At 46.8% G+C, this 143506-nt stretch overlaps 2 protein-coding genes across 4 annotated transcripts in view; one reads left to right on the top strand and one right to left on the bottom strand.

Annotated features, from left to right (window-relative positions):
• Positions 1–21840: 21840 nt before the first annotated feature.
• LOC139554049 (vam6/Vps39-like protein) lies at positions 21841–96927 on the bottom strand. 2 transcript variants are annotated; one of them, XM_071366964.1, is made up of 24 exons: positions 96289–96927; positions 95779–95844; positions 95555–95619; positions 95075–95117; positions 94752–94846; positions 94473–94571; positions 88836–88928; positions 88302–88485; positions 71037–71157; positions 68436–68556; positions 65174–65303; positions 64181–64323; positions 57000–57140; positions 55088–55229; positions 48266–48352; positions 47967–48040; positions 47539–47755; positions 41829–41957; positions 41321–41423; positions 40788–40833; positions 38530–38679; positions 23533–23667; positions 23056–23147; positions 21841–22842 (listed from the first exon to the last, which is right to left on the bottom strand). In XM_071366964.1, exons 1-24 carry the CDS (start codon positions 96359–96361, stop codon positions 22761–22763), a joined length of 2631 nt encoding a protein of 876 aa, XP_071223065.1. In that variant the 5' UTR covers positions 96362–96927; the 3' UTR covers positions 21841–22760. The 2 variants fall into 2 exon arrangements, with proteins under 2 accessions (XP_071223065.1, XP_071223066.1); XM_071366965.1 differs by having other exon boundaries at positions 65174–65300; positions 96289–96926.
• Positions 96928–113068: 16141 nt separating this feature from the next.
• LOC139554048 (calpain-3-like) overlaps positions 113069–143506 on the top strand; it is a 56645-nt gene continuing 26207 nt past the window's right edge. Inside the window, exons 1-12 of one of the 2 annotated variants that reach the window (XM_071366962.1) lie at positions 113069–113408; positions 115145–115214; positions 124264–124382; positions 124750–124883; positions 126632–126800; positions 131514–131597; positions 134462–134556; positions 136236–136313; positions 137641–137801; positions 139086–139255; positions 139671–139682; positions 139886–140094. In XM_071366962.1, the coding sequence (XP_071223063.1) occupies positions 113157–113408; positions 115145–115214; positions 124264–124382; positions 124750–124883; positions 126632–126800; positions 131514–131597; positions 134462–134556; positions 136236–136313; positions 137641–137801; positions 139086–139255; positions 139671–139682; positions 139886–140094 (1553 nt within the window). In that variant the 5' untranslated portion in view covers positions 113069–113156. The remainder of the gene's footprint in view (positions 113409–115144; positions 115215–124263; positions 124383–124749; positions 124884–126631; positions 126801–131513; positions 131598–134461; positions 134557–136235; positions 136314–137640; positions 137802–139085; positions 139256–139670; positions 139683–139885; positions 140095–143506) is intronic. The other variant, XM_071366963.1, reaches the window with a different exon arrangement.

Raw genomic sequence — 143506 nt, 5'->3', positions numbered from 1 at the left:
CAAAACGCTCTGACTTTTCTGTTTCCATCCAGGATTTACCACAAAACGCTCTGACTTTTCTGTTTCCATCCAGGATTTACCCCATTGTTTAACCCAAAACGCTCTGACTTTTCTGTTTCCATCTAGGCTTTACCCCAGTGTTTAACCCAAAACGCTCAGACTTTTCTGTTTCCATCTAGCATTTACCCCAGTGTTTAACCCAAAAGGCTCAGACTTTTCTGTTTCCATCTAGGCGTGGGCCGCCACCCGTGTCTCACTGGGCCATGGCTCTGGCGGACCTGCTCTCACTTGGGGAGAGCAGGTCCGCCGGGCTAAAGCCAGGGCACGATTTCAGCCTGCATTTACATAACAGTAGGTAACTGTGAACTTTAACACCTCACAAAGCAACTATTTTGAATATGCAGAGGTTGTTGATTCTGCTCTTCACACAAGTCCTCACTGTCAGCACTAGCTATGGAAATACAATTTCCCTAGTATAACAAGGCTGTATACACTAATGTAACACTGGTGTTACAGTCGAAAAACAAGCAATAGAGAACACAAATAATTTGGAACTAAATGAATCACTGTGTTTATTCTGCTAACTCTCTCCAGTCCAGGCTGCCAGGGCTATAATGCCTCTGCAGGATGTCTGTGTGCCAAACGGCACCCTATTCCCTATGGGTCCTGATCAAAGGTAGTGCACTATGTAGGGAATAGTGTGCCGTTTGGGATGAACCAGATGTCGGCACCGAACATGCTGGAGAAAACAACCAGGAGATCTGAACATGTGGTCAGTAGAGCGTGGTGCTGCTCTATAGTAACTACGAGCTAATCATTTCTCTTCTCAAATTCTCCTCACAAATTCTACCTCGTCTGTCCTCCAAGTCAGGAGTCATAGCTGGAATCCCAAATGGCACCCTATTCCCTATATAGTGCACTGCTTTTGCCCAGGGCCCTATGGAGCCCTATTCCCTATATAGTGCTCTAGTTTTGACCAGGACCCTATAGGGAATAAGGTGCCATATAGGAAACACACACCCTGTTGAGCAGACAGAGACTGGGGATAATAACCCCACACACCCTGTTGAGCAGACAGAGACTGGGGATAATAACCCCACACACCCTGTTGAGCAGACAGAGACTGGGGATAATAACCCCACACACCCTGTTGAGCAGACAGAGACTGGGGATAATAACCCCACACACCCTGTTGAGCAGACAGACTAGACTGGGGATAATAACCCCACACACCCTGTTGAGCAGACAGAGACTGGGGATAATAACCCCACACACCCTGTTGAGCAGACAGAGACTGGGGATAATAACCCCACACACCCTGTTGAGCAGACAGAGACTGGGGATAATAACCCCACACACCCTGTTGAGCAGACAGAGACTGGGGATAATAACCCCACACACCCTGTTGAGCAGACAGAGACTGGGGATAATAACCCCACACACCCTGTTGAGCAGACAGAGACTGGGGATAATAACCCCACACACCCTGTTGAGCAGACAGAGACTGGGGATAATAACCCCACACACCCTGTTGAGCAGACAGAGACTGGGGATAATAACCCCACACACCCTGTTGAGCAGACAGAGACTGGGGATAATAACCCCACACACCCTGTTGAGCAGACAGAGACTGGGGATAATAACCCCACACACCCTGTTGAGCAGACAGAGACTGGGGATAATAACCCCACACACCCTGTTGAGCAGACAGAGACTGGGGATAATAACCCCACACACCCTGTTGAGCAGACAGAGACTGGGGATAATAACCCCACACACCCTGTTGAGCAGACAGAGACTGGGGATAATAACCCCACACACCCTGTTGAGCAGACAGAGACTGGGGATAACAACCCCACACACCCTGTTGAGCAGACAGACAGAGACTGGGGATAATAACCCCACACACCCTGTTGAGCAGACAGAGACTGGGGATAATAACCCCACACACCCTGTTGAGCAGACAGAGACTGGGGATAATAACCCCACACACCCTGTTGAGCAGACAGAGACTGGGGATAATAACCCCTCAGACTGGCTCAGCTTAGTGTTAGCTGGGATAATAACCCCTCAGACTGGCTCAGCTTAGTGTTAGCTGGGATAATAACCCCTCAGACTGGCTCAGCTTAGTGTTAGCTGGGATAATAACCCCTCAGACTGGCTCAGCTTAGTGTTAGCTGGGATAATAACCCCTCAGACTGGCTCAGCTTAGTGTTAGCTGGGATAATAACCCCTCAGACTGGCTCAGCTTAGTGTTAGCTGGAGATAATAACCCTTCAGACTGGCTCAGCTTAGTGTTAGCTGGAGATAATAACCCCTCAGACTGGCTCAGCTTAGTGTTAGCTGGAGATAATAACCCTTCAGACTGGCTCAGCTTAGTGTTAGCTGGAGATAATAACCCCTCAGACTGGCTCAGCTTAGTGTTAGCTGGAGATAATAACCCCTCAGACTGGCTCAGCTTAGTGTTAGCTGGAGATAATAACCCCTCAGACTGGCTCAGCTTAGTGTTCGCTGGGGTTAATAACCCCTCAGACTGGCTCAGCTTAGTGTTAGCTGGAGATAATAACCCCTCAGACTGGCTCAGCTTAGTGTTAGCTGGAGATAATAACCCCTCAGACTGGCTCAGCTTAGTGTTAGCTGGAGATAATAACCCCTCAGACTGGCTCAGCTTAGTGTTAGCTGGAGATAATAACCCCTCAGACTGGCTCAGCTTAGTGTTAGCTGGAGATAATAACCCCTCAGACTGGCTCAGCTTAGTGTTAGCTGGAGATAATAACCCATCAGACTGGCTCAGCTTAGTGTTAGCTGGAGATAATAACCCTTCAGACTGGCTCAGCTTAGTGTTAGCTGGAGATAATAACCCTTCAGACTGGCTCAGCTTAGTGTTAGCTGGAGATAATAACCCCTCAGACTGGCTCAGCTTAGTGTTAGCTGGAGATAATAACCCATCAGACTGGCTCAGCTTAGTGTTAGCTGGGGATAATAATCCCCCAGACTGGCTCAGTTTAGTGTTAGCTGGAGATAATAACCCCTCAGACTGGCTCAGCTTAGTGTTAGCTGGAGATAATAACCCTTCAGACTGGCTCAGCTTAGTGTTAGCTGGAGATAATAACCCCTCAGACTGGCTCAGCTTAGTGTTCGCTGGGGTTAATAACCCCTCAGACTGGCTCAGCTTAGTGTTAGCTGGAGATAATAACCCCTCAGACTGGCTCAGCTTAGTGTTAGCTGGAGATAATAACCCCTCAGACTGGCTCAGTTTAGTGTTAGCTGGAGATAATAACCCTTCCGACTGGCTCAGCTTAGTGTTAGCTGGAGATAATAACCCCTCAGACTGGCTCAGCTTAGTGTTAGCTGGAGATAATAACCCCTCAGACTGGCTCAGCTTAGTGTTAGCTGGAGATAATAACCCCTCAGACTGGCTCAGCTTAGTGTTAGCTGGAGATAATAACCCTTCAGTAACTGGTGTTTTACAGGAGAACGGGTCAGGCGTAGGTAAGGTGGAGAAATTCCGTTAACTTTGACCAAATCCTGAATGGAAGATTCCTGGAATCGGGGAGGAACAAGCAGGACATGCAGAATCCGCCAAATCAGGATTTCTGGGAAACCGCAGAATTTTTCACCTCTATATATAACACAGGAACATCTAGATTTTAATTTTCCTGAGAACCACTGTGTCTGCTCTAGTGTATTGGCTGAGATGAGCAGTCCTGTGTCATTGGGGCTTACACGTTGGCGTGACAACTCAAACTGATTGGTTCAACCTTCCATTTGTAATGACACACTGTGTGACTAACAGGGTTTGGGCAGATTCTCTATACTCTAAAGCCAGCTCAAAGTAATGTTGTACAGACTGAAGAAGAGAGGACAGACTGATACAGATAGAGACATGGCCAGCAGGAATGTAATCTTACATTCTGGTAAGCACCTTAACTTCTCAGATTATTATTTGACAAATCAAATCTACGGAGCTGTCACATTGTGTGTCTACTGTTGGCCTGTGAACGTCAACGTAACACCTAAATGTTATTTATTCTTACAGGCTTCTTTAAAGCAACACGGTCATCTGTTTTCCCACTGTGGCCGCATGAGAAACTGCAGTAACAATAGTTGAAAACCACAACATAACAGTCCCTGAATCTATCGGACAATCCTGAATCTATCGGACAATCCTCATGTCCGATCTCCTCGCCTCCTACTCAATCCAGTTGGAAGAGAAGGTCCAAGGTCCCTCCCCTCAGACCTTCTCCAGTGTGTTTTTAGGAGGCGGCGAGGAGAGAGGATGCAAAGGAATGGAGGAAAGATAAATTGAGTCTCATTGTGTTTTGAGCTGTTGCCATGGAAGGTGAGGTGAGGTGACTAAGGTGTCTGGGCTATTACTGCCATGGAAGGTGAGGTGACTAAGGTGTCTGGGCTATTACTGCCATGGAAGGTGAGGTGACTAAGGTGACTTCCATTCTATTACTGCCATGGAAGGTGAGGTGAGGTGACTAAGGTGTCTGGGCTATTACTGCCATGGAAGGTGAGGTGACTAAGGTGTCTGGGCTATTACTGCCATGATAGGTGAGGTGACTAAGGTGTCTGGGCTATTACTGCCATGGAAGGTGAGGTGACTAAGGTGTCTGGGCTATTACTGCCATGGAAGGTGAGGTGACTAAGGTGTCTGGGCTATTACTGCCATGGATTAGTTGTCAGCGCTAATGACAGCTTTACAACAGTTAGAAATGGATAACATCTCTCCCTTTGCCAGAAGACTTCCTCCCAACTCCAAGAGCTGAGGATTGTGCTGCTGACCCAACACTCTTCCTGGTCATACGGGTGGATCAATCATTCACTGAGGAATTCAGAAGAGCAGTAGACAAACCCCCTGAAGATTCTCTGGTGAGAGACAGACTGGATTCACAGTCTGGTGCTGTTTACCGACGGGGACTGTCGGGGAGACGCAAACATTTAACAACACATTGAGAGTGAACAGAAGTGGCTTGTTGAAAAATGTGGAAACGGGTATCATTTCTTCAGCAATAAGACCAGGAGTGATGTCACTCAGGTCACAGAGCTACTGGAGAACATAGAGACAGGAAACATTATGGGCCATTATGAAACTGAGAGAGAGAGAGAAGAGGAGGAGAGGAGAGGTAACCTAATCAAATCAGATTATTCAGTCTATTGTACTTGGCAGAGAAGTTTATGAAGTTCAATCAGCAGCAGAAACAATAACAAAGCGTTTCCCCCACCCCTGTTTCTGTAAAAAGCTGACGGATGAGGCTGGAGAAATGTACAAACTATTCACAACCCTTAACTTTTTCCACATTTTGTTGTGTTACAGCCTGAATTTAAAATGGATTACATTGATATTGTTGGTCACTGGCCTACACACAACACCCCATATTGTCAAAGTGAACATTTTACTCATATCAGGGAAACTAGGCGTATGTCGCGGGTCACTACTTCACAGGAGAGCAATTTGAACGTAAACTTTAAAACTTTTTATCAAAATGCGTTTTTGTTTGTTAGAAAAGCCTTCTGGAACATGTGAATGTTCATGTGCCTTAAAAACAAACTTGTATGCCATCTGTAAATATATATTAAAATTGTTAAAATTAAGAGCCTAGTTGGTTTAGCCACAGAAAAAGACAGGAACCGTCCTGCTAGCCATGATTGGCTGAGATAATGGGTGGGCTGGACATGCCGAGAGATGAGTTCTGATTGGTCTGCCATGTAGCTTGCTTCTGTCTATAACATGAGCTGGTCAGTATGTCCAGGTAATCCTGTCTATAACATGAGCTGGTCAGTATGTCCAGGTAATCCTGTCTATAACATGAGCTGGTCAGAATGTCCAGGTAATCCTGTCTATGAGCTGGTCAGTATGTCCAGGTAATCCTGTCTATAACATGAGCTGGTCAGTATGTCCAGGTAATCCTGTCTATAACATGAGCTGGTCAGTATGTCCAGGTAATCCTGTCTATAACATGAGCTGGTCAGTATGTCCAGGTAATCCTGTCTATAACATGAGCTGGTCAGTATGTCCAGGTAATCCTGTCTATGAGCTGGTCAGTATGTCCAGGTAATCCTGTCTATGAGCTGGTCAGTATGTGTAGGTAATCCTGTCTATGAGCTGGTCAGTATGTGTAGGTAATCCTGTCTATAACATGAGCTGGTCAGAATGTGTAGGTAATCCTGTCTATGAGCTGGTCAGTATGTCCAGGTAATCCTGTCTATGAGCTGGTCAGTATGTCCAGGTAATCCTGTCTATGAGCTGGTCAGTATGTGTAGGTAATCCTGTCTATAACATGAGCTGGTCAGTATGTCCAGGTAATCCTGTCTATGAGCTGGTCAGTATGTGTAGGTAATCCTGTCTATAACATGATGGTCAGTATGTCCAGGTAATCCTGTCTATAACATGAGCTGGTCAGTATGTCCAGGTAATCCTGTCTATAACATGAGCTGGTCAGTATGTCCAGGTAATCCTGTCTATGAGCTGGTCAGTATGTGCAAGGTGGTCCCTGTCTATAACATGAGCTGGTCAGTATGTCCAGGTAATCCTGTCTATGGGCTGTGCCAGTATGTGTAGGTAATCCTGTCTATAACATGATGGTCAGTATGTCCAGGTAATCCTGTCTATAACATGAGCTGGTCAGTATGTCCAGGTAATCCTGTCTATGAGCTGGTCAGTATGTGTAGGTAATCCTGTCTATAACATGAGCTGGTCAGAATGTGTAGGTAATCCTGTCTATAACATGAGCTGGTCAGAATGTGTAGGTAATCCTGTCTATGAGCTGGTCAGTATGTCCAGGTAATCCTGTCTATGAGCTGGTCAGTATGTCCAGGTAATCCTGTCTATGAGCTGGTCAGTATGTGTAGGTAATCCTGTCTATAACATGAGCTGGTCAGTATGTCCAGGTAATCCTGTCTATGAGCTGGTCAGTATGTGTAGGTAATCCTGTCTATAACATGATGGTCAGTATGTGCAGGTAATCCTGTCTATAACATGAGCTGGTCAGTATGTCCAGGTAATCCTGTCTATAACATGAGCTGGTCAGTATGTCCAGGTAATCCTGTCTATGAGCTGGTCAGTATGTGTAGGTAATCCTGTCTATAACATGAGCTGGTCAGAATGTGTAGGTAATCCTGTCTATGAGCTGGTCAGTATGTCCAGGTAATCCTGTCTATGAGCTGGTCAGTATGTGTAGGTAATCCTGTCTATGAGCTGGTCAGTATGTCCAGGTAATCCTGTCTATGAGCCGGTCAGTATGTGTAGGTAATCCTGTCTATAACATGAGCTGGTCAGTATGTCCAGGTAATCCTGTCTATGAGCTGGTCAGTATGTGTAGGTAATCCTGTCTATAACATGATGGTCAGTATGTCCAGGTAATCCTGTCTATAACATGAGCTGGTCAGTATGTGTAGGTAATCATTTCTAACGCTGCTTTTTATAAATATATCACATAGTAGAACTGCATCAGTGTTGCTCTCCACTTTCTGGAGGACCGAGCTTTGAAATCAGTGGAATTAGAGTACAATAGCTAAGGAGATGGAGAAAATTCTGGCATTTGATTACAAATATGCAAATGGTTTCAAAAAGAGAACACACAGAAGGCTGTTGGATAAAACACCTGTCTTCAAACAAAGGCAACCATGGCATCCGTGACAGAGAGGGAGAAGCATCCAAAGAGAAGCACTCTGCTAGGGAGAGTAAAATGGTCAGCTGTTCCCTCAATATGCCTTAGCTAACCCTTCAGTTCCACCTCCCACACATGCAGTGACATCACCTGGTTTAAATTATGTTTCTAGAGACAATATCTCTCTCATCGTCACTCTATGCCTAGGTTTACCTCCACTATATTCACATCCTACCTTACCTTAGTCTGTACATTATGCCTTGAATCTACTCTACTACGCCCAGAAACCTGCTCCTCTTACTCTGTTCCGAACGTACTAGACTACCAGTTCTGATAGCCTTTAGCCGTACCCTTATCCTACTTCTCCTCCTGTTCCTCTGGTGATGTAGAGGTTAATCCAGGTCCTGCAGCCCCCAGCACCACTCCCAATCCCCAGGCGCTCTCATTTGTTGACTTCTGCAACCGTAAAAGTCTTGGTTTCATGCATGTTAACATTAGAAGCCTCCTCCCCAAGTTTGTTTTATTCACTGCCTTAGCACACTCTGCCAACCCAGATGTCCTAGCCGTGTCTGAATCCTGGCTTAGGAAGTCCACCAAAACCCCAGAAATGTCCATCCCTAACTATAACAAGATAGAACTGCCAAAGGGGGCAGAGTTGCAATCTACTGCAGAGACAGCCTGCAGAGTTCTGTCATACTATCCAGGTCTGTGCCCAAACAATTCGAGCTTCTACTTTAAAAAATCCACCTTTCCAGAAACAAGTCTCTCACCATTGCCGCTTGCTATAGACCCTCTGCCCCCAGCTGTGCCCTGGACACCATATGTGAACTGATTTCCCCCCATCTATCTTCAGAGCTTGTGCTGCTAGGTGACCTAAACTGGGACATGCTTAACACCCCAGCCATCCTACAATCTAAGCTTGATGCCCTCAATCTCACACAAATGATCAATGGACCTACCAGGTACAAATCCGTAAACACGGGCACCCTCATAGATATCATCCTAATCAACTTGCCCACATTCTTTTTTTTCTTCTCCTTTTACCCCCTTTTCGTGGTATCCAATTGTTAGTAACTACTATCTTGCCTCATCGCTACAACTTCCGTACGGGCTCGGGAGAGACGAAGGTCGAAAGCCATGCGTCCTCCGAAACACAACCCAACCAAGCCGCACTGCTTCTTAACACAGTGCGCATCCAACCCGGAAGCCAGCCGCACCAATGTGTCGGAGGAAACTAGCCTACCTGGTTAAAGGTGAAATAAAATAAAAATAGTGTCTGGAAGTAGCTGACAAGCTATTAAACGTTAGCTTGGGTGCTTGACTGCTGTTAAGATAGAACGCTCGGATCAACCCTACTCCTCGGCAGAGGGTCCAGTGTGTGATCTGAACGCTCTGAAATTACCAACAGACAATCTGACAACACACTGAGTTTATGAACACCCAGAGCGCACTCTGGCACTCCTGATTAAATTTCCGAACACACCTGTAGTATAAACCAGCCTTTAGTCTTGAAATCTTTGGTAGTTTATTACATGGCCTCACATGTGAATCCTTAAAAAGAGATGGGTGGAGCTAAATCTTTAGAGGCGCGTGAACGATGCTGAATGGGGGTGTAGACAAAGAAGAGCTCTCCAGTAGGTGTACCAAAACATTCATGGGCCATTTTCTCAAAAGTGTTATCAACTTTCAAAGAAGAAAAAAGCAGAATTACTTTCCCATTGTTCCTCAACTGTAGTGTATGATAAACCATCTTCTAGCTCTGAGTCTCTACTTTTATCCAATGTAAAATAAAAAACATTTCAAATGTTCCTACATAAGACCGAATTGAGCCAGTCCGTCACAAATATGTTTCTCTAAATATTTACGAATAAATAAAAAGCTGAAATAAATCAGGTAACTGATGTAGGAGAATCAGATTTTAAAAAATCTGGTAAAAATACACCTCATAGAACAGCGGGGACTGTGAAGAGACACAGAAAGGTACAGACACATGCAGACACACACATGATAACATGTAGACATGGATTTTTGGGTTGTAGATATGTGGTAGTGGAGTCGGGGCCTGAGGGCACACAATCTGTTGTGAAATCTGTTGTGAATGTATTGTAATGTTTTTACAATTGCATAACTGACATCATTTTGCTGGACCCCAGGAAGAGTAGCTGCTGCCTTGGCAGGAACTAATGGGGATCCATAATAAACCCCAGGAAGAGTAGCTGCTGCCTTGGCAGGAACTAATGGGGATCCAGAACAAACCCCAGGAAGAGTAGCTGCTGCCTTGGCAGGAACTAATGGGGATCCATAATAAACCCCAGGAAGAGTAGCTGCTGCCTTGGCAGGAACTAGGTGGGGATCCATAATAAACCCCAGGAAGAGTAGCTGCTGCCTTGGCAGGAACTAATGGGGATCCATAATAAACCCCAGGAAGAGTAGCTGCTGCCTTGGCAGGAACTAATGAGGATCCATAATAAACCCCAGGAAGAGTAGTTGCTGCCTTGGCAGGAACTAATGGGGATCCATAATAAACCCCAGGAAGAGTAGCTGCTGCCTTGGCAGGAACTAATGGGGATCCATAATAAACCCCAGGAAGAGTAGCTGCTGCCTTGGCAGGAACTAATGGGGATCCATAATAAACCCCAGGAAGAGTAGTTGCTGCCTTGGCAGGAACTAATGGGGATCCATAATAAACCCCAGGAAAGAGTCTAGTTGCTGCCTTGGCAGGAACTAATGGGGATCCATAATAAACCCCAGGAAGAGTAGCTGCTGCCTTGGCAGGAACTAATGGGGAATCCAGAATAAACCCCAGGAAGAGTAGCTGCTGCCTTGGCAGGAACTAATGGGGATCCATAATAAACCCCAGGAAGAGTAGCTGCTGCCTTGGCAGGAACTAATGGGGATCCATAATAAACCCCAGGAAGAGTAGCTGCTGCCTTGGCAGGAACTAATGGGGATCCATAATAAACCCCAGGAAGAGTAGTTGCTGCCTTGGCAGGAGCTAATGGGGATCCATAATAAACCCCAGGAAGAGTAGCTGCTGCCTTGGCAGGAACTAATGGGGATCCATAATAAACCCCAGGAAGAGTAGTTGCTGCCTTGGCAGGAACTAATGGGGATCCATAATAAACCCCAGGAAGAGTAGTTGCTGCCTTGGCAGGAACTAATGGGGATCCATAATAAACCCCAGGAAGAGAAGCTGCTGCCTTGACAGGAACTAATGGGGATCCATAATAAACCCCAGGAAGAGTAGCTGCTGCCTTGGCAGGAACTAATGGGGATCCATAATAAACCCCAGGAAGAGTAGCTGCTGCCTTGGCAGGAACTAATGGGGATCCATAATAAACCCCAGGAAGAGTAGCTGCTGCCATGACAGGAACTAATGGGGATCCATAATAAATACAAATAACCCTTGGTTAGATAGCTGTCAAAGGTGCATCGGTGGTTCCCCATTCTTGTGTCAGACCCAGCTCAGATTAACCATATAGTCCACAGTGTCAAACAGAGCTCAGATTAACCATATAGTCCACAGTGTCAAACACAGCTCACTCTTTTGATCAAGGGGTTTCTCTTAACTTTTGTCCAATGTAGGGTTAGGGTTAGGGTTTAGAGTTAGGGGTTAGGGTTTAGGGTTAGGGGGTTAGGGTTAGGGGGTTAGGGTTAGGGGTTAGGGGCTAAGGGTTAGGGTTAGGGGCTAGGGTTAGGGTTAGGGGGTTAGGGTTAGGGGGTAGGGTTAGGGGGTAGGGTTTCTCCTTGAGATGTTTCAAAATCGTTTCAGCAGCTCCTTGAATCAGACAGTGGTGTGAAAACCAGAAGGCTTTTCAGGGCCCTGGTCAAGGCATGTTGTAGTCCTGGTCCAGAAGGCTTTTCAGGGCCCTGGTCAAGGCATGTTGTAGTCCTGGTCCAGAAGGCTTTTCAGGGCCCTGGTCAAGGCTTGTTGTAGTCCTGGTCCAGAAGGCTTTTCAGGGCCCTGGTCAAGGCTTGTTATAGTCCTGGTCTATCAAGTTATTATTGGATGTAGCTGATGAACTCGTCTCATTGGTCTCTTGGGCCATGACACAATCATTACGTCTTGGCGGCATGCAGTAGACCCAACCTGATACAGTAGACCCAACCTGCTGCAGTAGACCCAACCTGCTGCAGTAGACCCAACCTGTTACAGTAGACCCAACCTGATACAGTAGACCCAACCTGCTGCAGTAGACCCAACCTGTTACAGTAGACCCAACCTGCTACAGTAGACCCAACCTGCTACAGTAGACCCAACCTGCTACAGTAGACCCAACCTGCTACAGTAGACCCAACCTGTTACAGTAGACCCAACCTGCTACAGTAGACCCAACCTGCTACAGTAGACCCAACCTGCTACAGTAGACCCAACCTGCTGCAGTAGACCCAACCTGCTACAGTAGACCCAACCTGCTACAGTAGACCCAACCTGCTACAGTAGACCCAACCTGCTACAGTAGACCCAACCTGTTACAGTAGACCCAACCTGCTACAGTAGACCCAACCTGCTGCAGTAGACCCAACCTGTTGCAGTAGACCCAACCTGCTGCAGTAGACCCAACCTGTTACAGTAGACCCAACCTGTTACAGTAGACCCAACCTGTTACAGTAGACCCAACCTGCTGCAGTAGACCCAACCTGTTGCAGTAGACCCAACCTGCTGCAGTAGACCCAACCTGTTACAGTAGACCCAACCTGTTACAGTAGACCCAACCTGCTACAGTAGACCCAACCTGTTACAGTAGACCCAACCTGCTACAGTAGACCCAACCTGCTGGAGTAGACCCAACCTGCTGGAGTAGACCCAACCTGTTACAGTAGACCCAACCTGTTGCAGTAGACCCAACCTGCTGCAGTAGACCCAACCTGTTACAGTAGACCCAACCTGTTACAGTAGACCCAACCTGTTACAGTAGACCCAACCTGTTGCAGTAGACCCAACCTGCTGCATTAGACCCAACCTGCTACAGTAGACCCAACCTATCACAGTAGACCCAACCTGTTACAGTAGACCCAACCTGTTACAGTAGACCCAACCTGCTACAGTAGACCCAATCTGCTGCAGTAGACCCAGCCTGTTACAGTAGACCCAACCTGCTACAGTAGACCCAACCTGCTACAGTAGACCCAACCTGCTGCAGTAGACCCAACCTGCTGCAGTAGATCCAACCTGTTGCAGTAGACCCAACCTGCTGCAGTAGACCCAACCTGTTACAGTAGACCCAACCTGCTACAGTAGACCCAACCTGCTACAGTAGACCCAACCTGGTACAGTAGACCCAACCTGCTGCAGTAGACCCAACCTGTTACAGTAGACCCAACCTGCTGCAGTAGACCCAACCTGCTACAGTAGACCCAACCTGTTACAGTAGACCCAACCTGCTGCAGTAGACCCAACCTGCTGCAGTAGACGCAACCTGCTGCAGTAGACGCAACCTGTTACAGTAGACCCAACCTGTTACAGTAGACCCAACCTGTTACAGTAGACCCAACCTGCTGCAGTAGACCCAACCTGGTACAGTAGACCCAACCTGTTACAGTAGACCCAACCTGGTACAGTAGACCCAACCTGCTACAGTAGACCCAACCTGGTACAGTAGACCCAACCTGGTACAGTAGACCCAACCTGTTACAGTAGACCCAACCTGTTACAGTAGACCCAACCTGCTGCAGTAGACCCAACCTGGTACAGTAGACCCAACCTGGTACAGTAGACCCAACCTGTTACAGTAGACCCAACCTGGTACAGTAGACCCAACCTGCTACAGTAGACCCAACCTGGTACAGTAAACCCAACCTGGTACAGTAGACCCAACCTGTAGACCCAACCTGTTACAGTAGACCCAACCTGTTACAGTAGACCCAACCTGTTACAGTAGACCCAACCTGTTACAGTAGACCCAACCTGTTACAGTAGACCCACCACGCCACAGCGCCATGGGGGATGTTTGACCACCACGCCACAGCGCCATGGGGGATGTTTGATCACCACGCCACAGCGCCATGGGGGATGTTTATCACCACGCCACAGCGCCATGGGGGATGTTTATCACCACGCCACAGCGCCATGGGGGATGTTTATCACCACGCCACAGCGCCATGGGGGATGTTTATCACCACGCCACAGCGCCATGGGGGATGTTTATCACCACGCCACAGCGCCATGGGGGATGTTTGACCACCACGTTTCACTCAGTCTGGACGAAATACCCACTGGGTTGTCATGTGCCTTTTACTGAAGAGTGGCTTCCGTCTGGCCACTCTACCTTAAAGAAACTCTGGAGCTCTGTCAGAGTGACCATCAGGTTCTTGGTCACCTCCCTGACCGAGGCCCTTCTCCCACGATTGCTCAGTTTGGCCGGGCGGCCAGCTCTAGGAAGAGTCTTGGTGGTTCCAAACTTCTTCCATTTAAGAATGATGGAGGCCACTGTGTTCTTGGGGACCTTCAATGCTGCAGAAATGTTTTGGTGCCCTTCCCCAGATCTGTGCCTCAACACAATCCTGTCTTGGAGCTCTACAGACAATTCCTTCGACCTCATGGCTTGGTTTTTTCTCTGACATGCACCATTAACTGTGGGACCTTATATAGACAGGTGTGTGCCTTTCCAAATCATGTCCAAACAATTGAATTTACCACAGGGGTGGACTCCAATCAAGTTGTAGAAACATCTCAAGGATGATCAATGGAAACAGGATGCACTCGAGCTCAATTTCAAGTCTCATAGCAAAGGTTCTGAATAGTTACGTAAATAAGGTATTTCAGATTTACATTTTGAATACATTTGCAAAACAAAATCTAAAAACCTGTTTTCACTTTACTCTTATGTCTGTTGCTGTCTGGAGATGTCCATCAGTGTCCCGTTTTCTAGCGGTAAATCCATTCGTTATAATAGAGAGGGTCAGAAGAGAAGGAGCAACGACCATCTCTTTCAAAATGCCAGCGCGTATCCTGGAAGGAGCTCCATTGCTGCGATTGGACAACACTCATCAAGAGAACCATTTCAGCTGACCGTTCCAACAGAGGAGAACTTGACTCTAGAAAAGGTGTTTTCTACGAGAGGACTACACCATGCTTCTTCTCAACGTTGGAAGTCTTCTTCCCCAGATGGAGGAAATTCACCTGCTCTCTAGTAACTGTAAGGTGGGAGAGCTTTGCTTTACCGAAACACGGTTGGATGGTTCGATAAAAAAAACGCTGAGATTGAAGTTGAAAATGATATAGTAATTAGAAGAGAACGCAAATGGCAAAGACAGGGGAGTTTGTATTTATGTAAGATCAGATATTGGGTTCAACTATAGATCATCAGATTTAAACCATGACGAGATTGAGTGGTTGGACATGTTATTACCAAAATAAAAACATATTATAGTTGGAACCTGTTATAGACAACCAGACCAATACAAATTTGATGAATTGTTGGAGACTTTTTCCAACTGTACAGACTTTGGTAAATCAGAGGATATTGTTACTGGTGATTTGAATACAGATATGCTAAAAAAGGGTCCTCGCTAAATTTTAAAGCTCTTAAGAATTTTTAAAATCTTTTTTCGCTTTATACAAGCTGATTTAATGAGCCCACCAGGTTCTGTCCTTCTACCCAAACCATCATTGACCTCGTGTTGGTGTCGGGTAGATCAAGGGTATCAAACAGTAGGGTTGTAAACTATGGGCTCGGTGATCATTCCATCATTTTCTGTAGTAGGAAGGTTCTAAAAACAGTTTTTAATTGTCATAACTTCACAAAAATTAGGGCTATGAAGAATTATAGTGCAGATATATTTTTGTTAATTGTTTGAGAAAATTGGACTGGTCGGCTGTATTGAAATGCAACGAGGTGGAGAATGCCTGGGGCCATTTTAAATCATTTGTTTTTACATGCTGTAGATAAGCAGACTCCAGTAATACAGGTTAGAATTAAGCAAAGAACTGAACCACGGATAAATTATAACATTTTAAAAGGCAATTAAGCGTAGAAATTAACGCTTTCTGGAGTTTAGGAAATCCAGGGCAAATTATATACTTATAGACTACTAGAAATTAAGAAATGAGGTCAACAGGATGATACAGAAGGCCAAGAAATAATATTTGAATGACAAAACAGTTGAAAATAGGAACAATCCGAGTAAACTATGTAAGTGTCTGAAGCTGTTAGGTTACAGTAACAGATTAAAGCTCTCAATCTTAGCTTGGAAATTGAAGTAAAGGTTACATCAGACAAGACCATGGTTGCAGACAGTCTGAATAGCTAGTTAGCAAGTTACTTTGTCAATCAGGTTGTTATGGGGGAGAGTCAAGTCCAGCAGTTTTACTCAACAGCAGGGGATTCAAGTAGGTAATTTTTCATTTGAAAAGGTGTCTGAGTCAACTGTGCTAGAGAGGCTGTGCTCGAGAGGCTGTGCTCGAGAGGCTGTGCTAGAGAGGCTGTGCTCGAGAGGCTGTGCTCGAGAGGCTGTGCTCGAGAGGCTGTGCTCGAGAGGCTGTGCTCGAGAGGCTGTGCTCGTGAGGCTGTGCTCGAGAGGCTGTGCTAGAGAGGCTGTGCTCGAGAGGCTGTGCTAGAGAGGCTGTGCTCGAGAGGCTGTGCTCGAGAGGCTGTGCTAGAGAGGCTGGAAGAACTTGACCGTTCCATAGCAACTGGCCTTGACAACATTCCTGACAATTTTTTTTAAAAGGATCCTGCGGTAGTTACCACCCCCTGTCTAACTCACATTGTGAATCTGTCTATTGAACTAGGGTGTTTTCCCAGTGAACTAAAACTTGCAAGGGTCATTCCTTTATATAAAAAAAAGGGAATAAGTTAGATCATGGAAACTATTGTCCTGTCTCAATCCTGTGTGCTTAATCGAAGGTCATGGATAAGACTATGTTCAAGAAGATTGACAGTTATATTCCCTTACATTACCTATTTAATGAGCTCCAATCTGGCTTTAGGAAATCCCATTCCACTGACACCTGCCTACTATATCTGACTGACCACATCAGGAAGGAAGTAGACGGAGGGACATTTTGTGGTATGGTTATGTTAGATCTCCAAAAGGCGTTCGATACAGTGGATCATAAGATTCTGTTAATCAAACTAAGAGTCATGGGCTTTAACAACTTAGCAGTAAAATGGGGTCAGCTCTTACCTGCAAGGAAGAAAACAGATGGTGGATGGGACCCTGTCTAAACTCAAAATCTGGAACTGTGGGGTACCCCAAGGGAGTGTGCTGGGTCCACTTTTATTTCTATTGCATATAAATGATCTGAAATCTGCCTGTACATGTGACCTTTTCCTCGATGCAGATGATTCTGCACTGTTGGTTTCCCACAAAGACAATAATGTGGTTGAGAAAGCCCTCAGTGCTGATATTCTGAATGTCAGTAAATGGCTATAGGACAATAAGCTGTCACTTCACCTTAGAAAAACAGAGTCCATCTTGTTCGGGTTCAAAGTGAAACTGATGAAATCCCCAGATTTTAAGGTGGTAGTAGGTGACATAGTAGTCACAGCAAAAGACTCTGTTAAGTATCTTGGATGTTACGTATCTTGGATGTTACGTATCTTGGATGTTACGTATCTTGGATGTTACGTATCTTGGATGTGTGCGAGATAACCATCTGACAGGGGAAAGCACGGCACAAAACGTTATCTCCAAAGTGAACCATACAATTAAGTTTCTGGCTAGAACCTACAAATATCTGGATAGGAATGCAATGGGGACATTGCCAGGGTCTCTTGTTCAGTGCCACTTCGACTATGCATGCTCTTCCTGGTACAATAGTGGCCCCAAGATAATACAAAATGAATTGCAGACATCTCAGAACAAACTAGTCAGGATTATTCTTAAACTTCCAGCACTTACGCATCTTGACCATTCCCCCTTTACCTCTTCAAAAGGACCACAATGGAAATAAGCTGTTAAGCTTTTTCGTGTTCTCCTTGTTGATTTTCTGAAATTGTGGAGGCGTCACCGGCTGGAGCGTCCTTATGTATGTATCTTACAAATTGTCAAATATATTTAAATCAATCAAAGAACAAATTCTTATTTACAATGATAGCCTATTTATGGTGATTATTAGTTTAACATTTTTTTAATGTATTTTTAAACCTGTCCCTCATTTGAAGCTCAACCCTGTTATGTGACCTGAACCCTCGTTTTAATATGGTGAAAATATTCCTTTTAAAATATTTTTCTCTCTCAAAAAGAAACATTGAACATCTAGTCAAATAGTAGTCTGAATGCAGGTGAGCTGATTCTACTCTTTTTGTTTATTTTCTGGTGTTTTGTGTTGGAAAACAGAGCTGGTCGATCATAACACGCCAACCCTTTAACCCATAGATAGACAGGCTAGAGATTATTCAACAATAACATTTTTAGTTTGAAGCTTGCATTCAATGGCCCCTCCCTGTTGCACACCACAAGCTTCCACTGCCCCTGTCACAAGGGGATTCATGGCTGATTAAGCTTCCACAAGGGGATTCATGGCTGATTAAGCTTCCACTGCCCCAAGGGGAGTCATGGCTGATTAAGCTTCCACTGCCCCTGTCACAAGGGGATTCATGGCTGATTAAGCTTCCACTGCCCCTGTCACAAGGGGATTCATGGCTGATTAAGCTTCCACTGCCCCTGCCACAAGGGGATTCATGGCTGATTAAGCTTCCACTGCCCCTGTCACAAGGAGATTCATGGCTGATTAATCTTCCACTGCCCCTGTCACAAGGGGATTCATGGCTGATTAATCTTCCACTGCCCCTGTCACAAGGGGATTCATGGCTGATTAATCTTCCACTGCCCCTGTCACAAGGGGATTCGTGGCTGATTAAGCTTCCACAAGGGGATTCATGGCTGATTAATCTTCCACTGCCCCTGTAAGATGAAATCAGCCACCCTGTTTTTTTTTTTTTTACACTTCTCAAAAAGGCACCCAATTGGTGGAACGACCCAATATCAAACAGCTGGACGGTTGTTGATGCTGCAGGTATTTGATTACAATGCTGCTAGAAACCCCCCCCCCCCAAAAACAATAAATATGTATGCATCTCAAATGGCATTATTCCCTGGTCTATGGTAGTGCACTATATAGGGAATAGGGTGCCAATTGGGAAGCAGCCCAACATCCTACCTTCCACTCTGACATTTAGTACATCTCCCTTCATTCATAATCAGACTACAACATGATTTAAGAATAAAGACCTAACTTAAATCAAACCTTTTAAACCGTCATACTTCTGGGATTCGGAAGAAAATGGCCGCCGAGCTGATCTTCTTTCAGGTTTTTCCAAAATGGCAGGATTATAGATCAATCAAAAAAAAAATGATTTCGAAACTGTCGATCTACTCCAAATAAATGTGGTCTATGTCAAGAGCTTACAGAAGGGTTTATATTGAGGCAACTGACATAAAGAAGAACAACAAACGTGTTTGTGCACATTGAACCATGTTAGAAGTTTAGTCGTTACATTATAATCCGGAGTGGTTTTCCACCATTTCCTTAGAAACAAAACAGGTCACTGAAAACAACACGAAAAGTGAAAAGCAAAGGGCTGATTTTAAGTATATACACACACACACACACACACACACACACACACACACACACACACACACACACACACACACACACACACACACACACACACACACACACACACACACACACACACACACACACACACGCGGCATCAGCTTAACTCTTCTTCTCTATGTATAGCCTATAGCCTATTGAGTTGAGTCTGAGATGAGTAAAGGAGGAAACAAGGGGAGGGAGGTAGGAGGGGTGATGAGGGAGGGAGGAGGGAGGGAGGAGGGAGGGAGGAGGGGTGATGAGGGAGGGAGGAGTGGTGATGAGGGAGGGTGAAGGGGTGAGGGAGGTAGAAGGGGTGATGAGGGAGGGAGGAGGGGTGATGAGGGGTGAGGAGGGAGGGAGAAGGGGTAATGAGGGAGGGAGAAGGGAGGGAGAAGGGGTGATGAGGGGTGAGGAGGGAGGGAGAAGGGGTGATGAGGGAGGGAGAAGGGGTGAGGAGGGAGGTAGGAGGGGTGAAGCAGCAGAGAAAGAGACAACAGCAGTGCTTATTCTAATCATTCAGACTGTGTGGCAGAATAGGTACAGATAGAAGGGGTTGTGGGGCAGAATAGGTACAGGTAGCAGGGGTTGTGGGGCAGAATAGGTACAGGTAGAATGGGTTGTGGGGCAGAATAGGTACAGGTAGAAGGGGTTGTGGGGCAGAATAGGTACAGGTAGAAGGGGTTGTGGGGCAGAATAGGTACAGATAGAAGGGGTTGTGGGGCAGAATAGGTACAGATAGAAGGGGTTGTGGGGCAGAATAGGTACAGATAGAAGGGGTTGTGGGGCAGAATAGGTACAGGTAGCAGGGGCAGAATAGGTACAGATAGCACGTAGCTGGGGCAGAATAGGTACAGATAGCAGGTAGCTGGGGCAGAATAGGTACAGGTAACTGGGGCAGAATAGGTACAGGTAGAAGGGGTTGTGGGGCAGAATAGGTACAGGTAGCAGGGGCAGAATAGGTACAGATAGCACGTAGCTGGGGCAGAATAGGTACAGGTAACACATGTTGTGGGGCAGAATAGGTACAGGTAGCTGGGGCAGAATAGGTACAGGTAGAAGGGGTTGTGGGGCAGAATAGGTACAGGTAGCAGGGGCAGATTAGGTACAGGTAGCTGGGGCAGAATAGGTACAGGTAACACATGTTGTGGGGCAGAATAGGTACAGGTAGCTGGGGCAGAATAGGTACAGGTAGAAGGGGTTGTGGGGCAGAATAGGTACAGGTAGCAGGGGCAGAATAGGTACAGGTAGCAGGTGCAGAATAGGTACAGGTAGCAGGGGCAGAATAGGTACAGGTAGCAGGTAGCTGGGGCAGAATAGGTACAGGTAGAAGGGGTTGTGGGGCAGAATAGGTACAGGTAGAAGGGGTTGTGGGGCAGAATAGGTACAGGTAGCAGGTAGCTGGGGCAGAATAGGTACAGGTAGAAGGGGTTGTGGGGCAGAATAGGTACAGTGAAACATGCTATGTCAACATTCCTCCCCCATTGACCACACCTCATCCTCACACATTACTTCTAATACATATATATATACACCACCGTTCAAAAGTTTGGGGTCACTTAGAAATATCCTGGTTTTTGAAAGAAAAACATTTTTTTTGTCCATTAAAATAACATCAAATTGATCAGAAATACAGTGTAGACATTGTTAATGCTGTAAATGATTATTGTAGCTGGAAACGGCTGTTTTTTAATGGAATATCTACATAGGCGTACAGAGGCCCATTATCAGCAACCATCACTCCTGTATTCCAATGGCACATTGTGTTAGCTAATCCAAGTTTATCATTTTAAAAGACTAATTGATCATTAGAAAACCCTTTCGCAATTATGTTAGCACAGCTGAAAACTGTTCTTCTGATTAAAGAAGCATAAAACTGGCCTACTATAGACTAGTTGAGCATCAGCATTTGTGGGTTCGATTACAGGCTCAAAATGGCTAGAAACAAAGTACTTTCTTCTGAAACTCGTCAGTCTATTCTTGTTCTGTGAAATGAAGGCTATTCCATGTGAGAAATTGACAAGAAACTGAAGATCTCGTACAACGCTGTGTACTACTCCCTTCACAGAACAGCGCAAACTGTCTCTAACCAGAATAGAAAGAGGAGTGGGAGGCCCCGGTGCACAACTGAGCAAGAGGACAAGTACATTAGAGTGTCTAGTTTGAGAAACAGACGCCTCACAAGTCCTCAACTGGCAGCTTCATTAAATAGTACCCACAAAACACCAGTCTCAACGTCAACAGTGAAGAGGCGACTCCGGGATGCTGCCCTTCTAGGCAGAGTTCCTCTGTCCAGTGTCGGTGTTCTTTTTCCCAGTCTGAGATATGGCTTTGTCTTTGCAACTCTGCCTAGAAGGGCATGCTGATGCTCCAGATCCTCAACTAGTCTAAACAAGGCCAGATTTATTGCTTCTTTAAAATCAGGCCAACAGTTTTCAGATGTGCTAACATAATTGTAAAATGATTTTCTAATGATCAATTAGCCTTTTAAAATGATAAAACGTGCCATTTGAACACAGGAGTGATGGTTGCTGATAATGGGCCTCTGTACGCCTATGTAGATATTCCATTAAAAAACAGCCGTTTCCAGCTACAATAGTCATTTACAACATTAACAATGTCTACACTGTATTTCTGATCAATTTGATGTTATTTTAATGGACCAAAAAATGTGCATTTCTTTCAAAAACCAGGATATTTCTAAGTGACCCCAAACTTTTGAACGGTAGTGTATATATATATATATATTAGTCCCCTTTATCTAATCACCATCAATATTCTTACTATTTTTTACTGTTATTGTTGATTACATTCTCACTTCGCTTTAGCAACAGTGGCTTTGTCATTCATGCTAATACAGCTTATTCAAATCTTAGATAGACAGAGAGAGACAGAGAGAGTCAGAGAGAGTCAGAGAGAGAGTCAGAGAGAGAGAGAGAGTCAGAGAGAGAGAGAGTCAGAGAGAGAGAGAGTCAGAGAGAGAGAGAGTCAGAGAGACAGAGAGTCAGAGAGACAGAGAGTCAGAGAGACAGAGAGTCAGAGAGACAGAGAGTCAGAGAGAGAGAGAGTCAGAGAGACAGAGAGTCAGAGAGACAGAGAGTCAGAGAGACAGAGAGAGTCAGAGAGAGTCAGAGAGAGAGTCAGAGAGAGAGAGAGAGTCAGAGAGAGAGAGAGAGTCAGAGAGAGAGAGAGTCAGAGAGAGAGAGAGTCAGAGAGAGAGAGAGTCAGAGAGACAGAGAGTCAGAGAGACAGAGAGTCAGAGAGACAGAGAGTCAGAGAGACAGAGAGTCAGAGAGAGAGAGAGTCAGAGAGACAGAGAGTCAGAGAGACAGAGAGTCAGAGAGACAGAGAGTCAGAGAGAGAGAGAGTCAGAGAGACAGAGAGTCAGAGAGTCAGAGAGACAGAGAGAGAGAGAACGGGAGGGAGAGGAACAGCATTCCACAGTTCCAGACAGAAGCAGCCAGAGTTCCAGAGATGAGTCCAGCTGAATCGCCAAGCTGCTGTGGAAGTGTATCAGACAAACGCAGCTCCCTGCCCTCCCTCCGTCCAGGGTGCCGCTAGGAACATGTAGTCCACAGGAGGGCACTATTTTGGTGTCACTGCTCAATAGGACACACCCCTCGGTCCTTACAGCAGAAGTAATGAACTACAACGCCGTTGGGATACCTGGCGAAGGCGCTGCACAGGACAGACAGACAGACGATTCAGTAACAGTATATAAACAGAGCCTTAACCTCATATTTACTTGAGGTTAATCACTTACTCAGAATGTATATTACCTAGTTGTAGGTGTTTTGTAAAGCATTCATGTTAGTACTAAAAGGGGATTGTGTAAATATATCAAATGGCTTGGCGATTCAGGTAAACCAAGTACCACTAAACCAGTATTACCTGTTCCCCATCTTCTTCTTACAGACCCTGCAGGTCTTCTCTTCTGAGATGGTACACTTCACCTGCTGGTGGAAGATACGCTCCTCCTGGACCTGAAAACAAACAAACAAACAAACAAACAAACAAACAAACAAACAAACAAACAAACAAACAAACAAACAAACAAACAAACAAACACACACACACACACACACACACACACACACACACACACACACACACACACACACACACACACACACACACACACACACACACACACACACACACACACACACACACACACACACACACACACACACACACACACACACACACACACGTCAGGTGGGTAGAAACAACACACACACAACGTCCATCTCTCTCACCCATAGGAACTCTTGAGGACCTGGTCAAAGAGTTTCCTCAGCCTTACAAACACACACATCCCCAGCTCACACACACACCCCCCAGCTCACACACACACCCTCAGCTCACCCGTAGGAACTCAGCCTGCAGCAGACTCTTGAGCACCTGGTCAAAGCGTTTCCTCTGAGCCTTCTCCTCCAGAACACTCTCTAGGAACACACGGATCTCTCTGATCTGAGTGTTGGCTGGCAGCAGGTCGATGGCCTGGTGAAGAGATAAAATATAGATAGTAAACCTATAGACCTGGACCATAATGATCTGAGTGTTAGCTGGCAGCAGGTCGATGGCCTGGTGAAGAGATATAATATAGATAGTAAACCTATAGACCTGGACCATAATGATCTGAGTGTTGGCTGGCAGCAGGTCGATGGCCTGGTGAAGAGATATAATATAGATAGTAAACCTATAGACCTGGACCATAATGATCAGTGTTAGCTGGCAGCAGGTCGATGGCCTGGTATGAAGCAGAGACAGAGATGGTAGATACAGTGGTGTTTATCAAGGGGCAAAAATGACTGTGTAAAATCAATTATACAAATACTGAGCTGCCTATATTCAGGGGAGGCAGGTAGCCTAGTGGTTAGAGTGTAGAGGTGGCAGGGTAGCCTAGTGGTTAGAGTGTAGAGGTGGCAGGTAGCCTAGTGGTTAGAGTGTAGAGGTGGCAGGGTAGCCTAGTGGTTAGAGTGTAGAGGTGGCAGGGTAGCCTAGTGGTTAGAGTGTAGAGGCGGCAGGTAGACTAGTGGTTAGAGTGTAGAGGCGGCAGGTAGACTAGTGGTTAGAGTGTAGAGGCGGCAGGTAGCCTAGTGGTTAGAGTGTAGAGGCGGCAGGTAGCCTAGTGGTTAGAGTGTAGAGGCGGCAGGTAGCCTAGTGGTTAGAGTGTAGAGGCGGCAGGTAGACTAGTGGTTAGAGTGTAGAGGCGGCAGGTAGACTAGTGGTTAGAGTGTAGAGGCGGCAGGTAGCCTAGTGGTTAGAGTGTAGAGGTGGCAGGGTAGCCTAGTGGTTAGAGTGTAGAGGTGGCAGGTAGCCTAGTGGTTAGAGTGTAGAGGTGGCAGGGTAGCCTAGTGGTTAGAGTGTAGAGGTGGCAGCGCAGCCTAGTGGTTAGAGTGTAGAGGCGGCAGGTAGCCTAGTGGTTAGAGTGTAGAGGTGGCAGGTAGCCTAGTGGTTAGAGTGTAGGGGGGGCAGGTAGTCTAGTGGTTAGAGTGTAGAGGCGGCAGGGTAGCCTAGTGGTTAGAGTGTAGAGGTGGCAGGTAGCCTAGTGGTTAGAGTGTAGAGGTGGCAGGGTAGCCTAGTGGTTAGAGTGTAGAGGTGGCAGGTAGCCTAGTGGTTAGAGTGTAGAGGTGGCAGGGTAGCCTAGTGGTTAGAGTGTAGAGGTGGCAGCGCAGCCTAGTGGTTAGAGTGTAGAGGCGGCAGGTAGCCTAGTGGTTAGAGTGTAGAGGTGGCAGGTAGCCTAGTGGTTAGAGTGTAGGGGGGGCAGGTAGTCTAGTGGTTAGAGTGTAGAGGGGGCAGGTAGCCTAGTGGTTAGAGTGTAGAGGTGGCAGGTAGCCTAGTGGTTAGAGTGTAGAGGTGGCAGGTAGCCTAGTGGTTAGAGTGTAGAGGTGGCAGGGTAGCCTAGTGGTTAGAGTGTAGAGGTGGCAGGGTAGCCTAGTGGTTAGAGTGTAGAGGCGGCAGGTAGACTAGTGGTTAGAGTGTAGAGGCGGCAGGTAGACTAGTGGTTAGAGTGTAGAGGCGGCAGGTAGCCTAGTGGTTAGAGTGTAGAGGCGGCAGGTAGCCTAGTGGTTAGAGTGTAGAGGCGGCAGGTAGCCTAGTGGTTAGAGTGTAGAGGCGGCAGGTAGACTAGTGGTTAGAGTGTAGAGGCGGCAGGTAGACTAGTGGTTAGAGTGTAGAGGCGGCAGGTAGACTAGTGGTTAGAGTGTAGAGGTGGCAGGGTAGCCTAGTGGTTAGAGTGTAGAGGTGGCAGGTAGCCTAGTGGTTAGAGTGTAGAGGTGGCAGGGTAGCCTAGTGGTTAGAGTGTAGAGGTGGCAGCGCAGCCTAGTGGTTAGAGTGTAGAGGCGGCAGGTAGCCTAGTGGTTAGAGTGTAGAGGTGGCAGGTAGCCTAGTGGTTAGAGTGTAGGGGGGGCAGGTAGTCTAGTGGTTAGAGTGTAGAGGCGGCAGGGTAGCCTAGTGGTTAGAGTGTAGAGGTGGCAGGTAGCCTAGTGGTTAGAGTGTAGAGGTGGCAGGGTAGCCTAGTGGTTAGAGTGTCGAGGTGGCAGGTAGCCTAGTGGTTAGAGTGTAGAGGTGGCAGGGTAGCCTAGTGGTTAGAGTGTAGAGGTGGCAGCGCAGCCTAGTGGTTAGAGTGTAGAGGCGGCAGGTAGCCTAGTGGTTAGAGTGTAGAGGTGGCAGGTAGCCTAGTGGTTAGAGTGTAGGGGGGGCAGGTAGTCTAGTGGTTAGAGTGTAGAGGGGGCAGGTAGCCTAGTGGTTAGAGTGTAGAGGTGGCAGGTAGCCTAGTGGTTAGAGTGTAGAGGCGGCAGGTAGCCTAGTGGTTAGAGTGTAGAGGTGGCAGGGTAGCCTAGTGGTTAGAGTGTAGAGGTGGCAGGGTAGCCTAGTGGTTAGAGTGTTGGACCAGTAACCGAAAGGTCGCAAGATCGAATCCCAGAGCTGACAAGGTAAAAATCTGTCGTTCTGCCTCTGAACAAGGCAGTTAACCCACTGTTCCCCGGTAGGCCGTCATTGTAAATAAGAATTTGTTCTTAACTGACTTTCCAAGTTAAATAAATATATTGTTGCTCAAAATAAGTTTAATAAGTAACTTTTTTCTCTCAAAAAAAGTAGATGTCAAAATTATTGATAACTCTGTTTGATACCGGCTCTGAGCTTTTTCTAAAGCGTTTTATGAGTTGGAGAACACATAATGTGGAAACCTTCTTCCGTACAAAATCCTTCCATATGCTTGATATCCTTCTTCTGCGTTTATGGACTTCCCTCTTCAATTCAAACCACATGTTTTCATTTGGGTTCAAGTGTTGATTTTGTGGCAAATTAACAATTTCTTTGGGGATTTTCATGTGTGCTTGGGGTTATCGTCTTGCTGGAAGATCCACTTGTAGCCAGGTTTCGGCCTCCTGGCAGACAACCGGGTTTTTGGCTAAAATATCCTGGAACTGGGTAAAGTACATGATGCCTTTGACCTTAACAAGGGCCCCAAGACCAGTGGAAGCTAAATAGCCCCATAACATCAAAGATCCACCAGCGTAATTTACAGAAGGTATGAGGTCATTTTCTGCTGATGCGTTCTCATTTCGACACCAAACCCACCACTGCTTGGGATTATTGTATGGCGTCATACACAAGATGGCGCCGACAGAGATGGTCGCCTCGCTTCGAGTCCTTAGGAAACTATGCAGGATTTTTTAATCTTTTCTGTATTATTTATTACATTGTTACCCCAGGAAATCTTAAGTCTTATTACAAACACCCGGGAAGAACTAATGGATATAAGAGCGACGTGAACATACTAACATTACGACCAGGAATACGACTTTCCCGAAGCGGGTCCTCTGTTTGGACCACGGCCCAGGACAATGGATCTAATCCCAGAAGCCGACCCAAAACAACGTCGCCGCAGAAGGGGCAGACGGAGCGTCCTTCTGGTCCACTTCACCCACCGCTCCCGAGTATACTACTCGCCAATGTCCAGTCTCTCGACAACAAGGTAGAAGAAATTTGAGCAAGGGTTGCCTTCCAGAGAGACATCAGAGATTGTAAAATTCTCTGTTTCACGGAAACATGGCTCTCTCGGGATATGTTGTCGGATTTGGTTCAGCCACCGGGCTTCTCCATGCATCGCGCCGACAGAGATAAACACCTCTCTGGGAAGAGGAAGGGTTGGGGTGTATGCGTTATGATTAACGACTCATGGTGTAATCATAACAACATACAGGAACTCAAGTCTTTCTGCTCACCCGATCTAGAATTCCTTACAATCAAATGCCGGCCATTTTACCTACCAAGAGAATTCTCGTCAGTTATCGTCACAGCTGTGTACATTCCCCCTCAAGGAACTTCACTGGACTCTATGTAAACTGGAAACCATATATCCCGAGGCTGCATTTATTGTAGCTGGGGATTTTAACAAAGCAAATTTAAGAACAAGGCTACCTAAATTCTATCAGCATATTGATCGTAGTACACGCAGGGGTAATACACTCGACCACTGCTACTCTAACTTCCGCGATGCATACAAAACCCTCCCCTGCCCTCCCTTCGGCAAATCCGACCACAACGCCATCTTGCTCCTACCGTCTTATAGGCAGAAACTCAAACAGGATTAACCAGTGACTAGAACCATTCAACGCTGGTCTAACCAATCGGAATCCATGCTTCAAGATGGTTTTGATCACGAGGACTGGAATATATTCCTGTCAGCCTCAGAGAATAACATCGATCTATACGCTGACTCGGTGAGTGAGTTTATAAAGAAGTGCATTGGAGATGTTGTTCCCACTGTGACTATTAAAACCTTCCCTAACCAGAAACCGTGGATGGATGGCGGCATTCACGCAAAACTGATAGCACGATCCACCGCATTTAACCATGGAAAGATGTCTGGGAATATGGTTGAATATAAACAGTGTAGTTATTCCCTCCGCAAGGCAATCAAACAGACAAAACATCAGTACAGAGACAAAGTGGAGTCGCAAATTAACGGCTCAGACACAAGACGTATGTGGCAGGGTCTACAGACAAAAACAGACTACAATGGGAAAACCAGCCACATCGCGGACACCGACGTCACGCTTCCAGACAAACTAAACACCTTCTTTTCCCACTGAGGATAATAGTGTCACAAAGACCCCCCCCCCCCACTCCTTCTCCGTGGTCGACGTGAGTAAAACATTTAAAAGTGTTAACCTTCGCTAGACTGCTGGCACCGACGGCATCCCTAGCCGCAATCCTCAGAGTATGCGCAGACCAGCTGGCTGGTGTGTTTACGGAAATATTCAATCACTCCCTATCCAAGTTTGCTGTCCCCACATTTCAAGATGGCCACCATTGTTCCTGTGCCCAAGAAGGCAAAGATAACTAAATGATTACCGCCCCTTAGCACTCACTTCTGTCATCATGAAGTGCTTTGAGAGACTGGTCAAGGACCATATCACCTCCACCTTACCGGCCACTCTAGACCCACTTCAGTTTGCATACCGCCCCAACACGTCCACAGACGATGCAATCGGCATCACACTGCCCACTGCCCTCCTCTGGACAAGAGGAATACCTATGTAAGAACGCTGTTCATCGACTACAGCTCAGGATAGAAGACCCTAGTAGCCTGGAAAGCTTAATGCTCCTCTGTGTACACATCACAGACAAACTGAAACGGTCCACCCACATAGACATTGTGGTGAAGAAGGCGCGACAGCGCCTCGTCAACCTCAGGAGAGCTTGTCACCCAAAACCATGACCAACTTTTACAGATGCACAATCAAGAGCATCATGTCGGGCTGTATCGCCGCCTGGTACGGCAACTGCACCGCCCACAACCACAAGGCTCTCCAGAGGGTAGTGAGGTCTGCACAACGCATCACCGGGGGCAAACTACCTGCCCTCCAGGACACCTACAGCACCCGATGTCACAGGAAGGACAAAAAAGATCATCATGGACAACAACCACCCGAGCCACTGCCTGTTCACCCCGCTATCATCCAGAAGGCGAGGTCAGTACAGGTGCATCAAAGCTGAGACCGAGAGACTGAAAAACAGCTTCTATCTCAAGGCCATCAGACTGTTAAACAGCCATCACTAACTTAGAGAGGCTGCTGCCTACATTGAGACCCAATCACTGGCCACTTTAACAAAATGGAACACTAGTCACTTTAAACAATGCCACTTTAATATTGTTTACATTACTCATCTCATATGTACATATTGTATTTTATACCATCTATTGCACCTTGCCTATGCCGCTCGACCATATACTTACATTTATATGTACATATTCTCATTCACCCCTTTAGATTTGTGTGTATTAGGTATTTGTTGTGGATTACTTGTTAGATATTACTGCACGATCGGAACTAGAAACACAAGCAATTCGCTACACTCACATTAACATCTGCTAACCATGTGTATGTGACAAATACAATCAGATTTGATGTGACTGCTGTGTGTGGTCAAGGACCTCTATTCTCAGGTCATTTGACCAAAGCTCCATTTCCAATCCATGTGCCAATGTTGTTTAACAAACTCAAGACGTTTCCATTTGTTGGACGACATGAAAATAGAGCTCTTTGGCGATGCACACCAGTGGTGGGTTTGGTGTCGAAATGAGACAAACAGGAAATAGATACATATTTGAAAATTGACCATTAACTTCCACAGGGGATCCCTCCCCCTCCCCTCCGTGCTCTCTCTCCCCCTCCGCTCCCCCTCCCCTCCGTGCTCGCTCCCCCTCCGCTCCCCCTCCCCTCCGTGCTCTCTCTCCCCCTCCGCTCCCCCTCCCCTCCGTGCTCTCTCTCCCCCTCCGCTCCCCCTCCCCTCCGTGCTCGCTCCCCCTCCGCTCCCTCTCCCCTCCATCTCCCCTCCGCCTCCTCTCCCCCTCCATCTCCCTCTCCATCTCCCTCTCCATCTCCCTCTCCATCTCCCCCTCCGTGCTCTCTCCCCCTCTCTTAGCAAGACAGACTCTGGGAGCTGAGCCAGGGGAAATGAAAGCAGAGCCACATTAAAACTCAGTAAGAGAGAGGAGAGCAGAACCACCGTACAGGTTACAGAAACCTGTTCATAAACCCACAACTCAGAGCTCTGGTGCTGCCCAACACCACATTGATACAGCACTGATACAGAAACCTGCAGTCTACCTTAGTGGTATTCAGAGTGTTGTGGTGCAGTCTACCTTAGTGGTATTCAGAGTGTTGTGGTGCAGTCTAACTTAGTGGTATTCAGAGTGTTGTGGTGCAGTCTACCTTAGTGGTATTCAGAGTGTTGTGGTGCAGTCTACCTTAGTGGTATTCAGAGTGTTGTGGTGCAGTCTACCTTAGTGGTATTCAGAGTGTTGTGGTGCAGTCTACCTTAGTGGTATTCAGAGTGTTGTGGTGCAGTCTACCTTAGTGGTATTCAGAGTGTTGTGGTGCAGTCTACCTTAGTGGTATTCAGAGTGTTGTGGTGCAGTCTACCTTAGTGGTATTCAGAGTGTTGTGGTGCAGTCTACCTTAGTGGTATTCAGAGTGCTGTGGTGCAGTCTACCTTAGTGGTATTCAGAGTGTTGTGGTGCAGTCTACCTTAGTGGTATTCAGAGTGCTGTGGTGCAGTCTACCTTAGTGGTATTCAGAGTGTTGTGGTGCAGTCTACCTTAGTGGTATTCAGAGTGTTGTGGTGCAGTCTACCTTAGTGGTATTCAGAGTGCTGTGGTGCAGTCTACCTTAGTGGTATTCAGAGTGCTGTGGTGCAGTCTACCTTAGTGGTATTCAGCATGCTGTGGTGCGGTCTACCTTAGTGGTATTCAGCATGCTGTGGTGCGGTCTACCTTAGTGGTATTCAGCATGCTGTGGTGCGGTCTACCTTAGTGGTATTCAGCATGCTGTGGTGCAGTCTACCTTAGTGGTATTCAGCATGCTGTGGTGCAGTCTACCTTAGTGGTATTCAGAGTGTTGTGGTGCAGTCTACCTAAGTGGTATTCACCGTGCTGTGGTGCAGTCTACCTTAGTGGTATTCAGCATGCTGTGGTGCAGTCTACCTTAGTGGTATTCAGAGTGTTGTGGTGCAGTCTACCTTAGTGGTATTCAGCATGCTGTGGTGCAGTCTACCTTAGTGGTATTCAGCATGCTGTGGTGCGGTCTACCTTAGTGGTATTCAGCATGCTGTGGTGCAGTCTACCTTAGTGGTATTCAGCATGCTGTGTTGTGGTGCAGTCTACCTTAGTGGTATTCAGAGTGCTGTGGTGCAGTCTACCTTAGTGGTATTCAGAGTGCTGTGTTGTGGTGCAGTCTACCTTAGTGGTATTCAGCTTGCTGTGGTGCAGTCTACCTTAGTGGTATTCAGAGTGCTGTGGTGCAGTCTACCTTAGTGGTATTCAGAGTGTTGTGGTGCAGTCTACCTTAGTGGTATTCAGCGTGCTGTGGTGCAGTCTACCTTAGTGGTATTCAGAGTGTTGTGGTGCAGTCTACCTAAGTGGTATTCAGAGTGTTGTGGTGCAGTCTATCTTAGTGGTATTCAGAGTGCTGTGGTGCAGTCTACCTTAGTGGTATTCAGCGTGTTGTGGTGCAGTCTACCTTAGTGGTATTCAGAGTGCTGTGGTGCAGTCTACCTTAGTGGTATTCAGAGTGTTGTGGTGCAGTCTACCTTAGTGGTATTCAGTGTGCTGTGGTGCAGTCTACCTTAGTGGTATTCAGAGTGTTGTGGTGCAGTCTACCTTAGTGGTATTCAGAGTGTTGTGGTGCAGTCTACCTTAATGGTATTCAGCGTGCTGTGGTGCAGTCTACCTTAGTGGTATTCAGAGTGTTGTGGTGCAGTCTACCTTAGTGGTATTCAGAGTGTTGTGGTGCAGTCTACCTTAGTGGTATTCAGCGTGTTGTGGTGCAGTCTACCTTAGTGATATTCAGAGTGTTGGGGTGCAGTCTACCTTAGTGGTATTCAGAGTGTTGTGGTGCAGTCTACCTTAGTGGTATTCAGCGTGCTGTGGTGCAGTCTACCTTAGTGGTATTCAGAGTGTTGTGGTGCAGTCTACCTTAGTGGTATTCAGAGTGTTGTGGTGCAGTCTACCTTAGTGGTATTCATCGTGCTGTGGTGCAGTCTACCTTAGTGGTATTCAGAGTGTTGTGGTGCAGTCTACCTAAGTGGTATTCAGAGTGTTGTGGTGCAGTCTACCTTAGTGGTATTCAGCATGCTGTGTTGTGGTGCAGTCTACCTTAGTGGTATTCAGCTTGCTGTGGTGCAGTCTACCTTAGTGGTATTCAGCGTGCTGTGGTGCAGTCTACCTTAGTGGTATTCAGAGTGTTGTGGTGCAGTCTACCTTAGTGGTATTCAGCGTGCTGTGGTGCAGTCTACCTTAGTGGTATTCAGAGTGTTGTGGTGCAGTCTACCTAAGTGGTATTCAGAGTGTTGTGGTGCAGTCTATCTTAGTGGTATTCAGAGTGCTGTGGTGCAGTCTACCTTAGTGGTATTCAGCGTGTTGTGGTGCAGTCTACCTTAGTGGTATTCAGAGTGCTGTGGTGCAGTCTACCTTAGTGGTATTCAGAGTGTTGTGGTGCAGTCTACCTTAGTGGTATTCAGCGTGCTGTGGTGCAGTCTACCTTAGTGGTATTCAGAGTGTTGTGGTGCAGTCTACCTTAGTGGTATTCAGAGTGTTGTGGTGCAGTCTACCTTAATGGTATTCAGCGTGCTGTGGTGCAGTCTACCTTAGTGGTATTCAGAGTGTTGTGGTGCAGTCTACCTTAGTGGTATTCAGAGTGTTGTGGTGCAGTCTACCTTAGTGGTATTCAGCGTGTTGTGGTGCAGTCTACCTTAGTGATATTCAGAGTGTTGGGGTGCAGTCTACCTTAGTGGTATTCAGAGTGTTGTGGTGCAGTCTACCTTAGTGGTATTCAGCGTGCTGTGGTGCAGTCTACCTTAGTGGTATTCAGAGTGTTGTGGTGCAGTCTACCTTAGTGGTATTCAGAGTGTTGTGGTGCAGTCTACCTTAGTGGTATTCAGCGTGCTGTGGTGCAGTCTACCTTAGTGGTATTCAGAGTGTTGTGGTGCAGTCTACCTTAGTGGTATTCAGAGTGTTGTGGTGCAGTCTACCTTTGTGGTATTCAGCGTGTTGTGGTGCAGTCTACCTTAGTGGTATTCAGCGTGCTGTGGTGCAGTCTACCTTAGTGGTATTCAGAGTGTTGTGGTGCAGTCTACCTTAGTGGTATTCAGAGTGTTGTGGTGCAGTCTACCTTAGTGGTATTCAGAGTGTTGTGGTGCAGTCTACCTTAGTGGTATTCAGAGTGCTGTGGTGCAGTCTACCTTAGTGGTATTCAGAGTGTTGTGGTGCAGTCTACCTTAGTGGTATTCAGAGTGCTGTGGTGCAGTCTACCTTAGTGGTATTCAGAGTGTTGTGGTGCAGTCTACCTTAGTGGTATTCAGAGTGTTGTGGTGCAGTCTACCTTAGTGGTATTCAGAGTGTTGTGGTGCAGTCTACCTTAGTGGTATTCAGCGTGCTGTGGTGCAGTCTACCTTAGTGGTATTCAGAGTGTTGTGGTGCAGTCTACCTAAGTGGTATTCACCGTGCTGTGGTGCAGTCTACCTTAGTGGTATTCAGCATGCTGTGGTGCAGTCTACCTTGGTGGTATTCAGAGTGTTGTGGTGCAGTCTACCTTAGTGGTATTCAGAGTGTTGTGGTGCAGTCTACCTTAGTGGTATTCAGAGTGTTGTGGTGCAGTCTACCTTAGTGGTATTCAGCGTGCTGTGGTGCAGTCTACCTTAGTGGTATTCAGAGTGTTGTGGTGCAGTCTACCTTAGTGGTATTCAGCGTGTTGTGGTGCAGTCTACCTTAGTGGTATTCAGCATGCTGTGGTGCAGTCTACCTTAGTGGTATTCAGAGTGTTGTGGTGCAGTCTACCTAAGTGGTATTCAGCTTGCTGTGGTGCAGTCTACCTTAGTGGTATTCGGCGTGCTGTGGTGCAGTCTACCTTAGTGGTATTCAGAGTGTTGTGGTGCAGTCTACCTTAGTGGTATTCAGCGTGTTGTGGTGCAGTCTACCTTAGTGGTATTCAGCGTGCTGTGGTGCAGTCTACCTTAGTGGTATTCAGCGTGTTGTGGTGCAGTCTACCTTAGTGGTATTCAGCTTGCTGTGGTGCAGTCTACCTTAGTGGTATTCAGAGTGTTGTGGTGCAGTCTACCTTAGTGGTATTCAGCGGTGCTGTGGTGCAGTCTACCTTAGCGGTATTCAGCTTGCTGTGGTGCAGTCTACCTTAGTGGTATTCAGAGTGCTGTGGTGCAGTCTACCTTAGTGGTATTCAGCGTGTTGTGGTGCAGTCTACCCTTAGTGGTATTCAGCGTGTTGTGGTGCAGTCTACCCTTAGTGGTATTCAGCGTGCTGTGGTGCAGTCTACCTTAGTGGTATTCAGCATGCTGTGGTGCAGTCTACCTTAGTGGTATTCAGAGTGTTGTGGTGCAGTCTACCTAAGTGGTATTCAGAGTGTTGTGGTGCAGTCTACCTTAGTGGTATTCAGCATGCTGTGTTGTGGTGCAGTCTACCTTAGTGGTATTCAGAGTGTTGTGGTGCAGTCTACCTTAGTGGTATTCAGAGTGTTGTGGTGCAGTCTACCTTAGTGGTATTCAGAGTGTTGTGGTGCAGTCTACCTTAGTGGTATTCAGAGTGCTGTGGTGCAGTCTACCTTAGTGGTATTCAGAGTGTTGTGGTGCAGTCTACCTTAGTGGTATTCAGAGTGCTGTGGTGCAGTCTACCTTAGTGGTATTCAGAGTGTTGTGGTGCAGTCTACCTTAGTGGTATTCAGCGTGCTGTGGTGCAGTCTACCTTAGTGGTATTCAGAGTGTTGTGGTGCAGTCTACCTTAGTGGTATTCAGAGTGTTGTGGTGCAGTCTACCTTAGTGGTATTCAGCGTGCTGTGGTGCAGTCTACCTTAGTGGTATTCAGAGTGTTGTGGTGCAGTCTACCTTAGTGGTATTCAGAGTGTTGTGGTGCAGTCTACCTTTGTGGTATTCAGCGTGTTGTGGTGCAGTCTACCTTAGTGGTATTCAGCGTGCTGTGGTGCAGTCTACCTTAGTGGTATTCAGAGTGTTGTGGTGCAGTCTACCTTAGTGGTATTCAGAGTGTTGTGGTGCAGTCTACCTTAGTGGTATTCAGAGTGTTGTGGTGCAGTCTATCTTAGTGGTATTCAGAGTGCTGTGGTGCAGTCTACCTTAGTGGTATTCAGCGTGTTGTGGTGCAGTCTACCTTAGTGGTATTCAGAGTGCTGTGGTGCAGTCTACCTTAGTGGTATTCAGAGTGTTGTGGTGCAGTCTACCTTAGTGGTATTCAGAGTGTTGTGGTGCAGTCTACCTTAGTGGTATTCAGAGTGTTGTGGTGCAGTCTACCTTAGTGGTATTCAGCGTGCTGTGGTGCAGTCTACCTTAGTGGTATTCAGAGTGTTGTGGTGCAGTCTACCTAAGTGGTATTCACCGTGCTGTGGTGCAGTCTACCTTAGTGGTATTCAGCATGCTGTGGTGCAGTCTACCTTAGTGGTATTCAGAGTGTTGTGGTGCAGTCTACCTTAGTGGTATTCAGAGTGTTGTGGTGCAGTCTACCTTAGTGGTATTCAGAGTGTTGTGGTGCAGTCTACCTTAGTGGTATTCAGCGTGCTGTGGTGCAGTCTACCTTAGTGGTATTCAGAGTGTTGTGGTGCAGTCTACCTTAGTGGTATTCAGCGTGTTGTGGTGCAGTCTACCTTAGTGGTATTCAGCATGCTGTGGTGCAGTCTACCTTAGTGGTATTCAGAGTGTTGTGGTGCAGTCTACCTAAGTGGTATTCAGAGTGTTGTGGTGCAGTCTACCTTAGTGGTATTCAGCATGCTGTGTTGTGGTGCAGTCTACCTTAGTGGTATTCAGCTTGCTGTGGTGCAGTCTACCTTAGTGGTATTCGGCGTGCTGTGGTGCAGTCTACCTTAGTGGTATTCAGAGTGTTGTGGTGCAGTCTACCTTAGTGGTATTCAGCGTGTTGTGGTGCAGTCTACCTTAGTGGTATTCAGCGTGCTGTGGTGCAGTCTACCTTAGTGGTATTCAGCGTGTTGTGGTGCAGTCTACCTTAGTGGTATTCAGCTTGCTGTGGTGCATTCTACCTTAGTGGTATTCAGCATGCTGTGGTGCAGTCTACCTTAGTGGTATTCAGAGTGTTGTGGTGCAGTCTACCTAAGTGGTATTCAGAGTGTTGTGGTGCAGTCTACCTTAGTGGTATTCAGCATGCTGTGTTGTGGTGCAGTCTACCTTAGTGGTATTCAGCTTGCTGTGGTGCAGTCTACCTTAGTGGTATTCAGCGTGCTGTGGTGCAGTCTACCTTAGTGGTATTCAGAGTGTTGTGGTGCAGTCTACCTTAGTGGTATTCAGCGTGCTGTGGTGCAGTCTACCTTAGTGGTATTCAGAGTGTTGTGGTGCAGTCTACCTAAGTGGTATTCAGAGTGTTGTGGTGCAGTCTATCTTAGTGGTATTCAGAGTGCTGTGGTGCAGTCTACCTTAGTGGTATTCAGCGTGTTGTGGTGCAGTCTACCTTAGTGGTATTCAGAGTGCTGTGGTGCAGTCTACCTTAGTGGTATTCAGAGTGTTGTGGTGCAGTCTACCTTAGTGGTATTCAGCGTGCTGTGGTGCAGTCTACCTTAGTGGTATTCAGAGTGTTGTGGTGCAGTCTACCTTAGTGGTATTCAGAGTGTTGTGGTGCAGTCTACCTTAATGGTATTCAGCGTGCTGTGGTGCAGTCTACCTTAGTGGTATTCAGAGTGTTGTGGTGCAGTCTACCTTAGTGGTATTCAGAGTGTTGTGGTGCAGTCTACCTTAGTGGTATTCAGCGTGTTGTGGTGCAGTCTACCTTAGTGATATTCAGAGTGTTGGGGTGCAGTCTACCTTAGTGGTATTCAGAGTGTTGTGGTGCAGTCTACCTTAGTGGTATTCAGCGTGCTGTGGTGCAGTCTACCTTAGTGGTATTCAGAGTGTTGTGGTGCAGTCTACCTTAGTGGTATTCAGAGTGTTGTGGTGCAGTCTACCTTAGTGGTATTCAGCGTGCTGTGGTGCAGTCTACCTTAGTGGTATTCAGAGTGTTGTGGTGCAGTCTACCTTAGTGGTATTCAGAGTGTTGTGGTGCAGTCTACCTTTGTGGTATTCAGCGTGTTGTGGTGCAGTCTACCTTAGTGGTATTCAGCGTGCTGTGGTGCAGTCTACCTTAGTGGTATTCAGAGTGTTGTGGTGCAGTCTACCTTAGTGGTATTCAGAGTGTTGTGGTGCAGTCTACCTTAGTGGTATTCAGAGTGTTGTGGTGCAGTCTACCTTAGTGGTATTCAGAGTGCTGTGGTGCAGTCTACCTTAGTGGTATTCAGAGTGTTGTGGTGCAGTCTACCTTAGTGGTATTCAGAGTGCTGTGGTGCAGTCTACCTTAGTGGTATTCAGAGTGTTGTGGTGCAGTCTACCTTAGTGGTATTCAGAGTGTTGTGGTGCAGTCTACCTTAGTGGTATTCAGAGTGTTGTGGTGCAGTCTACCTTAGTGGTATTCAGCGTGCTGTGGTGCAGTCTACCTTAGTGGTATTCAGAGTGTTGTGGTGCAGTCTACCTAAGTGGTATTCACCGTGCTGTGGTGCAGTCTACCTTAGTGGTATTCAGCATGCTGTGGTGCAGTCTACCTTAGTGGTATTCAGAGTGTTGTGGTGCAGTCTACCTTAGTGGTATTCAGAGTGTTGTGGTGCAGTCTACCTTAGTGGTATTCAGAGTGCTGTGGTGCAGTCTACCTTAGTGGTATTCAGCGTGCTGTGGTGCAGTCTACCTTAGTGGTATTCAGAGTGTTGTGGTGCAGTCTACCTTAGTGGTATTCAGCGTGTTGTGGTGCAGTCTACCTTAGTGGTATTCAGCATGCTGTGGTGCAGTCTACCTTAGTGGTATTCAGAGTGTTGTGGTGCAGTCTACCTAAGTGGTATTCAGAGTGTTGTGGTGCAGTCTACCTTAGTGGTATTCAGCATGCTGTGTTGTGGTGCAGTCTACCTTAGTGGTATTCAGCTTGCTGTGGTGCAGTCTACCTTAGTGGTATTCGGCGTGCTGTGGTGCAGTCTACCTTAGTGGTATTCAGAGTGTTGTGGTGCAGTCTACCTTAGTGGTATTCAGCGTGTTGTGGTGCAGTCTACCTTAGTGGTATTCAGCGTGCTGTGGTGCAGTCTACCTTAGTGGTATTCAGCGTGTTGTGGTGCAGTCTACCTTAGTGGTATTCAGCTTGCTGTGGTGCAGTCTACCTTAGTGGTATTCAGAGTGTTGTGGTGCAGTCTACCTTAGCGGTATTCAGTATTCAGAGTGTTGTGGTGCAGTCTACCTTAGTGGTATTCAGCGTGTTGTGGTGCAGTCTACCCTTAGTGGTATTCAGCGTGCTGTGGTGCAGTCTACCTTAGCGGTATTCAGCTTGCTGTGGTGCAGCTCCAGCACGTGTAGAGCAGCCTTTAGATTGGCCTGTGGCTCCGACAGCTCCATTTTGATTGGTCCAAGGCAGTGGACATCAGGAGGGGACAAATACATGCGCAGCAGAGACAGGTACACCTGTATAACAACATGGGGTTAAGAGACAGGTACACCTGTATAACAACATGGGGTTAAGAGACAGGTACACCTGTATAACAACATGGGGTTAAGAGACAGGTACACCTGTATAACAACATAACAACATGGGGTTAAGAGACAGGTACACCTGTATAACAACATGGGGTTAAGAGACAGGTACACCTGTATAACAACATAACAACATGGGGTTAAGAGACAGGTACACCTGTATAACAACATGGGGTTAAGAGACAGGTACACCTGTATAACAACATGGGGTTAAGAGACAGGTACACCTGTATAACAACATGGGGTTAAGAGACAGGTACACCTGTATAACAACATGGGGTTAAGAGACAGGTACACCTGTATAACAACATGGGGTTAAGAGACAGGTACACCTGTATAACAACATGGGGTTAAGAGACAGGTACACCTGTATAACAACATGGGGTTAAGAGACAGGTACACCTGTATAACAACATGGGGTTAAGAGACAGGTACACCTGTATAACAACATGGGGTTAAGAGACAGGTACACCTGTATAACAACATGACAACATGGGGTTAAGAGACAGGTACACCTGTATGACAACATGGGGTTAAGAGACAGGTACACCTGTATAACAACATGGGGTTAAGAGACAGGTACACCTGTATGACAACATGGGGTTAAGAGACAGGTACACCTGTATAACAACATGGGGTTAAGAGACAGGTACACCTGTATAACAACATGGGGTTAAGAGACAGGTACACCTGTATAACAACATGGGGTTAAGAGACAGGTACACCTGTATAACAACATGGGGTTAAGAGACAGGTACACCTGTATAACAACATGGGGTTAAGAGACAGGTACACCTGTATAACAACATGGGGTTAAGAGACAGGTACACCTGTATAACAACATGACAACATGGGGTTAAGAGACAGGTACACCTGTATAACAACATGGGGTTAAGAGACAGGTACACCTGTATAACAACATGACAACATGGGGTTAAGAGACAGGTACACCTGTATAACAACATGGGGTTAAGAGACAGGTACACCTGTATAACAACATGACAACATGGGGTTAAGAGACAGGTACACCTGTATAACAACATGGGGTTAAGAGACAGGTACACCTGTATAACAACATAACAACATGGGGTTAAGAGACAGGTACACCTGTATAACAACATGGGGTTAAGAGACAGGTACACCTGTATAACAACATGGGGTTAAGAGACAGGTACACCTGTATAACAACATGGGGTTAAGAGACAGGTACACCTGTATAACAACATGGGGTTAAGAGACAGGTACACCTGTATAACAACATGGGGTTAAGAGACAGGTACACCTGTATAACAACATGGGGTTAAGAGACAGGTACACCTGTATAACAACATGGGGTTAAGAGACAGGTACACCTGTATAACAACATGGGGTTAAGAGACAGGTACACCTGTATAACAACATGGGGTTAAGAGACAGGTACACCTGTATAACAACATGACAACATGGGGTTAAGAGACAGGTACACCTGTATGACAACATGGGGTTAAGAGACAGGTACACCTGTATAACAACATGGGGTTAAGAGACAGGTACACCTGTATGACAACATGGGGTTAAGAGACAGGTACACCTGTATAACAACATGGGGTTAAGAGACAGGTACACCTGTATAACAACATGGGGTTAAGAGACAGGTACACCTGTATAACAACATGGGGTTAAGAGACAGGTACACCTGTATAACAACATGGGGTTAAGAGACAGGTACACCTGTATAACAACATGGGGTTAAGAGACAGGTACACCTGTATAACAACATGGGGTTAAGAGACAGGTACACCTGTATAACAACATGACAACATGGGGTTAAGAGACAGGTACACCTGTATAACAACATGGGGTTAAGAGACAGGTACACCTGTATAACAACATGGGGTTAAGAGACAGGTACACCTGTATAACAACATGGGGTTAAGAGACAGGTACACCTGTATAACAACATGGGGTTAAGAGACAGGTACACCAGGTACACCTGAGTTGCATGTAATACTTACTTACTGTACCAGTTCAACACGTGTCAATCAGAGGGAGATACTCACATCTTTGTTTCTGCCTGTGTCTTTGTCATAATGCCGGTGACAGTACCTGAAGGGAGAGAAACACAAAGTGGCATTATTATAACTGACAATAACATCAGCTAAGACACCGCCTGGAGAGAAATCATAATACAGTTAGGTTAAAAAATATCTACATTTCTACAGTTTTTTTGAATCAGCATGTTATTGTTTCTGGCTGGTGGGTTGTTTGAGTGGGAGACAGGCTGCCGTCCCACTAACTCATCCACTAACTCATCCATAGGGTTGTCGACAGGCTGTGTGTGTGTGTGTGTGTGTATATAGTACTACTCACTCCTTGGCCATGTGTGTGTGTGTGTGTGTGTGTGTGTGTGTGTGTGTGTGTGTGTGTGTGTATGTATATAGTACTACTCACTCCTTGGCCATGTGTGTGTGTGTGTGTGTGTGTGTAGTACTACTCACTCCTTGGCCATGTGTGTGTGTGTGTGTGTGTGTGTGTGTGTGTGTGTGTGTGTGTGTGTGTGTGTGTGTGTGTGTGTGTGTGTAGTACTACTCACTCCTTGGCCATGTGTGTGTCCTTCAGGACGTGTACGTAGATGAAGAGGGCCTGTTCATGTTTCCCCATCCGACCCAGCAGCAGGGCCCGCTCCTCCAGAAGACCTGACAGACAAATGGCATGGCTAGGTTGAAGATACAAAGGCTAAAGACAAGTTAGGTTTCAAAAAACAGATTCATGAGACCAGCGTCGTTGCTAACTAGCATCGCTGGTCCCATTGTTAAGAATTGTTCCTCATTCACGCAAAGACCTCTGGGATATCACAATCCTCTTGTCTTAATAACCTTTGTTATCTTCAACCGAGTGGCATGGTGAGCACACGGTCACGGAGGCTAGCATATAGCCTGGAACCAGGCTAGAATACTAAACAAACTCCCTTATCCAGAGCGAATTACAAAATCAGTGCTTTCAACGAAAGAAGTCACAAAAGGACTGCATAAGATCACTACAGGTGCAACCAGTCAGGAGGAAGAGCAATAACTGTTGAATCTACCCGGAACCATCCTCACCATCGAAGGGGAAGTCAGAGATGAGTCGGCCTGGTTCGTAGCTGGTAGAGACCTCCAGGAAACACACTAGCTTGTTCCTGAACTCTCCCAGGTCCCCCTCCTCCTTCCCAGCAGCCACTGCAGGAACACCTACAGGAAGACAGAACAGATAGATCTATTAGAATATCACATATCAGCTGTGGAGGGAAAAGGGGGATACCTAGTCAGTTGTAAAGGGAAAGGGGGGGGATACCTAGTCAGTTGTAAAGGGAAAGGGGGGGGATACCTAGTCAGTTGTAAAGGGAAAGGGGGGGATACCTACTCAGTTGTAAAGGGAAAGGGGGGGGGGATACCTAGTCAGTTGTAAAGGGGGATACCTAGTCAGTTGTAAAGGGGGATACCTAGTCAGTTGTAAAGGGAAAGGGGGATACCTAGTCAGTTGGAAAGGGGGATACCTAGTCAGTTGTAAAGGGGGATACCTAGTCAGTTGTACAGGGGGATACCTAGTCAGTTGTAAAGGGGGATACCTAGTCAGTTGTAAAGGGGGATACCTAGTCAGTTGGAAAGGGGGATACCTAGTCAGTTGTAAAGGGGGATACCTAGTCAGTTGTAAAGGGGGATACCTAGTCAGTTGTAAAGGGGGATACCTAGTCAGTTGTACAGGGGGATACCTAGTCAGTTGTAAAGGGGGATACCTAGTCAGTTGTAAAGGGAAAGGGGGATACCTAGTCAGTTGTAAAGGGGGATACCTAGTCAGTTGGAAAGGGAAAGGGGGATACCTAGTCAGTTGAAAAGGGGGATACCTAGTCAGTTGTAAAGGGGGATACCTAGTCAGTTGTAAAGGGGGATACCTAGTCAGTTGTAAAGGGGGATACCTAGTCAGTTGTACAGGGGGATACCTAGTCAGTTGTAAAGGGGGATACCTAGTCAGTTGTACAGGGGGATACCTAGTCAGTTGTAAAGGGGGATACCTAGTCAGTTGTACAGGGGGATACCTAGTCAGTTGTACAGGGGGATACCTAGTCAGTTGTAAAGGGGGATACCTAGTCAGTTGTAAAGGGGAATACCTAGTCACCTGTGGTGCTAGGAGGATACCTAGTCAGTTGTAAAGGGGGATACCTAGTCAGTTGTACAGGGGGATACCTAGTCAGTTGTACAGGGGGATACCTAGTCAGTTGTAAAGGGGGATACCTAGTCAGTTGTAAAGGGGGATACCTAGTCAGTTGTACAGGGGGATACCTAGTCAGTTGTACAGGGGGATACCTAGTCAGTTGTAAAGGGGGATACCTAGTCAGTTGTACAGGGGGATACCTAGTCAGTTGTAAAGGGGGATACCTAGTCAGTTGTAAAGGGGGATACCTAGTCAGTTGTAAAGGGGGATACCTAGTCAGTTGTAAAGGGGGATACCTAGTCAGTTGTAAAGGGGGATACCTAGTCAGTTGTAAAGGGGGATACCTAGTCAGTTGTAAAGGGGGATACCTAGTCAGTTGTAAAGGGGGATACCTAGTCAGTTGTAAAGGGGGATACCTAGTCAGTTGTACAGGGGGATACCTAGTCAGTTGTACAGGGGGATACCTAGTCAGTTGTAAAGGGGGATACCTAGTCAGTTGTAAAGGGGGATACCTAGTCAGTTGTAAAGGGGGATACCTAGTCAGTTGTAAAGGGGGATACCTAGTCAGTTGTAAAGGGGGATACCTAGTCAGTTGTAAAGGGGGATACCTAGTCAGTTATAAAGGGGGATACCTAGTCAGTTGGAAAGGGGGATACCTAGTCAGTTGGAAAGGGGGATACCTAGTCAGTTGGAAAGGGGGATACCTAGTCAGTTGTAAAGGGGGGTACCTAGTCAGTTGTACAGGGGGATACCTAGTCAGTTGTAAAGGGGGATACCTAGTCAGTTGGAAAGGGGGATACCTAGTCAGTTGTAAAGGGGGATACCTAGTCAGTTGTAAAGGGGGATACCTAGTCAGTTGTAAAGGGGGATACCTAGTCAGTTGTAAAGGGGGATACCTAGTCAGTTGTAAAGGGGGATACCTAGTCAGTTGTAAAGGGGGATACCTAGTCAGTTTTACAACTGAAATGTGTCTTCCACATTTAACCCAACCCCTCTGAATCAGAGAGATGTGTCTTCCTCATTTAACCCAACCCCTCTGAATCAGAGAGGTGTGTCTTCCTCATTTAACCCAAACCCTCTGAATCAGAGAGGTGTGTCTTCCTCATTTAACCCCTCTGAATCAGAGAGGTGTGTCTTCCTCATTTAACCCAACCCCTCTGAATCAGAGAGGTGTGTCTTCCTCATTTAACCCAACCCCTCTGAATCAGAGAGGTGTGTCTTCCTCATTTAACCCAACCCCTCTGAATCAGAGAGGTGTGTCTTCCTCATTTAACCCAACCCTTCTGAATCAGAGAGGTGTGTCTTCCTCATTTAACCCAACCCCTCTGAATCAGAGAGATGTGTCTTCCTCATTTAACCCAACCCCTCTGAATCAGAGAGGTGTGTCTTCCTCATTTAACCCAACCCCTCTGAATCAGAGAGGTGTGTCTTCCTCATTTAACCCCTCTGAATCAGAGAGGTGTGTCTTCCTCATTTAACCCAACCCCTCTGAATCAGAGAGATGTGTCTTCCTCATTTAACCCAACCCCTCTGAATCAGAGAGGTGTGTCTTCCTCATTGAACTCAACCCCTCTGAATCAGAGGTGTGTCTTCCTCATTTAACCCCTCTGAATCAGAGAGGTGTGTCTTCCTCATTTAACCCAACCCCTCTGAATCAGAGAGGTGTGTCTTCCTCATTTAACCCAACCCCTCTGAATCAGAGAGGTGTGTCTTCCTCATTTAACCCAACCCCTCTGAATCAGAGAGGTGTGTCTTCCTCATTTAACCCAACCCCTCTGAATCAGAGAGGTGTGTGTCTTCCTCATTTAACCCAACCCCTCTGAATCAGAGAGGTGCGGTGGGGCTGCCTTTAATCAACATCCACGTCTTCGGCGCCCGGGGAACAGTGGGTTAAACTGTCTTGCTCAGGGGCAGAACGACAGATTTTTACCTTACTAGATTTTCCTCAGGACTCCAAAAAGTATTTTGTCCGTTTTGTCAGTCCAATAAGATACTCTGGCAGAAAGTGCTGAGTGATTACTGCTTTTCGAGGTTCGACTTCGGTTTCAATAACAAGAAAATGGAAACACGAAATGCACTATGGGGGTTGAATGCCGTAACACTGAATAAAACAATGAATTAAAAGTCCCGTGATGGTAGTGACTTCCCAATACTGCTGATCACTTATTAAACCACCAGTTATTCACATTGCTTAACTTTAATCAAATATTTCAGTTGTTGTGTATATTACATTTGTTATATTTGAAAACTATGATTATGTCATTCAGGTCATTTCATCTCCATAGAGCTGCTGTCTGACAAAAATCACTATTTTAGTAGTTGTTCAAAGTAAATAAGGCATACTATTATGACTGCCAACTATCAATCACGTAGATCATGTATTTCCAGGTAGAAATACCTCAAAAAGAAACTGCTCTCTCTGTGTCCCTTCTTGACCGTGCACTCTTCTGTTCCTTACGTAGTGGGCGTAAAACACACAGAGACCGGACAAGTAGCCTCGATTGGATTATGATCATTGTAGTTAACGAGCACGTTTTTCACACTAAACTATGTAGAATATTGGTCTGTTGGAAACTACAACTCCCTACTACAATCGCACAGTTCGGGCATCGATTTATCTCTAGAGAAACTACAACTCCCTACTACATCGCACAGTTCGGGCATTTATAGGATTTATCTCTAGAGAAACTACAACTCCCTACTACATCGCACAGTTCGGGCATTTATAGGATTTATCTCTAGAGAAACTACAACTCCCTACTACATCGCACAGTTCGGGCATTTATAGGATTTATCTCTAGAGAAACTACAACTCCCTACTACATCGCACAGTTCGGGCATTTATAGGATTTATCTCTAGAGAAACTACAACTCCCTACTACATCGCACAGTTCGGGCATTTATAGGATTTATCTCTAGAGAAACTACAACTCCCTACTACATCGCACAGTTCGGGCATCTATAGGATTTATCTCTAGAGAAACTACAACTCCCTACTACATCGCACAGTTCGGCATCTATAGGATTTATCTCTAGAGAAACTACAACTCCCTACTACATCGCACAGTTCGGGCATCTATAGGATTTATCTCTAGAGAAACTACAACTCCCTACTACATCGCACAGTTCTGGCATCTATAGGATTTATCTCTAGAGAAACTACAACTCCCTACTACATCGCACAGTTCTGGCATCTATAGGATTTATCTCTAGAGAAACTACAACTCCCTACTACATCGCAAAGTTCGGGCATCTATAGGATTTATCTCTAGAGAAACTGCAGCGCATTGAGCAAACAGAAGTTTTTTTATACCGAAATGGTATTCAAACTGAACTGAACCGATGTAAGTCAATTAGTTGTTTAAAAAGGAAAAACAATCCGACATTTGGGTTAATCACTCAGCACTACTGGCTGATAACTGCTGGCTTATCCACAGGCCTCCATCCGTGTGTATAGTCACCCCCAGGCAGGCCCGACCCCCAGGCAGGCCCGACCCCCAGGCAGGCCCGACCCCCAGGCAGGCCCGACCCCCAGGCAGGTCCGACCCCCAGGCAGGTCCGACCCCCAGGCAGGCCCGACCCCCAGGCAGGTCTGACCCCCAGGCAGGGAGTTGAGGGACTGCTTCATGAGTTCATGGACCCTCTAGTTGTATCAGTACTGTGCTAATAGTGATAGTAGTAGTAGTACTGGTAGTAGAAGTACTGGTAGTAGTAGTAGTAGTGATAGTAGTAGTAGTGGTAGTAGAAGTACTGGTAGTAGTAGTAGCGGTAGTAGTAGTAAATAGTAGTAGTAGTAGCGGTAGTAGTAGTAGTAGTGATAGTAGTAGTAGTGGTAGTAGTAGTACTGGTAGTAGTAGTAGTGATAGTAGTAGTAGTGGTAGTAGAAGTACTGGTAGTAGTAGTAGCGGTAGTAGTAGTAAATAGTAGTAGTAGTAGCGGTAGTAGTAGTAGTAGCGGTAGTAGTAGTAGTAGTGATAGTAGTAGTAGTGGTAGTAGTAGTACTGGTAGTAGTAGTAGTAGTAGTGATAGTAGTACTGGTAGTATTAGTAGTAGAAGTAGTAGTAGTAGTAGTAGCAGTACTGGTAGTGACAGTAGTAGTAGTACTGGTAGTAATAGTAGTAGTAGTAGTAGTGATAGTAGTACTGGTAGTAATAGTAACGGTAGTAGTAGTAGTAGTAGTAGTAGTGATAGTAGTACTGGTAGTAGTAGTAGTAGTACTGGTAGTAGTGGTAGTAGTAGAACTGGTAGTAGTAGTAGTAGTAGTAGTAGTAGTAGTAGTAGTAGTAGTACTGGTAATGATAGTAGTAGTAGTAGTAGTACTGGTAATGATAGTAGTAGTAGTAGTACTGGTAATGATAGTAATAGAAGTAGTAGTAGTAGCAGTACTGGTAGTGACAGTAGTAGTAGTAGTACTAGTACTAGTACTAGTACTAGTAGTACTAGTAGTAGTAGTAGTAGTAGTAGTAGTAGTAGTAGTAGTAGTAGTAGTAGGTCTTACCCTCAGGCAGGGAGTTGAGGTACTGCTTCATGAGCCCCTGGACCCTCTCCAGGTACAGATGTATCAGTACTGTGCTGGTGGTGAGTGGTAGTAGTAGTAGTACTGGTAGTAGTAGGTCTTACCCTCGGGCAGGGCGTTGAGGTACTGCTTCATGAGCCCCTGGACCCTCTCCAGGTACAGCTGAATGAGGACGTTATGGAACTCAGGTCCCGTGTCCTCCCAGACGTGTATGATGTGTTCCAGGTAGGGGACAGCCAGCTCCTTAAACCCCTCCCTCAGGAAGTTCAGGACCTTGTCTCTGGGAAGGGTCTCTACCTCCGTCAGGTCCTCAGTGAAGATCTGGGACAGAGAGAGACAATATAAATACTGTGCTAATTTTCTGATTTTCAGTCAGAGGGTGTTTAGAAGTTGATGTATTTGTTGATTCCTTTGTCTGATCTCCGAGCGGCTCTCGATTCTGCAGGTTTAAACACGTCACATACGAGTGTGACTCCATCGAGTGCAGGGGTTAGGGGGAAAGGGGCCGATTTTGGAATTGAGGCAGTCTCACCTTCAGTCCGTCTTCAGGACAGATCTTCAACACCCAGGGAGAGAACTCAAAGATGATGCCTAGATTCTCCATCCCTGAGCAGAGGAGAGAGAGAGGAGAGAGAGGAGAGAGAGAGGAGAGTGGGAGAGTTATAGAGCAGTAATGTGTTATTTCTATGGTGTTGTTGTGTTATAAGTGTGTGCATGTGTTCTCTGTCAGTCAAACACTAATCTGTCTGTCTGTAAAGCCTATTGTATGTCTCTCAGTCAGTTCTGGATTGTTTAAAACAGTGTTGACGTGGTGTGAGGAAAAACGCTCACCCAGTCTCTGGAGGTACTGCACAGTCCTCTCATGCCCCTTTAGGGGAGAGTTAGCCTTGGTGGACTGATCCAACAACACCTGTAGGGCTGGGGGAGGAAGAGAGGAGAGTAAGCCTTGGTGGACTGATCCAACAACACCTGTAGGGCTGGGGGAGGAAGAGGGGAGAGTTAGCCTTGGTGGACTGGTCCAACAACACCTGTAGAGCTGGGGGAGGAAGAGAGGAGAGTTAGCCTTGGTGGACTGATCCAACAACACCTGTAGGGCTGGGGGAGGAAGAGGGGAGAGTTAGCCTTGGTGGACTGGTCCAACAACACCTGTAGGGCTGGGGGAGGAAGAGGGGAGAGTTAGCCTTGGTGGACTGATCCAACAACACCTGTAGGGCTGGGGGAGGAAGAGGGGAGAGTTAGCCTTGGTGGACTGATCCAACAACACCTGCAGGGGAGGAAGAGGGGAGAGTTAGCCTTGGTGGACTGGTCCAACAACACCTGTAGGGCTGGGGGAGGAAGAGGGGAGAGTTAGCCTTGGTGGACTGGTCCAACAACACCTGTAGGGCTGGGGGAGGAAGAGGGGAGAGTTAGCCTTGGTGGACTGATCCAACAACACCTGTAGGGCTGGGAGAGGAAGAGGAGAGAGTTAGCCTTGGTGGACTGATCCAACACCTGTAGGGCTGGGAGAGGAAGAGGGGAGAGTTAGCCTTGGTGGACTGATCCAACAACACCTGCAGGGCTGGGAGAGGAAGAGGGGAGAGTTAGCCTTGGTGGACTGGTCCAACAACACCTGTAGGGCTGGGGGAGGAAGAGGGGAGAGTTAGCCTTGGTGGACTGATCCAACAACACCTGCAGGGGAGGAAGAGGGGAGAGTTAGCCTTGGTGGACTGATCCAACAACACCTGTAGGGCTGGGGGAGGAAGAGGGGAGAGTTAGCCTTGGTGGACTGATCCAACAACACCTGCAGGGGAGGAAGAGGGGAGAGTTAGCCTTGGTGGACTGGTCCAACAACACCTGTAGGGCTGGGGGAGGAAGAGGGGAGAGTTAGCCTTGGTGGACTGGTCCAACAACACCTGCAGAGCTGGGGGAGGAAGAGGGGAGAGTTAGCCTTGGTGGACTGATCCAACAACACCTGTAGGGCTGGGGGAGGAAGAGGGGAGAGTTAGCCTTGGTGGACTGGTCCAACAACACCTGTAGAGCTGGGGGAGGAAGAGGGGAGAGTTAGCCTTGGTGGACTGGTCCAACAACACCTGCAGAGCTGGGGGAGGAAGAGGGGAGAGTTAGCCTTGGTGGACTGGTCCAACACCTGTAGGGCTGGGGGAGGAAGAGGGGAGAGTTAGCCTTGGTGGACTGATCCAACAACACCTGTAGAGCTGGGGGAGGAAGAGGGGAGAGTTAGCCTTGGTGGACTGATCCAACAACACCTGTAGGGCTGGGGGAGGAAGAGGGGAGAGTTAGCCTTGGTGGACTGGTCCAACACCTGTAGGGCTGGGGGAGGAAGAGGGGAGAGTTAGCCTTGGTGGACTGATCCAACAACACCTGTAGAGCTGGGGGAGGAAGAGGGGAGAGTTAGCCTTGGTGGACTGATCCAACAACACCTGTAGGGCTGGGGGAGGAAGAGAGGAGAGTTAGCCTTGGTGGACTGGTCCAACAACACCTGTAGGGCTGGGAGAGGAAGAGGGGAGAGTTAGCCTTGGTGGACTGGTCCAAAAACACCTGTAGAGCTGGGGGAGGAAGAGTTAGCCTTGGTGGACTGGTCCAACAACACCTGTAGGGCTGGGAGAGGAAGAGGGGAGAGTTAGCCTTGGTGGACTGGTCCAACAACACCTGTAGAGCTGGGGGAGGAAGAGGGGAGAGTTAGCCTTGGTGGACTGATCCAACACCTGTAGGGCTGGGAGATGGAAACACACACGAGGTGAGTTACAAGACCAGGGGAGGATTGAGGTTACAGTATCATTACGGTCTACTGAGCACTTAGCACAACCACAAGTCCTTGAATATCCAGGTGAACACACTCCCAATGGAGAGACAGAGAGAGAGGCAGAGAGAGAGACAGAGAGAGAGAGAGAGAGAGACAGAGAGAGAGACAGAGAGAGAGACAGAGAGAGAGACAGAGAGAGAGACAGAGAGAGAGACAGAGAGAGAGACAGAGACAGAGAGACAGAGACAGAGAGAGAGAGACAGAGAGAGAGACAGAGAGAGAGACAGAGACAGAGACAGAGACAGAGACAGAGACAGAGAGAGAGAGAGAGAGAGAGAGAGAGAGAGAGAACCTGTCCAACCAAAAACATAGAGACCCGGAAAACCTGAGTCTACGCCTTCACTATGGTGAATCACTAAAACAATACAGAAATACACTACGGAAAAAGAAGGAACAGCACGTCAGAAATCAGCTCAATGTAATTGAAGAATCCATAGACTCTAACCAATTCTGGGAAATTTGGAAAACACTAAACAAACAACAACACGAAGAATTATCTATCCAAAATGGAGATGTATGGGTAAACCACTTCTCCAATCTTTTTGGCTCTATAACAAAGAATAAAGAACAAAAACATATACATGATCAAATACAAATCCTAGAATCAACTATTAAAGACTACCAGAACCCATTGGATTCTCCAATTACCTTGAATGAGTTACAGGACAAAATAAAAACCCTCCAACCCAAAAAGGCCTGTGGTGTTGATGGTATCCTTAATGAAATGATCAAATATACAGACAACAAATTCCAATTGGCTATATTAAAACTCTTTAACATCGTCCTTAGCTCTGGCATCTTCCCCAATATTTGGAACCAAGGACTGATCACCCCAATCCACAAAAGTGGAGACAAATTTGACCCCAATAACTACCGTGGAATATGCGTCAACAGTAACCTTGGGAAAATACTCTGCATTATCATTAACAGCAGACTCGTACATTTCCTCAATGAAAACAATGTACTGAGCAAATGTCAAATTGGCTTTTTACCAAATTACCGTACAACAGACCATGTATTCACCCTACACACCCTAATTGACAACCAAACAAACCAAAACAAAGGCAAAGTCTTCTCATGCTTTGTTGATTTCAAAAAAGCCTTCGACTCAATTTGGCATGAGGGTCTGCTATACAAATTGATGGAAAGTGGTGTTGGGGGTAAAACATACGACATCATAAAATCCATGTACACAAACAACAAGTGTGCGGTTAAAATTGGCAAAAAACACACACATTTCTTCACACAGGGTCGTGGGGTGAGACAGGGATGCAGCTTAAGCCCCACCCTCTTCAACATATATATCAACGAATTGGCGCGGGCACTAGAACAGTCTGCAGCACCCGGTCTCACCCTACTAGAATCCGAAGTCAAATGTCTACTGTTGTCTACTGTTGTCTAAATGTCTACTGTTTGCTGATGATCTGGTGCTTCTGTCACCAACCAAGGAGGGCCTACAGCAGCACCTAGATCTTCTGCACAGATTCTGTCAGACCTGGGCCCTGACAGTAAATCTCAGTAAGACCAAAATAATGGTGTTCCAAAAAAGGTCCAGTCGCCAGGACCACAAATTCCATCTAGACACCGTTGCCCTAGAGCACACAAAAAACTATACATACCTCGGCCTAAACATCAGCACCACAGGTAGCTTCCACAGAGCTGTGAACGATCTGAGAGACAAGGCAAGAAGGGCCTTCTATGCCATCAAAAGGAACATAAATTTCAACATACCAATTAGGATCTGGCTAAAAATACTTGAATCAGTCATAGAGCCCATTGCCCTTTATGGTTGTGAGGTCTGGGGTCCGCTCACCAACCAAGATTTCACAAAATGGGACAAACACCAAATTGAGACTCTGCATGCAGAATTCTGCAAAAATATCCTCCGTGTACAACGTAGAACACCAAATAATGCATGCAGAGCAGAATTAGGCCGATACCCACTAATTATCAAAATCCAGAAAAAAGCCGTTAAATTCTACAACCACCTAAAAGGAAGCGATTCCCAAACCTTCCATAACAAAGCCATCACCTACAGAGAGATGAACCTGGAGAAGTGTCCCCTAAGCAAGCTGGTCCTAGGGCTCTGTTCACAAACACAAACACACCCCACAGAGACCCAGGACAACAGCACAATTAGACCCAACCAAATCATGAGAAAACAAAAAGATAATTACTTGACACATTGGAAAGAATTAACAAAAAAACAGAGCAAACTAGAATGCTATTTGGCCCTAAACAGAGAGTACACAGTGGCAGAATACCTGACCACTGTGACTGACCCAAACTTAAGGAAAGCTTTGACTATGTACAGACTCAGTGAGCATAGCCTTGCTATTGAGAAAGGCCGCCGTAGGCAGACATGGCTCTCAAGAGAAGACAGGCTATGTGCTCACTGCCCACAAAATGAGGTGGAAACTGAGCTGCACTTCCTAACCTCCTGCCCAATGTATGACCATATTAGAGAGACATATTTCCCTCAGATTACACAGATCCACAAAGAATTCGAAAACAAATCCAATTTTGATAAACTCCCATATCTACTGGGTGAAATTCCACAGTGTGCCATCACAGCAGCAAGATTTGTGACCTGTTGCCACAAGAAAAGGGCAACCAGTGAAGAACAAACACCATTGTAAATACAACCCATATTTATGTTTATTTATTTTAACTTGTGTGCTTTAACCATTTGTACATTGTTACAACACTGTATATATATATAATATGACATTTGTCATGTCTTTATTGTTTTGAAACTTCTGTATGTGTAATGTTTACTGTTAATTTTTATTGTGTATTTCACTTTTGTATATTATCTACCTCACTTGCTTTGGCAATGTTAACACATGTTTCCCATGCCAATAAAGCCCCTTGAATTGAATTGAATTGAGAGGCAGAGAGAGAGAGAGAGAGAGAGAGAAACAGAGAGAGAGACGGAGAGAGAGAGAGCACGCGAGAGAGAGAAGCACACAGAAACCTCAGCAGCATTACATCACTACAACAGCTTGTGGCAGACTGATTAAAAACACACTGGCCTGGCCCAGAACCAGCACTAATAGCATAAAGACAGCTATGATCTAAGAGGTATGAGGATGACTGTCCAACCACGGTGTGGGCCAGCCTCCAGTCCTGGGAGACAAACCATGGGGACACCGAGCTTATCTGGGAGGGATCCTTCCTTCAGACAGGACACACCACAGAGAGATCAGAGCTCTGAGAGGGATCCTTCCTTCAGACAGGACACATCACAGAGAGCAGAGCTCTGGGAGGGATCCTTCATTCAGACAGGACACATCACAGAGAGCAGAGCTCTGGGAGGGATCCTTCCTTCAGACAGGACACATCACAGAGAGCAGAGCTCTGGGAGGGATCCTTCCTTCAGACAGGACACATCACAGAGAGCAGAGCTCTGAGAGGGATCCTTCCTTCAGACAGGACACATCACAGAGATCAGAGCTCTGAGAGGGATCCTTCCTTCAGACAGGACACATCACAGAGAGCATAGCTCTGGGAGGGATCCTTCCTTCAGACAGTACACATCACAGAGAGCAGAGCTCTGGGAGGGATCCTTCCTTCAGACAGGACACATCACAGAGAGCAGAGCTCTGAGAGGGATCCTTCCTTCAGACAGGACACATCACAGAGAGCAGAGCTCTGGGAGGGATCCTTCCTTCAGACAGGACACATCACAGAGAGCAGAGCTCTGGGAGGGATCCTTCCTTCAGACAGGACACATCACAGAGAGCAGAGCTCTGGGAGGGATCCTTCCTTCAGACAGGACACATCACAGAGAGCAGAGCTCTGGGAGGGATCCTTCCTTCAGACAGGACACATCACAGAGAGCAGAGCTCTGGGAGGGATCCTTCCTTCAGACAGGACACATCACAGAGAGCAGAGCTCTGAGAGGGATCCTTCCTTCAGACAGGACACATCACAGAGAGCAGAGCTCTGGGAGGGATCCTTCCTTCAGACAGGACACATCACAGAGAGCAGAGCTCTGGGAGGGATCCTTCATTCAGACAGGACACATCACAGAGAGCAGAGCTCTGGGAGGGATCCTTCCTTCAGACAGTCCGTCTTCATGCTCAGAAACAACAGATCCTCTCTGTGTAACACCGTCTTCTACTCTCACTAGCACAGACGTTGTAGATAGCAGCTATTGCGGAAGGTTTTAGCCACAATGATGGGGTTGGTATGTGGTTGTTTTACCGATGCAAGTTGAATGCAGTAATTCTAACTCTGGATAAGAGTGATTACTAAATTACTAAATGACTAATATGTAGTTAGAGTTATTGCTCCACATACCCAGGACTCTGTGACTTATGTCTCGCGTCGATACACGCTGCATTTACACACGAAGCACAATGATTGTCAAGGGAGCTGATCTGATTGGTCAAAAGAACAATTAGTGAGAAGAAGAAGAAGAAGAAAAAAAAGATCAGATTTGAGCTGCCTGTGTAAACGCTGCCATAGTGACAACGCTCATTTCTGTTTCTGATGCGGGCCCTTCTTCTCATAGAGGATGATGAGCTGACGGTGTAAACGTTGCCATAGTGACAACGCTCATTACCTTTGAAGCATGGAGGAGGAGGTGTGATGGTGCTCATTACCTTTGAAACATAGAGGAGGTGGTGTGATGGTGCTCATTACCTTTGAAACATGGAGGAGGAGGTGTGATGGTGCTCATTACCTTTGAAGTATGGTGGAGGTGGTGGTGTGATGGTGCTCATTACCTTTGAAGCATGGAGGAGGAGGTGTGATGGTGCTCATTACCTTTGAAACATGGAGGAGGTGTGATGGTGCTCATTACCTTTGAAGCATGGAGGAGGAGGTGGTGTGATGGTGCTCATTACCTTTCTGATGCAGGCCCTTCTTCTCATAGAGGATGATGAGCTCGCTGTACTTGTGGGCCTTCTTCAGGATGTATTCACTCTCCTCAATGTGACAGTGGTTATTGTCCAGACGCAACAGAGGGGACACCAGGGCCACGTTGGTCTGGAGACAGGAGAGAGACACTAGATTAACAGAGGGGACACCAGGGCCACGTTGGACTGGAGACAGGAGAGAGACACTAGATTAACACAGGGGACACCAGGGCCACGTTGGTCTGGAGAGAGGAGAGAGACACTAGATTAACACAGGGGACACCAGGGCCACGTTGGTCTGGAGACAGGAGAGAGACACTAGATTAACAGAGGGGACACCAGGGCCACGTTGGTCTGGAGACAGACACTAGATTAACACAGGGGACACAAGGGCCACGTTGGTCTGGAGACAGGAGAGAGACACTAGATTAACACAGGGGACACCAGGGCCACGTTGGTCTGGAGAGAGGAGAGAGACACTAGATTAACACAGGGGACACCAGGGCCACGTTGGTCTGGAGACAGGAGAGAGACACTAGATTAACACAGGGGACACCAGGGCCACGTTGGTCTGGAGACAGGAGAGAGACACTAGATTAACACAGGGGACACCAGGGCCACGTTGGTCTGGAGAGAGGAGAGAGACACTAGATTAACACAGGGGACACCAGGGCCACGTTGGTCTGGAGAGAGGAGAGAGACACTAGATTAACACAGGGGACACCAGGGCCACGTTGGTCTGGAGAGAGGAGAGAGACACTAGATTAACACAGGGGACACCAGGGCCACGTTGGTCTGGAGACAGGAGAGAGACACTAGATTAACACAGGGGACACCAGGGCCACATTGGTCTGGAGAGAGGAGACACTAGATTAACACAGGGGACACCAGGGCCACATTGGTCTGGAGAGAGGAGACACTAGATTAACACAGGGGACACCAGGGCCACGTTGATCTGGAGACAGGAGAGAGACACTAGATTAACACAGGGGACACATTGGTCTGGAGACAGGAGAGAGACACTAGATTAACACAGGGGACACCAGGGCCACGTTGATCTGGAGACAGGAGAGAGACACTAGATTAACACAGGGGACACATTGGTCTGGAGACAGGAGAGAGACACTAGATTAACACAGGGGACACCAGGGACACGTTGGTCTGGAGAGGATATAAGGGTAATTCTAAAGTAACAGAATTAAAAAAAAAAAAATCATTTTATAACAAAAACCTTTGATTTAAAAGTTTAACAAATCATACAACTCTATGCACAATGGCTACTTTGAACAATTAAAACAGTAAATAAATATGTTTTTAAATGTCACAGCAGATGCAAAGTTTGGTAACAGAATTAAAGCCAAATCTCCCTCAGTTTTTTCCCAAACTAAACGTTGTATCTGCACAGATCTTCCTGTAAATGTGTTTTTTGGAAAATTGTTAAAAAGTATTTTAGTTTAATTTGGTATACAGCGAAGTTCCGTTACCATGGAATGGGGAGTACGTCTGAGGGATCCATACGTACATTAAGGTAGCATTACAATGGAATGGGGAGTACGTCTGAGGGATCCATACGTACATTAAGGTAGCATTACAATGGAATGGGGAGTACGTCTGAGGGATCCATACGTACATTAAGGTAGCATTACAATGGAATGGGGAGTACGTCTGAGGGATCCATACGTACATTAAGGTAGCATTACAATGGAATGGGGAGTACGTCTGAGGGATCCATACGTACATTAAGGTAGCATTACCATGGAATGGGGAGTACGTCTGAGGGATCCATACGTACATTAAGGTAGCATTACAATGGAATGGGGAGTACGTCTGAGGGATCCATACGTACATTAAGGTAGCATTACCATGGAATGGGGAGTACGTCTGAGGGATCCATACGTACATGCAGGTAGCATTTGAGCAGCGTGGTGTCGATGATCTGCAGGAGTTTCTTTCTGCTCTTGATGGTGGGGGTTCCTTCCATGAGGGGAGACGGCGTGGACGGGTCCGAGTCGTTCAGCTGCTTCACCAGGTGACTGCGTTTCTGGAACACACACACATTTCATTGTACGAGACAGGATAGTCACTTAGTTACACTTATCACTGATTTTCAGAGTCGTAGGTTCCATAGAATCAAAAACATACACAGGTCACCTGACGGGGACAATACACGTCACCTGACGGGGACAATACACGTCACCTAACGGGGACAATACACGTCACCTAGCAGGGACAATACACGTCACCTAGCAGGGACAATACACGTCACCTAGCAGGGACAATACACGTCACCTAGCAGGGACAATACACGTCACCTAACGGGGACAATACGCGTCACCTGGCGGGGACAATACGCGTCACCTAACGGGGACAATACGCGTCACCTGACGGGGACAATACGCGTCACCTGACGGGGACAATACGCGTCACCTGACGGGGACAATACGCGTCACCTGACGGGGACAATACACGTCACCTAACGGGGACAATACGCGTCACCTGACGGGGACAATACGTGTCACCTAACGGGGACAATACGCGTCACCTGACGGGGACAATACGTGTCACCTAACGGGGACAATACACGTCACCTGACGGGGACAATACGTGTCTCCTAACGGGGACAATACACGTCACCTGACGGGGACAATACGTGTCACCTAGCAGGGACAATACGCGTCACCTAACGGGGACAATACGCGTCACCTAGCGGGGACAATACGCGTCACCTAACGGGGACAATACGCGTCACCTAGCGGGGACAATACGCGTCACCTGACGGGGACAATACGCGTCACCTAGCGGGGACAATACGCGTCACCTAACGGGGACAATACGCGTCACCTAACGGGGACAATACGCGTCACCTAGCGGGGACAATACACGTCACCTAACGGGGACAATACGCGTCACCTAACGGGGACAATACGCGTCACCTAACGGGGACAATACGCGTCACCTGACGGGGACAATACGCGTCACCTAGCGGGGACAATACGCGTCACCTAGCGGGGACAATACGCGTCACCTAGCGGGGACAATACGCGTCACCTAGCGGGGACAATACGCGTCACCTAGCGGGGACAATACGCGTCACCTAACGGGGACAATACGCGTCACCTAACGGGGACAATACGCGTCACCTGACGGGGACAATACGCGTCACCTGACGGGGACAATACGCGTCACCTGACGGGGACAATACGCGTCACCTAACGGGGACAATACGCGTCACCTAACGGGGACAATACGCGTCACCTAACGGGGGCAATACGTGTCATCTAGCGGGGACAATACACGTCACCTGACGGGGACAATACGCGTCACCTGACGGGGACAATACGCGTCAGCTAACGGGGACAATACGCGTCACCTGACGGGGACAATACGCGTCACCTGACGGGGACAATACGCGTCACCTAACGGGGACAATACGCGTCACCTAACGGGGACAATACGCGTCACCTAACGGGGACAATACGCGTCACCTGACGGGGACAATACGCGTCACCTAACGGGGACAATACGCGTCACCTAGCGGGGACAATACGCGTCACCTAACGGGGACAATACGCGTCACCTAACGGGGACAATACACGTCACCTAGCAGGGACAATACGCGTCACCTAACGGGGGCAATACGCGTCACCTAACGGGGACAATACGCGTCACCTAACGGGGACAATACACGTCACCTAACGGGGACAATACACGTCACCTAGCAGGGACAATACACGTCACCTAGCGGGGACAATACACGTCACCTAGCAGGGACAATACGCGTCACCTAGCAGGGACAATACGCGTCACCTAACGGGGACAATACGCGTCACCTAACGGGGACAATACGCGTCACCTAACGGGGACAATACGCGTCACCTAACGGGGACAATACGCGTCACCTAACGGGGACAATACGCGTCACCTAACGGGGACAATACGCGTCACCTAGCAGGGACAATACGCGTCACCTAACGGGGACAATACGCGTCACCTAACGGGGACAATACGCGTCACCTAACGGGGACAATACGCGTCACCTAGCAGGGACAATACACGTCACCTGACGGGGACAATACGCGTCACCTAGCAGGGACATAACGCGTCACCTAACGGGGACAATACGCGTCACCTAACGGGGACAATACGCGTCACCTGACGGGGACAATACGCGTCACCTAACGGGGACAATACGCGTCACCTAACGGGGACAATACGCGTCACCTAGCGGGGACAATACGCGTCACCTAACGGGGACAATACGCGTCACCTAACGGGGACAATACGCGTCACCTAGCGGGGACAATACGCGTCACCTAACGGGGGCAATACGCGTCACCTAACGGGGACAATACACGTCACCTAGCGGGGACAATACACGTCACCTAGCGGGGACAATACACGTCACCTAGCGGGGGCAATACACGTCACCTAACGGGGACAATACACGTCACCTAACGGGGGCAATACACGTCACCTAGCAGGGACAATACACGTCACCTAGCGGGGACAATACACGTCACCTAGCGGGGACAATACGCGTCACCTAGCGGGGACAATACGCGTCACCTAGCGGGGACAATACGCGTCACCTAGCAGGGACAATACACGTCACCTAGCAGGGACAATACACGTCACCTAGCGGGGACAATACGCGTCACCTAGCGGGGACAATACGCGTCACCTAGCGGGGACAATACACGTCACCTAGCAGGGACAATACACGTCACCTAACGGGGACAATACGCGTCACCTAGCGGGGACAATACACGTCACCTAACGGGGACAATACGCGTCACCTGACGGGGACAATACGCGTCACCTGACGGGGACAATACGCGTCACCTAGCGGGGACAATACGCGTCACCTAGCGGGGACAATACGCGTCACCTAGCGGGGACAATACGCGTCACCTAGCGGGGACAATACGCGTCACCTAGCGGGGACAATACGCGTCACCTAGCGGGGACAATACGCGTCACCTAACGGGGACAATACGCGTCACCTAGCGGGGACAATACGCGTCACCTAACGGGGACAATACGCGTCACCTGACGGGGACAATACGCGTCACCTGACGGGGACAATACGCGTCACCTGACGGGGACAATACGCGTCACCTGACGGGGACAATACGCGTCACCTAACGGGGACAATACGCGTCACCTAACGGGGACAATACGCGTCACCTAACGGGGGCAATACGTGTCATCTAGCGGGGACAATACACGTCACCTGACGGGGACAATACGCGTCACCTGACGGGGACAATACGCGTCAGCTAACGGGGACAATACGCGTCACCTGACGGGGACAATACGCGTCACCTGACGGGGACAATACGCGTCACCTAACGGGGACAATACGCGTCACCTAACGGGGACAATACGCGTCACCTAACGGGGACAATACGCGTCACCTGACGGGGACAATACGCGTCACCTAACGGGGACAATACGCGTCACCTAGCGGGGACAATACGCGTCACCTAACGGGGACAATACGCGTCACCTAACGGGGACAATACACGTCACCTAGCAGGGACAATACGCGTCACCTAACGGGGGCAATACGCGTCACCTAACGGGGACAATACGCGTCACCTAACGGGGACAATACACGTCACCTAACGGGGACAATACACGTCACCTAGCAGGGACAATACACGTCACCTAGCGGGGACAATACACGTCACCTAGCAGGGACAATACGCGTCACCTAGCAGGGACAATACGCGTCACCTAACGGGGACAATACGCGTCACCTAACGGGGACAATACGCGTCACCTAACGGGGACAATACGCGTCACCTAACGGGGACAATACGCGTCACCTAACGGGGACAATACGCGTCACCTAACGGGGACAATACGCGTCACCTAGCAGGGACAATACGCGTCACCTAACGGGGACAATACGCGTCACCTAACGGGGACAATACGCGTCACCTAACGGGGACAATACGCGTCACCTAGCAGGGACAATACACGTCACCTGACGGGGACAATACGCGTCACCTAGCAGGGACATAACGCGTCACCTAACGGGGACAATACGCGTCACCTAACGGGGACAATACGCGTCACCTGACGGGGACAATACGCGTCACCTAACGGGGACAATACGCGTCACCTAACGGGGACAATACGCGTCACCTAGCGGGGACAATACGCGTCACCTAACGGGGACAATACGCGTCACCTAACGGGGACAATACGCGTCACCTAGCGGGGACAATACGCGTCACCTAACGGGGGCAATACGCGTCACCTAACGGGGACAATACACGTCACCTAGCGGGGACAATACACGTCACCTAGCGGGGACAATACACGTCACCTAGCGGGGGCAATACACGTCACCTAACGGGGACAATACACGTCACCTAACGGGGGCAATACACGTCACCTAGCAGGGACAATACACGTCACCTAGCGGGGACAATACACGTCACCTAGCGGGGACAATACGCGTCACCTAGCGGGGACAATACGCGTCACCTAGCGGGGACAATACGCGTCACCTAGCAGGGACAATACACGTCACCTAGCAGGGACAATACACGTCACCTAGCGGGGACAATACGCGTCACCTAGCGGGGACAATACACGTCACCTAGCAGGGACAATACACGTCACCTAACGGGGACAATACGCGTCACCTGACGGGGACAATACGCGTCACCTAGCGGGGACAATACGTGTCACCTAACGGGGACAATACGCGTCACCTAGCGGGGACAATACGCGTCACCTAACGGGGACAATACGCGTCACCTGACGGGGACAATACGCGTCACCTGACGGGGACAATACGCGTCACCTGACGGGGACAATACGCGTCACCTGACGGGGACAATACGCGTCACCTAACGGGGACAATACGCGTCACCTAACGGGGACAATACGCGTCACCTAACGGGGGCAATACGCGTCACCTGACGGGGACAATACGCGTCACCTAACGGGGACAATACGCGTCACCTAACGGGGACAATACGCGTCACCTGACGGGGACAATACGCGTCACCTAACGGGGACAATACGCGTCACCTAACGGGGACAATACGCGTCACCTAGCGGGGACAATACGCGTCACCTAACGGGGACAATACGCGTCACCTAACGGGGACAATACACGTCACCTAGCAGGGACAATACGCGTCACCTAACGGGGGCAATACGCGTCACCTAACGGGGACAATACGCGTCACCTAACGGGGACAATACGCGTCACCTAACGGGGACAATACGCGTCACCTAACGGGGACAATACGCGTCACCTGACGGGGACAATACGCGTCACCTAACGGGGACAATACGCGTCACCTAACGGGGACAATACGCGTCACCTGACGGGGACAATACGCGTCACCTAACGGGGACAATACGCGTCACCTGACGGGGACAATACGCGTCACCTAACGGGGACAATACGCGTCACCTAACGGGGACAATACGCGTCACCTAACGGGGACAATACGCGTCACCTGACGGGGACAATACGCGTCACCTGACGGGGACAATACGCGTCACCTAACGGGGACAATACGCGTCACCTAACGGGGACAATACGCGTCACCTAGCGGGGACAATACGCGTCACCTAACGGGGACAATACGCGTCACCTAACGGGGACAATACGCTTCACCTAACGGGGACAATACACGTCACCTAGCAGGGACAATACGCGTCATCTAACGGGGGCAATACGCGTCACCTAACGGGGACAATACACGTAATCTAACGGGGACAATACACGTCACCTAGCAGGGACAATACGCGTCACCTAACGGGGACAATACGCGTCACCTAGCAGGGACAATACGCGTCACCTAACGGGGACAATACGCGTCACCTAACGGGGACAATACGCGTCACCTAACGGGGACAATACGCGTCACCTAACGGGGACAATACACGTCACCTAGCAGGGACAATACGCGTCACCTAACGGGGGCAATACGCGTCACCTAACGGGGACAATACGCGTCACCTAGCACGGGGGCAATACGCGTCACCTAACGGGGACAATACGCGTCACCTAGCAGGGACAATACACGTCACCTAACGGGGGCAATACACGTCACCTAGCGGGGACAATACACGTCACCTAGCGGGGACAATACACGTCACCTAGCGGGGACAATACACGTCACCTAGCGGGGACAATACACGTCACCTAGCGGGGGCAATACACGTCACCTAACGGGGGCAATACACGTCACCTAACGGGGGCAATACACGTCACCTAGCAGGGACAATACACGCCACCTAGCGGGGACAATACGCGTCACCTAGCGGGGACAATACGCGTCACCTAGCGGGGACAATACGCGTCACCTAGCAGGGACAATACACGTCACCTAGCAGGGACAATACACGTCACCTAACGGGGACAATACGCGTCACCTAACGGGGACAATACGCGTCACCTAACGGGGACAATACACGTCACCTAGCGGGGACAATACACGTCACCTAACGGGGACAATACGTGTCATCTAGCGGGGACAATACACGTAATCTAACGGGGACAATACGCGTCACCTGACGGGGACAATACACGTCACCTGACGGGGACAATACGCGTCACCTGACGGGGACAATACGCGTCACCTGACGGGGACAATACGCGTCACCTGACGGGGACAATACGCGTCACCTAACGGGGACAATACGCGTCACCTAACGGGGACAATACGCGTCACCTAACGGGGACAATACGCGTCACCTAGCAGGGACAATACGCGTCACCTAGCAGGGACAATACACGTCACCTAACGGGGACAATACGCGTCACCTAGCGGGGACAATACGCGTCACCTAGCGGGGACAATACGCGTCACCTAACGGGGACAATACACGTCACCTAACGGGGACAATACGCGTCACCTAACGGGGACAATACACGTCACCTAGCAGGGACAATACGCGTCACCTAGCAGGGACAATACACGTCACCTAGCAGGGACAATACACGTCACCTAGCGGGGACAATACGCGTCACCTAGCGGGGACAATACATGCATATGGACCATTAGGAGTGAGTACTACACGCTGGTCTACACCCCCCCCACCCACCTGTGTCAGGTAGTCTATAAGTGCAAGGTGAGCCTTCTCCAGTTCTGCTCCAGACAGACTGGGCAGGGGGTTGGGGTAGTGCAGCTGTTTACGGTAGTCAGCGGGGAGCAGGTCGGGATACAGACCAATCACATGGGTGGGATCTGTTGGAAGAAGGTACAGCGTCACCCTCTGTTCCCTGTACACTGCTGTTGACCAGAGGCTTTATATAGTACAACATTCACTTTAAATGGTATTACACACACAGTACTGCTGTATACAACATAATGTAGGGGAAAGGGTGTCCTATGGACCCTGGTCTAAAGTAGTGCACTACAAAGAGAATAGGGTGTCATTAGAGACCTGTTCAGGTAGTTAATAGACAGCGTAGTTAATAGACAGACCTGACCAGGTAGTTAATGGACAGACCTGACCAGGTAGTTAACGGACAGACCTGACCAGGTAGTTAACGGACAGACCTGACCAGGTAGTTAACGGACAGACCTGACCAGGTAGTTAACGGACAGACCTGACCAGGTAGTTAACGGACAGACCTGATCAGGTAGTTAACGGACAGACCTGATCAGGTAGTTAACGGACAGACCTGACCAGGTAGTTAACGGACAGACCTGACCAGGTAGTTAACGGACAGACCTGACCAGGTAGTTAACGGACAGACCTGACCAGGTAGTTAACGGACAGACCTGACCAGGTAGTTAACGGACAGACCTGATCAGGTAGTTAACGGACAGACCTGATCAGGTAGTTAACGGACAGACCTGTTCAGGTAGTTAACGGACAGACCTGATCAGGTAGTTAACGGACAGACCTGACCAGGTAGTTAACGGACAGACCTGATCAGGTAGTTAACGGACAGACCTGTTCAGGTAGTTAACGGACAGACCTGACCAGGTAGTTAACGGACAGACCTGATCAGGTAGTTAACGGACAGACCTGATCAGGTAGTTAACGGACAGACCTGATCAGGTAGTTAACGGACAGCCAGAAGCTCACCTGTGCCAAGCTTAGCGAACACCTGCATGGAGTCATCGAACCTCTTCTGACAGAACAGGTTGAAGGCATAGAGATTCTGGATGTGGTGAATCTGCTGTCTCTTGTCTCCTTCCACATCATCCTTCATCTTCTGGGGGAGAGGGGGATGGAGGAGGGGAAAGATGGAGAGATGTGGAGGGGAGAGGGATGGAAAGAGAGGAGAGATGGATGGAGAGAGAGGGATGGAGGAGGGGAAAGAGGGAGAGATGGGGAGGGGAGAAGAATAAGAGGGATAGAGGAGGGGAAAGAGGGAGAGATGGGGAGGGGAGAAGAATAAGAGGGATGGGTAGGGAGGAGAGAGGGATGGAGAGAGAGGAGAGATGGATGGAGAGAGGGGGATGGAGGAGGGGAAAGATGGAGAGATGGGGAGGGGAGAAGAATAAGAGGGATAGAGGAGGGGAAAGAGGGAGAGATGTGGAGGGGAGAGGGATGGAGAGAGAGGAGAGATGGATGGAGAGAGAGGGATGGAGGAGGGGAAAGATGGAGAGATGGGGAGGGGAGAAGAATAAGAGGGATAGAGGAGGGGAAAGAGGGATAGAGAGAGAGGCATATAGGGATGTAGTAAGTCACACCATGACAGGTCAGTATCATATCTCTGTCCCACCGCTAACCCTCTGGCCTATATCATATCTCTGTCCCACCGCTAACCCTCTGGCCTATATCATATCTCTGTCCCACCGCTAACCCTCTGGCCTGTATCATATCTCTGTCCCACCGCTAACCCTCTGGCCTATATCATATCTCTGTCCCACCGCTAACCCTCTGGCCTGTATCATATCTCTGTCCCACCGCTAACCCTCTGGCCTATATCATATCTCTGTCCCACCGCTAACCCTCTGGCCTATATCATATCTCTGTCCCACTGCTAACCCTCTGGCCTGTATCATATCTCTGTCCCACCGCTAACCCTCTGGCCTATATCATATCTCTGTCCCACCGCTAACCCTCTGGCCTATATCATATCTCTGTCCCACTGCTAACTCTCTGGCCTATATCATATCTCTGTCCCACCGCTAACCCTCTGGCCTATATCATATCTCTGTCCCACCGCTAACTATTGTTCAATGAACCATAATTAATGAACATGCACCTGTGGAACAGTCGTGAAGACACTAACAGCTTACAGACGGTAGGCAATTAAGGTCACAGTTATGAAAACTTAGGACACTAAAGAGGCCTTTTTACTGACTCTGAAAAACACCAAAAGAAAGATGCCCAGGGTCTCTGCTGCAAGGAGGCATGAGGACTGCAGATGTGGCCAGGGCAATAAGTTGCAATGTCCGTACTGTGAGACGCCTAAGACAGCGCTACAGGGAGACAGGACAGACAGCTGATCGTCCTCGCAGTGGCAGACCACGTGTAACAACACCTGCACAGGATCGGTACATCCGAACATCACACCTGCGGGACAGGTACAGGATGGCAACAACAACTGCCCGAGTTACACCAGGAATGCACAATCCCTCCATCAGTGCCTGTCCTCAATAGGCTGAGAGAGGCTGGACTGAGGGCTTGTAGACCTGTTGTAAGGCAGGTCCTCACCAGACATCACCGGCAACAACGTTGCCTATGGGCACAAACCCACCGTCGCTGGACCAGATAGGACTGGCAAAAAGTGCTCTTCACTGACGAGTTGCGGTTTTGTCTCACCAGGGGTGATGGTCAGATTCGCGTTTATCGTCAAAGGAATGAGCGTTACACCGAGGCCTGTACTCTGGAGCGGGATCTATTTGGAGGTGGAGGGTCCGTCATGGTCTGGGGCGGTGTGTCACAGCATCATCGGACTGAGCTTGTTGTCATTGCAGGCAATCTCAATGCTGTGTGTTACAGGGAAGACAAGGCCCTGTTCTCAAAGCTAATTATCAAGAATATAACAATGATGTCATTTACAAGAACTTTAATGATGATGTGTAAACCAGATTCATTTCCACTGTGGGTCAGAGGAGCACAATGGAAATAACTTTATAGTAGTAGTAGTAGTGGTATTAGTAGTGGCAGTAGTAGTGGTGGTGGTATTAGTAGTAATAGTAGTAGTAGTAGTAGTAGTGGTATTAGTAGTGGCAGTAGTAGTGGTGTTGGTATTAGTAGTAATAGTAGTAGTAGTAGTGGTATTAGTAGTGGCAGTAGTAGTGGTGTTGGTATTAGTAGTAATAGTAGTAGTAGTAGTGGTAGTAGTATTAGTAGTGGCAGTAGTAGTGGTGTTGGTATTAGTAGTAATAGTAGTAGAAGTAGTAGTAGTGGTATTAGTAGTGGCAGTAGTAGTGGTGTTGGTATTAGTAGTAATAGTAGTAGTAGTAGTAGTAGTGGTATTAGTAGTGGCAGTAGTAGTGGTGTTGGTATTAGTAGTAATAGTAGTAGTAGTAGTGGTAGTAGTATTAGTAGTGGCAGTAGTAGTGGTGTTGGTATTAGTAGTAGTAGTAGTGGTAGTAGTATTAGTAGTGGCAGTAGTAGTGGTGGTGGTATTAGTAGTAATAGTAGTAGTAGTATTAGTAGTGGCAGTAGTAGTGGTGGTGGTATTAGTAGTAATAGTAGTAGTAGTAGTAGTAGTAGTGGCAGTAGTAGTGGTGTTGGTATTAGTAGTAATAGTAGTAGTAGTAGTAGTAGTGGTAGTAGTAATAGTAGTATTAGTTGTAATAGTAGAAGTAGTGGTATTAGTAGTAAAAGTAGTAGTAGAAGTAGTGGTATTAGTAGTAGTAGTAGTAGTATTAATAGTAATAGTATTAATAGTAGTAGTAGTAGTAGTAGTAGTAGCAGTAGTGGGATTAGTAGTGGTAGTAGTGGTAGTAGTAGTAGTGGTATTAGTCATATTAGTAGTAGAAGCATTAGTCATAGTAGTATTAGTAGTAGTATTAGTGATAGTAGTAGTAGCGGTACTAGTAGTAGTATTAGTGATAGTAGTAGTAGTAGTACCAGTAGTATTATTATTGATAGTAGTAGTAACGGTACTAGTAGTATTATTTGTGATAGTAGTATTAGTAGTAGTAGTAGTAGTAGTATTAGTGATAGCAGTAGTAGTATTATTGGTGATAGTAGTAGTACTAGTAGTAGCATTAGTGATAGTAGTAGTAGTAGTAATAGTGATAGTAGTAGTGGTAGTAGTAGTAGTACTAGTAGTATTATTAGTGATAGTACTAGTAGTACTAGTAGTATTATTAGTGATAGTAGTAGTAGTAGTATTATTATTAGTGATAGTAGTAGTAGTAGTGATGGCATAATCACTCACCGCCAGTTGCAGGGCCAGTTCAAACTGCTTGTCCTGTAGTAACTGTCTGATCTGACTGGCGATGGACACAGGCACCAGACGCCACACAAAATGGTTGCTGGCAACGTACACTATATTAGGCCTGGGACAGACAGAGAGGAGGGAACAACAAGAGAAGGGAGAGATTGTTTTTTATTACGAGTGTGTGATGGTTGACAAAAAAAATCTATATCAAAAACATGGGATGGATGATTCAGGAAAGCTATAAAATAACGACATCTGATCTGCGTAACATCTGGTCTGTGTAACATCTGGTCTGCGTAGCATCTGATCTGCTTAGAATCTGGTCTGCGTAACATCGGGTCTGCGTAACATCGGGTCTGCGTAACATCTGGTCTGCGTAACATCGGATCTGCGTAACATCGGGTCTGCGTAACATCTGATCTGCTTAGAATCTGGTCTGTGTAACATCTGGTCTGCGTAACATCTGATCTGCTTAGAATCTGATCTGCGTAACATCTGGTCTGCGTAACATCGGGTCTGCGTAACATCGGGTCTGCGTAACATCGGGTCTGCGTAGCATCGGGTCTGCGTAACATCTGGTCTGCGTAGCATCTGGTCTGCGTAACATCTGGTCTGCGTAACATCTGGTCTGCGTAACATCGGATCTGCGTAACATCGGATCTGCGTAGCATCTGGTCTGCTTAGCATCTGGTCTGCTTAGCATCTGGTCTGCGTAACATCTGGTCTGCGTAGCATCTGGTCTGCTTAGCATCTGGTCTGCTTAGCATCTGGTCTGCGTAACATCGGATCTGCGTAACATCTGGTCTGCTTAGCATCTGGTCTGCGTAACATCTGGTCTGCGTAGCATCTGGTCTGCTTAGCATCTGATCTGCTTAGAATCTGATCTGCTTAGAATCTGATCTGCGTAACATCTGGTCTGCGTAACATCGGGTCTGCGTAACATCGGGTCTGCGTAACATCGGGTCTGCGTAGCATCGGGTCTGCGTAACATCTGGTCTGCGTAGCATCTGGTCTGCTTAGCATCTGATCTGCTTAGCATCTGGTCTGCGTAACATCGGATCTGCGTAACATCGGGTCTGCGTAACATCTGGTCTGCGTAACATCTGGTCTGCGTAGCATCTGGTCTGCGTAGCATCTGGTCTGCGTAACATCGGATCTGCGTAACATCGGATCTGCGTAACATCGGGTCTGCGTAACATCGGGTCTGCGTAACATCGGATCTGCGTAACATCGGGTCTGCGTAACATCTGGTCTGCGTAGCATCTGGTCTGCGTAACATCGGATCTGCGTAACATCTGGTCTGCGTAACATCTGGTCTGCGTAACATCTGGTCTGCTTAGCATCTGATCTGCTTAGCATCTGGTCTGGGTAACATCTGATCCGCGTAACATCGGGTCCGCGTAACATCTGGTCCGCGTAACATCTGGTCCGCGTAACATCTGATCCGCGTAACATCGGATCTGCGTAACATCGGATCCGCGTAACATCGGATCCGCGTAACATCGGATCCGCGTAACATCTGGTCTGCGTAACATCTGGTCTGCGTAACATCTGGTCTGCGTAACATCTGGTCTGCGTAACATCTGATCTGCGTAACATCGGATCTGCGTAGCATCTGATCTGCGTAACATCTGATCTGCGTAACATCGGATCTGCGTAACATCGGATCTGCGTAACATCTGGTCTGCGTAGCATCTGATCTGCGTAGCATCTGATCTGCGTAACATCGGATCTGCGTAACATCGGATCTGCGTAGCATCTGATCTGCGTAGCATCGGATCTGCGTAGCATCGGATCTGCGTAACATCGGATCTGCGTAACATCTGATCTGCGTAACATCTGATCTGCGTAACATCTGATCTGCGTAACATCGGATCTGCGTATCATCGGATCTGCGTAACATCGGATCTGCGTAACATCTGATCTGCGTAACATCTGATCTGCGTAACATCTGATCTGCGTAACATCTGATCTGCGTAACATCGGATCTGCGTAACATCGGATCTGCGTAGCATCGGATCTGCGTAACATCTGGTCTGCGTAACATCGGATCTGCGTAACATCGGATCTGCGTAACATCGGATCTGCGTAACATCGGATCTGCGTAACATCGGATCTGCGTAACATCTGGTCTGCGTAACATCGGATCTGCGTAACATCGGATCTGCGTAACATCGGATCTGCGTATCATCGGATCTGCGTAACATCGGATCTGCGTAACATCTGATCTGCGTAACATCTGATCTGCGTAACATCTGGTCTGCGTAACATCGGATCTGCGTATCATCGGATCTGCGTAACATCTGATCTGCGTAACATCTGATCTGCGTAACATCTGATCTGCGTAACATCTGATCTGCGTAACATCTGATCTGCGTAACATCTGATCTGCGTAACATCTGATCTGCGTAACATCTGATCTGCGTAACATCTGATCTGCGTAACATCTGATCTGCGTAACATCTGATCTGCGTAACATCTGATCTGCGTAGCAGTGGTTTCCAGTACAGTTGGTTGGATTCCAATACATTCATCTTATTTCCCTCCTTCAGAAAACAAAAGGTACATATAAAAGGTACACAATAAATATCCTCTCACCCAGCTGAGGTGATGAATCGCGGTCTCTGTAGCTCCACACTCTGGACCAGCAGTCTGGGTTCAAAGGTCCTGATCTCCACATAGCGGGGCAGGACAGCTATGATGTAGGGGGGCTGGTGTTCTGAGGAGAGAAGCAGCATTACATCACTACAACAGCTTGTGGCAGACTGATTAAAAACACACACTGGCCTGGCACAGAACCAGAGAGAGAGAGAGAGAAAAGCTATGACGTAGGGGGGCTGGTGTTTTCTTAAGACAGAGAGACAGAAGAATCTAACTGAAGAATCCATAGAATCTAACTACTTCTGGGGAAATTGGAACGTACTAAATAAACAACAACACGAAGAGTTATCTATCCAAAATAGAGATGTATGGGTAAACCACTTCTTCAATCTTATTGGCCCTATAACAAAGAACAAACAGCAAAAACATTTACATGATCAATTACAAATCTTAGAATCAGCTATTAAAGACTACCAGAACCCACTGGATTCTCCAATTACATTGAATGAACTACAGGACAAAATACACAACCCTTAAACCTAAAAAGTCCCGTGGTATTGAAGGTATCCTCAATGAAATTATAAAATATACAGACCACACATTCCAATTGGCTACAAATTCCATTTGGCTATACTTAAACTCTTTAACATCATCCTTAGCTCTGGCATCTTCCCCAATATTTGGAACCAAGGACTGATCACCCCAATCCACAAAAGCGGAGACAAATTTGACCCTAATAACTACCGTGGGATATGCGTCAACAGCAACCTTGGGAAAATCCTCTGCGTCATCATTAACAGCAGACTTCTACATTTCCCCAGTGAAAACAATGTACTGAGCAAATGTCAAATTGGCTTTTTACCAAATTACCATATGACCTTAAATGTCTTACGATCTGAAATGGTCCACCCACACAGACAGTGTGGTAAAGAAGGCGCAACAGCGCCTCTTCAACCTCAGGAAGCTGAAGAAATGAGTCTTGGCCCCTAAGACCCTCACAAACTTTTAGATGCACAATTGAGAGCATCCGGTCAGGCTGTATCACCGCCTGGTACGGCAACTGCACCGCCCACAACCGCAATGCTCTCCAGAGGGTGGTGCGGTCTGCACAACGCATCACCGGGGGCAAACTACCTGCCCTCCAGGACACCTACAGCACCTGATGTCACAGGAAGGCCAAAAAGATCATCAAGGACAACAACCACCCGAGCCACTGCCTGTTCACCCCGCTATCATCCAGAAGGCGAGGTCAGTACAGGTGCATCAAAGCTGGGACCGAGAGACTGAAAAACAGCTTCTATCTCAAGGCCATCACCGTTAAAAAATCATCACTACCTGGTTACTCAAACCTGCACCTTAGAGGCTGCTGCCCTATATACATAGACATGGAATCACTGGCCACTTTAATAATGGAACACTAGTCACTTTAATAATGGTTACATACTGCTTTACTCATCTCATATGTACACTGCTCAAAACAATAAAGGGAACACTTAAACAACACAATGTAACTCCAAGTCAATCACACTTCTGTGAAATCAAACTGTCCACTTAGGAAGCAACACTGATTGACAATAAATTTCACATGCGGTTGTGCAAATGGAATAGACAACAGGTGGAAATTATTGGAAATCCCTGGCCTTTAATAATGGAACAATTGACACTTTAATAATGTTTACATACTGCTTTACTCATCTCATGTGTATATACTGTATTATATTCTACTGTATTTTAGTCAATGCCACTCCGACATTGTTCATCCTAATATTTATATATTTCTTAATTCCATGAATTTACTTTTAAAATGTCTGTATTGTTATAAGAAAAATAAGCATTTTGCTACAGACACGATAACATTGGCTAATAATGTACATTTGATAGAACAGACATTCAGAAGTTATTCAGACCGTTCACTTCTGTTCCATTACAATCTAAAACATGTGTCATCAATCTACACACAATACCACATAATGACAAAGTTTTTATTTATTTATTTTTAAATGTTTCTTATGTTTGCAAAATTGTAACTAATACAAAAAAACTGAAATACCTTATTTACATAAGTATTCAGACCCTTTGCTATGAGACTCGAAATAGAGCTCAGGTGCATCCTGTTTCCATTGATCATCCTTGAGATGTTTCTACAACTTGATTGGAGTCCACCTGTGGTAAATTCAATTGATTGGACATGATTTGGAAAGGCACACACCTGTCTATATAAAAAGGTCCCACAGTTTGACAGTGCATGTCAGAGCAAAAACCAAGCCATGAGGTCGAAGGAATTGTCCGTAGAACCCCGAGACAGGATTGTGTCCAGGCACAGATCTGGGGAAGGATACCAAAACATTTCTGCATCATTGAAGGTCCCCAAGAACACAGTGGCCTCCATCATTCTTAAATGGAAGAAGTTTGGAACCACCAATACTCTTCCTAGAACTGGCCGCCCGGCCACACTTAGCAATCGAGGGAGAAGGGCCTTGGTAAGGGACCAATAACCTGATGGTCACTCTTGACAGAGCTCCAGTGTTCCTCTGGAGATGGGAGAAACTTCCAGAAGGACAACCAACTCTGCAGCACTCCACCAATCAGGCCTTTATGGTAGAGTGGCCAGACGGAAGCCACTCCTCAGTAAAAGGCACATGATAGCCCGCTTGGAGTTTGCCAAAAGGCACCTAAAGAACTCAGACCATGAGAAACAAGATTCTCTGGTCTGATGAAACCAAGATTGAACTCTTTGGCCTGAATGCCAAGTGTCACGTCTGGAGGAAACCTGGCACCATCCCTACGGGTGAAGCATGGTGGTGGCAGCATCATGCTGTGGGGATGTTTTTCAACGGCACTAGTCAAGATCGAGGGAAATATGAAATATGAACAGAGCAAAGTACAGAGTGAATCTTGATGAAAACCTGCTCCAGAGCGCTCAGGACCTCAGACTGGGGTGAAGGTTCACCTTTCAACAGGACAATGACCCTAAGCACACAGCCAAGACAAAGCAGGAGTGGCTTCAGGACAAGTCTCTGAATGTCCTTGAGTGGCCCAGCCAGAGCCTGGACTTGAACCCGATTGAACATCTCTGAAGAGACCTGAAAATAGCTGTGCAGCGACGCTCCCCATCCAACCTGACAGAGCTTGAGAGGATCTGCAGAGAAGAATGGGAGAAACTCCCCAAATACAGGTGTGCATAGCTTGCAGCATCATACCCAAGAAAACGCAAGGCTGTAATCGCTGCCAAAGGTACTTCAACAAAGTACTGAGTAAAGGGTCTGAATACTTATGTAAAATGTGATTTCATTTATTTTTTTGTGATTTTTTAAAAAATAAAACAGTTTTCGCCTTGTCATTATGGGATATTCTATGTAGATTGATGAGAACAATATTTTTTATCTATTTTAGAATAAGGCTGTAACGTAACAAGATGTGGAAAAAGTCAAGGGGTCTGAATACTTCCTGTATATACTGCATACATTTTTCAACCCCGGTGAGCCCTTGCATTAATCCAGCCTTGATCAACATTCAATAAAACACATTAAACTACTATTAAGAAACCTGTTATTATACACAACAATACACGAAAAACAAAACAATCATAAAAATACAAAAAAATACACATTATTCAGTGAAAAGGTCATCCTAACAACCGTCTGAAATGCCCTAAAAGGCACCAATTCCTCTCATTTTAAAGTGCATCGTAGATCATTCAACACACGCCCCCCAAAAAAACTAAAAGCAGATCACCTCAGTGTAGATGAAAAGGGTCTGCAGAGTTCGCTCATTAAGGCTGACGTTTATGCAACAGGGCTTTATAAACAAAAAGAGTGTAATGCATCGATCTACAGTCCCTTCATTAAGTATTGACCCCTTGACCTTTTCCCCCATTTTGTCGTGTTACAAAGTGAGATTAAAAATTTTTTTTTTTTTTTTAAATGTGTCAACGATCATATAATACTCTAAAGTTCTGTCAAGTCGGTTGTTGATCATTGCTAGAAATCCATTTTCAAGTTGTCATAACGTTGGCCTGTTAGGGGAGGTTTATGACCCCCATAAATACCTTTCCCCTTTTTCCTCTCTCTACTCTACCGATGTGACTATTGAACATCCCTTTGTTAACATTGAGAGAGAGTCTGGTGACATCAAAAGATGGCAAACGGAACCATATTTCGGTAATCCAACCAGTTGAAAATATGCGTTGGTACTTAATGAATATGATGTCAGATCAGTTGGCGTCTGAGACATTATGACAAACTGTATCTGACGACAAACTGTATCTTCTAGTTATCAGATTCACATGGAATTGTTGTGCAATTGAAATGTTTAAATATGAAACTATTTGTGAAAAGATGAAATGTAATTTTCAGCTTCTTAATGAGAGAACGGTTTGTCATAAGAACACCACTCTGCCCAAGTGAACAGCCATAGGTTGTAAACTATGAAACAAGCCCTTCTTTCACCACTATATAAACCCGTTGACGAAAATTCAACATCCTGTTCCGAGGACGACGGTCCTATGTTAAAAGGGCTCAGATAATAACCTAACGAAATTAGCATCACGTTCAATGTGCAGGTGACGATCGACACGCCGAAAGGACGAATTTCGACTATACCAGCCAGAATATAGCACGAGCTTAAAAGTATGGCAACTTGATATGAACTTTGAACTCTTATTCACTCCAGAAGTGATACCTCCTAGCCGTTGAGTTAGCAGCCGCCGCTGTAAACGTGGGCTAGGAAAGAACGGACGACGTATGCAGTCTAACACACACAACAATACTAAAACGTATCGAGTTTACCACCAGACATTCTTCAAAAGGACAACCTGGCCTTCCATCTACGACCAACCGATCGAAGCGCAGCTCAGAGTAAATATTTATTGCATTTTCAAAAATGGGCGGTTATTTAGAATGCATAAAATACTGTACGATACTTTACGATAGCATAGCTGCCTACGGCCCGATTGAGGAACAAAAAGGGTTTTGTGTCACTGCCTTCCCACTCTTTCACTCAAACCCAAACCACCTTTCTTTGTGTAACCAGCCATCAAATCTGTTCCGTCCGCTAGGGACGTTTTCCTTTATGACATCATTTGGAATCAATGTATGATCCATTCTGTGTGATTATGTAATTCTGTGTGATTATTTAGGTATTTAGTAAATAAATAATTAAAGCAAATGTTGTATTGCTGATTCAACTTGTTAGCCAGGGTTTGTGAGGATAACCAAGAATTTACAACTTTCAGATGAGACTGAAATAAGGTGACGATTAATATTGACTGCTGTTGATGTAAAATATTACTAGGTCTTTCAGAGTTTTTTCGGAAGATAACAGCTCTATAAACATTATTTCGTGGTGCCCCAACTTTCTAGTTAATTACATTTACATGATTAGCTTAATCAGGTAATATTAATGACAGAGAAATTATTTTATAGAATAGCATGCCATATCACTTAATCTGGCATAGCCAAAGAAACGACAAAGTCTTGCCATAGATTTAAGCCGATTTAAGGCAAAACTGTAACAAGGCCACTCAGGAACATTCAATGTCGTCTTGGTAAGCAACTCCAATGTAGATTTGGCCTTGTGTTGTAGGTTATTGTCCTAATGAAAGGTGAATTCATCTCCCAGTGTCTGTTTGAAAGCAGACTGAACCAGGTTTTCCTCAAGGATTTTGCCTGTGCTTAGCTCTATTCCGTTTATTTATTTTTTAATAATTTAACTCCCTTGCCAATGACAAGCCCATAACACCAGCATCCTTCAGTGTTTGCTCCAAACATAACGATGTGTATTCAGGACAAAAAGTAAATTGCTTTGCCACATTTTTTTCTCTTGTTGCAAACAGATTGCATGTTGTGGAATATTTTTTATTCTGTACAGGCTTCCTTCTTTTCACTCTGTCATTTAGGTTAGTATTGTGCAGTTTTCTCCTATCACAGCCATTGAAATCTGTAACTGTTTTAAAGTCACCATTGGCCTCATGGTGAAATCCCTGAGCGGTTCCCTTCCTGACTAAAGATGTTTCATTTATACATTTAGAACATTTTCTACTAACAAAATTCCACTTTAACATTATGGGGTATTGTGTGTAGGCCTCAATTTAATCCATTTTAAATTCAGGCTTTAACAACAAAATGTGAGAGTCAAGGTGTGTGAATACCTTCTGAAGGCACTGTACCAAAAACTTCCAAAGAGGGCAGGCCTACTTTCTGATAAAATGTAAATAGTCTGGTAGCCATTTGATTAATTGTTCAGCAGTCTTATGGCTTGGGGGTAGAAGCTGTTAAGAAGCCTTTTGGACCTAGACTTGGTGCTCCGGTACCACTTTTCGTGCGGTACTAGAGAGAACAGAGTCTGGAGTCTTTGACCCTTTTTTGGGCCTTCCTCTGACACCGCCTAGCATATAGGTTCTGGATGTCAGGGAGCTTTGCCCCAGTGATGTACTTGGCTGTACAAACTACCCTCTGTAGCGCCTTCCGGTCGGATGCCGAGCAGTTGCGATACCAGGCGGTGATGCAACCGGTGAGGATCAGGACAACGAGGGCAATGATGTGCGCTCAATCTATCGCCCATAACAAAGCATAGTACGCTATGATGAACTGTGTCCAATGGCTTCAATACAGTGGCAGCTGCTTTTACACTCAACACAAATATAAACACAACATGTTAAGTGTTGTTCCCATGTTTCATGAGCTGAAATAAAAGATCACGGAAATGTTTCCACAATATTCTCTCAAATGTTGTGCACAAGGTAATCCATCCACCTGACAGGTGTGGCATATCAAGAAGCTGATTTAACAGCATAATCATTACACAGGTGCACCTTGTGCCGGGGACAATAGACTGTTCTCTCAGCTTGATTGAAAATGGCGCCGACGGAGGACTACCTCGATTCTAGTCCTTCGGAAACTTTGCAGTATTTAAAAAAAAAAATGTATGTATTATTTCTTAAATTGTTAGCCCAGAAAATCTGAAGTGTTATTACATACAGCCGGGAAGAACGATTAGATATCAGATCGGCGTCAACTTACCTTTACATCAATTTGTGTGTATTAGGTAGTTGTGAAATTGTTAGATTATTTGTTAGATATTACTGCACTGTCGGGAACTAGAAGCACAAGCATTTCGCTACACTCGCAATAACATCTGCTAACCATGTGTATGTGTCCAATAACACCTGCTAACCATGTGTATGTGACCAATAACACCTGCTAACCATGTGTATGTGACCAATAACACCTGCTAACCATGTGACCAATAACATCGGCTAACCATGTGTATGTGACCAATAACATCGGCTAACCATGTGTATGTGACCAATAACATCGGCTAACCATGTGTATGTGACCAATAACATCGGCTAACCATGTGACCAATAACATCGGCTAACCATGTGACCAATAACATCTGCTAACCATGTGACCAATAACATCTGCTAACCATGTGACCAATAACATCTGCTAACCATGTGACCAATAACATCGGCTAACCATGTGACCAATAACATCGGCTAACCATGTGACCAATAACATCTGCTAACCATGTGACCAATAACATCTGCTAACCATGTGACCAATAACATCGGCTAACCATGTGACCAATAACATCGGCTAACCATGTGACCAATAACATCTGCTAACCATGTGTCCAATAACACCTGCTAACCATGTGACCAATAACATCTGGTAACCATGTGTATGTGACCAATAACATCTGCTAACCATGTGACCAATAACATCTGCTAACCATGTGACCAATAACATCTGCTAACCATGTGACCAATAACATCTGCTAGCCATGTGTATGTGACCAGTAACATTTGATTTGAATAAAAGGCCACTAAATAGTGCCGTTTTGTTTCACAACGCCACAGTTGTCTCAAGATGAGGGAGCGTACAATTGGCATGCTGACTGCAGGAATGTCCACCAGAGCTGCTGCCAGAGAACTAAGCCGCCTTTAGAGAATGTCAGGTCGTCCAACTGGCCTCACGTCCACAGATCCAGTTTCTTCACCTGATGTCAACGTGGTGAACAGAGAGAGCTCCATGGTGACGGTGGGGTTATGGTATGGGGCAGGCATAAGCAACAGACAACAAACACAATTGCATTTAATCAAAGGTCAATTTGAATGCACAGAGATACCGTGACGGGATCCCGAGGTCCATTGTCGTGCCATTCATCCGCCGCCATCACCTCATGTTTCAGCATGATAATGCACGGCCCCATGTCGTAAGGATCTGTACAGAATTCCTGGAAGCTGAAAATGTCCCAGTTCTTCCATGGCCTGCGTACTCACCAGACATGTCACCCATTGAGCATGTTTGGGATGCTCTGGATCGACATTTACGACAGCGTGTTCCAGTTCCCGCCAATATCCAGGAACTTCACACAGCCATTGAAGAGGAGTGGGGACACATTCCACAGGCCACAATCAACAGCCTGATCAACTCTATGTAGGTGGGGGACAATCAGTGAGGGCACTATCCAATATACATAAGCATTAACTCCTCGGGGCGGCAGGTAGCCTAGCGGTTAGAGTGTAGAGGTGGCAGGTAGCTTAGTGGTTAGAGTGGAGGGGCGGCAGGTAGCCTAGCGGTTAGAGTGTAGAGGTGGCAGGTAGCTTAGTGGTTAGAGTGGAGGGGCGGCAGGTAGCCTAGCGGTTAGAGTGTAGAGGTGGCAGGTAGCCTAGCGGTTAGAGCGTTGGACTAGTAACCGAAAGGTTGCAAGATCAAATCCCCGAGCTGACAAGGTACAAATCTGTCGTGCTGCCTCTGAACAAGGAAGTTAACCCACCGTTCCTAGGCAGTCATCGAAAATAAGAATCTGTTCTTAACTGACTTGCCTAGTTAAATTAAAGGTGAAATAAATAAAAATTCATAATCAGATACATTTTTCAATGTTTTGGACACTATCTACACAGAAATAAGACCTACTAAAAGTGTTCACAAACAACTTTGGCATCAGAAAATGTGCCTCCTCAAGTCTTCCAGCTCATACAACACACGTCGAAGTCTGGACAACGTGAGGTGTCTGGCTGTGTAGAGACTGGAGACCTGGAGGCTAGCAGGGCAGGGAGGAAATCTTGGTGGCGCCAGCTATCTACAACCATAGAATGACATATTAGAACGGCCTGGGACGCGGCTGAGCCGAGGAGGAGGACGGGGCTGAGCCGAGGAGGAGGACGGGGCTCAGCCGAGGAGGAGGACGGGGCTCAGCCGAGGAGGAGGACGGGGCTGAGCCGAGGAGGAGGACGGGGCTGAGCCGAGGAGGAGGACGGGGCTGAGCCGAGGAGGAGGACGGGGCTCAGCCGAGGAGGAGGACGGGGCTCAGCCGAGGAGGAGGACGGGGCTCAGCCGAGGAGGAGGACGGGGCTCAGCCGAGGAGGAGGACGCGGCTGAGCCGAGGAGGAGGACGGGGCTGAGTCGAGGAGGAGGACGGGGCTCAGCCGAGGAGGAGGACGGGGCTCAGCCGAGGAGGAGGACGGGGCTCAGCCGAGGAGGAGGACGGGGCTCAGCCGAGGAGGAGGACGGGGCTGAGCCGAGGAGGAGGACGGGGCTGAGCCGAGGAGGAGGACGGTGCTGAGCCGAGGAGGAGGACGGGGCTGAGCCGAGGAGGAGGACGGGGCTGAGCCGAGGAGGATGACGGGGCTGAGCCGAGGAGGAGGACGGGGCTGAGCCGAGGAGGAGGACGGGGCTGAGCCGAGGAGGAGGACGCGGCTGAGCTGAGGAGGAGGACGGGGCTCAGCCGAGGAGGAGGACGGGGCTCAGCCGAGGAGGAGGACGGGGTTCAGGCTCAGCCGAGGAGGAGGACGGGGCTCAGCCGAGGAGGAGGACGGGGTTCAGCTGAGGAGGAGGATGGGGGGGCAGACTGTCTGAACCCAGGGGGAGATCCAAGGTCTTAGAATAAGCATTAATAGCAAATATCAGACAAATTATCAGACTGTACTGTACGTGTGTGTGTGTGTGTGTGTGTGTGTGTGTGCGTGTAGAGCATGACAGGGAGTGTGTGGATATAGAGATGTGTGGACATAACGCTTGGCCGATTCTCTTCCTGTCCTGCCTCCTGCCAAAACCACACGATCGGTCGGCTCAATGTAAATGAGGAAATTGCTGTTTGAATTGAAACCTCAGTAGCTTGGAGCCTTCATTTCCCCTGTCAGACTGTTACTTCTGCATTCCAATGATACAGACAGAAGACAAAGAGTCTTTAAAAACAAAAAGACTTCATTTGCATCTTCTTTGTCTCAAAAGGCCTTTAGAAGAGCGGACATGCTCAGGGCAAAATAGACAGCTCCACATTGTGTTCCCCAGGTCGCCTGTACTCAAACTGACAACACAGCACGTGCTGGGTTGTCCTCTGTCGCTCAGTTGGTCGAGTTTGGTGCTTGCAATGGCAGGATAGCGGGTTCGATTCCCTGGACAACCCATATGTAACATGTAATATGTAACATGTAATATGAAACATGAAACATGTATGTACGGTTAACTAACCAAACTGTTATCAACAGCCCTGCTGGAGGACAGGAGTATTACAACCAAACTGTTATCAACAGCCCCCGCTGGAGGACAGGAGTATTACAACCAAACTGTTATCAACAGCCCCGCTGGAGGACAGGGGCATTACAACCAAACTGTTATCAACAGCCCCCGCTGGAGGACAGGAGTATTACAACCAAACTGTTATCAACAGCCCCCGCTGGAGGACAGGAGTATTACAACCAAACTGTTATCAACAGCCCTGCTGGAGGACAGGAGTATTACAACCAAACTGTTATCAACAGCCCCCGCTGGAGGACAGGAGTATTACAACCAAACTGTTACCAACAGCCCCCGCTGGAGGACAGGAGTATTACAACCAAACTGTTATCAACAGCCCCGCTGGAGGACAGGAGTATTACAACCAAACTGAGTATTACAACCAAACCAAACTGATTTGACTGACTGGTCAGATGACTCTGTGTTTTTTTTTTTTACCTTTATTTAACTAGGCAAGTCAGTTAAGAACAAATTCTTATTTTCAATGACGGCCTACCGGGGAACAGAGGGTTAACTGCCTTGTTCAGGGGGAGAACGACAGATTTTTACCTTGTCAGCTCTGGGATTTGATCTTGCAACCTTTTGGTTACTAGTCCAACGCTCTAACCACTAGGCTACCTGCCACCTCTACACTCTAACCACTAGGCTACCTGCCACCTCTACACTCTAACCACTAGGCTACCTGCCACCTCTACACTCTAACCACTAGGCTACCTGCCACCTCTACACTCTAACCACTAGGCTACCTGCCGCATCTACACTCTAATCACTAGGCTACCTGCCACTTCTACACTCTAACCACTAGGCTACCTGCCACCTCTACACTCTAACCACTAGGCTACCTGCCACTTCTACACTCTAACCACTAGGCTACCTGCCACCTCTACACTCTAATCACTAGGCTACCTGCCACTTCTACACTCTAACCACTAGGCTACCTGCCACCTCTACACTCTAACCACTAGGCTACCTGCCGCATCTACACTCTAATCACTAGGCTACCTGCCACTTCTACACTCTAACCACTAGGCTACCTGCCGCCTCCACACTCTAACCACTAGGCTACCTGACGCCTCTACACTCTAACCGCTAGGCTACCTGCCACCTCTACACTCTAACCGCTAGGCTACATGCCACCTCTACACTCTAACCGCTAGGCTACCTGCCACCTCTACACTCTAACCGCTAGGCTACCTGCCACCTCTACACTCTAACCACTTGGCTACACTGCCACCTCTACACTCTAACCACTAGGCTACCTGCCGCCTCCACACTCTAACCACTAGGCTACCTGACGCCTCTACACTCTAACCACTAGGCTACCTGCCGCCTCTACACTCTAACCACTAGGCTACCTGCCACCTCTACACTCTAACCGCTAGGCTACATGCCACCTCTACACTCTAACCGCTAGGCTACCTGCCACCTCTACACTCTAACCGCTAGGCTACCTGCCACCTCTACACTCTAACCACTTGGCTACACTGCCACCTCTACACTCTAACCACTAGGCTACATGCCACCTCAAAACAGATGTAAAGTGCCTAGTCCACGTAATCGCCCCCAGATTGGATTCAAATGTCACACAAGTCCGTCCGTTCCCCTCCCTCCCCATCTGCTTTGTTACATACAGTGGGGAGAACAAGTATTTGATACACTGCCGATTTTGCAGGTTTTCCTACTTACAAAGCATGTAGAGGTCTGTAATTTTTATCATAGGTACACTTCAACTGTGAGAGACGGAATCTAAAACAAAAATCCCGAAAATCACATTGTATGATTTTTAAGTAATTAATTAGCATTTTATTGCAAGACATAAGTATTTGATACATCAGAAAAGCAGAACTTAATATTTGGTACTGAATCCTTTGTTTGCAATTACAGAGATCATACGTTTCCTGTAGTTCTTGACCAGGTTTGCACACACTGCAGCAGGGATTTTGGCCCACTCCTCCATACAGACCTTCTCCAGATCCTTCAGGTTTCGGGGCTGTCGCTGGGCAATACGGACTTTCAGCTCCCTCCAAAGATTTTCTATTGGGTTCAGGTCTGGAGACTGGCTAGGCCACTCCAGGACCTTGAGATACTTCTTACGGAGCCACTCCTTAGTTGCCCTGGCTGTGTGTTTCGGGTCGTTGTCATGCTGGAAGACCCAGCCACGACCCATCATCAATGCTCTTACTGAGGGAAGGAGGTTGTTGGCTAAGATCTCGCAATACATGGCCCCATCCATCCTCCCCTCAATACGGTGCAGTCGTCCTGTCCCCTTTGCAGAAAAGCATCCCCAAAGAATGATGTTTCCACGTCCATGCTTCACGGTTGGGATGGTGTTCTTGGGGTTGTACTCATCCTTCTTCTTCCTCCAAACACGGCGAGTGGAGTTTAGACCAAAAAGCTCTATTTTTGAATCATCAGACCACATGACCTTCTCCCATTCCTCCTCTGGATCATCCAGATGGTCATTGGCAAACTTCAGACGGGCCTGGACATGCGCCTGCTTGAGCAGGGGGACCTTGTGTGCGCTGCAGGATTTTAATCCATGACGGCGTAGTGTGTTACTAATGGTTTTCTTTGAGACTGTGGTCCCAGCTCTCTTCAGGTCATTGACCAGGTCCTGCCGTGTAGTTCTGGGCTGATCCCTCACCTTCCTCATGATCATTGATGCCCCACGAGGTGAGATCTTGCATGGAGCCCCAGACCGAGGGTGATTGACCATCATCTTGAACTTCTTCTATTTTCTTCTATTTTCTAATAATTGTGCCAACAGTTGTTGCCTTCTCACCAAGCTGCTTGCCTATTGTCCTGTAGCCCATCCCAGCCTTGTGCAGGTCTACAATTTTATCCTTGATGTCCTTACACAGCTCTCTGGTCTTGGCCATTGTGGAGAGGTTGGAGTCTGTTTGATTGAGTGTGTGGACAGGTGTCTTTTATACAGGTAACGAGTTCAAACAGGTGCAGTTAATACAGGTAATGAGTGGAGAACAGGAGGGCTTCTTAAAGAAAAACTAACAGGTCTGTGAGAGCCGGAATTCTTACTGGTTGGTAGGTGATCAAATACTTATGTCATGCAATAAAATGCAAATGAATTACTTAAAAATCATACAATGTGATTTTCTGGATTTTTGTTTTAGATTCCGTCTCTCACAGTTGAAGTGTACCTATGATAAAAATTACAGACCTCTACATGCTTTGTAAGTAGGAAAACCTGCAAAATCGGCAGTGTATCAAATACTTGTTCTCCCCACTGTATGAGAAATTAGACTGGAGGATGCTGCCTTGGCAGGAACTAATGGGGATCCATAATAAACCCCAGGAAGAGTAGCTGCTGCCTTGACAGGAACTAATGGGGATCCTTAATAAACCCCAGGAAGAGTAGCTGATGCCTTGGCAGGAACTAATGGGGATCCATAATAAACCCCAGGAAGAGTAGCTGCTGCCTTGGCAGGAACTAATGGGGATCCATAATAAACCCCAGGAAGAGTAGCTGCTGCCTTGACAGGAACTAATGGGGATCCTTAATAAACCCCAGGAAGAGTAGCTGATGCCTTGGCAGGAACTAATGGGGATCCATAATAAACCCCAGGAAGAGTAGCTGCTGCCTTGGCAGGAACTAATGGGGATCCATAATAAACCCCAGGAAGAGTAGCTGCTGCCTTGGCAGGAACTAATGGGGATCCATAATAAACCCCAGGAAGAGTAGCTGCTGCCTTGGCAGGAACTAATGGGGATCCATAATAAACCACAGGAAAAGCAGCTGCTGCCTTGGCAGGAACTAATGGGGATCCATAATAAACCCCAGGAAGAGTAGCTGATGCCTTGGCAGGAACTAATGGGGATCCATAATAAACCCCAGGAAGAGTAGCTGCTGCCTTGGCAGGAACTAATGGGGATCCATAATAAACCCCAGGAAGAGTAGCTGCTGCCTTGGCAGGAACTAATGGGGATCCATAATAAACCCCAGGAAGAGTAGCTGCTGCCTTGGCAGGAACTAATGGGGATCCATAATAAACCCCAGGAAGAGTAGCTGCTGCCTTGACAGGAACTAATGGGGATCCATAATAAATACAAAAACAAATGATCCTTTTCTGTAACATAGCTATAGCCTACATCCATTCACATCAGATAGTGTCCTAATGTTCTAACCTACTAATGCATATGGCACTTTGTAATGGTATACCCTCAATTCACGATGAAGCCCATTAACCACCGTGGACCGATTCCATATGTCGCCTTGGCTACCAGGTCACTGAGGTGAAAGCCTGGTGGGTGCCTACCCATGAAGTGACTACGCCCTCTCCTGGTGGAGAGATGTTAGTGTAGGCTGTCACTAGTTGGCTATTTTCTTATGCAGGCCTACAGCGTTTTAAAGGCTATGCATTATTATAATCATCCACTTCATCACATGCGTTTTGAATCGAGCAACAAGGACCGGAAAGGAACAGTTTATTCCTCAACAAAAAAGCTTGACACGAAGGGGACTCGAACCCATGGTTAAAGTGCACTATCGACTTGGACTCAACCACTTCAGCAGTGGGACACTATGGACTCGGAGTCAACCACTTCAGCAGTGGACCACTATGGACCTGGAGTCAACCACTTCAGCAGTGGGCCACTATGGACCTGGAGTCGACCACTTCAGCAGTGGGCCACTATGGACTCGGAGTCGACCACTTCAGCAGTGGGACACTATGGACCTGGAGTCGACCACTTCAGCAGTGGGCCACTATGGACCTGGAGTCGACCACTTCAGCAGTGGGACACTATGGACCTGGAGTCGACCACTTCAGCAGTGGGCCACTATGGACTCGGAGTCGACCACTTCAGCAGTGGACCACTATGGACCTGGAGTCAACCACTTCAGCAGTGGGCCACTATGGACCTGGAGTCAACCACTTCAGCAGTGGGACACTATGGACTTGAAGTCAACCACTTCAGCAGTGGACCACTATGGACCTGGAGTCAACCACTTCAGCAGTGGGCCACTATGGACTTGAAGTCAACCACTTCAGCAGTGGGACACTATGGACCTGGAGTCGACCACTTCAGCAGTGGGACACTATGGACCTGGAGTCAACCACTTCAGCAGTGGGACACTATGGACCTGGAGTCAACCACTTCAGCAGTGGGACACTATGGACCTGGAGTCAACCACTTCAGCAGTGGGACACTATGGACTCGGAGTCGACCACTTCAGCAGTGGGACACTATGGACCTGGAGTCGACCACTTCAGCAGTGGGCCACTATGGACTCGGAGTCGACCACTTCAGCAGTGGGACACTATGGACCTGGAGTCGACCACTTCAGCAGTGGGCCACTATGGACTCGGAGTCGACCACTTCAGCAGTGGGACACTATGGACTCGGAGTCGACCACTTCAGCAGTGGGCCACTATGGACTCGGAGTCGACCACTTCAGCAGTGGGACACTATGGACCTGGAGTCAACCACTTCAGCAGTGGGACACTATGGACCTGGAGTCAACCACTTCAGCAGTGGGACACTATGGACTCGGAGTCGACCACTTCAGCAGTGGGACACTATGGACCTGGAGTCGACCACTTCAGCAGTGGGCCACTATGGACTCGGAGTCGACCACTTCAGCAGTGGGACACTATGGACCTGGAGTCGACCACTTCAGCAGTGGGCCACTATGGACCTCGGAGTCGACCACTTCAGCAGTGGGACACTATGGACTTGGAGTCGACCACTTCAGCAGTGGGCCACTATGGACTCGGAGTCGACCACTTCAGCAGTGGGACACTATGGACCTGGAGTCGACCACTTCAGCAGTGGGCCACTATGGACTCGGAGTCGACCACTTCAGCAGTGGGACACTATGGACTTGGAGTCAACCACTTCAGCAGTGGGCCACCTAAAAGTGATGGTGATCATGACTGATATTTGACAAATCCATAAGGCTCTTCGCTTTTCTTTTTCCGATGCGTGATAAACGTACATATTTCATCCATAAAACCACATGGATTTCGTTAAAACCCGCAATAACATCTGCATGTGACCAATAAACGTGTGTCAAACAGATCAACAAAAATTTGGCATTTTTGCACATTTATGCGAAAATGTCTAACATTAGTAGTAGTCTTGCCAAGGATCGATGTTGGCACACAACATTCTGTTACAGACCAAAGGAACAAATGTAAACCTTGAATTTTTAGGTTTAAAATATCCCTCTAGTGGCTGGGTTTGATCTATTGTAAGAAATACCATTGGTTGGTGGATATAAAGTCTAAGCTCTTTGATAGGCTGATTAAAAAAAACAAAACAGAATATAAATCACTGTCACCTGATGAGGTTAGCATAGGGCTAATGTTTGCTATGATATCTGATGGGACCAGCTACAATTTAGCATTCTCTCACGTGCAAGTTAAGAGACAATTTAAAAAAAATTAGAAACAGTTTAAATTTAAAAAAGGCTGCTTATGTTCGCAAGTATGGCCCCATCATGTTCAAGTTCCAACCATAACACACTGAATAGTCCAAATATAAAATGAAGTGGCGTTAAGTCTGTAGACGACAAACATAGACAACAGTAATTCGTTTTAGTCTTTAAAGTAATATTGCATCGTAAGTGTGAAGTGGGCTACACAAAAACTTGAAACAAAAAGGAAGTAGCAAGTCTGTAGACAAACAAAATGGCGTATAGTAATTTAAGCATATCCATTATCTAATACCATACTGCTGAGCCAGGGGGGAAAAAACTATAACAAGAAAACATTAGTACCCATATCAATAGGGATGTCAGTCCAGTTGAGGGCACACTTCTGAGTGCAGACCCCCTCCTCGTTGAGCACCACCGTGAGGTCATCCTGCCCCACCGCCACCTTCCCATCAGCCAGAGGGACCACCAGGGGCTCCAGCTGCTTCCCCGTGGGGAAGAGCTCCTTGATGGAACCACGACCATCCATCTGGAGGACAAAGAGACAGATGTCAAGGGGAGAGGTCTGAGGATACAGAGGGGAATAACACACAACCAATCTCCTTCTATCCGCTCCTGTCCTGATTCGGAGCGGAAACAACCGACCAGGTGAAAGCTACTGAAAGCTGAACAGCCTAATTATAAGCGTCTACTATATTATTGTTAACTTGTCAAGTCTTCTCCAAATCAGTACAGACGAAGAGGGTAATTGAGAAAGAGGTCAAAGCCCCTCTTCATAATAATAGCTCATATACACATAATATATCATATTAGAAGAGGTCTTCCACAGGTTCACATGAAATCCACACACAGTGTTTCCCTTTTTTGTGCCCCACTGACCCGGATGAGGTAGTAGTCCCTCTTGAACCCGACACAGATGGAGTTCTGACACCAGGCCATGGACTTCGGGATGTCCGGAGCAGAAAAGTCCCCCTGACAGACAAATAAATAAAAACACTTATCAGGTTAATACTTATTGGTTAACAAAATCCTTCTACATGTAAGGTCTGTATTTTCCTCTATCATTCCCATGTTCTTTGGTAAGAGTCTGTCCACTCACACGCCCATCTTGCAGGCCTGGAATTTCGTGATTTTATGGGTAAGGTCATTTGGCCTTCAAAGAGGATCCCAATCTGCCAGGGCACCGAGGCCATCTGCCAGGGCGCCGAGGCCATCTGCCAGGGCACCGAGGCCATATGTCAGGGCACCGAGGCCATCTGCCAGGGCACAGAGGCCATCTGCCAGGGCACAGAGGCCATCTGCCAGGGCACCGAGGCCATATGTCAGGGCACCGAGGCCATCTGCCAGGGCACCAAGGCCATCTGCTAGGGCACCGAGGCCATCTGCTAGGGCACCGAGGCCATTAACCAAAATAGCCAAACTAAATTGATTTGAAAAACACTAGCTATTCTGTTAAGAAAAACATAAGTGTATGTAAATGCCCATAAATAAAGATCCTGTCAAGCTCAGTCAGGTGGGATGGGGAGCGTCGCGGCAAGGTTGGATGGGGAGCGTCGCGGCAAGGTGGGATGGGGAGCGTCGCTGCAAGGTTGGATGGGGAGCGTCAAGGTTGGATGGGGAGCGTCGCTGCAAGGTTGGATGGGGAGCGTCAAGGTTGGATGGGGAGCGTCGCGGCAAGGTTGGATGGGGAGCGTCAAGGTTGGATGGGGAGCGTCGCTGCAAGGTTGGATGGGGAGCGTCGCTGCAAGGTTGGATGGGGAGCGTCAAGGTTGGATGGGGAGCGTCACGGCAAGGTTGGATGGGGAGCGTCACGTCAAGGTTAGATGGGGAGCGTCGCTGCAAGGTTGGATGGGGAGCGTCGCTGCAAGGTTGGATGGAGAGCGTCAAGGTTGGATGGGGAGCGTCGCGGTAAGGTTGGATGGGGAGCGTCAAGGTTGGATGGGGAGCGTCGCTGCAAGGTTGGATGGGAGCGTCGCGTTAAGGTTGGATGGGGAGCGTCGCTGCAAGGTTGGATGGGGAGCGTCGCGGTAAGGTTGGATGGGGAGCGTCGAGGTTGGATGGGGAGCGTCGCTGCAAGGTTGGATGGAGAGCGTCAAGGTTGGATGGGGAGCGTCGCGGTAAGGTTGGATGGGGAGCGTCAAGGTTGGATGGGGAGCGTCGAGGTTGGATGGGGAGCGTCAAGGTTGGATGGGGAGCGTCAAGGTTGGATGGGGAGCGTCGCTGCAAGGTTGGATGGGGAGCGTCGCTGCAAGGTTGGATGGGAGCGTCGCGTTAAGGTTGGATGGGGAGCGTCGCTGCAAGGTTGGATGGGGAGCGTTGCGGTAAGGTTGGATGGGGAGCGTCGAGGTTGGATGGGGAGCGTCGCTGCAAGGTTGGATGGAGAGCGTCAAGGTTGGATGGGGAGCGTCGCGGTAAGGTTGGATGGGGAGCGTCAAGGTTGGATGGGGAGCGTCGAGGTTGGATGGGGAGCGTCAAGGTTGGATGGGGAGCGTCAAGGTTGGATGGGGAGCGTCGCTGCAAGGTTGGATGGGGAGCGTCGAGGTTGGATGGGGAGCGTCAAGGTTGGATGGGGAGCGTCAAGGTTGGATGGGGAGCGTCGCGGTAAGGTTGGATGGGGAGCGTCGCTGCAAGGTTGGATGGGGAGCGTCGCTGCAAGGTTGGATGGGGAGCGTCGCTGCAAGGTTGGATGGGGAGCGTGGCTGCAAGGTTGGATGGGGAGCGTCGCTGCAAGGTTGGATGGGGAGCGTAGCGGCAAGGTTGGATGGGGAGCGTCGCTGCAAGGTTGGATGGGGAGCGTCGCTGCACAGCTATTTTGATGAAAACCTGCTCCAGAGCGCTCAGAACCTCAGACTGGGGTGAAGGTTCACCTTTCAACAGGACAACGACCCTAAGCACACAGCCAAGACAATGCAGGAGTGGCTTCAGGACAAGTCTCTGAATGTCCTTGAGTGGCCCAGCCAGAGCCCGGACTTGAACCCGATCGAACATCTCTGGAGGGACCTGAAAATAGCTGTGCAGCGACGCTCCCCATCCAACCTGACAGAGCTTGAGAGGATCTGCAGAGAAGAATGGGAGAAACTCCCCAAATACAGGTGTGCCAAGCTTGTTGCGTCATACCCAAGAAGACTCAATGCTGTAATCGCTGCCAAAGGTGCTTCAACAAAGTACTGAGTAAAGGGTCTGAATACTTATGTAAATGTGGTATTTCTGTTTTAAAATTTGTAAACATTTCTAAAAACCTATTTTTGCTTTGTCATTATGGGGTATTGTGAGTAGATTGATAGAATAAGAATAAGAAGAATAAGAATAGAATAAGACTGTAGCGTAACAAAATGTGGAAATTGTCAAGGGGTCTGAATACTTTCCGAATGTACTGTATATACTGTCGGAATTCGATAAGGGCGCGTGCCATTTCATCCCAGATGTGTCGGTCTTCACTGGTAGCCTACTTCAGAGCTGAGATGCCTGAGAAGGACCCGATCACGTGACGGCCAGTGGCTAATAGGAATTGATATATCTGAAACAGCCATGTGAGTGGTGGCTTCGGAACAGGGCGATAGGCAGCCAGGAAAAGGGAATTATAATATTCAGCCCTAATATATAATATTCAACCTGCAGCTCATAGAACTCCCCCCCGTCTTACCTGCAGCTCATAGAACTCCCCCCCGTCTTACCTGCAGCTCATAGAACTCCCCCCCCGTCTTACCTGCAGCTCATAGAACCCCCCCATGTCTTACCTGCAGCTCATAGAACCCCCCCATGTCTTACCTGCATCTCATAGAACTCCCCCATGTCTTACCTGCAGCTCATAGAACTCCCCCCTGTCTTACCTGCAGCTCATAGAACTCCCCCCTGTCTTACCTGCAGCTCATAGAACTCCCCCCTGTCTTACCTGCAGCTCATAGAACTCCCCCCTGTCTTACCTGCAGCTCATAGAACTCCCCCCTGTCTTACCTGCAGCTCGTAGAACTCCCCCCTGTCTTACCTGCAGCTCGTAGAACTCCCCCCTGTCTTACCTGCAGCTCATAGAACTCCCCCCTGTCTTACCTGCAGCTCATAGAACTCCCCCATGTCTTACCTGCAGCTCATAGAACTCCCCCCTGTCTTACCTGCAGCTCATAGAACTCCCCCCTGTCTTACCTGCAGCTCATAGAACTCCCCCCTGTCTTACCTGCAGCTCATAGAACTCCCCCCTGTCTTACCTGCAGCTCATAGAACTCCCCCCTGTCTTACCTGCAGCTCGTAGAACTCCCCCCTGTCTTACCTGCAGCTCGTAGAACTCCCCCCTGTCTTACCTGCAGCTCATAGAACTCCCCCCTGTCTTACCTGCAGCTCATAGAACTCCCCCCTGTCTTACCTGCAGCTCATAGAACTCCCCCCTGTCTTACCTGCAGCTCATAGAACTCCCCCCTGTCTTACCTGCAGCTCATAGAACTCCCCCCTGTCTTACCTGCAGCTCATAGAACTCCCCCCTGTCTTACCTGCAGCTCATAGAACTCCCCCCTGTCTTACCTGCAGCTCATAGAACTCCCCCCTGTCTTACCTGCAGCTCATAGAACTCCCCCCTGTCTTACCTGCAGCTCATAGAACTCCCCCCTGTCTTACCTGCAGCTCATAGAACTACCTGTCTTACCTGCAGCTCATAGAACTCCCCCCTGTCTTACCTGCAGCTCATAGAACTCCCCTTGTCTTACCTGCAGCTCATAGAACTCCCCCGTCTTACCTGCAGCTCATAGAACCCCCCCTGTCTTACCTGCAGCTCATAGAACTCCCCCCTGTCTTACCTGCAGCTCATAGAACTACCTGTCTTACCTGCAGCTCATAGAACTCCCCCCTGTCTTACCTGCAGCTCATAGAACTCCCCCCTGTCTTACCTGCAGCTCATAGAACTCCCCCCTGTCTTACCTGCAGCTCATAGAACTCCCCCCTGTCTTACCTGCAGCTCATAGAACTCCCCCCTGTCTTACCTGCAGCTCATAGAACTCCCCCTGTCTTACCTGCAGCTCATAGAACTCCCCCTGTCTTACCTGCAGCTCATAGAACTCCCCCCGTCTTACCTGCAGCTCATAGAACTCCCCCGTCTTACCTGCAGCTCATAGAACTCCCCCCGTCTTACCTGCAGCTCATAGAACTCCCCCCTGTCTTACCTGCAGCTCGTAGAACTCCCTGTCTTACCTGCAGCTCATAGAACTCCCTGTCTTACCTGCAGCTCATAGAACCCCCTGTCTTACCTGCAGCTCGTAGAACTCCCTGTCTTACCTGCAGCTCATAGAACTCCCTGTCTTACCTGCAGCTCATAGAACCCCCTGTCTTACCTGCAGCTCGTAGAACTCCCTGTCTTACCTGCAGCTCATAGAACCCCCTGTCTTACCTGCAGCTCGTAGAACTCCCTGTCTTACCTGCAGCTCATAGAACTACCTGTCTTACCTGCAGCTCATAGAACTCCCCCGTCTTACCTGCAGCTCATAGAACTCCCCCCTGTCTTACCTGCAGCTCATAGAACTCCCCCCTGTCTTACCTGCAGCTCATAGAACTCCCCCTTGTCTTACCTGCAGCTCATAGAACTCCCCCCCGTCTTCCCTGCAGCTCATAGAACTCCCCCCCGTCTTACCTGCAGCTCATAGAACTCCCCCCCGTCTTACCTGCAGCTCATAGAACTCCCCCCCGTCTTACCTGCAGCTCATAGAACTCCCCCCTGTCTTACCTGCAGCTCATAGAACTCCCCCCGTCTTACCTGCAGCTCATAGAACTCCCCCCGTCTTACCTGCAGCTCATAGAACTCCCCCGTCTTACCTGCAGCTCATAGAACTCCCCCGTCTTACCTGCAGCTCATAGAACTCCCCTCTGTCTTACCTGCAGCTCATAGAACCCCCTGTCTTACCTGCAGCTCATAGAACTCCCCCCCGTCTTACCTGCAGCTCATAGAACTCCCCCCCGTCTTACCTGCAGCTCATAGAACTCCCCCGTCTTACCTGCAGCTCATAGAACTCCCCCCTGTCTTACCTGCAGCTCATAGAACTCCCCCCGTCTTACCTGCAGCTCATAGAACTCCCCCTGTCTTACCTGCAGCTCATAGAACTCCCCCCGTCTTACCTGCAGCTCATAGAACTCCCCCCTGTCTTACCTGCAGCTCGTAGAACTCCCTGTCTTACCTGCAGCTCATAGAACTCCCTGTCTTACCTGCAGCTCATAGAACCCCCTGTCTTACCTGCAGCTCGTAGAACTCCCTGTCTTACCTGCAGCTCATAGAACTCCCTGTCTTACCTGCAGCTCATAGAACCCCCTGTCTTACCTGCAGCTCGTAGAACTCCCTGTCTTACCTGCAGCTCATAGAACTCCCTGTCTTACCTGCAGCTCATAGAACCCCCTGTCTTACCTGCAGCTCGTAGAACTCCCTGTCTTACCTGCAGCTCATAGAACTCCCTGTCTTACCTGCAGCTCATAGAACCCCCTGTCTTACCTGCAGCTCGTAGAACTCCCTGTCTTACCTGCAGCTCATAGAACTACCTGTCTCACCTGCAGCTCATAGAACTCCCTGTCCTTCCAGTAGTACAGCTGAAGTTTCTTCTTCACTGCAACACACATCCTCAGCTGGGCTTCTCCTGAAGGGGACAGCTGCAGGACGAAGCAGAAGAAGACTATACGTCCATTGTCACAGGGAAAAACAGAAATTTGTGATATATTTCCTGTAAAATCTGTGAAATTGTCTTTACAGGAGCTACAGATAAATACAATGAACTGGTTCACATCGAGACATTTACAAACTATGTCTCCGTCACCAGAGCTGCATTTTACCTGCAGGTCACAGGCGAAGAGCGTTGCCCCTTTGGCCTTGGAGACCACAGTAATCTGCTGAAAGGTCAATAGGTCGTGGACATGGATGTTGTTCTCTGTGGAGAGAGGAACACACATGCAGACACACACGTACGCATGCACACAGACACACACACACACACACACACACACACACACACACACACACACACACACACACACACACACACACACACACAGAGACGATATTAAAAACAACCTTTGACTTATGGATTACTGAGATAACCAAACTCATGTTCATGTGAACAATATGGCCGATTGTTTGTCTGAGGAAAATGTTTTACCCAGTAGACTGATGAGGATCTTGTACTGTGAGACAATGAAGAGCTGTGAGGAACAGAAGAAAGAGACCAGAGGTGAAACTGAGATGGTGACAATGATAACCTGAGTGAGTGTCAGTCTGTCACCAACTCCTTGTCACTCAAGGACAGCAACGGAGTTGGCCATAGCACATCACAGATCTGGAACTAGGCTGGGACAACAGTGTCTACTAGATTTGTTTCAATCTGTGGTACTTTTTTAAAATTTGTAATTCCTGTCACATCAACAGAATGTGAAGTGTGTGTACATTACGAGAGACAGTCACTGAAAGAGGTCCTCTTGGGACAGTGCCTTAAAAGCCTGGAGGGGGGACAGAGAGAGAGAGAGAGAGAGAGAGAGAAAGAGAGAGAGAGAGAGAGAGAGAGAGAGAGAGAGAGAGAGAGAGAGAGAGAGAGAGAGAGAGAGACCTCCAAGCCCCCTCCATCCTCACTTCACCTGCCTACCTGCTGGATCTTCTTGGAGAAGTTCTTGTTGGATTTCTCCAGAGTCACCTCAAACCTGTTGGTACCTACAAGGAAGAAAGAGAGAGCGGATATGTTTCCTTGTTTGAGACACCTGCTACAGGATGAGGTCATAACACTGGAAACTATTGCACACCGAAGCCAACTATACACACACAAAAACACAGGACAGAGGCTGAAAGCAGAGGTCTCTGTCTCTCATTTACCTGCATCCTTTTTGATTCTGTAGAGCAGCAGATGGCCTGGTTTGGTCCCGACTAGAAGCCAGTCCTCTGTGACGTGATAGGAAATAGAAATAGGAAATAGAAGGACCTCAGCATGGTAATGTCCCAAATGGCACCTATGTCCTTATGTAGTGCACTACTTTTGATAAGAACCCATAGGGCTCCTGTTAAATACATAGGAATTAGGGTGCCATGCCATTTGGGACACACCCTATGAGGACATCACCTGGGAGCCATTATAACACAATGTTATTCATTAAATATGACTTGGTCTCTAATAAATCTGTCATCGACAGGGTTGCCCAAGACAGGGTGACTTTGTTTACAATTGTCTGTCACCTCAAAACTCATCAAGCTATAAATTGGTCAGCTGGCAAAGTTATCAGCTGGCTAACGTTAAAATGGTAAACAAACCAGCCAGCTAGTGTTCATGTCAACAAGAATGTGCTGTTAGCTAGATAGACAGCTAGTTAGCTGACAATGCCAACTTACCCCAGGCCGCAAGACAGTCAATCTGGAGAGGGAGTTTCTCCAGGATAGGTACCGGTTCGTAAGCGTCATGCATTGTGGAGCTTTCCTAGTAGCGGTTGGTGGAAACCGTCGTTTCGTTTTAGCTAGCTATGCTAATGTTTACTAGCCAACCAGTATGACAAGAAACATTTTCACGTTGAGCAACGTTACAAGGCACGCCTAAAATGTCATGTCCCCCCCGCCGATCAAACCGTTTATTTAATCCGTATTGGTGACTTGAAGATAATTCCTGTCATTCGTTGAAGCCATGACAACCAAGCAAATTACGTCCAAAAATGAATCACAAGGAAATTCCTCTATCCAGCTAGCTAGCGTTAACACACACACAAATGCTAACAAGCTAGCTAGCAAGACAACTAAATTCCATAGTCAGCATCCCATGCTAGTCTTGACCGACCACTTGATAAACTTGATTTTGGCAAGACAATCAGAAATGACTAGATAAATAATTTTCGTGCAAGTTGCTCTGTTTGCTAAAAAAAAAAAAAAGCTAGCTGGCTGGCTAGTTCCTCTCACGGTTGAACGACGTCTGCCCCGGTCTGCTACAGACTCGGGTTCTGCAGACATGTGACTGAAGTCAGTACACTCACAAGGGACGAATTAAAACAAGACGCACATTCCCGATCCGTCCAGCACCGGGTGTAGTAGAGAATACAGTGATGTATGAAGCTTGGGTGAACAACACGCAAATCAATTCCAACTCAAAGTAATACTATTTACATATTGTATTCATTTGCATAGTTATGACAACGTGGGATTAATATAAATACACTTTAAATCGCAGAATAAACAGCAAAAAGACATACAATAACCTTACAAATAAGAAACTACAATACAGACTCACCTTAATGTTGTCTTTATTTCCTGCTACAAAAACAAAACAAAACCCTGGCTGCAATGCATGACAATCCAACAATACAAAACCATGTAGTCTACAAAAATAAATGACTAGTCCTAGACTGGCCACATATTGCAGTTGAATAAATGACTTGTCCTAGACCTATAATTAGCTTAGGTGGTGACAGAATACTGTGGCAGAATTGAGTGGCAGAATTGTGTTGCAGAATAGATTGGCAGAATAGATAGAATAGATTGGCAGAATAGATAGAATAGATTGGCAGAATAGATAGAATTGATTGGCAGAATAGATAGAATTGATTGGCAGAATAGATAGAATAGATTGGCAGAATAGAGAGGCAGAATAGATAGAATAGATTGGCAGAATAGATAGAATAGATTGGCAGGATAGATAGAATAGATTGGCAGAATAGATAGAATAGATTGGCAGAATAAATAGAATAGATTGGCAGAATAGATAGAATTGATTGGCAGAATAGATAGAATTGATTGGCAGAATAGAGAGGCAGAATAGATAGAATAGATTGGCAGAATAGATAGAATAGATTGGCAGAATAGAGAGGCAGAATAGAGAGGCAGAATAGAGTGGCAGAGGTCACTCACTTCTGCCACTGCAGAATACAGTGGCAGAATACAGTGGCAGAATACAGTGGCAGAATACAGTGGCAGAATACAGTGGCAGAATACAGTACATACAAAATAGAATACAAATATAATTATAATGCATTCATAGCAAATATCAGACAGGTGATCAAACTGTACCTGGTGTGTGTCAATACTATTATAGCTAGGTGGCAGTGGCAGACAGGGCAGACTGACTCACTCACTCTCTGGGCCAAGTGACTTAGGCTGTTTGAGTCCCAAATCGCACCCTATTCTCTAAGTAGTGAACTACTTTTGACCAGGACCTATAAGAAATAGGGTGCCATTTGGGACAAACTCCTAGATTTATCATACTGCAAATCTTCAACATGGTCAGAATTATAATATATGTACAGTACTGTCAGCCCACTCACCACTCTACTATACAGTACTGTCAGCCCACTCTACTATACAGTACTGTCAGCCCACTCTACTATACAGTACTGTCAGCCCACTCTACTATACAGTACTGTCAGCCCACTCTACTATACAGTACTGTCAGCCCACTCTACTATACAGTACTGTCAGCCCACTCTACTATACAGTACTGTCAGCCCACTCTACTATACAGTACTGTCAGCCCACTCTACTATACAGTACTGTCAGCCCACTCATCACTCTACTATACAGTACTGTCAGCCCACTCATCACTCTACTATACAGTACTGTCAGCCCACTCTACTATACAGTACTGTCAGCCCACTCTACTATACAGTACTGTCAGCCCACTCTACTATACAGTACTGTCAGCCCACTCTACTATACAGTACTGTCAGCCCACTCATCACTCTACTATACAGTACTGTCAGCCCACTCTACTATACAGTACTGTCAGCCCACTCTACTATACAGTACTGTCAGCCCACTCTACTATACAGTACTGTCAGCCCACTCTACTATACAGTACTGTCAGCCCACTCTACTATACAGTACTGTCAGCCCACTCTACTATACAGTACTGTCAGCCCACTCTACTATACAGTACTGTCAGCCCACTCTACTATACAGTACTGTCAGCCCACTCTACTATACAGTACTGTCAGCCCACTCTACTGTACAGTACTGTCAGCCCACTCTACTATACAGTACTGTCAGCCCACTCTACTATACAGTACTGTCAGCCCACTCTACTATACAGTACTGTCAGCCCACTCTACTATACAGTACTGTCAGCCCACTCTACTATACAGTACTGTCAGCCCACTCTACTATACAGTACTGTCAGCCCACTCTACTATACAGTACTGTCAGCCCACTCTACTATACAGTACTGTCAGCCCACTCTACTGTACAGTACTGTCAGCCCACTCTACTATACAGTACTGTCAGCCCACTCTACTATACAGTACTGTCAGCCCACTCTACTATACAGTACTGTCAGCCCACTCTACTATACAGTACTGTCAGCCCACTCTACTATACAGTACTGTCAGCCCACTCTACTATACAGTACTGTCAGCCCACTCTACTATACAGTACTGTCAGCCCACTCTACTATACAGTACTGTCAGCCCACTCTACTATACAGTACTGTCAGCCCACTCTACTATACAGTACTGTCAGCCCACTCTACTATACAGTACTGTCAGCCCACTCTACTATACAGTACTGTCAGCCCACTCTACTATACAGTACTGTCAGCCCACTCTACTATACAGTACTGTCAGCCCACTCTACTATACAGTACTGTCAGCCCACTCTACTATACAGTACTGTCAGCCCACTCTACTATACAGTACTGTCAGCCCACTCTACTATACAGTACTGTCAGCCCACTCTACTATACAGTACTGTCAGCCCACTCTACTATACAGTACTGTCAGCCCACTCTACTATACAGTACTGTCAGCCCACTCATCACTCTACTATACAGTACTGTCAGCCCACTCTACTATACAGTACTGTCAGCCCACTCTACTATACAGTACTGTCAGCCCACTCACCACTCTACTATACAGTACTGTCAGCCCACTCTACTATACAGTACTGTCAGCCCACTCTACTATACAGTACTGTCAGCCCACTCTACTATACAGTACTGTCAGCCCACTCTACTATACAGTACTGTCAGCCCACTCTACTATACAGTACTGTCAGCCCACTCTACTATACAGTACTGTCAGCCCACTCTACTATACAGTACTGTCAGCCCACTCTACTATACAGTACTGTCAGCCCACTCATCACTCTACTATACAGTACTGTCAGCCCACTCTACTATACAGTACTGTCAGCCCACTCATCACTCTACTATACAGTACTGTCAGCCCACTCTACTATACAGTACTGTCAGCCCACTCTACTATACAGTACTGTCAGCCCACTCTACTATACAGTACTGTCAGCCCACTCTACTATACAGTACTGTCAGCCCACTCTACTATACAGTACTGTCAGCCCACTCTACTATACAGTACTGTCAGCCCACTCTACTATACAGTACTGTCAGCCCACTCTACTATACAGTACTGTCAGCCCACTCTACTATACAGTACTGTCAGCCCACTCTACTATACAGTACTGTCAGCCCACTCTACTATACAGTACTGTCAGCCCACTCTACTATACAGTACTGTCAGCCCACTCTACTATACAGTACTGTCAGCCCACTCTACTATACAGTACTGTCAGCCCACTCTACTATACAGTACTGTCAGCCCACTCATCACTCTACTATACAGTACTGTCAGCCCACTCTACTATACAGTACTGTCAGCCCACTCTACTATACAGTACTGTCAGCCCACTCTACTATACAGTACTGTCAGCCCACTCTACTATACAGTACTGTCAGCCCACTCTACTATACAGTACTGTCAGCCCACTCTACTATACAGTACTGTCAGCCCACTCTACTATACAGTACTGTCAGCCCACTCTACTATACAGTACTGTCAGCCCACTCATCACTCTACTATACAGTACTGTCAGCCCACTCTACTATACAGTACTGTCAGCCCACTCTACTATACAGTACTGTCAGCCCACTCTACAATATCAGTACTGTCAGCCCACTCATCACTCTACTATACAGTACTGTCAGCCCACTCTACTATACAGTACTGTCAGCCCACTCTACTATACAGTACTGTCAGCCCACTCTACTATACAGTACTGTCAGCCCACTCTACTATACAGTACTGTCAGCCCACTCTACTATACAGTACTGTCAGCCCACTCTACTATACAGTACTGTCAGCCCACTCTACTATACAGTACTGTCAGCCCACTCTACTATACAGTACTGTCAGCCCACTCATCACTCTACTATACAGTACTGTCAGCCCACTCTACTATACAGTACTGTCAGCCCACTCATCACTCTACTATACAGTACTGTCAGCCCACTCTACTATACAGTACTGTCAGCCCACTCTACTATACAGTACTGTCAGCCCACTCTACTATACAGTACTGTCAGCCCACTCTACTATACAGTACTGTCAGCCCACTCTACTATACAGTACTGTCAGCCCACTCTACTATACAGTACTGTCAGCCCACTCTACTATACAGTACTGTCAGCCCACTCTACTATACAGTACTGTCAGCCCACTCTACTATACAGTACTGTCAGCCCACTCTACTATACAGTACTGTCAGCCCACTCTACTATACAGTACTGTCAGCCCACTCTACTATACAGTACTGTCAGCCCACTCTACTATACAGTACTGTCAGCCCACTCTACTATACAGTACTGTCAGCCCACTCTACTATACAGTACTGTCAGCCCACTACTATACAGTACTGTCAGCCCACTCTACTATACAGTACTGTCAGCCCACTCTACTATACAGTACTGTCAGCCCACTCTACTATACAGTACTGTCAGCCCACTCATCACTCTACTATACAGTACTGTCAGCCCACTCTACTATACAGTACTGTCAGCCCACTCTACTATACAGTACTGTCAGCCCACTCTACTATACAGTACTGTCAGCCCACTCTACTATACAGTACTGTCAGCCCACTCTACTATACAGTACTGTCAGCCCACTCTACTATACAGTACTGTCAGCCCACTCTACTATACAGTACTGTCAGCCCACTCATCACTCTACTATACAGTACTGTCAGCCCACTCTACTATACAGTACTGTCAGCCCACTCTACTATACAGTACTGTCAGCCCACTCATCACTCTACTATACAGTACTGTCAGCCCACTCTACTATACAGTACTGTCAGCCCACTCTACTATACAGTACTGTCAGCCCACTCATCACTCTACTATACAGTACTGTCAGCCCACTCTACTATACAGTACTGTCAGCCCACTCTACTATACAGTACTGTCAGCCCACTCTACTATACAGTACTGTCAGCCCACTCTACTATACAGTACTGTCAGCCCACTCTACTATACAGTACTGTCAGCCCACTCTACTATACAGTACTGTCAGCCCACACATCACTCTACTATACAGTACTGTCAGCCCACTCTACTATACAGTACTGTCAGCCCACTCTACTATACAGTACTGTCAGCCCACTCTACTATACAGTACTGTCAGCCCACTCTACTATACAGTACTGTCAGCCCACTCATCACTCTACTATACAGTACTGTCAGCCCACTCTACTATACAGTACTGTCAGCCCACTCTACTATACAGTACTGTCAGCCCACTCTACTATACAGTACTGTCAGCCCACTCTACTATACAGTACTGTCAGCCCACTCTACTATACAGTACTGTCAGCCCACACATCACTCTACTATACAGTACTGTCAGCCCACTCTACTATACAGTACTGTCAGCCCACTCTACTATACAGTACTGTCAGCCCACTCTACTATACAGTACTGTCAGCCCACTCTACTATACAGTACTGTCAGCCCACTCTACTATACAGTACTGTCAGCCCACTCTACTATACAGTACTGTCAGCCCACTCTACTATACAGTACTGTCAGCCCACTCTACTATACAGTACTGTCAGCCCACTCATCACTCTACTATACAGTACTGTCAGCCCACTCTACTATACAGTACTGTCAGCCCACTCTACTATACAGTACTGTCAGCCCACTCTACTATACAGTACTGTCAGCCCACTCTACTATACAGTACTGTCAGCCCACTCTACTATACAGTACTGTCAGCCCACTCTACTATACAGTACTGTCAGCCCACTCTACTATACAGTACTGTCAGCCCACTCATCACTCTACTGTACAGTACTGTCAGCCCACTCTACTATACAGTACTGTCAGCCCACTCTACTATACAGTACTGTCAGCCCACTCTACTATACAGTACTGTCAGCCCACTCTACTATACAGTACTGTCAGCCCACTCTACTATACAGTACTGTCAGCCCACTCTACTATACAGTACTGTCAGCCCACTCTACTATACAGTACTGTCAGCCCACTCATCACTCTACTATACAGTACTGTCAGCCCACTCTAACTATACAGTACTGTCAGCCCACTCTACTATACAGTACTGTCAGCCCACTCTACTATACAGTACTGTCAGCCCACTCTACTATACAGTACTGTCAGCCCACTCTACTATACAGTACTGTCAGCCCACTCTACTATACAGTACTGTCAGCCCACTCTACTATACAGTACTGTCAGCCCACTCATCACTCTACTATACAGTACTGTCAGCCCACTCTACTATACAGTACTGTCAGCCCACTCATCACTCTACTATACAGTACTGTCAGCCCACTCTACTATACAGTACTGTCAGCCCACTCTACTATACAGTACTGTCAGCCCACTCTACTATACAGTACTGTCAGCCCACTCTACTATACAGTACTGTCAGCCCACTCTACTATACAGTACTGTCAGCCCACTCTACTATACAGTACTGTCAGCCCACTCTACTATACAGTACTGTCAGCCCACTCTACTATACAGTACTGTCAGCCCACTCATCACTCTACTATACAGTACTGTCAGCCCACTCTACTATACAGTACTGTCAGCCCACTCTACTATACAGTACTGTCAGCCCACTCTACTATACAGTACTGTCAGCCCACTCTACTATACAGTACTGTCAGCCCACTCTACTATACAGTACTGTCAGCCCACTCTACTATACAGTACTGTCAGCCCACTCTACTATACAGTACTGTCAGCCCACTCTACTATACAGTACTGTCAGCCCACTCTACTATACAGTACTGTCAGCCCACTCTACTATACAGTACTGTCAGCCCACTCTACTATACAGTACTGTCAGCCCACTCTACTATACAGTACTGTCAGCCCACTCTACTATACAGTACTGTCAGCCCACTCATCACTCTACTATACAGTACTGTCAGCCCACTCTACTATACAGTACTGTCAGCCCACTCTACTATACAGTACTGTCAGCCCACTCTACTATACAGTACTGTCAGCCCACTCTACTATACAGTACTGTCAGCCCACTCTACTATACAGTACTGTCAGCCCACTCTACTATACAGTACTGTCAGCCCACTCTACTATACAGTACTGTCAGCCCACTCTACTATACAGTACTGTCAGCCCACTCTACTATACAGTACTGTCAGCCCACTCTACTATACAGTACTGTCAGCCCACTCTACTATACAGTACTGTCAGCCCACTCATCACTCTACTATACAGTACTGTCAGCCCACTCTACTATACAGTACTGTCAGCCCACTCTACTATACAGTACTGTCAGCCCACTCTACTATACAGTACTGTCAGCCCACTCTACTATACAGTACTGTCAGCCCACTCTACTATACAGTACTGTCAGCCCACTCTACTATACAGTACTGTCAGCCCACTCTACTATACAGTACTGTCAGCCCACTCTACTATACAGTACTGTCAGCCCACTCTACTATACAGTACTGTCAGCCCACTCTACTATACAGTACTGTCAGCCCACTCATCACTCTACTATACAGTACTGTCAGCCCACTCTACTATACAGTACTGTCAGCCCACTCTACTATACAGTACTGTCAGCCCACTCACTCACTCTACTATACAGTACTGTCAGCCCACTCTAACTATACAGTACTGTCAGCCCACTCTACTCTACTATACAGTACTGTCAGCCCACTCTACTATACAGTACTGTCAGCCCACTCTACTATACAGTACTGTCAGCCCACTCATCACTCTACTATACAGTACTGTCAGCCCACTCTACTATACAGTACTGTCAGCCCACTCTACTATACAGTACTGTCAGCCCACTCTACTATACAGTACTGTCAGCCCACTCTACTATACAGTACTGTCAGCCCACTCTACTATACAGTACTGTCAGCCCACTCTACTATACAGTACTGTCAGCCCACTCTACTATACAGTACTGTCAGCCCACTCTACTATACAGTACTGTCAGCCCACTCATCACTCTACTATACAGTACTGTCAGCCCACTCTACTATACAGTACTGTCAGCCCACTCTACTATACAGTACTGTCAGCCCACTCTACTATACAGTACTGTCAGCCCACTCTACTATACAGTACTGTCAGCCCACTCTACTATACAGTACTGTCAGCCCACTCTACTATACAGTACTGTCAGCCCACTCTACTATACAGTACTGTCAGCCCACTCTACTATACAGTACTGTCAGCCCACTCTACTATACAGTACTGTCAGCCCACTCTACTATACAGTACTGTCAGCCCACTCTACTATACAGTACTGTCAGCCCACTCTACTATACAGTACTGTCAGCCCACTCTACTATACAGTACTGTCAGCCCACTCTACTATACAGTACTGTCAGCCCACTCTACTATACAGTACTGTCAGCCCACTCTACTATACAGTACTGTCAGCCCACTCTACTATACAGTACTGTCAGCCCACTCTACTATACAGTACTGTCAGCCCACTCTACTATACAGTACTGTCAGCCCACTCTACTATACAGTACTGTCAGCCCACTCTACTATACAGTACTGTCAGCCCACTCTACTATACAGTACTGTCAGCCCACTCTACTATACAGTACTGTCAGCCCACTCTACTATACAGTACTGTCAGCCCACTCTACTATACAGTACTGTCAGCCCACTCTACTATACAGTACTGTCAGCCCACTCTACTATACAGTACTGTCAGCCCACTCTACTATACAGTACTGTCAGCCCACTCTACTATACAGTACTGTCAGCCCACTCTACTATACAGTACTGTCAGCCCACTCTACTATACAGTACTGTCAGCCCACTCTACTATACAGTACTGTCAGCCCACTCTACTATACAGTACTGTCAGCCCACTCTACTATACAGTACTGTCAGCCCACTCTACTATACAGTACTGTCAGCCCACTCTACTATACAGTACTGTCAGCCCACTCTACTATACAGTACTGTCAGCCCACTCTACTATACAGTACTGTCAGCCCACTCTACTATACAGTACTGTCAGCCCACTCTACTATACAGTACTGTCAGCCCACTCTACTATACAGTACTGTCAGCCCACTCTACTATACAGTACTGTCAGCCCACTCTACTATACAGTACTGTCAGCCCACTCTACTATACAGTACTGTCAGCCCACTCTACTATACAGTACTGTCAGCCCACTCTACTATACAGTACTGTCAGCCCACTCTACTATACAGTACTGTCAGCCCACTCTACTATACAGTACTGTCAGCCCACTCTACTATACAGTACTGTCAGCCCACTCTACTATACAGTACTGTCAGCCACCACTCATCACTCTACTATACAGTACTGTCAGCCCACTCTACTATACAGTACTGTCAGCCCACTCATCACTCTACTATACAGTACTGTCAGCCCACTCTACTATACAGTACTGTCAGCCCACTCTACTATACAGTACTGTCAGCCCACTCTACTATACAGTACTGTCAGCCCACTCTACTATACAGTACTGTCAGCCCACTCTACTATACAGTACTGTCAGCCCACTCTACTATACAGTACTGTCAGCCCACTCTACTATACAGTACTGTCAGCCCACTCTACTATACAGTACTGTCAGCCCACTCTACTATACAGTACTGTCAGCCCACTCTACTATACAGTACTGTCAGCCCACTCTACTATACAGTACTGTCAGCCCACTCTACTATACAGTACTGTCAGCCCACTCTACTATACAGTACTGTCAGCCCACTCTACTATACAGTACTGTCAGCCCACTCATCACTCTACTATACAGTACTGTCAGCCCACTCTACTATACAGTACTGTCAGCCCACTCTACTATACAGTACTGTCAGCCTACTCTACTATACAGTACTGTCAGCCCACTCTACTATACAGTACTGTCAGCCCACTCTACTATACAGTACTGTCAGCCCACTCTACTATACAGTACTGTCAGCCCACTCATCACTCTACTATACAGTACTGTCAGCCCACTCTACTATACAGTACTGTCAGCCCACTCTACTATACAGTACTGTCAGCCCACTCTACTATACAGTACTGTCAGCCCACTCTACTATACAGTACTGTCAGCCCACTCTACTATACAGTACTGTCAGCCCACTCTACTATACAGTACTGTCAGCCCACTCATCACTCTACTATACAGTACTGTCAGCCCACTCTACTATACAGTACTGTCAGCCCACTCTACTATACAGTACTGTCAGCCCACTCTACTATACAGTACTGTCAGCCCACTCATCACTCTACTATACAGTACTGTCAGCCCACTCATCACTCTACTATACAGTACTGTCAGCCCACTCTACTATACAGTACTGTCAGCCCACTCATCACTCTACTATACAGTACTGTCAGCCCACTCTACTATACAGTACTGTCAGCCCACTCTACTATACAGTACTGTCAGCCCACTCTACTATACAGTACTGTCAGCCCACTCATCACTCTACTATACAGTACTGTCAGCCCACTCTACTATACAGTACTGTCAGCCCACTCTACTATACAGTACTGTCAGCCCACTCATCACTCTACTATACAGTACTGTCAGCCCACTCTACTATACAGTACTGTCAGCCCACTCTACTATACAGTACTGTCAGCCCACTCTACTATACAGTACTGTCAGCCCACTCTACTATACAGTACTGTCAGCCCACTCATCACTCTACTATACAGTACTGTCAGCCCACTCATCACTCTACTATACAGTACTGTCAGCCCACTCTACTATACAGTACTGTCAGCCCACTCTACTATACAGTACTGTCAGCCCACTCTACTATACAGTACTGTCAGCCCACTCTACTATACAGTACTGTCAGCCCACTCTACTATACAGTACTGTCAGCCCACTCTACTATACAGTACTGTCAGCCCACTCTACTATACAGTACTGTCAGCCCACTCATCACTCTACTATACAGTACTGTCAGCCCACTCTACTATACAGTACTGTCAGCCCACTCATCACTCTACTATACAGTACTGTCAGCCCACTCTACTATACAGTACTGTCAGCCCACTCTACTATACAGTACTGTCAGCCCACTCTACTATACAGTACTGTCAGCCCACTCTACTATACAGTACTGTCAGCCCACTCTACTATACAGTACTGTCAGCCCACTCTACTATACAGTACTGTCAGCCCACTCTACTATACAGTACTGTCAGCCCACTCTACTATACAGTACTGTCAGCCCACTCTACTATACAGTACTGTCAGCCCACTCTACTACACAGTACTGTCAGCCCACTCTACTATACAGTACTGTCAGCCCACTCATCACTCTACTGTACAGTACTGTCAGCCCACTCTACTATACAGTACTGTCAGCCCATTCTACTATACAGTACTGTCAGCCCACTCTACTATACAGTACTGTCAGCCCACTCTACTATACAGTACTGTCAGCCCACTCTACTATACAGTACTGTCAGCCCACTCTACTATACAGTACTGTCAGCCCACTCTACTATACAGTACTGTCAGCCCACTCATCACTCTACTGTACAGTACTGTCAGCCCACTCAACTATACAGTACTGTCAGCCCACTCTACTATACAGTACTGTCAGCCCACTCTACTATACAGTACTGTCAGCCCACTCTACTATACAGTACTGTCAGCCCACTCTACTATACAGTACTGTCAGCCCACTCATCACTCTACTATACAGTACTGTCAGCCCACTCTACTATACAGTACTGTCAGCCCACTCATCACTCTACTATACAGTACTGTCAGCCCACTCATCACTCTACTATACAGTACTGTCAGCCCACTCTACTATACAGTACTGTCAGCCCACTCTACTATACAGTACTGTCAGCCCACTCTACTATACAGTACTGTCAGCCCACTCTACTATACAGTACTGTCAGCCCACTCAACTATACAGTACTGTCAGCCCACTCTACTATACAGTACTGTCAGCCCACTCTACTATACAGTACTGTCAGCCCACTCTACTATACAGTACTGTCAGCCCACTCTACTATACAGTACTGTCAGCCCACTCTACTATACAGTACTGTCAGCCCACTCTACTATACAGTACTGTCAGCCCACTCTACTATACAGTACTGTCAGCCCACTCTACTATACAGTACTGTCAGCCCACTCTACTATACAGTACTGTCAGCCCACTCATCACTCTACTATACAGTACTGTCAGCCCACTCTACTATACAGTACTGTCAGCCCACTCATCACTCTACTATACAGTACTGTCAGCCCACTCTACTATACAGTACTGTCAGCCCACTCTACTATACAGTACTGTCAGCCCACTCTACTATACAGTACTGTCAGCCCACTCTACTATACAGTACTGTCAGCCCACTCTACTATACAGTACTGTCAGCCCACTCTACTATACAGTACTGTCAGCCCACTCTACTATACAGTACTGTCAGCCCACTCTACTATACAGTACTGTCAGCCCACTCATCACTCTACTATACAGTACTGTCAGCCCACTCTACTATACAGTACTGTCAGCCCACTCTACTATACAGTACTGTCAGCCCACTCTACTATACAGTACTGTCAGCCCACTCTACTATACAGTACTGTCAGCCCACTCTACTATACAGTACTGTCAGCCCACTCTACTATACAGTACTGTCAGCCCACTCTACTATACAGTACTGTCAGCCCACTCTACTATACAGTACTGTCAGCCCACTCTACTATACAGTACTGTCAGCCCACTCTACTATACAGTACTGTCAGCCCACTCTACTATACAGTACTGTCAGCCCACTCTACTATACAGTACTGTCAGCCCACTCTACTATACAGTACTGTCAGCCCACTCTACTATACAGTACTGTCAGCCCACTCATCACTCTACTATACAGTACTGTCAGCCCACTCTACTATACAGTACTGTCAGCCCACTCTACTATACAGTACTGTCAGCCCACTCAACTATACAGTACTGTCAGCCCACTCTACTATACAGTACTGTCAGCCCACTCAACTATACAGTACTGTCAGCCCACTCTACTATACAGTACTGTCAGCCCACTCTACTATACAGTACTGTCAGCCCACTCTACTATACAGTACTGTCAGCCCACTCATCACTCTACTATACAGTACTGTCAGCCCACTCTACTATACAGTACTGTCAGCCCACTCTACTATACAGTACTGTCAGCCCACTCTACTATACAGTACTGTCAGCCCACTCTACTATACAGTACTGTCAGCCCACTCTACTATACAGTACTGTCAGCCCACTCTACTATACAGTACTGTCAGCCCACTCATCACTCTACTATACAGTACTGTCAGCCCACTCTACTGTACAGTACTGTCAGCCCACTCTACTATACAGTACTGTCAGCCCACTCTACTATACAGTACTGTCAGCCCACTACTATACAGTACTGTCAGCCCACTCTACTATACAGTACTGTCAGCCCACTCTACTATACAGTACTGTCAGCCCACTCTACTATACAGTACTGTCAGCCTACTCTACTATACAGTACTGTCAGCCTACTCTACTATACAGTACTGTCAGCCCACTCTACCCTACTAGCTATATCCCAAGTATCTCTCCTTCCTCCCAAGGTGTGAACTTGTTCTACCACTATTTGCAAAATACCCCTGGTTTCCCAGAAGTTCTGTTTGGAGGATTCCCAGATTTCTTGCTAATTCCCTCGTAATTCCAGGAATCTTACAACCAGGATTTCTCAAAAACAGGGGAAGTTTTCAAAAAAAATTGCAACCCTATGTAGGGGTCAGGGGTCATACTCCTCTAGGTTGTGGTTGCTCTAGAGGAGGTCGCATTGATGACAGGTTGGTTATAATCTACCTCAATGGCACTTTGCATTGTTCGGATCATTGAAGGAACTTCGACATGGCAGATTTTTGCTATTGCAAGCTGATAACTGTCCACTGTTGTTTTAAACTTCTGGGATTGTAGTACGTTCAGTTTGAAATATGAAATCATATGAAGACAGATGAATCTAGGGCAATGTAATATTCAATGTGAAAATACAGGTCATTCTTATTATATCAGATACAGTTGCCATAGATAATCAGTCCTGTTGATCTTCATTCTTAAAACATACATTTATTTTAGTCTAGTTCTACAAATAGTTTTTTATCCTAAATTAAATGAAGGCTTCAGAATGAGTTGTCATGGTGTTTTAGTTGTGCAGCTGTTAGCCGTAATGTGATGTAATGTCTGCTGTTCAGATCAATACTGTGATGTAATGTCTGCTGTTGGGATCAATACTGTGATGTAATGTCTGCTGTTCGGATCAATACTGTGATGTAATGTCTGCTGTTCGGATCAATACTGTGATGTAATATTTCGTTGGGATCAATACTGTGATGTAATGTTTCATTGGGATCAATACTGTGATGTACATCTTGGCCATGTTCTGTTATAATCACCCGGCACAGCCAGAAGAGGACTGGCCACCCCTCATAGCCTGGTTCCTCTCTAGGTTTCTCCCTAGGTGTTGGCCTTTCTAGGGAGTTTTTCCTTGCCACCGTGCTTCTACACCTGCATTGCTTGCTGTTTGGGGTTTTAGGCTGGGTTTCTGTACAGCACTTTGTGACATCAACTGATGTAAGAAGGGCTTTATAAATACATTTGATTTGATTTGATGAAATGTTTCGTTGAGATCAATACTGGGTGGACTCCACATGAGATTATTGAGACCAATAACTGAAAGACCCGACCTCTTGTCACCAGGATCAGTTAGAGGTCAAAACTAACACTTTGTCCTGTATTGTCTGGCATTATTGTGTTGCTGTGAACTATTCTACTCTACGGTGACAATAGTGAACGCAAGAGTAATGAAACTGAAGTGACTAGATGACAGAAAATACGTTGTGGTTTAACATGACAACTAAAGGTTACAACAACACTTTAAGAGTGCTGACTCTTCCCCTAGAGGTCAAGGGTCAGGGGTCATTGTGGGAACATGAGATGGTGTTTTATCAGGTGTTTTCGTCAACGTGACCTTTAACCACGGGTCAGGGGGGGGGGGGGGGGGGTGATACCATGTTATTAAATGGCTGACCTCATAGCGACGTCATCCACCATTGAATTAATACTATCATAGACAGACTGGATTTCCAGCGTGGTTGACGATGAGACAGAGAATAGAACGACTGTTGTGTTCTGTTTTGGCTGTGTACTGTATCAGTAGAGGATATTGTCCCCTTGTTTAAAAAAAATTATAAAACGTACCTGATCAAACACTGAGGTGAAGCGCTAGTTTTACCTCAGAGAGAGAGAGAGAGAGAGAGAGAGAGAGAGAGAGAGAGAGAGAGAGAGAGAGAGAGAGAGAGAGAGAGAGAGAGAGAGAGAGAGAGAGAGAGGGAGGGAGAGAGAGAGAGAGAGAGAGAGGGAGGGAGAGAGGGAGGGAGAGAGAGAGAGAGAGAGAGAGAGAGAGAGAGAGAGAGAGAGAGAGAGAGAGAGAGAGAGAGAGAGAGAGAGAGAGAGAGAGAGAGAGAGAGACCTCGGCCTGCTGCTGCCGTGGAGATGTGCTGAGACCGCTGTATACTGAGCACCACGGAGAGAATGGAGTAGGGGCTAAACGGACTGAATGCCTTCTGCTGAGGCAGGACATCTCCTGACCACTCTTTACACGGGCTGTGGAGAGGCCCCGGCATACCACCCCTTTTGTGCGGCCACACAATAATGGAATGGCACGAGAATGACCACTGACAGAGAATATTTGGACATTGTTCAGGGAACCAATGGGAATGTATGTTGAGTCTTTTTCGCCCCGGCATCCCTTTAGAGTCCACTCTATGACCAAGAGGGAGGGGGGACGTCATACAACAACACAGCCAATCAGAGATAACCCTGTTGGATTTATGCCAAGGTTTTTAGGCTTGTAAGACTTAGGTGGAAGTGGCAAAAGCCAGAAGTTTAAAAAAAAATCCAGAATGCCCTATACACCGTCCGGCTTCTTCTGTGACCGGCTGATCCGGGAGAGAGAGAGAAGAGACGGGGAAGGATCCCTCAGCAAGCCCCTGCGCTTCAGCGGACAGGACTTTGCCGCACTGAAACAAGAGTGCCTCACCAAGAAGTGCCTGTTCGAGGATGACACCTTTCCAGCCTCCGTGGAGTCTCTGGGATACAAGGAGCTGGGACACAAGTCCAACAAGGTCAAGAACATCGTCTGGAAGAGACCCAAGGTAGGAGGGGTGGGGGGGGGGCGCGGGGTGGACATACAGGAGAGGAGGGTGATTGAATAAAGAGGGGGAAGGAATGGACATGTGGGAGGTGGGGTGATATCTACAATACAGAGTCAACGACAAGGACGTTTCAGGATGCTTTGAAAAGGGATTCATGATGGCAAAACATTTTGTGGAATCTTTTCTGGATCTACATGTTCTGAACAGAGAAATCTAAGGACCTCTGATGGTACTTGTCCCCATTCATTATGGGATGGAATCATGGTTGTTATGGCTGTTTGAAACATGGGACTGTCAGAATGGTAATGAATCATATGGTTAAAGAACGTGGGGGGGGGGTAGTTGATTATTTCAATCCCTGGCAAGGTTGACGTGAAGCTATGACTTGGTGAAGTATATTCAATCTATTTGTTTGTAGGGAGACACCGGGGACCCCACCTTACGATATTACCACCATACTTAGGTGTCGATACAATATGTAATGCGATTCTCACGATTCTACTGTATATATATATACTGCAATTTTATTGCGATTTGATGTTCCAAACATATTGATCACAATAAAACAATGAGTTTTGATCAGTCAGAGAAATCAAAGTGCTGAAAACATGTTGATTCACTATTTAAAAAGAAGCTATAGAATGAAAAATAGCGGCGTTTTGGCGCAGGTACAGCCAACTAGCGCATGCTAACGCTACCTACAGTAGCAAAATAATAATAATAATAACAATAATATACACTGAGTATAGAAAACATTAGGAACACCTGCTCTTTCCATGACAGACTGACCAGGTGAATCCAGGTGAAAGTTATGATTCCTTACTGATGTCACTTAAATCCACTTCAATCAGTGTAGATGAAGGGGGAGGAGACGGGTTAAAGAAGGATTTATAAGCCACAATAGAGACATAGATTGTGTGTGTGCCATTCAGAGGGGTGAATGGGCAAGACAAAAAACGTAAGTGCCTTTGAACGGGCACACTGGTTGTGTCAAGAACTGCAACGCTGCTGGGGTTTTCACACTCAACAGTATCCCATGTGTATCAAGAATGGTCCACCATGCAAAGGACATCCAGCCAACTTGACACAACTGTGGGAAGCATTGGAGTCAACATGGACCAGCATCCCTGTGGAACACTTTCGACACCTTGTAGAGTCCATGCCCTGACGAATTGAGGCTGTTCTGAGGGCTTAAGGGGGTGCAACTCAATATTAGGAAGGTGTTCCTAATGTTCTGTACACTCAAAGTGTGTGTATATATATATATATATATAGAAAGAGTCTTCGGAAAGTATTCGGACCCCTTGACCTTTCCCACATTTTGTTACGTTACAGCCTTATTTTATTATTGATTAAGTGGACGCTGCTGAGGGGAGGACGGCTCAAAATAATGTCTGGAACGTAACGAAATGGAACGGCATCAAACACCATGGAAACCATGTGTTTGTTGTATTTGATACAATTCCACCAATTCCACCAGTCTTTACCACGAGCCCGTCCTCCCCAATTAAGGTGCCACCAACCTCCTGTGATATATACTATTATTATTATTATTTATTTATTTACAAATCGATACTTGCAGTCAAATATCAATATAATATCATCCAATAATAATGTAGTAATATGTAACTGTATGGATTTGAATAGGTCCCTTACAGCAGTGAGGTAGTTTATATCCCTCTTTACATCCCCCAGTCAGCTGATCCACGTGTCTGTGTGTTTCTGTGTGTCACCAGGAGATCTGTGAGAACCCACAGTTCATTGTGGGCGGCGCCAGCAGGACAGACATTTGCCAGGGAGATCTTGGTAAATAAAATGTTACCCCACATCACATCACACCACACCACACCACACCTCACCTCACCACACCACACCACACCACATCACACCACACCACACCACACCACACCACACCACACCACACCACACCACACCACATCACATCACACCACACCACACCTCACCTCACCACACCACATCACACCACACCACACCACACAACACCACACCTCACCACACCACACCTCACCACACCACACCACACCACACCACACCACATCACACCACACCACATCACACCACACCACACCTCACCACACCTCACCACACCACACCACACAACATCACACCACACCTCACCACACCTCACCTCACCTCACCACACCACACCACATCACATCACACCACACCACACCTCACCACACCACATCACACCACACCACACCACATCACATCACATCACACCTCACCACACCACACCACATCACACCACACCACATCACACCACACCACACCTCACCACACCACATCACACCACACCACACCACACCACACAACATCACACCACACCTCACCACACCTCACCTCACCACACCACACCACATCACATCACACCACACCACACCTCACCACACCACATCACACCACACCACACCACATCACATCACACCTCACCACACCACACCACATCACACCACACCACATCACACCACACCACACCTCACCACACCTCACCACACCACACCACACAACATCACACCACATCACCACACCTCACCTCACCTCACCACACCACACCACATCACATCACACCACACCACACCTCACCACACCACATCACACCACACCACACCACACCACATCACATCACATCACACCTCACCACACCACATCACACCACATCACACCTGATGTGAGGAGAGGTCAGGTGAGTGATGTATTGACTGATACTGAGGCATCAGGTGTGTGATGTATTGTCTGATACTGAGGCATCAGGTGTGTGATGTATTGTCTGATACTGAGGAGAGGTCAGGTGAGTGATGTATTGTCTGATACTGAGGCATCAGGTGTGTGATGTATTGTCTGATACTGAGGCATCAGGTGTGTGATGTATTGTCTGATACTGAGGAGAGGTCAGGTGAGTGATGTATTGTCTGATACTGAGGAGAGGTCAGGTGAGTGATGTATTGACTGATACTGAGGCATCAGGTGTGTGATGTATTGTCTGATACTGAGGCATCAGGTGTGTGATGTATTGTCTGATACTGAGGAGAGGTCAGGTGAGTGATGTATTGTCTGATACTGAGGAGAGGTCAGGTGAGTGATGTATTGACTGATACTGAGGCATCAGGTGTGTGATGTATTGTCTGATACTGAGGCATCAGGTGTGTGATGTATTGTCTGATACTGAGGAGAGGTCAGGTGAGTGATGTATTGTCTGATACTGAGGAGAGGTCAGGGACTGATACTGAGGAGAGGTCAGGTGTGTGATGTATTGACTCATGTGTTGGTAAGGGTAGGATGTTTTATGTACCACGATAACCACGAGGGGAACACTACAAAGTAGGATCAATGAGTTAGTCATTAGAAAGGCTGAGCTTAGATATGTGTTTTTGGTCGTTTATTAATTAATCAATGAGACCAAAGCCCATTTCAAGCTTATCTTTCTAAAAAAAGATGACTAACATATTGATCATACTCTATAATATACCCTTCTGGTAACCTGTCTCTTCAGGAGAGAAAACATCCCAGCTCTCCCCTGTGAGCCTCACGGCTGGCCTCTCCACCTCTCCACCAGTGGCCTCTCTATATTGTACTGGCTCTATGGAAGGGGATTCAAGCTAGCAGCACTTCTCATTGTTGAGCTGTCCATCCATCCAGTGTCTAGGCTCTGTATAAAGTCCCCGTGAGGGACAAAGGTCCATGCAGGTCATGGGACAAAAATATGAACTGCCATTGTTTAGTGGTTAACTCACTGACTGGGCATAGACAACATGCAGGCTTGGAGCGACAACCAGACAACACTGAGGTGAGAGATACTGTTCCTCAACAACACAAAGATATTGGAGGACATATTGCATCAGTATTTTTAGATAGCAAGTCGGCAGAGACAAATACGGACTCGCCTGTTGCCCAAAATCAGGACGACTGACTGAACTAGCTAGCTGGGACATCTCATCAGGATGACTGACTCAACTAGCTAGCTGGGAAGGTCTCATCAGGATGACTGACTGAACTAGCTAGCTGGGAAGGTCTCATCAGGATGACTGACTCAACTAGCTAGCTGGGAAGGTCTCATCAGGACTACTGACTGAACTAGCTAGCTGGGAAGGGCTCATCAGGATGACTGACTGAACTAGCTAGCTGGGAAGGGCTCATCAGGATGACTGACTGAACTAGCTAGCTGGAGAGGTCTCATCAGGATGACTGACTGAACTAGCTAGCTGGGAAGGTCTCATCAGGATGACTGACTGAACTAGCTAGCTGGGAAGGTCTCATCAGGATGACTGACTGAACTAGCTAGCTGGGAAGGTCTCATTAGGATGACTGACTGAACTAGCTAGCTGGGAAGGTCTCATCAGGACGACTGACTTAACTAGCTAGCTGGGAAGGGCTCATCAGGGCGGCTGACTGAACTAGCTAGCTGGGAAGGTCTCATCAGGTTGACTGACTGAACTAGCTAGCTGGGACATCTCATCAGGATGACTGACTGAACTAGCTAGCTGGGAAGGTCTCATCAGGATGACTGACTGAACTAGCTAGCTGGGAAGGTCTCATCAGGATGACTGACTGAACTAGCTAGCTGGGAAGGTCTCATCAGGACTACTGACTTAACTAGCTAGCTGGGAAGGTCTCATCAGGATGACTGACTCAACTAGCTAGCTGGGAAGGGCTCATCAGGATGACTGACTCAACTAGCTAGCTGGGAAGGTCTCATCAGGATGACTGACTGAACTAGGTAGCTGGGGAGGGCTCATCAGGATGACTGACTGAACTAGCTAGCTGGGGAGGTCTCATCAGGACGACTGACTGAACTAGCTAGCTGGGAAGGTCTCATCAGGATGACTGACTGAACTAGCTAGCTGGGAAGGGCTCTTCAGGATGACTGACTGAACTAGCTAGCTGGGGAGGGCTCATCAGGATGACTGACTGAACTAGCTAGCTGGGAAGGTCTCAGCAGGATGACTGACTCAACTAGCTAGCTGGGAAGGTCTCATCAGGTTGACTGACTGAACTAGCTAGCTGGGAAGGTCTCATCAGGATGACTGACTGAACTAGCTAGCTGGGAAGGTCTCATCAGGACTACTGACTGAACTAGCTAGCTGGGAAGGTCTCATCAGGACTACTGACTTAACTAGCTAGCTGGGAAGGTCTCATCAGGATGACTGACTCAACTAGCTAGCTGGGAAGGTCTCATCAGGATGACGGACTCAACTAGCTAGCTGGGAAGGTCTCATCAGGATGACTGACTGAACTAGCTAGCTGGGAAGGTCTCATCAGGACTACTGACTGAACTAGCTAGCTGGGAAGGTCTCATCAGGACTACTGACTTAACTAGCTAGCTGGGAAGGTCTCATCAGGATGACTGACTCAACTAGCTAGCTGGGAAGGTCTCATCAGGATGACGGACTCAACTAGCTAGCTGGGAAGGTCTCATCAGGATGACTGACTGAACTAGCTAGCTGGGAAGGTCTCATCAGGACTACTGACTCAACTAGCTAGCTGGGAAGGTCTCATCAGGATGACTGACTGAACTAGGTAGCTGGGGAGGGCTCATCAGGATGACTGACTGAACTAGCTAGCTGGGGAGGTCTCATCAGGACGACTGACTGAACTAGCTAGCTGGGAAGGTCTCATCAGGATGACTGACTGAACTAGCTAGCTGGGAAGGGCTCTTCAGGATGACTGACTGAACTAGCTAGCTGGGGAGGGCTCATCAGGATGACTGACTGAACTAGCTAGCTGGGAAGGTCTCAGCAGGATGACTGACTCAACTAGCTAGCTGGGTAGGTCTCATCAGGATGACTGACTGAACTAGCTAGCTGGGAAGGTCTCATCAGGATGACTGACTCAACTAGCTAGCTGGGAAGGTCTCATCAGGATGACTGACTCAACTAGCTAGCTGGGGAGGGCTCATCAGGATGACTGACTGAACTAGCTAGCTGGGAAGGTCTCATCAGGATGACTGACTCAACTAGCTAGCTGGGAAGATCTCTTCAGGATGACTGACTCAACTAGCTAGCTGGGAAGGTCTCATCAGGATGACTGACTCAACTAGCTAGCTGGGAAGGGCTCATCAGGATGACTGACTGAACTAGCTAGCTGGGAAGGTCTCATCAGGATGACTGACTCAACTAGCTAGCTGGGAAGATCTCATCAGGATGACTGACTCAACTAGCTAGCTGGGAAGGGCTCATCAGGATGACTGACTGAACTAGCTAGCTGGGGAGGGCTCATCAGGATGACTGACTGAACTAGCTAGCTGGCAAGGTCTCATCAGGATGACTGACTCAACTAGCTAGCTGGGAAGGTCTCATCAGGATGACTGACTGAACTAGCTAGCTGGGAAGGTCTCATCAGGATGACTGACTGAACTAGCTAGCTGGGAAGGTCTCATCAGGACTACTGACTTAACTAGCTAGCTGGGAAGGTCTCATCAGGATGACTGACTGAACTAGCTAGCTGGGAAGGTCTCATCAGGATGACTGACTGAACTAGCTAGCTGGGAAGGGCTCATCAGGATGACTGACTCAACTAGCTAGCTGGGAAGGTCTCATCAGGATGACTGACTGAACTAGCTAGCTGGGAAGGGCTCTTCAGGATGACTGACTGAACTAGCTAGCTGGGGAGGGCTCATCAGGATGACTGACTGAACTAGCTAGCTGGGAAGGTCTCATCAGGATGACTGACTCAACTAGCTAGCTGGGTAGGTCTCATCAGGATGACTGACTGAACTAGCTAGCTGGGAAGGTCTCATCAGGATGACTGACTCAACTAGCTAATTGGGAAGGTCTCATCAGGATGACTGACTCAACTAGCTAGCTGGGGAGGGCTCATCAGGATGACTGACTGAACTAGCTAGCTGGGAAGGTCTCATCAGGATGACTGACTCAACTAGCTAGCTGGGAAGATCTCATCAGGATGACTGACTCAACTAGCTAGCTGGGAAGGTCTCATCAGGATGACTGACTGAACTAGCTAGCTGGGAAGGTCTCATCAGGATGACTGACTCAACTAGCTAGCTGGGAAGGTCTCATCAGGATGACTGACTGAACTAGCTAGCTGGGAAGGTCTCATCAGGATGACTGACTGAACTAGCTAGCTGGGAAGGTCTCATCAGGATGACTGACTGAACTAGCTAGCTGGGAAGGTCTCATCAGGATGACTGACTGAACTAGCTAGCTGGGTAGGTCTCATCAGGATGACTGACTGAACTAGCTAGCTGGGAAGGTCTCATCAGGATGACTGACTGAACTAGCTAGCTGGGAAGGTCTCATCAGGATGACTGACTGAACTAGCTAGCTGGGAAGGTCTCATCAGGATGACTGACTGAACTAGCTAGCTGGGAAGGGCTCATCAGGATGACTGACTTAACTAGCTAGCTGGGAAGGTCTCATCAGGATGACTGACTGAACTAGCTAGCTGGGTAGGTCTCATCAGGATGACTGACTCAACTAGCTAGCTGGGAAGATCTCATCAGGATGACTGACTCAACTAGCTAGCTGGGAAGGTCTCATCAGGATGACTGACTGAACTAGCTAGCTGGGAAGGTCTCATCAGGATGACTGACTCAACTAGCTAGCTGGGAAGGTCTCATCAGGATGACTGACTGAACTAGCTAGCTGGGAAGGTCTCATCAGGATGACTGACTGAACTAGCTAGCTGGGAAGGTCTCATCAGGATGACTGACTGAACTAGCTAGCTGGGAAGGTCTCATCAGGATGACTGACTGAACTAGCTAGCTGGGTAGGTCTCATCAGGATGACTGACTGAACTAGCTAGCTGGGAAGGTCTCATCAGGATGACTGACTGAACTAGCTAGCTGGGAAGGTCTCATCAGGATGACTGACTGAACTAGCTAGCTGGGAAGGTCTCATCAGGATGACTGACTGAACTAGCTAGCTGGGAAGGGCTCATCAGGATGACTGACTTAACTAGCTAGCTGGGAAGGTCTCATCAGGATGACTGACTGAACTAGCTAGCTGGGTAGGTCTCATCAGGATGACTGACTGAACTAGCTAGCTGGGAAGGTCTCATCAGGATGACTGACTGAACTAGCTAGCTGGGAAGGTCTCATCAGGATGACTGACTGAACTAGCTAGCTGGGAAGGGCTCATCAGGATGACTGACTGAACTAGCTAGCTGGGAAGGTCTCATCAGGATGACTGACTGAACTAGCTAGCTGGGTAGGTCTCATCAGGATGACTGACTGAACTAGCTAGCTGGGTAGGTCTCATCAGGATGACTGACTGAACTAGCTAGCTGGGTAGGTAGGTCTCATCAGGATGACTGACTGAACTAGCTAGCTGGGAAGGTCTCATCAGGATGACTGACTCAACTAGCTAGCTGGGAAGGTCTCATCAGGATGACTGACTGAACTAGCTAGCTGGGAAGGTCTCATCAGGATGACTGACTTAACTAGCTAGCTGGGAAGGTCTCATCAGGATGACTGACTCAACTAGCTAGCTGGGAAGGGCTCATCAGGATGACTGACTCAACTAGCTAGCTGGGAAGGTCTCATCAGGATGACTGACTGAACTAGCTAGCTGGGAAGGTCTCATCAGGACTACTGACTCAACTAGCTAGCTGGGAAGGTCTCATCAGGATGACTGACTGAACTAGCTAGCTGGGGAGGGCTCATCAGGATGACTGACTGAACTAGCTAGCTGGGGAGGTCTCATCAGGACGACTGACTGAACTAGCTAGCTGGGAAGGTCTCATCAGGATGAGTGACTGAACTAGCTAGCTGGGAAGGGCTCTTCAGGATGACTGACTGAACTAGCTAGCTGGGGAGGGCTCATCAGGATGACTGACTGAACTAGCTAGCTGGGAAGGTCTCAGCAGGATGACTGACTCAACTAGCTAGCTGGGTAGGTCTCATCAGGATGACTGACTGAACTAGCTAGCTGGGAAGGTCTCATCAGGATGACTGACTCAACTAGCTAGCTGGGAAGGTCTCATCAGGATGACTGACTCAACTAGCTAGCTGGGGAGGGCTCATCAGGATGACTGACTGAACTAGCTAGCTGGGAAGGTCTCATCAGGATGACTGACTCAACTAGCTAGCTGGGAAGATCTCATCAGGATGACTGACTCAACTAGCTAGCTGGGAAGGTCTCATCAGGATGACTGACTCAACTAGCTAGCTGGGAAGGGCTCATCAGGATGACTGACTGAACTAGCTAGCTGGGAAGGTCTCATCAGGATGACTGACTCAACTAGCTAGCTGGGAAGATCTCATCAGGATGACTGACTGAACTAGCTAGCTGGGAAGGGCCCATCAGGATGACTGACTGAACTAGCTAGCTGGGGAGGGCTCATCAGGATGACTGACTGAACTAGCTAGCTGGGAAGGTCTCATCAGGATGACTGACTCAACTAGCTAGCTGGGAAGGTCTCATCAGGATGACTGACTGAACTAGCTAGCTGGGAAGGTCTCATCAGGATGACTGACTGAACTAGCTAGCTGGGAAGGTCTCATCAGGATGACTGACTCAACTAGCTAGCTGGGAAGGTCTCATCAGGATGACTGACTCAACTAGCTAGCTGTGAAGGTCTCATCAGGATGACTGACTGAACTAGCTAGCTGGGAAGGTCTCATCAGGATGACTGACTCAACTAGCTAGCTGGGAAGGTCTCATCAGGATGACTGACTCAACTAGCTAGCTGGGAAGGTCTCATCAGGATGACTGACTCAACTAGCTAGCTGGGAAGGGCTCATCAGGATGACTGACTGAACCCAATCCATTCATCTCCACTCGACTCTCAGCTGCGTGAAATACCATACGTACCATACGTACCATACGTACCATACGTACCATACGTACAGCAGATGTGTCAGTATAGCCTCTCCCTATCAAGTCCCACATGGAGACAACAAAGATGGCCACCACTCAATAGTTGAACAATAAAGAAAACATAACAGCGGGGCTCCCGTCCATCAACTCCAACCAATCACAGCCAGGGGTTAAGATAACAATGGTTTTACATGTTGTGGACATTTACCAGTAACAATAGTGAATGAAACCAACCTCCCATTGAGCCTGTTGAATGTGTGTGTGTGTGTGTGTGTGTGTGTGTGTGTGTGTGTGTGTGTGTGTGTGTGTGTGTGTGTGTGTGTGTGTGTGTGTGTGTGTGTGTGTGTGTGTGTGTGTGTGTGTGTGTGTGTGTGTGTGTGTGTGGGCGTGTGTGTACAGTAATTGTACAAAACATTAGGAACACCTTCCTAATATTGAGTTGCACCCCCTTAAGCCCTCAGAACAGCCTCCATTCGTCAGGACATGGACTCTACAAGGTGTCGAAAGCGTTCCACAGGGATGCTGGTCCATGTTGACTCCAATGCTTCCCACAGTTGTGTCCAGTTGGCTGGATGTCCTTTGGGTGGTGGACCATTCTTGATACACAGGAAACTGTTTAGCGTGAAAAACCCAGCAGCGTTGCAGTTCTTGACTCAAACCGATGTTCCTGGCACCTACTACCATACCCTGTTCAAAGGCACTTACATCTTTTGTCTTGTCTTTTCACCAACTGAATGGAACACATACTCAATTGTCTCAAGACTTAAAAATCCTTCTTTAACCCGTCTCCTCCCCTTCATCTACACTGACTGAAGTGGATTTAACAAGTGACATCAATAAGGAATCATATCTTTCACCTGGATTCACCTGATCAGTCTGTCATGGAAAGAACAGGTGTTCTTAATGATTTGTACACTCAATGTATGTGTGTGTCTGTCTGACTGTGTGTTCCTAGGTGTGTGTGTCTGTCTGACTGTGTTTCTAGGTATGTGTCTGTAGGTTACTGACTATTTGTTCCTAGGTGTGTGTCTGTAGGTAACTAACTGTGTGTTTCCTAGGTGACTGCTGGCTGCTTGCTGCTATCGCCTGTCTGACTCTGAATGAGAAGCTTCTCTACCGGGTCGTTCCTCAGGAACAGAGCTTCTCCGAGGGATATGGAGGCATCTTCCACTTCCAGGTCAGAACCCACCAATCAGAAGCACAGAACTAGAATGAGTTTACTAGTTAATGCCAGGGTTAGAGGCTCTAAGACTCTTTTAGAGATTTGTTCCTACGGTCAAAACAACTCTCAATACTACAATATGTTACACTGTAATCACGGTAAGGGTCTGTTCCATTTCAATTCAGTCAGTTCAGGAAGTACACTTATTCAAAATTCACATTTTACTCATTTACTTTCCTTAAAAAGTGGGAAAGGAATTTCAGTTTACTTCCTGAATTGTGTGCATTTAAGTGGAATCAACCCCAACCCTGATTGCGACACATGATCAACTCTCGTCAAATCTTCAACCGTGTCCTGCATGGGACAACTCTTTCTCCTCCAGTTCTGGCGCTATGGCGACTGGGTTGACGTCGTCATTGACGACCGCATCCCCACCTTCAACAGCCAGCTGGTGTTCACCAAGTCTGCCGAGAGAAACGAATTCTGGAGCGCCCTGCTGGAGAAGGCCTACGCCAAGTATGTAACCACTGACCCTAAATCTACACCAAGTATGTACCCCTAACCCTACGCCAAATACAAACCACTAACCCCAAATTTACACCAAGTAGGTAACCCTAACCCTACACCAAGTAGGTAACCCTAACCCTACACCAAGTAGGTAACCCTAACCCTACACCAAGTAGGTAACCCCAACCCTACACAAAGTAGGTAACCCTAACCCTAACCCTACACTAAGTAGGTAACCCCAATCCTACACCAAGTAGGTAACCCCAACCCTACACCAAGTAGGTAACCCTAACCCTACACCAAGTAGGTAACCCTAACCCTACACCAAGTAGGTAACCCTAACCCTACACCAAGTAGGTAACCCTAACCCTACACCAAGTAGGTAACCCTAACCCTACACCAAGTAGGTAACCCTAACCCTACACCAAGTAGGTAACCCTAACCCTACACCAAGTAGGTAACCCCAACCCTACACCAAGTAGGTAACCCCAACCCTACACCAAGTAGGTAACCCCAAACCTACACCAAGTAGGTAACCCCAACCCTACACCAAGTAGGTAACCCTAACCCTAACCCTACACCAAGTAGGTAACCCTAACCCTACACCAAGTAGGTAACCCTAACCCTAACCCTACACCAAGTAGGTAACCCTAACCCTACACCAAGTAGGTAACCTTAACCCCAATCCTACACCATGTAGATAACCCCAACCCTACACCGAGTAGGTAACCCCAACCCTACACCAAGTAGGTAACCCCAAACCTACACCAAGTAGGTAACCCCAACCCTACACCAAGTAGGTAACCTTAACCCCAATCCTACACCATGTAGATAACCCTAACCCTACACCAAGTAGGTAACCCCAACCCTACACCAAGTAGGTAACCCCAACCCTACACCAAGTAGGTAACCCTAACCCTACACCAAGTAGGTAACCCTAACCCTACACCAAGTAGGTAACCCTAACCCTACACCAAGTAGGTAACCCCAACCCTACACCAAGTAGGTAACCCTAACCCTAACCCTACACCAAGTAGGTAACCCTAACCCTACACCAAGTAGGTAACCTTAACCCCAATCCTACACCATGTAGATAACCCCAACCCTACACCGAGTAGGTAACCCCAACCCTACACCAAGTAGGTAACCCCAAACCTACACCAAGTAGGTAACCCCAACCCTACACCAAGTAGGTAACCTTAACCCTAACCCTACACCAAGTAGGTAACCCTAACCCTACACCAAGTAGGTAACCCTAACCCTACACCAAGTAGGTAACCCCAACCCTACACCAAGTAGGTAACCCTAACCCTAACCCTACACCAAGTAGGTAACCCCAACCCTACACCAAGTAGGTAACCCTAACCCTACACCAAGTAGGTAACCCTAACCCTACACCAAGTAGGTAACCCTAACCCTACACCAAGTAGGTCCCCCCTCCCCAGGCTGCACGGTTCCTATGAGGCCCTGAAGGGCGGTAACACCATGACCCTAACCCTCACTCTCCCATCCCCCCTCCCCAGGCTGCACGGTTCCTATGAGGCCCTGAAGGGCGGTAACACCACGACCCTAACCCTCACTCTCCCATCCCCCCTCCCCAGGCTTCACGGTTCCCATGAGGCCCTGAAGGGCGGTAACACCACGACCCTAACCCTCACTCTCCCATCCCCCCTCCCCAGGCTTCACGGTTCCTATGAGGCCCTGAAGGGCGGTAACACCACGACCCTAACCCTCACTCTCCCATCCCCCCTCCCCAGGCTGCACGGGTCCTATGAGGCCCTGAAGGGCGGTAACACCACGGAGGCCATGGAAGACTTCACCGGGGGCGTGACAGAGTTCTATGAGATGAAGGAGGCGCCCAAGGAGCTGTACAAGATCATGAAGAAGGCCCTGGAGAGAGGCTCTATGATGGGCTGCTCTATCGACGTGAGTCTCTGACCTTAGGAGCGTGACCCCCGACCTCCAACGGATCTCACGAACCGTAGTTGAAGAGACTCACGTCGATAGAGCAGCCCATCAGGGAGCCCCTCTCTTCATTTATGATTCTGACCCATCACCTGACCTGTCACCTGACCTGTCACCAGACCTGCCACCAGACCTGTCACCAGAACTAACACCTGACCTGTCACCAGACCTGTCACCAGACCTGTCACCAGAACTAACACCTGACCTGTCACCAGACCTGTCACCAGACCTAACACTTGACCTGTCACCTGACCTGTCACCTGACCTGTCACCAGAACTAACACCTGCCCTGTCCCCAGACCTGTCACCAGACCTGTCACCAGACCTGTCACCAGACCTAACACTTGACCTGTCACCTGACCTGTCACCTGACCTGTCACCTGACCTGTCACTAGACCTGTCACCTGACCTGTCACCAGACCTGTCACCTGACCTGGCACCTGACCTTTCACCAGACCTGTCACCTGACCTGTCACCAGACCTGTCACCTGACCTGTCACTAGACCTGTCACCTGACCTGTCACCTGACCTGTCACCTGACCTGTCACTAGACCTGTCACCTGACCTGTCACCAAACCTGCCACCTGACCTGTCACCTGATCTGTCACCAGACCTAAGAGCCATTTCAGTCAATGCAAACGGTATTACTATGTGTCCTGTCTGTGGTGGCCGGGGGTTAGTGCTGCCGTCCCCTCACCCTGTGCACATATGTACCCTGTCGGTGTGGGTACAAATCTGTCCCACTGTCTAATTGACACAATGGCTGTGTCCAAATCTGTCCCACTGTCTAATTGACACAATGGCTGTGTCCAAATCTGTCCCACTGTCTAATTGACACAATGGCCTTGTCCAAATCTGTCCCACTGTCTAATTGACACAATGACCTTGTCCAAATCTGTCCCACTGCCTAATTGACACAATGGCCGTGTCCAAATCTGTCCCACTGTCTAATTGACACAATGTCCGTGTCCAAATCTGTCCCACTGCCTAATTGACACAATGGCGTGTCCAAATCTGTCCCACTGTCTAATTGACACAATGACCTTGTCCAAATCTGTCCCACTGCCTAATTGACACAATGGCCGTGTCCAAATCTGTCCCACTGTCTAATTGACACAATGTCCGTGTCCAAATCTGTCCCACTGCCTAATTGACACAATGGCTGTGTCCAAATCTGTCCCACTGTCTAATTGACACAATGGCCGTGTCCAAATCTGTCCCACTGTCTAATTGACACAATGGCCGTGTCCAAATCTGTCCCACTGCCTAATTGACACAATGGCCGTGTCCAAATCTGTCCCACTGTCTAAAGATATTCGTACTTACGCTCTAAATAGTAGTCGTTTTGAGAATGCGAAATAAGAACGTTTCATAGTATGTGAAATGTCTCAAATGTAGTATGCTGTAAATGCCAAGATGTCATACTCATTTTTGTCTTTTCATCGAGTCAAATCGCATACTATTGAGGAAGAGAATCGTGTTTTGAGACCCAGGTATATTTGATAAGCAGCTGAAGGGACACGTCGTACCAAAATGAACCAATGGCAGGAATCAAAGCAATTATGCGTTAGATGAGGTCTTCTCAGTAGGAGGAGCCTAGTATGCTGATATTTGTTGCTTACTGCATTCGTTTTTACTCAATAGTACTCAATAGTACTCAATAGTACATTCTAAATAGTGTGTAGTTCGAGTAGTAAACAGTAAGCAGTTTTGGTAAGTGGTAGGCAAGCCAGATTTTGGACACGGCCAATGCTTTCTCCTCTCTTTCCTTGTCAATAAAAACATGTTCAAAATACAAGAATAGTGGGAACTGCCCACCCCCCCCCCAAAAAAAAATTCTTCAGCTATTTAATAAGATTCACATACTGTATCCAGTGCTGGAAGTCATCGGTGATCAAATATCCTCGATGGTCAACACTAAGAAAACCAAAAAATGATGGTCACCACTAAGAAAAAAAAAAGTTTATGGTCACCACTAAGTAAACAGAATGTTTATGGCCACCACTAAGTAAACAGAATGTTTATGGCCACCACTAAGTAAACTAAACGTTCATGAAAATGTATCGTAGTGCTTTCTTTTCCCATCAAGTCACGGACTAAACCCTGACCTGTATCTGCATTTATCAGGGACTAAACCTGCATTTAGTCTGCTGCATTATGCCAGCAGCATACCACCCTGCATACCACTGTTGGCTTGCTTCTGAAGCTAAGCAGGGTCGGTCCTGGTCAGTCCCTGGATGGGAGACCAGATGCTGCTGGAAGTGGTGTTGGAGGGCCAGTAGGAGGCACTCTTTCCTCTGGTCTAAACAAAGATCCCAATGCCCCAGGGCAGTGATTGGGGACACTGCCCTGTGTAGGGTGCCGTCTTTCGGATGGGACGTTAAACGGGTGTCCTGACTCTCTGAGGTCATTAAAGATCCCATGGCACTTATCGTAAGAGTAGGGGTGTTAACCCCGGTGTCCTGGCTAAATTCCCAATCTGGCCCTCAAACCATCATGGTCACCTAATAATCCCCAGTTTATAATTGGCTCTTTCATCCCCCTCCTCTCCCCTGTAACTATTCCCCAGGTCGTTGCTGCAAATGAGAATGTGTTCTCAGTCAACTTACCTGGTAAAATAATGGTAAAATAAATAAATAAATAAAATTTATCAGGGACTAAACCCTGACCTGTATCTGCATTTATCAGGGACTAAACCCTGACCGTTATCTGCATTTATCAGGGACTAAACCCTGACCGTTATCTAAATTGATCAGGGACTAAACCCTGACCTGTATCTCCTTTTATCAGGGACTAAACCCTGACCAGGATTTAATTGTACTTTTTTATTATTAACGAACTTCACAAAATACTCTGTGATGTCAAAGTGAAAGAAATATTGTAAAACACTAATAATTATATATTGATTAGATAAGTATTCAATCCCCTAAGTCAATACATGTTAGAATCACCTTTGGCGGCGATTACAGTAGTGAGTCTTTCTGGGTAAGTCTATAAGAGCTTTGCAAACCGGGATTGTACAATATTTGCCCATTATTCTTTTCAAAATTCTTCAAAGTCTGTCAAGTTGGTTTTTGAACATTGCTAGACAGCAATTCTCAAATCTTGCCATATATTTTTAAGCCAATTTATGTATAAAAAAAATGTAACTAGGCCACTCAGGAACATTCAATGTCATCTTGGTAAGCAACTCCAATGTGTAATTGGCATTTTAGGTTCTTGTCCTGCTGAAACGTGAATGAGTTTTCCTCTAGGGTTTTGCCTGTGCTTAGATCTATTCCGTTTCTTTCTATCCTAAAAAACTCCATAGTCCTTGCCAATGACAAGCATACACATAACATGATGCAGTCCACCACAATGCTTGAAAATATGAGGAGTGTTACTCAGTGATGTGTTGGATTTGTCCCAAACATAATGCTTTGTATTCAGGACAAAAAGTGTATTTCTTTGCCACATTTTTTGCAGTATTACTTTGTTGCCTTATTACAAACAGGATGCATGTTTTGGAATATTTTTATTCTCTACAAGCTTCCTTCTTTTCACTCTGTCAATTAGGTTAGTATTGTGGAGTTACTACAATGTTGTTGATCCATCCTCAGTTTGCTCATATCACAACTATTCTCTTGCAAAAAAGCATGTTTTTTTCTTTATATTATCTTCTACCAGATCTAATGTGTTATATTCTCCTACTGTCACGTTCGTCGTCTTCCTCTTCGTCTGAGGAGGAGTAAAGATCGGACCAAAGCGCAGCGTGGTTTGAAATCATCTTCTCTATTTATTATAACGAAGACGAAGAACACTAAACAAACTTACAAAAAAACAACAAAACGAACGAACGTGAAGCTATATATGAAAAGTGCAGACACAGGCAACTTACACATAGACATAGAAAATAACCCACAACCCACAATACAAAACAGACTACCTAAATATTGTTCCCAATCAGAGACAACACAAAACACCTGCCTCTGATTGAGAACCATATCAGGCCAAACTAGAAAACCCCCACATAGAAACAGACAACATAGAACTGCCCACCCCAACTCACGCCCTGACCATACTAACTAAAGACAAAACAAAGGAAAATAAAGGTCAGAACGTGACACCTATATTAATTTCACATTTCCACAAACTTCAAAGTGTTTCCTTTCAAATGTCATCAAGAATATGCATATCCTTGCTTCAGGTCCTGAGCTACAGGCAGTTAGATTTGGGTTTGTCATTTTAGGTGAAAATTTAAAAAAAGAGGTGGATCTTCTAACCTCGATTTTTGTGAATGGGGTAGTGTACCTAATAAACTGTCCGGTAAGTGTATACTTCCACAATAGACACGTCATGTAATTATAGTAGACGACACTACTGTAAATAAACCCTAGCTATTATGTTTAATTGTAAATGAAGTCCTTCTGGGTAAAGACATAAGTGACAGAATTGTAAAACTCGTCCCTGTTGGCCTGTTGGCCCTCCGTTTTCAAAAGTCTCTCAGTCTCAATGGAGAACAGTCCATAAACACTAGTTCTTATGTTTACATATAAACAAAGTCCAGTTTCGATTGTATGTCTTTATCCGTTTCAATGCAGAAAATGACGTAATTGACCTCTCAATGGATGCTGTTGTACCTGGTATAGTGAAGACCAGCTATGTGATTCATGTGTTGTCTATTTTATTCTCCAGTCTCTGGTTCCCGCTCGCTTTGAGACCCGTACTGTGACTGGCCTTGTGAAGGGTCACGCCTACTCTGTGACTGCCGTTGAAGAGGTGAGACAGACCTATAGCAACATACAGATTCACTTTACGCCAATGGTTGTGGCTTGGATTCCCGCCAGGGGTCGCCCATTCGTTAAATGTATGCACGCACGATAAAAGCGTCTAATAAATGGCATTTACGTATTATCTACATTATTAGATAGACCATGAGATACACTACATTATTAGATAGATAGACCATGAGACAGACTACATTATTAGATAGACCATGAGACACACTACATTATTAGATAGACCATGAGATACACTACATTATTAGATAGACCATGAGATACACTACATTATTAGATAGACCATGAGACACACTACATTATTAGATAGACCATGAGACACACTACATTATTAGATAGATAGACCATGAGACACACTACATTATTAGATAGACCATGAGATACACTACATTATTAGATAGACCATGAGACACACTACATTATTAGATAGATAGACCATGAGATACACTACATTATTAGATAGACCATGAGATACACTACATTATTAGATAGACCATGAGATACACTACATTATTAGATAGATAGACCATGAGATACACTACATTATTAGATAGATAGACCATGAGATACACTACATTATTAGATAGATAGACCATGAGATACACTACATTATTAGATAGACCATGAGATACACTACATTATTAGATAGACCATGAGATACACTACATTATTAGATAGATAGACCATGAGACACACTACATTATTAGATAGATAGACCATGAGATACACTACATTATTAGATAGACCATGAGACACACTACATTATTAGATAGACCATGAGACACACTACATTATTAGATAGATAGACCATGAGATACACTACATTATTAGATAGACCATGAGACACACTACATTATTAGATAGACCATGAGACACACTACATTATTAGATAGACCATGAGATACACTACATTATCAGATAGACCATGAGATACACTACATTATCAGATAGACCATGAGATACACTACATTATTAGATAGACCATGAGACACACTACATTATTAGATAGATAGACCATGAGACACATTACATTATTAGATAGATAGACCATGAGATACACTACATTATTAGATAGATAGACCATGAGACACACTACATTATCAGATAGATAGACCATGAGACACACTACATTATTAGATAGATAGACCATGAGACACACTACATTATTAGATAGACCATGAGACACACTACATTATTAGATAGACCATGAGACACACTACATTATTAGACAGACCATGAGACACACTACATTATTAGATAGACCATATAGAGTTGTGATTTGATGTGACGGCCATATTAATGTTTTTTATTGCTGCCAAAGCTGACTCACACGGCCAGTGGTTGTGATCGTTACATGGACAGGTGTGTGTTTCTCCTCCAGTCCCAACAGGTGTGTGTGTGTTTCTCCTCAGTGTAAGCAGTCCTAACAGGTGTGTGTGTTTCTCCTCCAGTCCTAACAGGTGTGTGTTTCTCCTCCAGTCCCAACAGGTGTGTGTGTTTCTCCTCCAGTCCCAACAGGTGTGTGTGTGTTTCTCCTCCAGTCCCAACAGATGTGTGTGTGTTTCTCCTCCAGTCCCAACAGGTGTGTGTGTGTTTCTCCTCCAGTCCCAACAGGTGTGTGTGTGTTTCTCCTCCAGTCCCAACAGGTGTGTGTGTGTTTCTCCTCCAGTCCCAACAGGTGTGTGTGTGTTTCTCCTCCAGTCCCAACAGGTGTGTGTGTGTTTCTCCTCCAGTCCCAACAGGTGTGTGTGTTTCTCCTCCAGTCCCAACAGGTGTGTGTGTGTTTCTCCTCCAGTCCCAACAGGTGTGTGTGTGTTTCTCCTCCAGTCCCAACAGGTGTGTGTGTGTTTCTCCTCCAGTCCCAACAGGTGTGTGTGTGTTTCTCCTCCAGTCCCAACAGGTGTGTGTGTGTTTCTCCTCCAGTCCCAACAGGTGTGTGTGTGTTTCTCCTCCAGTCCCAACAGGTGTGTGTGTGTTTCTCCTCCAGTCCCAACAGGTGTGTGTGTGTTTCTCCTCCAGTCCCAACAGGTGTGTGTGTTTCTCCTCCAGTCCCAACAGGTGTGTGTGTGTTTCTCCTCCAGTCCCAACAGGTGTGTGTGTTTCTCCTCCAGTCCCAACAGGTGTGTGTGTTTCTCCTCCAGTCCCAACAGGTGTGTGTGTGTTTCTCCTCCAGTCCCAACAGGTGTGTGTGTGTTTCTCCTCCAGTCCCAACAGGTGTGTGTGTGTTTCTCCTCCAGTCCCGACAGGTGTGTGTGTGTTTCTCCTCCAGTCCCAACAGGTGTGTGTGTGTTTCTCCTCCAGTCCCAACAGGTGTGTGTGTGTGTTTCTCCTCCAGTCCCAACAGGTGTGTGTGTTTCTCCTCCAGTCCCAACAGGTGTGTGTGTGTTTCTCCTCCAGTCCCAACAGGTGTGTGTGTTTCTCCTCCAGTCCCAACAGGTGTGTGTGTGTTTCTCCTCCAGTCCCAACAGGTGTGTGTGTGTTTCTCCTCCAGTCCCAACAGGTGTGTGTGTGTTTCTCCTCAGTGTAAGCAGTCCCAACAGGTGTGTGTGTGTTTCTCCTCAGTGTAAGCAGTCCCAACAGGTGTGTGTGTGTTTCTCCTCAGTGTAAGCAGTCCCAACAGGTGTGTGTGTGTGTTTCTCCTCAGTGTAAGCAGTCCCAACAGGTGTGTGTGTGTTTCTCCTCGGTGTAAGCAGTCCCAACAGGTGTGTGTGTGTTTCTCCTCGGTGTAAGCAGTCCCAACAGGTGTGTGTGTGTTTCTCCTCAGTGTAAGCAGTCCCAACAGGTGTGTGTGTGTTTCTCCTCAGTGTAAGCAGTCCCAACAGGTGTGTGTGTGTTTCTCCTCAGTGTAAGCAGTCCCAGCACAAGGAGCCTAAGGTGCGTCTGGTGCGCCTCAGGAACCCCTGGGGACAGGTGGAGTGGAACGGGCCCTGGAGTGACAAGTAAGATACGCCTGATTGGTTGATTGATTGGTTGATTGATTGATTGATTGAACTGGCACCAGTGATAGACACAGGTTGGTTTCCAATGTCTATGCTAGCATACAATTCCTAACACATTGCCTCGTTCTTCTAAGGCTACGTTTACACAGGTATCCCAATTCTGATATTTTTTCAACTCGTTTGTCTTTTGACCAATCACATCAAATCTTTTCATATCAGATCTTTTTCAGAACTGGTCTGATTGGTCAAAAGTCCATTTATCACATTTATAACATATTATGATATTTATGACATTATGACATTATCACATTTATCACATTTATAACACATTATGACATTTATGACATTATGACATTTAGCACATTATGACATTATGACATTATGACATTTAGCACATTATGACATTATGACATTATGACATTATGACATTTAGCACATTATGACATTATGACATTATGACATTATGACATTTAACACATTATGACATTATGACATCATGACATTATGACATTATGACATCATGACATTATGACATTATGACATTATGACATTATGACATTTAGCACATTATGACATTATGACATTATGACATTATGACATTTAACACATTATGACATTATGACATCATGACATTATGACATTATGACATCATGACATTATGACATTATGACATTATGACATTTAGCACATTATGACATTATGACATTATGACATTATGACATTATGACATTTAGCATATTATGACATTATACTACATTACGTTATATTATATTACATTATATTTCATTATATTATATTATATTATATTTCATTACAGTATGTTATATTATATATAAATTACATTATATTATGTTATATTATATTACATTAAATTATATTATATTACATTATATTATATTACATTATATTATATTTCATTACAGTATGTTATATTTTATTACATTACATTATATTACATTATATTATGTTATATTATGTTATATTATGTTATATTACATTATATTACATTACATTATATTATGTTATATTATACTACATTATATTATATTATATTGCATTATATTATATTACATTACGTTATATTATATTACATTATATTATATTACATTATATTACATTATATTACATTACATTATATTACATTACATTACATTATATTATATTATATTACATTACATTATATTACATTATATTATATTATATTATACTACATTACATTAGATTACATTACATTACATTATATATATTACATTACATTATATTACATTATATTACATTACATTACATTATGTTATATTACATTACATTATATTATGTTACATTATATTACATTATACAACATTATATTATATTACATTATATTATATTACATTATATTATATTATATTATAATATATTACATTATATTATATTATATTACATTACATTATGTTATATTATATTACATTACATTACATTATGTTATATTATATTATAGTATGTTATATTATATTACATTATATTATATTACATTATATTACATTATATTATATTATATTATATTACATTATATTATATTATATTTCATTACATTATGTTATATTATATTATATTATATTACATTATATTATATTCCCATGTCAGAGAAGGTCCATGTATTGTTCAGTTTGTCAGTTGACGTTGTTCCCCACTGTCCACAGCTCTAAGGAGTGGGTGTCTCTGTCTAAAGGAGAGAAGGACAAGCTCCAGCATCAGAGTGCTGAGGACGGGGAGTTCTGGTGAGTACTGTTTCTCTCTTCAACAATGTCATTCTAGCTGCTCTTGATACTTGCTGTTTATTTTCTCTACCCATATTACATGTCCTCACTGAAATAGTCTATAAAAAAGTGTATTGTGCTGCTAAAGAACATTAAGATGTACAGACTATTTCAGAGACGGTGAGTTTTCCTTTTCCAGTTTAAATATCTTTAAGAACCCTGCACCAAAATACCTTTGACTACAAACTATTAAGTGGAGCGTGTCAATTGTTGACTCTCCTTGTCTTCCTCCCCCTTCCTCTCCCTCTCCTCTCATCTCCCCCTTCTCCCTCCCCCTCTTCCTCTCCCTCCCCCTTTCTCTCCCTCTCCTCTCATCTCCCCCACTCTCTTCCCCTCTCCGTTTCCTCTCATCTCCCCCTCTTCCTTCCCTTTTCCTCTCATCTCCCCCTCTCCCTCTCCTCCCTCTCCTCCCTCTCTTCCTCTCCTCTCCTCTGTCTCCTTCCCCCTCTTCCTCCTTTCTCCTCTATCTCCCTCTTCCACTCCCCCCCTCCCCCTCTCCTTGTCTCCCTCTCGCTCTCCCTCCCCCTCTCCTCTGTCTCCCTCTCCTCTGTTTCCCTCTCCCTCACTCCTCCTCCCTCTCCCCTCTTTTGTCTCCCTCTCTCTTGGTTCCCTTGTCTCCCTCTCACTCTCCCTCTGTCTCCCTCTCCCTTGTCTCCCTCTTCCACTTCCTCCCCCCTCCCCCTCACATCGGTCTACTTCCCCTCTCTTCTGTCTCCCACTCCCTCTCTTCTGTCTCCCTCTCCCTCCTCTCTCCTCTGTCTCCCTCTTCCACTCCCTACCCCCTCCCCCTCTCCTCTGTCTCCATCCCCTCTCCTCTGTCTCCCACTCCCTCTCTTCTGTCTCCCTCTCCCTCCTCTCTCCTCTGTCTCCCTCTTCCACTCCCTACCCCCTCCCCCTCTCCTCTGTCTCCATCCCCTCTCCTCTGTCTCCCACTCCCTCTCTTCTGTCTCCCTCTCCCTCCTCTCTCCTCTGTCTCCCTCTTCCACTCCCTACCCCCTCCCCCTCTCCTCTGTCTCCATCCCCTCTCCTCTGTCTCCCACTCCCTCTCTTCTGTCTCCCTCTCCCTCCTCTCTCCTCTGTCTCCCTCTTCCACTCCCTACCCCCTCCCCCTCTCCTCTGTCTCCATCCCCTCTCTTCTGTCTCCCACTCCCTCTCTTCTGTCTCCCTCTCCCTCTCCCTCCTCTCTCCTCTCTCCTCTGTCTCCCTCTTCCACTCCCTACCCCCTCCCCCTCTCCTCTGTCTCCATCCCCTCTCCTCTGTCTCCATCCCCTCTCCTCTGTCACCCCAGGATGGCCTTTGAGGACTTCAAGAAGAACTACACCAAGATAGAGATCTGCAACCTGACCCCTGATGCCCTGGAGGACGATAAGATCCACAAGTGGACGGTGTCTGTGAACGAGGGTCGCTGGGTCAGAGGCTGCTCCGCCGGGGGTTGTAGAAACTACCCAGGTAGGAGATGATCCCTGACCTCTAACCTCTAACCTTCTACTGTAGGGCTCCTGAGTGGCGCAGCGGTCTAACAGATCTCACTGCAAGAGGCGTCACTGCAGTCCCTGGTTTGTCATTCCACATTTAAATCACAACTCATCCACACATGTATACAACCAGGCTGCATCACATCCGGCAGCAATTGGGAGTCCCGTAGGGCGGCGCACAATTGGCTCAGCGTCGTCCGGGTTGGCCGTCATTGTAAATAAGAATTTGTTCTTAACTGACTTGCCTGGTTAAATAAAGGTTAAATAAAGGTTAAATAAAAGTTAAATAAAAGTTAAATAAAGGTTAAATAAAACAATTAATAAAAAGGTTGATAGAGGTTGTCTGATGCAATGGAACGGATTTTAGACAACCAATCGCAGCGCTCCAATGGATAGCAACTGTTGTCGAGTCTGACACCTCGAACAAGCTCACGTTTGAGATGTATTATTATTTTGAATAGTTTAAATGGCTAAATAATTGAACAGGGTACTTGCTACTGGAATTCCTGAAATGCAGAAATGTTTTGGAGTATTTCATGAATCTGAAATTATACTTTTGTTATATTGTTGTCTAGTTCAGCTGGTTAGCTAGCTCTCAGTCTCATTGACCACCAAACGTTGCTAACGCTAGCTAGCTAGCCACTTAATATTAATTGTTTAGCCATGTTATTAATAAAACTTCCCATCTGCTGTCGACATACAAGATACAATTTGAGAGCACTAGATTTCTCGAAAAAGTGGTTGTAGTGTTGACTACATGCTGACAGTGAATTCAGAGCCATTCAGTGGCTAAACACACTACAAACATCATTTTACCAGTAGCGAAGGGTCATTTGTACTGCAAATCTACCCCACCTGTCACTATGGCCAGGCTCAATCAAATGTTCCCAAAGTATTTGAAAGAAAACGAATATTATTTGAAGACAGGGTCTAATTTACTCATGTGTAGGATTGTCCTCATACGGTGCACCATCCCGTAGCAGGCAATGTCCATTGAGTGATGTGGTGTGTTTGGTTCTGAATCCTACCTCTATTTATGTTACGTAGTCTATCCACAAGGAGTAGGTTCTGCAGATTAAGTTCTGCAAGTTCTGGCCTAGTCTACACATAGTAATGTGTTCTGTTTGGTTCTGAATCCTACCTCTATTTATGTTACGTAGTCTATCCACAAGGAGTAGGTTCTGCAGATCAAGTTCTGGACCTAGTCTACACATAGTAATGTGTTCTGTTTGGTTCTGAACCCGTTCCCTACCTGCAGATACTTTCTGGACCAACCCTCAGTACCGCCTGCGTCTCTTGGAAGAGGATGATGACCCAGAGGACAACGAGGTGGCGTGTTCCTTCGTGATCGCTCTGATGCAAAAGAACAGACGGAAAGAGAGGAAGCTGGGAGCCAATCTCTTCACCATCGGATTTGCCATCTACGAGGTGTCCCCTGTCAGACGTCACACTCAAAAACAAAAACAGATCTTAAACAACTTTTGTTATTCTTTAAAAGGGACAATCTGCTGTTCAAACAACAACAAATTACATTGTTAGTTGAACATTTCAAAAATGGATGTGCCAGTTGCAGATTTCCCCTTTAACATATGTTGGCGACACACGTTGTATCAAATCACTTAAACTCAAATGTTATTTGTCACATACACATGGTTAGCAGATGTTAATGCGAGTGTAGCGAAATGCTTGTGCTTCTAGTTCCGACCGTGCAGTAATATCTAACAAGTAATCTAACCTAACAACATGCAGCATTCAGTTGTAAACATAGCTGAGTTGTTAGCGGTGTTTGCTGATTCTGTTTCTGCTGCAAACACAACTCACTCTTCTCTCTGTCTGTCTGCAGGTACCGAAGGAGGTAAGGACAGGAGACGTGGAATGTGTTTGTTTACACATTGTGGTTTTACTATTTTTAATACATTTTTACCGCCATATTTTTAAACAATGAAAGTTTCTATGGTTAATAGTATGACAACAATGACTAATTCAACGCTTTGCTTTCACACTTTTCATTCCCGATCTTTCTTCTCCTCCCTCCTCTGTCTGTGTGTTTCTGACCAGATGCACGGCAACAAGCAACACATGCAGAAGGACTTCTTCCTGTTCAACTCATCCAAGGCTCGCTGCAAGTCCTACATCAACCTGAGGGAGGTGACCCAGCGCTTCCGTCTGAGCCCCGGGGAGTACGTGATCATCCCGTCTACCTACGAGCCTCACCAGGAAGGAGAGTTCATCCTCAGAGTCTTCTCCGAAAAGAGGAACACCTCAGAGTGAGTGAGGGAGAGCGGGGTGGTGGTGGTGGAGCGCAGAGGGAATATGGGAATATGCCTAGACCCCCTGGGAAAAGCAATGCAAGGCCATAGTGAAGTGTCTAGAAGGTTTATATTAACAGTAGGGCCGGGATTTAAACAAACGCAGATAAACGGCCTGTGCATTGCTATAGCCTTTTTAAAGCAATTTCTCAGACGTTTTTTCTGGGATCCTGTTGTGTCGTTGTAAAAACAGCGGATCCCGTTGTATATCACCTTTCAAAAGTCAATCGCAGTGCACAGGTCGCTTATCTGCATTTGTTTGAATCCCGGCCAATGTCTCACACTTCCTTGGACACTGGTTAACTTATATATAGATTTGCAAATAAGTGATTAATATATTCCATAACTTAATTAGTAACTTAATTATGATCTTAGTAATAGTATGGGATAGGAAATTAGTATTTGTTATTTGCCAGCTTCTCAGGTGTTTTACGTTATCTGGCCACATGTCTATGATGGGTTAAGCAATGTGGGTGGGTTTGTGTTGTTGTCAGCTTAGAGTGCCCCTTTTGGGGAGGGGGTGCTGGTTGGGGTTATGGGGGGGGGGGGGGGTGTTGGGGTCAGACCACCCTGGACAAACTATTTTAACGGCAATTTGATTTGTAGAGCTGGAAGGAATCGGCCCCAGTTCGAAGCTGTTATGGAATCTTTTTTAGGACAAGCAACTTCAGATTCAGGGATGCTCCGGTAAACATTTTATTTCAGTATTAAAATAAACCTCCTGCTCTGCCTCCAAACATCCCGAAACAACCGTCACCCTAGAAAACAAGAGCTCCTAGCTCTGGTGGAAGAGGAGGATCTGAATGTCTGCAACAACTGGAAGAAGCTGGAAGAAGCTTCAATCTGAAGAAGCTAGAAGAAGCTGGAAGAAGCTGGCAAAACCTGAAAGAAGCTTCAATCTGAAGAAGCTGAAATATCTGGAAGAAGCTGGAAGAAGCTGGAAGAAGCTGAAAGAAGCTGGAAGAAGTTGAAATCTGAAAAAGCTGTAAAGAGATATGACCAACTTGATTATGGATCGGTTTCCCGGACAAAGATTAAGTCTATTCCTAAAAAGCAAAAATCAATAGAGAATCCCCTTAGAATTTTTTTTTTAAATCCAGGATTAGGCTTCATCTGTGTCCAGAAAACCATCCCTATGAGTTTTAAGATAACAAAGTCAGACTTTTATTTAATCTCAGTGGGAGTCACTGTATTCGTCCATTTGTTTTTAAGGAAACGTCAGGTTGTAGGTTATATTATCAAGTTGTATAGGTATTGTCTGCCATATCTAGCCTGTGGTGAGAAGCCTGTTGGGCCTAATGCTCCTCCAGAGCAGATATGACCTGAACATGTACTAACCTATTTGCAATATCTTCAATTTAAGCCTACTAGAAAGTGTGTGCCTTCAGGCCTGGAGGGAAGCAAAAGTCATTCCGCTTCCTAAGAATAGTAAAGCCCCCTTTACTGGCTCAAATAGCCGACCAGTCAGACTGTTACCAACCCGTAGTAAAGTTTTGGAAGAAATTGTGTTTGACCCGATACAATGCTATTAACAGACATTCAACAAGCACAGCACTTACACAAATGACTGATGATTTCCTGAGAGAAATTGTTAATTTAATAAAAAAGATTCTGGGGGCTGTTTTGTTAGACTTCAGTGCGGCTTTTGACATTATCGATCAGTCTGCTGATGGAAAAACGTATGTGTTATGGCTTTACACCCCCTGCTATAATGTGGATGAAGAGTTACCTGTCTAACAGAACACAGAGGGTGTTCTTTAATGGAAGCCTCTCCAACATAATCCAGGTAGAATCAGGAATTCCCCAAGGCAGCTGTCTAGGCCCCTTACTTTTAAAAATCTTTACTAATGACATGCCTCTGACTTTGATTGTGTGTCTATGTATGCAGATGACTCAACACTATACACGTCAGCTACTACAGTGACTGAACAGACTGTAACACTTTACAAAGAGCTGCAGTTAGTTTCAGAATGGGTGGCAAGGAACAAGTTAGTCCTAAATATTTCAAAAACTAATAGCATTGTATTTGGGACAAATCATTCACTAAACCCTAAACCTCAACTATATCTTGTAATAAATAATGTGGAAATTGAGCAAGTTGAGATGACTAAACTGCTTGGAGTAACCCTGGATTGTAAACTGTCATGGTCAAAACATATTGATACAACAGTAGCTAAGATGGGGAGAAGTCTGTCCATAGTAAACGGCTGTTCTGCCTTCTTAACAACACTATCAACAAGGCAGGTCCTACAGGCCCTAGTTTCTACCTTCTTAACAACACTATCAACAAAGCAGGTCCTACAGGCTCTAGTTTTGTCGCACCTGGACTACTGTTCAGTCGTAGTGCCACAAAGAGGGACTTAAGAAAATTACAATTGGTTCAGAACAGGGCAGCCCGGCTGGCCCTTGGATGTACACAGAGAGCTAACATTAATAATATGGATGTCAATCTCTCCTGGCTCAAAGTGGAAAAGAGATTGACTTCATCACTACTTGTATTTGTTAGATGTATTTGTTAGAGGTATTGACATGTTGAATGCACCGAGCTGTCTGTTTAAACGATTAGCACACAGCTCAGACACTCCTGCACACCTCACAAGACATGCCACCAGAGGTCTCTTCACAGTCCCCAAGTCCAGAACAGACTATGGGAGGCGCACACAGTACTACATAGAGCCATGACTACAAGGAACTCTATTCCACATCAGGTAATTGATGCAGCAGTAAAATTAGATTTAAAAAAAAGATTAACAGAGGAGACTGTGAAGAGACGCAAACATAGGCACAGACACATGTAAACACACACATGATAACATATGCACCATACACACATGTACACAAGGATATTGTAGATATGTGGTAGTGGAGTAGGGGCCTGAGGGCACACAGTGTGTTGTGAATTCTGTAATGAATGTAAATTGTATAACTGCCTTAATTTTTTCCGGACCCCAGGAAGACTAACTGATGCCTTGGCAGCAGCTCATGGGAATCCATAATAAACCCCAGGAAGACTAGCTGATGCCTTGGCAGCAGCTCATGGGAATCCATAATAAACCCCAGGAAGACTAGCTGATGCCTTGGCAGCAGCTCATGGGAATCCATAATAAACCCCAGGTACAGACGTAGCTGATGCCTTAGAGGCCAGCAGCTCATGGGAACGGCTCCTCATAGAGTAGGGGAACGGCTCCTCAGAGAAGACTAGCTGATGCCTTGGCAGCAGCTCATGGGAACGGCTCCATAATAAACCCCAGGAACGACTAGCTCAGATGCCTTGGCAGCAGCTCATGAGAGAATCCATAATAAACTCCCAGGAGAGACTAGCTGAATGGCTCTTGGCAGCAGCTCATGGGAATCGGCATAATAACTACAA

This window comes from Salvelinus alpinus, chromosome 25 (assembly GCF_045679555.1).
Source record: "Salvelinus alpinus chromosome 25, SLU_Salpinus.1, whole genome shotgun sequence".
NCBI classification, from domain to species: Eukaryota; Metazoa; Chordata; class Actinopteri; order Salmoniformes; family Salmonidae; genus Salvelinus; species Salvelinus alpinus.
This window is presented reverse-complemented; position numbering and strand designations above follow the sequence as displayed.

Excerpts from the sequence above, each read along its gene's own strand:
- LOC139554049 (XM_071366964.1), bottom strand. The coding sequence starts at position 96,361 with ATGCATGACGCTTACGAACCGGTACCTATCCTGGAGAAACTCCCTCTC. Across the intron at positions 88,486-88,835 it reads GGGACTACTACCTCATCCGG|ATGGATGGTCGTGGTTCCAT; the intron begins GTCAGTGGGGCA and ends TTTGTCCTCCAG. Across the intron at positions 40,834-41,320 it reads GACACACACATGGCCAAGGA|GTACTGTCACCGGCATTATG; the intron begins GTGAGTAGTACT and ends CTCTCCCTTCAG.